General features: G+C 52.3%; 5 protein-coding genes across 15 annotated transcripts in view; 2 read left to right on the top strand and 3 right to left on the bottom strand.

Annotated features, from left to right (window-relative positions):
* Positions 1-14,770, bottom strand: part of SLC26A11 (solute carrier family 26 member 11) — a 16,226-nt gene extending 1,456 nt beyond the window's left edge. Inside the window, exons 1-17 of one of the 3 annotated variants that reach the window (XM_077833794.1) lie at positions 14,724-14,770; positions 12,650-13,016; positions 11,571-11,763; positions 11,295-11,380; positions 9,999-10,078; positions 8,371-8,513; positions 7,593-7,768; positions 7,123-7,195; positions 6,486-6,536; positions 6,141-6,201; positions 5,626-5,681; positions 5,262-5,402; positions 4,174-4,301; positions 3,541-3,640; positions 2,808-2,941; positions 2,132-2,204; positions 1-1,495 (exon numbers count right to left, since the gene is read on the bottom strand). The exon at positions 1-1,495 is cut by the window's left edge and continues 1,456 nt beyond it. In XM_077833794.1, the coding sequence (XP_077689920.1) occupies positions 1,401-1,495; positions 2,132-2,204; positions 2,808-2,941; positions 3,541-3,640; positions 4,174-4,301; positions 5,262-5,402; positions 5,626-5,681; positions 6,141-6,201; positions 6,486-6,536; positions 7,123-7,195; positions 7,593-7,768; positions 8,371-8,513; positions 9,999-10,078; positions 11,295-11,380; positions 11,571-11,763; positions 12,650-12,847 (1,788 nt within the window). In that variant the 5' untranslated portion in view covers positions 12,848-13,016; positions 14,724-14,770 and the 3' untranslated portion in view covers positions 1-1,400. Of the gene's footprint in view, positions 1,496-2,131; positions 2,205-2,807; positions 2,942-3,540; positions 3,641-4,173; positions 4,302-5,261; positions 5,403-5,625; positions 5,682-6,140; positions 6,202-6,485; positions 6,537-7,122; positions 7,196-7,592; positions 7,769-8,370; positions 8,514-9,998; positions 10,079-11,294; positions 11,381-11,570; positions 11,764-12,649; positions 13,017-13,098; positions 13,228-14,723 lie in introns of those variants that run through there. The other 2 variants (XM_077833795.1, XM_077833796.1) reach the window with 2 other exon arrangements.
* A 61-nt stretch (positions 14,771-14,831) lies between these two features.
* On the top strand, positions 14,832-20,860 carry SGSH (N-sulfoglucosamine sulfohydrolase). 2 transcript variants are annotated; one of them, XM_077834062.1, is made up of 9 exons: positions 14,832-14,953; positions 15,959-16,119; positions 16,493-16,598; positions 17,461-17,611; positions 18,064-18,220; positions 18,526-18,607; positions 18,798-19,001; positions 19,831-20,167; positions 20,743-20,860. In XM_077834062.1, exons 1-9 carry the CDS (start codon positions 14,863-14,865, stop codon positions 20,819-20,821), a joined length of 1,368 nt encoding a protein of 455 aa, XP_077690188.1. In that variant the 5' UTR covers positions 14,832-14,862; the 3' UTR covers positions 20,822-20,860. The 2 variants fall into 2 exon arrangements, with proteins under 2 accessions (XP_077690188.1, XP_077690186.1); XM_077834060.1 differs by having other exon boundaries at positions 19,831-20,860.
* An 11,585-nt stretch (positions 20,861-32,445) lies between these two features.
* Positions 32,446-52,231, bottom strand: GAA (alpha glucosidase). The gene is made up of 20 exons (XM_077833345.1): positions 52,142-52,231; positions 50,885-51,529; positions 50,469-50,614; positions 49,512-49,677; positions 48,548-48,644; positions 48,082-48,201; positions 47,490-47,608; positions 47,124-47,255; positions 46,196-46,306; positions 45,621-45,734; positions 45,359-45,443; positions 44,604-44,721; positions 43,342-43,475; positions 41,494-41,645; positions 38,538-38,686; positions 38,152-38,293; positions 37,662-37,760; positions 35,815-35,979; positions 34,409-34,561; positions 32,446-33,586 (listed from the first exon to the last, which is right to left on the bottom strand). The coding sequence occupies exons 2-20, from the start codon at positions 51,470-51,472 to the stop codon at positions 33,527-33,529; spliced, it is 2,850 nt and encodes a 949-aa protein (XP_077689471.1). The 5' UTR covers positions 51,473-51,529; positions 52,142-52,231; the 3' UTR covers positions 32,446-33,526.
* A 1,135-nt stretch (positions 52,232-53,366) lies between these two features.
* On the bottom strand, positions 53,367-81,094 carry CCDC40 (coiled-coil domain 40 molecular ruler complex subunit). Its single transcript, XM_077833237.1, has 21 exons — positions 80,997-81,094; positions 75,199-75,259; positions 74,009-74,137; positions 71,730-71,918; positions 71,085-71,256; positions 70,286-70,473; positions 69,654-69,737; positions 69,348-69,567; positions 67,992-68,149; positions 65,800-65,922; positions 64,665-64,786; positions 62,097-62,340; positions 61,776-61,958; positions 59,907-60,152; positions 58,932-59,145; positions 57,341-57,510; positions 56,893-56,984; positions 55,966-56,086; positions 55,106-55,294; positions 54,175-54,333; positions 53,367-53,650 (listed from the first exon to the last, which is right to left on the bottom strand). The coding sequence occupies exons 1-21, from the start codon at positions 81,092-81,094 to the stop codon at positions 53,414-53,416; spliced, it is 3,399 nt and encodes a 1,132-aa protein (XP_077689363.1). The 3' UTR covers positions 53,367-53,413.
* TBC1D16 (TBC1 domain family member 16) lies at positions 81,044-121,150 on the top strand. 8 transcript variants are annotated; one of them, XM_077833243.1, is made up of 12 exons: positions 81,044-81,059; positions 93,593-93,832; positions 95,895-96,525; positions 111,243-111,440; positions 112,308-112,455; positions 113,479-113,646; positions 114,340-114,488; positions 114,928-115,062; positions 116,260-116,446; positions 117,924-118,103; positions 119,302-119,448; positions 120,368-121,150. In XM_077833243.1, exons 2-12 carry the CDS (start codon positions 93,655-93,657, stop codon positions 120,611-120,613), a joined length of 2,367 nt encoding a protein of 788 aa, XP_077689369.1. In that variant the 5' UTR covers positions 81,044-81,059; positions 93,593-93,654; the 3' UTR covers positions 120,614-121,150. The 8 variants fall into 8 exon arrangements, with proteins under 8 accessions (XP_077689369.1, XP_077689371.1, XP_077689370.1 ...); XM_077833245.1 differs by lacking the exon at positions 81,044-81,059 and adding an exon at positions 83,069-83,438 and having other exon boundaries at positions 119,302-119,404; positions 120,368-120,501; XM_077833244.1 differs by lacking the exon at positions 81,044-81,059 and adding an exon at positions 83,078-83,438 and having other exon boundaries at positions 113,482-113,646.
* The last annotated feature ends 17,686 nt before the right edge of the window (positions 121,151-138,836 follow it).

The following is a 138,836-nucleotide window of genomic DNA, read 5'->3' as shown; positions in this document are numbered from 1 at the left end:
GTTAACGGGGAAAGGCTATAATTCAAAGGGGTGTTGGACATTGATATGAACAACAACAAGATGCAGGGTTGTAATAATAAACACTTAAAGTAGAATTTGGGAAGAGAACCTCCACCAGCCAACCTCCATCGGGAGTCAGGAGATTTCCAAAGGGGGGCAGACTATCCCACACCTTCCTCTGAAGCGCCTGGTACTGGCCGCTGCTGGAGACGGGATACTCGTCGGGACGGACCTGGGGGGTGATCCAGCATACAATGCCTGTAGACTCTGGCATGTGCGGAGTTGTGTCTGGAAGCGGGGTGGTGTGTGTGTGTGATATCAGGCAGGTGGGAGGATGAGCACTGCAGAGGGTGCAGTGCATGGGAGTGGGCAGCTTGTTTCCTATTGCTGGTGACAGCTAAAAGCTACCTGTGAACTGAGCATTCTGCGCCCTGGTGCCCCAAAGCACCTCCTCCAAAGCCCAGTTCTCCCACCCAGACGCTGCTGGGCTTCCTCCACTCCTTTGCAGACCATGTCACCCCCATAATTCCCTTTCTGGATTCCCTTGTCCATAATGTCACTCAAGTGCTAGAGCCCTCACTAAGCCCCCTAGATCAGCTCTGGCCAGAGAGCCCAGTCAGACTCGACAGGCATTGGGCCACAGCGGGGCTGCATCTGCTCATGCCAGGTCTCAATCTGGCCCAGCATCCATAATGCCCGTACTCCCCGTGCAGCCTGCATAGACCATCGGGGGCTTGGCTGGATTCTTCACTGCCCATCCCTGCTCCAACTGTCCCCTGATCATGGTTAATCATAGAATATCAGGTTGGAAGGGACCTCAGGAGGTCATCTAGTCCAACCCCCTGCTCAAAGCAGGACCAGTCCCCAATTTTTGCCCCAGATCCCTAAATGACCCCCTCAAGGATTGAACTCACAACCCAGGGTTTAGCAGGCCAATGCTCAAACCACTGAGCTAGCCCTCCCCCTGTGTTCAGATGCCCTCCACCTCATCCTGCTGCCACCACCACCTTCCCCAAAAGCCAGGGCAATTCAGTGGAAACCTAAACCATGGAGGCCACAAGGGGCCCTCGAAGGCAATGTCCCCTTCCCCTGGGGGGGCAGTGCTATCCCCAGGAAACACTAAGCTTCCCACCACCAGCTAGCAACCGGCTCCTACAATGTCAGATGGCTCAGTGCTCCCTGGGACACAGCAATGGAGAAACAAGCCCAGAGGGCTTTTCATCCCCTCACCAGATAGCATCGCCAGTGAGAGTGTCCCCCTCTCCACAGCTGTATTGCCTTAAAGTGCACTAGGAACTACACAGGGCAGTGGAGACGGGGTGGCACATGTCCATTCTCCAGAGCATCCAGGAGGTGCCAGTCTGAGGCAAGGAGGGCAAAAGGGCAGAGGTTGCCAATCCTCACTGGATGAGCCCTGACGCTGGCAGCATGTTCTCGCTGGCGCTGTGAAGTAGGACTCGGCTCCTGCCATCCAGTTCTGCTCCATGGCCCTTCTCTGCAGGAGAGGCAGGGGTGGCATGGGTGGGGAAGGAGAGAGGAAGGCAAAAAACAGGGGACATTTAAAGCAAAGGCCTAGGCTCCACCGAGATGCCATGACAGACTCAGGGGCATTTAACTTTCCAGAGCCTGAATTCCAGCTCGGAAGAAATAGAAGGAGTCTCTCTTAGGGCAAAAAGGAAAGGAGGACTTGTGGCACCTTAGAGACTAACAAATTTATTTGAGCATAAGCTTTCGTGAGCTACAGCTCACTTCATCGGATGTACTGAGTGGAAAATACAGTGGGGAGATTTATACACACAGAGAACATGCAACAATGGGTGTTACCATCACTCTCGTTACAGTGTGTATGGTAACACCCTGCTGCTACTCTGAAACCTTTCTTAGGGCAGTCAGGCCCCTCCCCCCCCCCACTTCTGGGGGTCTCCAGATCTACCTAACCCCATAAGCGCTTCCTCTGATAACCACCAGAGGGATTCAATTCAACCATCTCCCCAGAACCCCGGGCAGCAGCAGCTCCTAGTCTGAACACTTGGGGCATTTCTCTGGAGGTTACCACTTGTTGCTGGTCCCATGCCAGAGGCATATTAGCCTTTCCCAGCCCTACAGAGAGCAGGGCCTTGGCCTCACTTACCCGCCTCCTCCAGGCTGGGGAAATGTTGGAATCCCTCCAGATCTGCAGACAGCAAGACTTGGAGAACATGGCCCTGAGGAGAGAGGACAGGATGAGTGCGGTTGTGACATTCCAGCTTCCATCGTTCACAGAGACAGCAAAGACTTCCAGATGTGTATCCTGGGAGGCTTAGGAAGGGAGGCTGGGCCGAGTTGACCCCAAGAGCTCAGTCCCTAGGTAGGAGCAGCACAGATGACAGCTGCAGCCCCTCCCCCCCGCTTGATCCATATGAGTGAACCCCAGATTCTGCAGCCACTGTAGGAGCAGCCTCCCCCTTCTTGAGTGGGCAGGTGCAGCCCATGAGGACAGCAGGTCTCAAGACGCCATGCTCCATCTTGACCTGAGCAGCCAGGCCACAATGCATGCTGGGCCAGGATTTTGCATCTGAGCTGATGGGCACTGACATCAGCTGCGTTAGTCGCACGTTAGGTACAAGCTTCAGGTTCTTGGTAAATTGCAAGTGCAGCCCCAAGTTCTCGAGCTTCCTCTGGGGAAGGAAATTTGGCTGAGCTAGTCTGGTGACCAGCCCACTGGAGAATATGGCAGCAGCCTTGGTTTTGGAAGCAGCTGCATGACAAGTGCCCATGTCCCTGGTCCGAACTGACAGCCAGTGCCCACCCCTACTTTCCAGACACACCTGCAAGCCAAAGAAGGTCAGGGTGAGGCCCCTTTTCCGGAACTCCTGCAGCAGGTCTGCCAATCCCATCACCACGGTATAATCCATGCTGCTGACGTGGGTGCAGTCCAGGATGACACAGCGTGGCGGAGACACTGAGGGCGAGAACACCATGTGGTCACCTCACTGGCATTTCCAGCAGAACATTCACCAGCCACCTGGGCAGGAAACTTAAAGCAGGAATTGATCTTTCTGAGCCTGGCAGTTTGGAGTGTTGGCACGAGTTTCGCCAAGCCTCTGTTGATCCTGCCCCACCCAGCCAGCCATTTACACTGGGAGGATGCTGAAGGCCAGACAAGCCTGAGAGACAGTGAAGGATAAAGCCTTGATAGCTGCATCAACAGGTCCTGCCCAGGCAGGGTGAATCCCAGTCCATTTCCAACTAAGGCTTTCCCCAAGATCTCTTCCCTACAAGCCGCAGGGGGAGGGCTCTCAGGGGCCAGCTGGCTGATCACAGGAGGTTCAGAATCAGCTTCATGGGCATTTGCCTGAGGAGTTGATCTGAATTTGGGGTTGTATTTATCCAGGAGCTCCAAGGCTGACAAAGACCCCACTGTGGAGCAGCCATTCTGGCCTCGTTTATATTCAGAGGCTCAGCAGTGAGACCAGCGCTGTCCACAAGCTACAGCATTGAAACGAGGATGCGCTTGGCTTGTACCAGATGGGCTGATAGTCAGGGTAGACTGCACCGTACCTGCCAGAGCCCATCTGTGCATGGCATCTCGGAGGGACTCAACAGCGGGGAAATGCAGACCACTCGCAGGCTGCATGAGAAGCACCCCCTGCTCTGATAGCTGCAGGAGAACCAAGAGGGGAAAGATGAGAGGTGGCTGCGCTGGGTAATGTAACATGCTCCAAATTCTCAGCCCAGAGCCAGTGTCCCCCTCACAGTGGAGGCGGGTGCGTAGGTAACACAGCCAGCCATTGTCCCTCACACTGAAGGGGCGTGTGATGGAGCCTTCACCCCATCTCCCACCACACACCCATGACTCCCCCAACCGCACACAGACAGGCTGGTGTGTGTGTGTACACTGGAAATGGAGGGGATCAAACACCATCAATGCTAAGAAATGCTGCCCACACCATTCTCAGCTGCCTGCATTAACCATTTCTTTGCGTCTCTTGGACTGTCTCTCTGCACAACAGCTGGGGCAGATGAGGGCCATGGGGGTGTTAAGTAGGGATGGGGCAGGATCGGAAGAAGAGGAAGCCACATGATGCACCCAGCTATTGCTCCAGGTAGATGCCTATGGCAATAGTGACATCCTCCCACATCTCAGGGAACCCCACTGAAGCTGAACCCCACACAAGGAGGTCTGAGCCGCACCTTGATCCGAGGCCTGGCAATGGTGTAGAGCAGGAGAACGCCGGAGACCAGCATGCCGGCCATGATGCCATACTGAACCTCCCAGAAGCAGAGCAGGAACGTCACACACAGCGGCACAAGGTCCAGCCCTGAGAGTGAGACCCCAGTCATTGCCTCGTCCCATCCGTTCACCCTCCCACACGGCAGCTGTGCCGCGAAGCCCCCAGCGTCAGCCAGCAGCCTGTGGAGCCAGGGGAAGGGGAATGGACGAGGGAACAGACGCCCGTTTGCATCTGTAGAGGGGGAGCGGAGATGCCTTTGCGTGTGGCACATCACAGGCCGGAGGCTGCCGGTGGCAGGAGAGGGTTCAGATTGGGGGGCAGGAAGTCAGGGTTCAGTGCTAACACAACATCCAAACATCTTGGGGCTCCCTGTGTGCTTCAATCCCAACATCTGGCCGAGCACCACATGAGGGCTACCAGAGATGCGGGGAGGGGAGGGGATACTCAAAGCCCTCATCTCAAGAAGGGCAGAGTCTGGAGCTGGGTCAGTGAGCGGGAGAACACCTGGCCAGAATCCCCAGGCTGGGACACGGGATGTTTTACAGCAGTCTGGAAACGTGACGTGCTGCCTTGGCGCTGAATATTATCACCTAAACTGCCCCCTCTTGGTCCAGGGCACCCCACAGGCATCTGTCTTTCTGTCCACCAGGGCACAGAGCGCTCAGAGGAGGGAGGGAACTACGCTACATTCAGGTGTGGAGCACACACAATCAAATGGCCCTCTCAGATCCCTGCGTAAAGGGCACAGGTCCAGCAGAGTCTTGCCTGAGAAAAAGAGCTCTGTGTAGCTTGGAAGCTTGTCTTTCTCCCCCACAGAAGTTGGTCCAATGACAGATATTACCGTCCTCATGGATATTTTAACCAGGTGGGGTTATACCAAATCCCACCCTTTTCCGAGCATCGCCAGTAACGGCCTGCAAGTGGCGCTGCATTCCTTTGAACTTCCCCCTATAGTGAAACCATGCAAAGAGCAGGAATTCGCCCTCTGCGGGGATGAGACGGAGCCCCAGGCAGGTGTGCAAAGCAGGTTGCTCGTGGTGCCCGTACGTTTAACCCGCCACAGTGTCCTGAAGATCCTGGCGTCAAACATAGGAGCCACGGCGCAAATGATGACAGCAGCCAGAGCCGCTTTGGGAATGTAATAGAAGAGCGAGGTCAGGTAGGCCAGAGAGAGCAGGACCAGGGTCCCTGGGGAGACACAAGGCAGATGGTGAAACACAGCCACCCGACCCCAAGCCACGGCAGGGCAGGGACACCCCAGCCTTCCTCCCCGTACACACACACTCAGCCCAGGCTCACACAGGTGAGGAGAACAGGATGTAAAACCCTGGGGAGGGACGAGCCCAGAGGTGGCCCTTGGAATGGCAGGGGAAGCAGCAATGGAGTCCCTGGGTGAAGGCGGGGCACCTACCTGTTATCAGCCCCCCTGCTGGGGTGCACACACCCGTCTGTGCATTCACCGCTGTCCTGGAACACAAACCAAACGCACCGTTACAGGCCGTGCGAAGGCCAGCTCCTTCCAGCTCCCCAGTGCGATGCGGGAGCTGCTGGATGGACTCAGTGTCATAAGAGGGAGGCCTGGGGACCGGCCCCACTTTGAGCTCCTGTCTGTCCGGAGACTAGCCCCTCCCCAGGGCATGCAGTACACTGGGGAAGGCCCTTGCCCCCCACCCTAATAAATCATCCAGGTAGGAACAAAAGCAAACCCTGAGGGTCCAGGCGGGGGGCATGAGGGGCAGGAGTGAGGGCAAAGCTACAGCACACATGGCCCACTGACATGGGGCAAAGGGAAAAGGGCCCCTCTCCACTGGCTGGGATCCAAACCCAGGCCCTGACTAGGTTCACCCAGCCCCTTATCAAGGATCCCCCGTGCCCTGACAAGGCTGGCCTGCCGAACTGGCTGCCAGCCTCAGTGGTGCTACTCACCGCCCAAAGCTGCCGGTGACGGGGTAGGAGGAGACGAAGGAGCCCAGGAGGTTGGTGAGGCCTGTTGTGGGGGGAGAGACGGGATGTTGTGAACTGTGCAGTCAGGAGGGGAGTCCAGATGCTGCCTGGCTTGGGGGGCAGAGTGGGCCCTCCATCCCATCAGTTCCAGCTCGGTGAGGGGCAGCCACCACCAAGGCCCCTTCCAATTAGCAGACAAGGGTCCACAGCAGGTTCAGTCCTGAGACTGGATTCCCAACCCTGCCCCAGCCAGGCTGGAGAGAGGGTCCCCCCCAACCCCTTACACCATGTCCTGGCAATCCCCCGCCCCCCTGGCTGAGCTCTTACCCATCGCCAACAGCTCCTGATTGGGGTCGATTCTGTAATTGTTCTGTGAGGCTGAAAGAAGGAGGTTGTGACTAGGCAGAACTCCCTACCCCTTTATCCCAGAGCTTCCTGCGAACCCGGTGCCAGCACCCGGGGGGGCGGGGGGGGGACAGCAGGGTGCATGGAAGGGCGAGTCAGCCTTTGCGGGGGAATGACATGTGTCACAGGCTCCACGGGACCCCTGAGAAGTGGCTCATTTCACCACCTTCACCCTGCAGGTCACATTCCCCTCACCTGGAGAGCAGTAACAGGCCTTACCAACACTGAGCTCTTGCCTTGGGGCATGGGGAACCTCCCTACCGCATTCTGGTACCTAGGAGCTGCCTCACCAGGGCAATAAACTACAGGGGGAAATGCCCAGCTGTGGGGGAATGTTCCATGTGATCCCCCCGCCCCATCCACTGACTCTACACTCCAAGGGACAGCCCCCAAGCACCTCCTTCCTGCACCCCCAGCGCTTTTCTTTGACATGTGGAAGGTCCCACCCCAGGGGCCTTCCCCACTGCCGCCCGGTGGCAGCTGACTCCAGACCCTTCCCCATGTGAGGGCCGAAGGCTGTGGGAGCCCGAAACACAGCACGGCAGACCCGACACCATACCAAAGGCCTTGGCAATAGCGACAGTCTCCATCAGGCCCATGAGAGGCACCACAGCCAGTCCAGCTCCCAGGTCCTGGGGAGGGGATGGAAGAGGCCAGCATGAATATCATGGCAGAGAGCGCTGCAGACGCAGGAGATGGTGCCCTCTGCACTGTCCCCCCATCTCTGAGGGCAGCAGGAAGTGCGAGTCTCAAGAGGAAATCTCCCATGATGCAGCTCAGCCGAGCGAGGGTAGACAGGACCCCTCACTCCACTAGCCCTGTGCACATACGTGCTGGAGGGCAGGTCACCCCAAGGCTCCATGCATCCAGCCCTGTCTGCTCCCCAACTGGAGGGAAAGGGGCAAAGGGGAGAACCCCCAATTCCCATTGGAATCCCACCTCTCTCGAGCTTGCTCAGCCATTTAAAGGTACGGTACAGAATTAGAGCACCAACCTGGCATGATCCCATCCGCTCCCACCACCACTCACCTGCACCATCTCGCTGAAGGACACAGTGCTGTTGGCTTCGGCCTTGGAGAAAGGCGGCAGCTGGAAGGGAGGGAGCCCCTGGGGCGTCGCCCCAGTGAGGGTGAATGGCTGGGAGCCCATCCCCTGGAAGGAGTAGGCGACCAGGCCAGCAAACAGGACCACAAGTGCATTGCGAGCTACATCAGAGAGGAAATTACCAGGGTGAAAGCATCGCTCCAAGCCCAGTGGGGATGGGCATAGTAGAGGGACATGCACTGGGGACTCTTTCCAGCCCAGGTGGACGCCTGCTGTCCATAAGAGCAGGGGCAGCAGCAGAACGAACCTCCCACCAGCAGGCCTCAGCCCTGCCCTGGAGAGACCCACTGTGCAAGGGGCGTTCAGTCTCCACTCAGTCCTGGCCCTTTCTGTGGGGGCTGCCCACAAGGGGCCAGGCGCTGCCGGTCAGGACAGTGGTTTGGACCGCTGCCTCTCCGGGGGACAGACCCATCTCAGACAAGGGCCCCTGAGCAGCCATCCTACTGGAACAACTTGTGGGCCCTGCCAGCATGGGCCAGATTTGGGCCTAGTGGGGAATGGCCCCCCTGCCCATCACATCCCCCCACAGCCAGCCTGGGCCAGAGCACTCTCCCAGCAGGCATTTGCTGCAGGCATACAACGTGCTGTTTCTTCCTCTTCCTCGTTTCTCCTCATCACCCTGTGACCCTGGCACAAGTCCGGGACCTTACGGGTGCTGCCATGGGGAAGAGCAAGTCAGAGCTGGGCAGGGCAGTCAACTAACCTGTTGCTGTGGCCCAGATGATAAGACGACTGATCCTGACGGACAACAGCTCCACCCGATGGACCCTGGGGATGTGGCCTTTCATCGCCCTGAGCCCCACAAGCACTGCCAGGCAGACCAGCCCCAAGAGAGCATCCCCAGCCCTGCAAACAGACCAAATCCGGGACATGTTGCAACATACTGCAATCACTACTGAAAAGGTTTTCTCTCGTGGGAAGGGCCCAGCCCAGCCCAGGCCAGGCTCCAGTTCTGAGTGAGGAGACTCGTCTCTGCCACAATCAGATCAGTTCTCAGGGAACAGGGAGAAGGACCCAGGTCAGAAACCGGACAGGAATCAGTGGAGCAGGATCCACTTCCAACCGGAACTGGCCAGGGACAACCATTCCCCATTTCAGCCCCTCACCGCCACTCCTGCAAAGGGCATGTACTCTGCCCTCACTGCCCAAAATGGATCAAGGATAGACAGGGCTGTGCCGGGGTGTGGAGTCACAGGGCAAACCTTGTGTGATGGGGCATTCACCCCACATGAGCCCTGGAAGGTTAACGGAAGCAAGAGAGGCCAGTTAGCCATCGGCTGCACCTGGAGGGGAGCTAGGCCCCAAGGAGGCTTAATCGGGGATGAAGCTCACATGGGCAGAAACAAATGGGGCTGCTCTACAGCCAGGGAGGGGGGCTGCAGTGAGGAAGCCTGCAGCCCTGCTCCTTGATCCTAGGGGAAGGAAGCAGCCCAGGGAAGGGGCAGTGAGGGCTGAGAGAACAGACCTGAGCTGCTGGGTCGAGGGTCCCCAGATTGGAACCCGGTGCAGAGGGGAGGCCTGGGTTCCTGTACAAAGCACTGTGGGAGTGATGCAGTCAGCACAGAGGATAGTGAGAGACCCTGGTGAGACCCTGGATGGTGGTCTGGCTGGTGGGCTAACCAACAAAGGAGAGGCACTGTGGCTCCTGACTAGCAAGGTGGGGACTGCAGACCGAGTAAATGGGTCAAGGTGCTGGCCGACTGCAGGATGGGGCGCAGACAGTGGTGAGCTAATTCCCCAGATGAGCCACGAGGGGGCGCTGCTGAGCAGTGAGTAGCATCTGCCCCTTACACCCAGTAATTTCCTCCCCACAGGGGCAGCCAACAGAGGCAGGGCAAGGTGGGGCACAGAGACAACTGAGCTCGCAAGCTTGGGCTGCCTGGGCAGTGTGAGGCACAGACCGTCCCAGGGCTGGCTTGAACTGGGAGCCATGCAAGTACCTGCTTGGTGCTGGCAACTCGCTGACGGGCTCAGTGCCCTGCTCTACCGATGGGACTGGGCGGGGAGACAATTCATAGCTCCATTTTCCGCTGCATCCTCCCCCACCCCGGCAACGGGAGAGGCCATGAACTGTCAGGCTGACCCCATGCATCCTCACGCTCCAAACCAATCCAACATGATGGAGGGCATGGAGTGTAGCTTCATGCTGGCACAGGGCACTGGGCAGAGTCTGCTTGTGCCCGGTGTGACCTGACAGAGGACACAGCAGGCAGCTGCACCTTATACTCACGGTGCCTTTCCCAGCCCTGCGTTCCCCCCACCTCCACACCAGCCACGCCAGGATGCTGATGGAAGGAACGATCAAGGAAGAGCACAGAGATGTCTGCTGACCTGGTCTCCCCGATTCTTTGGAAGGTGTGATACACCTGCAGGAAGAACTGTCGTGGAATGTTGTGCAGCCCCAGGATGTTCTGTGCAAACAAACAAAGGCCCCATGAAAGACCAGCATAGCCCCAGCTCCCAAATGCACCTGACAAGTATCCCCAATGACAGACCAAAGCCGCATGGGATTGGACCCTTCCCTTCCCCTCCCCATGGCGCTGGCCCATGCAGTGTCTTTTGTGTCTGCTACCTGGAAGCTTTCATCAGGGACCAGACCACGTAGCTGTGTGCAAACCTCTGGCCAAGGAATTTTCTCCAGATCCTTCCTCCACCCCTAGGAAACTTTGGCGGCTCAGTGGGCAGACAGTTCCCATTCTCCCAGATGTCTGGTGCTGAGGCAGCCCCTGCCCCATGGAGACAGAGTCCTGCTTCCCATGCAAGCAGACAGGCTCTCCCAAACGTGGTATTCAAACTGGGATGCTTTCCTTGACCCACGACTGTCCAGCTGCCTCCTCTCGAGTTCTCACATGTCACCAGAGGCTGACAGTGAATGTGGCTAAAAGAACTCAGAGGTTCCTCCCAGAAAGAGCACTTGATAAAACCATAAGAGATTAGCTGATGATTTCTGTTGTTTGGCGCCTTGCAAAGCATATGCTGACCCACATCCCATTCTGATTACAGTCAACCACAAAGGAAATGTGGCAATACCTAAAATCACCACAAGGAATGAAGAGGATTGGCCAAGCCGTGGACCAGTCAAACCTCACAGCCAATCCCAGCCCCCCACATCCCTCCCCGTAGAGAAAAATCACCCACCACAGCGGTCAGAGGATACTGATTGTCTCCGCAGCACCCCCATAACCCCCGCATCACCCGAGAGGAGGACAGTGTATTGACAAGGGAAGCAAACAAAGCTTAGTCCACACAGCGTAATGACCAGGTCCCCCAGCCAATGGGCAGAACATCACCTCCACTTGCCCTAGCACTGAGCACAATCTCAGCTCTGGGAGGGAGGGAGCGAGGAACCCACTATGGGTCACTAGCATGGCAGTGCAGGGCACTCACCCCATCACACCAACCTTGCAAAATCCTTCTAGTGCGCTCATCTGGCGCAACCCTGTTTGCTTGTTTGTTTGAGGGGCCAGTGAAGTATCCTTCATGTTTCCACTGATATCACGGCGCCAAGCTAAACAGAATGTGCAGCTGGGCCGGTGAATTTTTATGACAATTTTGCAAGGCTGCATTAGGCCACTGGGCAAGTTAAACTAAAGAAATAGAGAAGCCACAGGGAGGAGAAGGTCCTACCTTGACCTGGTTGAAGCTAATGGTGACCGAAGCGGCCGAGGTAAACCCTTTAATGACGGGGCAGGAAACGAAGTCCAGTAGGAAACCTGCAAAGGATGGAAATTGCTATAAGGAAGCTGCTCTCCTAGGTACAGACTGCAGCATGCACACACATGCAGAGTGCAAGGCTTTACAAATCAGAGCTGGACAACAGCAGAGACATTTCTTGTGGGGACAAGTTGCTAGAATGAGAAGCGTCATACAAAAACAAGGCCTAACATGGCCGCAGCATCTCACCGAGGTGCAGGAGACCCATGGCTAGCTGGATACAGCCTGACAGGAAGGTCAGCAGGATGGCATAGGCAGGGTCATGGAACGCATAGGAAGAGACCAGCAGCGACATAATGGCCGTTGGACCCAGCGTCACATCTTTTGAGGTCCCCAGAAGGCAGTAGACAAAGCAGCCCATGAAGGAGGAATAGAGACCGTACTGCACAGGAACAAACAGAGCCTTCAGCGCCAGAATCACAGTGACCTGGGAACCTGCTCTGACCATGCCAGGACCGGGGCATTCTGAAAGGATGGCTGTGATTGGTTAGCAAAGGGTCTGGCCAGGGAAGTATCCCAGGGGAATGTATTGGGCAATCTTTGGAAGAAATGTCTGTCACGTGTTCGTCACCCTGATGTCTGTACCACACACTTTCTGAAAGAGGAACGTGGCCAGTCCCAGGAGGCTGCCTGCCTTCAGCCCCCCAGTGTGCCCTGCCACTCACCTTGCCACGTGTTACTGCCTCGCTAACACCCACCCAGCCCCCCTGCTGTTACAATCTTCAGCATTCTGCCAGGATATGCAAGCACCTCCCTCCACTGTAATCGCCCTCACTGTGAACAGTGCCCCCTTTATAATGCTCAAAACTCTGCATTTTTGCAGTGGCTACCATTAAAACATTGAGGTTTACTGTGTGGCAGTATTTACAATATCCTCTGTGCTGTGACGGGGAGACTCCTCCAGTACCACAGGACATTTAGCTACTGCAGCTGGGGAACATCCAGCCTGTAGCGGCGTTGGGGGCAGGTGCTATAAAGAGGACACTGTAGACTTACTCGCACATGGAATGAGTGAGTTCTAAGCTTGGCTGTATGTATGGCCAGGTGAGGAGCCTGCATTGATCAGATCAGCACATGCCTGTGCCAGGGACAGCCCAAGGGATGTACTTCTCAGTGTCCGCAGCACTGAGGCATTGGGGTCCCTTTGTGAAAAGAGGAGGGGAAACAATACCTATTGGTTGCCTCGAGATGACTCTGCAAAGGAACTTGCCACAGCTGCTTCCACCCCCCCCGGCACAACCCTCCAGCTCTAGAATCAAGCAACCCACCTGAACTGGCAGGCCGGCCACCTCGGCATAGGCCAGTGCTTGCGGCACGACAGTCAGGCCCACGGTCACGCCAGCGATGAGATCGAGCTGCAGCCACTGCAGAGAATACTGGGGCAGCCACCTGAGGACAGGGAGCCTCCTCTGCACTGTGCAGTAGGAGCAGCATCGCTCGGGGGCCTCTCGGTCCCGCTCTGCCATAGCAGCTTTCTTGGGAATTCAGACCAGTGCGTACCACGCTCCAGGCTCAGCTGGGTCTGTCAGGGCGCCACTAGAATCCCCTGCAACGATCTCAGGGGACATGGTGACCGGGAGAAGACAGTCTCCTCAGCAGCACTGTTCAGTAGAGTTCTCTGGTTCGCCAACATACCTGCATGGGAAGGAGGGTCAGAGACTCGGCCTAGGCCGGGCAGGGATGCACGGGGCACTGTCTGTCCATTTATAGCACCCACCGATGGACTCCTCTCCTTCCAGGCTCCTATTAAGGCCCAGACTGAGGGACGCCTCCACCTCCTCCATTCAGCTGCTGAGGTCTCCTAAGGCAGAGCCTTGGCCCTGGGGGCAAGTGCAGAGAACTTGCTGGGTGGAGTTTTTCTGCCCCCCATGGACTCTAGCTCCCTCTCCTGGAACATTTTCCCAGAGGGACACTGGCGAGCTGCACTCCAGGGCAGGGAGTGGGTCCCAAGGAGCCGGCCTGGGCAGAGTGCTGCTCAACGGGTTTCTCTCTCTCTCTCTCTCTTTGGCAAAAAGAAGGAAATAGAGAGTTTTTACATGAGGCTGCAAAGAAAGAAGGAGCCTCCACCCCGTTCCCAGAAATGCCCAGCACATGGGTCTGGGCAGTAAGTCGCCCAGCAGGGCCTAGTTTGCTCTGATTATTTTACAAAGCCAAGGGCCGAGAACAGAGGAAGAACAGTCAGTGCTAGCTGGATCCGCGGCAGGGACAGGCTGCACACATCTCTCCACCTGCACAAGGTGACAAAGACCCACGCTGAGGAACACAACAAACCTCATTTCACACAGGAATATCAACAAAGATACATTAGAATTGGAAAAGGTACAGAGAAGGGCAACAAAAATGAATCCGATTTCATGCATCCGATGAAGTGAGTTGTAGCTCACGAAAGCTTATGGTCAAATAAATTGGTTAGTCTCTAAGGTGCCATAAGTCCTCCTTTTCTTTTTTTAAAAATGATCGGGGGTCTGGAACAGCTTCCATAGGAGGAGCGATCAAAAAGACTGGAAGTGTACAGCTGAGAAAAGAGGTGACTAAGGGGGGATATGATAGAGGTCTATAAAATCATGTACGTTATGATGTAGAAAGCGAACAGGGAAGTGTTATTTACTCCTTCACATAACACAAGAACCAGGGGTCACCTGATGAAATACATAGGCAGCAGGTTTAAAACAAAAGGAAGCACTGCTTCACACCACACACCCTCACCCAGTGGGACTTTTGCCAGGGGATGTGATGAAGGCCAAAAGTACAACTGGGTTAAAAAAATGAGGTAAGTTCACGGAGGACAGGTCCATCAATAGCTATGAGCCAAGACAGTCAGGGACGCAACCCCATTCTCTGGGTGTCCCTAAGCCTCTGACTGCCAGAGGCTGGGCCTGGACCCCAGGGGACTGAGGGATCCCTGGATGATTGTTCTGTTCGCTCCCCCTGAAGCACCGGGCAGGGGCCAGTGTGGGAGACAGGACCCTGGGCTAGACGGACCATGGGTCCAACCCCGTGTCCTTCTGAGAGCCCGAGCAGGGCGAGGCGCCTGCCCGCAGTACTGGAACAATGTGTACCGGGGGGGGAGGCTAAGAGCCATTGATCCGCACGGTCAAACCCTGGCTCTCATGGAACCACGTCGAGCCAGGGGGTGCGGCGGCAGCACCCCAAGGTCCAGCAGCTCCGGCCGGGAGCCCAGGGACAGGGGCTGCTCTGCGGTACGCAACGCCTGGGGTGGGGGGCACCCCGCGGGGTCGGAGGGCAGGAGAGGAGGCGCCCGGGGGCCCTGGAGAGCTCTGGCTGCCCCGGCCCCCGAGGGTCGCCCCGCACGTCCCCCCCCGGCCCCAGCCCCGCACTCACCCGCCCCAGCCGCCACCGCCGCCGCCGGGCGCCCGGACCCCGGCCCGGCTCCTGTGACGCGCCCGGGGCGGAGCCGGCGTGGGGCGGTCTCCCCGGCTGGCGGCCGGGCCGGCGGGAGGGGCCCGGGCTGCAGGTCGCCATGGGCCTGCGCTGGGCGCTGCTGCTGCTCGCCCTGGCGCTGGGCCGGGGCCGGGGCCGGGGCCGAGCCCGCCACGTGCTGCTCATCGTGGGTGAGTGCGGCCCGGGGGGCGCGGGGAGCGGGGCCAGCCCCCGGACCGGGCACCCTGCGCCACGGGTCAGCCCCCGGACCGGACGCCCTGGCCCCTGGGGAGCGGGGCCAGCCCCCGGACCGGACACCCTGGCCCCTGGGGAACGGGTCAGCCCCATGACCGGACACCCTGGCCCCTGGGGAACGGGTCAGCCCCTGGACCGGACACCCTGGCCCCTGGGGAGCGGGGCCAGTCCCATGACCCGGCGCCCTGGCCCCTGGGGAGCGGGGCCAGCCCCTGGACCGGGCACCCTGGCCCCTGGACCGGGCACCCTGGCCCCATGACCGGGCACCCTGGCCCCTGGGGAGCGGGGCCAGCCCCATGACCGGGCGCCCTGGCCCCTGGGGAGCGGGGCCAGCCCCTGGACCGGGCCCACTGGCATCCAGGCCCTAGGGATGGCTCCTGGACTGGGCACGGGCACCTGGCACCCAGACCCTGAGAACAGCAACCAGCCCCTAGACCAGACTCCCCTGGCACCTGGACACAGGCAGCCAGACCATGGGGAGCCCCTTAGAGAAGCTCCTAGTGGCCATGAAATCATTAGCGGTGACTCACACCCATGGGAGCAGCTGCAAGGAGGGGATTCTGGAGTCACTGCTCTGACTAACTGCAGGGTCCCCGCTGCAGCCCCTGGGACAGGAACTGCCTGAGCAGCGGGAGCTGAGTGCAGTGTGGGGCTCTGCCGCCTGGTTCCCTACAACTGGACACTGCAGGGCCCATGGCAGGATTTGAACTCAGGCTCGCAGAACAGACGCATGAGCATCAGCCCTGTGAGCTAGAGGACAGTCTCCCCGCTGGCACCTGTAGCTGACTCATTAACCTCTCCTGTGGACCAGCCGCGGGGACAAATACCCCCCCTCTTCTAGTGCCTGTTACAGAGCCCCTGGGGCATCAGAGCCCCTACAGTTAGGCCTCCCCACATGGTCCCTGAGCTCACAGCCTGTCCTGCTTCTCCCTGGGCCACAGCGGACGATGGCGGCTTTGAGAGCGGCGTGTACAACAACTCCGCCATCAACACCCCCAACCTGGACGCCTTGGCCAGGCGCAGCCTCATCTTCCGGAACGCCTTCACCTCCGTCAGCAGCTGCTCCCCCAGCAGGGCCAGCATCCTGACCGGCTTACCCCAGGTAGGGCCTTCCCGAGCCGCTGGCTCTGCTGCCTCAGGCACTTGCTGGGCCCCTCCTAGCGCTCAGGAGAGGCCACTGGCCATCCGCATTTGTAAGGCATCCAGCAGCTTAGCTCAGCTGGTCCTTCCCTAGGCCCATCAAGGATCGTTCCTTACACTCCCTGCTCTGGGGCTTTGTCCATGGCTTAAGCGATGGGTCTTCCCCCACTTTCCCTTGATGGCCTATTGCCCAGTCCCCATGTCTGGTGCCTCCATGGTAGCATGTGCTCTGCCCGTGGCACCTGAAGACGGACGTGGTCTGGCTCTGCAGGGCGGCCGGTGCAGGGACGTGCGTTTCTGGCCAATTTGTCTCATTGTTGGTCTCTGTTTTGCAGCACCAAAATGGGATGTATGGGCTGCACCAGGACGTGCACCATTTCAACTCTTTTGACAAGGTGCAGAGTCTTCCCCTGCTGCTCAGCCAGGCACATATCCGGACAGGTAAACAGCCAGGGTGCTGGGAAGAGAGGGGAGGGGAAGCGTGTGTAAAGCCATTCCCCTTCCCTTCCCACGCTGATCTCACTGAACCCCTCTCTTGTGAGAGCTGGGCAGTTAACCGTGTGCCAAGATACTGCCCCACGACACAGGTTTCGTTAAGAGACACGCACACACGCTATTTAAATCAAAGGGATTGACATCACTGATTTAGTCATGATTTAAATCAGCAAGCAGGAAACCTCGATTTAAATCACAATTTTAACCTTGCTTTGCCTTTGTCCTCCTCTCATTTTCCTAAAGAAAGGTTGATTTTCATTGGTTGGTAACCATTCAAACGTCAATTTGCAGCTAACTGTGCAGCCTTTGTGCTACGTTTGGTGCTTCGTTTTGCTAACCAGAAGGATGCAAACATGAATTGCTAAATATTACTTTTTAAATTTAATTTACATTATTTTAATAGACAATAAGTTTAGGCCTTAACATAGATTGTCAATATCAATTTAATTTTAAATAGGTCTGTTTTTTAAATTAAACCTGGATTTAATTTAAATTTTAAAAATCCAATTTTAATTTAAAAATTTCTCTTTTTTTTTATTCGTCAATTTTTATCGACCCTGCTCCCACCCCCCAGTTGGGGCACTGACTCTGCATTTCTGCCCAGACTAGTCACTTTCACTTCTGTGTCAGGCATCTATAGGCCAGGTTTGGTTGTGCAAGCCAGTGTTTCCCTGCTGCCCCAAGCATCAGAGCAGGGCAGTTCCTGACCGTGCCCCGGGGGAGCATGGAAAGACCGAAGCAGCATCCTCTGTTCTAACTGCCTGCTCACATGCTTGCTCCTGACCTGCTGGGGCTCTTTCTCCTGCAGGGATAATTGGGAAGAAGCATGTTGGGCCAGAGACGGTGTATCCCTTTGATTTCGCGTACACTGAGGAGAACAGCTCTGTGCTGCAGGTGGGCAGAAACATCACCCGGATCAAACTGCTTGTCCGGAAATTCCTGCAGAGCCAGGATAAGAGGTGAGGCCCTGCACACCCCGCCGCAGGATTCTCTCTGGGACTGAGCAACCTTGCCTCCTAGCACCCTCATCCTGATGCACAGAGTACCCCCGTGCCTGAGTTACAGGGAGATGTAGCCGTCAGCACCTTCCATCGGGTTACCAGCTCTCCTGGGGGACCCTCAGAGGCTCTATGGGAACCAGCTTTGCAGCTCTGAAGGCTTGTCTTCAAGTCCCAATTCATCTCAAGTGAAATGAGCTGACGTTTCTCTCTGCAGGTAGCCCCAGGCTTTGGTTGGAGCCCATTGTTTGCCGTGAGCTAGTGGCAGGTCAGGATGGTGGGCCAGGGCTAAGGTTAGGATTGGGGTCTGTGGGAGGCATCAGGCCATGCTTGAGCAACCCTTTCCTGCTCAGCCCGGGCTGTCAGCCTCTCCCAAGCACTGCAGTCACAAGCTCTCCTCTCGGGATTTCCAGGCCGTTCTTCCTGTACATCGCCTTCCATGATCCCCATCGCTGCGGCCACTCCCAGCCCCAGTACGGGGCCTTCTGTGAGAAGTTTGGCAATGGCGAGAGCGGCATGGGCTGGATCCCCGACTGGAAGCCCCAGTCGTACAGCCCAGAGCACGTGCAGGTAGGACAGGTCTGTTGGGAACCAGCTCCCCACGCTCCAGGCCAGAGCTGGGCAGCAGAGCGGGGAAGAAGGCTCCTGCAGGCAAAGCTGTGGGGTGTCTCGGGGTGACCCTGGCCCTTCCACCCTGCAAGGTGTTCCAGGGGGTGAGTGGGGTTAGGAGGGGAGCAGCCCTGAGCACAGAGATGGAGCCACAGTCACTGGCAGGGGCTCTGTCCTCAGTTCAGCTCTGACGCCTCCTGTCTCCCACCCCCACGGCTCTTGGAGCCTCCAGCGCTGAGCAGTTGCTGCTTTTCCTCCCCCCGCAGCTCCCGTACTTCGTTCCAGACACCCCAGCCGCTCGCGCTGACCTGGCCGCCCAGTACACAACAATCGGGCGCATGGACCAAGGCAAGTACCAGCTGGGGTCGGGCAGCAGGACGTGGGGGCCTGAGCCCCCAGCGCAGGGTCTTGCTGGGTGCGGGGAGAAAATCCATCCTCAGCTGGGGTGGGGGGCTGGGATGGAGGCAGCCCTCCTGCTGGGTGAACGTTCAGGTGCCCCCCAGCAGCCGCACAGCTCTGCTCTTCTCTCTGCACGCAGGGATCGGGCTGGTCCTGGAGGAGCTGCGCAGCACCGGCTTGCACAACTCCACGCTGGTGATTTACACCTCCGACAACGGCATCCCCTTCCCCAGCGGCAGGACCAACCTGTACTGGTCAGGCACTGCGGAGCCCATGCTGGTCTCCTCCCCCGAACACACTGAGCGCTGGGGGCAGGTCAGCCAGGCTTATGCCAGCCTGTTGGGTAAGAGTGGTCACTTTCCCTCTGGGGCCTAGGCCGAGGCAGGGGTCATTAGGGGAGTTGGGTTGGGGGCCCCCCCATAGAGTGCTGAGTAGAGCGATGCCAAATCATGGGTTGTCATCCCCCCGCCTATGCTCACACCACGGGCATGGCTGGGGGTGAAGCCCTGGCTCCTCAGCCCAAAAGACAACTCTCTCCCCGCTGGATGGATTTGCTTGTCTTTCCCAAAGAGAGAGAGCCGTGTAATCCCCAGTCCACAGGAACGAGTCTGGTGCCGGAAAGAGGAGGATGGAGTTTGAGAGCATGAAGGTGCCCCGCCCCCAGGGAGAGGGGACTGTGGGATAGGTGGGTGACCCCATGGATGTACAGGGCCGGCCCCAGCTCCAGAGGGCTCACAAGCCAACAGGGGACAACGGCTCAGGGCTGCAGCAAGGTGGGCGGATCAGTGCGGGAGGGATGCCTGGAGGAAGTGGGTGTGAAGGAGAAAAGGGCGTTGGGTCAGGAAGCAGGAGGCTGTTCCCCCACAAGAGGAGCCGAGCAAAAGAGTGAGGGTGGGAGTGGAAAGAGACGAAAGGGGCAGTGAGAGAGGCCCAGGAGCCCTGTCCTCCAGCGGCTCATGCCGGTGACTGACTCTCCCTGGTGGCTCCACCAGAATGGCAGGGAGCCCCCCCTCACTCCCGCAGGCCCCAGCTGCAATTCCCTCCATCCTCGGCCTCCATCCTCCAACTGGGTTCTGCCCCCTCTGGTCTCGGGGACTGAGTCTCTTTTCAGTGGTTGTTCTGCCCCACTCCACTTGCCAGTTGTGGACGTCGCCCACTTTTCCCCTCTCCAGATCTCACGCCCACCATCTTGGACTGGTTCGCCATCCCCTATCCCAGCTACAGCATCTTTGGCACCAAGACAGTCCAGCTCACCGGGAAATCGCTCCTGCCAGCCCTGCTGTCAGAGCCGCCCTGGGTCACGGCCTTCAGCAGCCAGAGCCACCACGAGGTCACCATGTACTACCCCATGCGGGCTATCCAGCACCAGCAGTTCCGCCTGATCCATAACCTCAACTTCCGGATGCCTTTCCCTATCGACCAGGACTTCTATCTCTCGGCAACCTTCCAGGATCTGCTCAACCGGACCAGAGCCAGGCAGCCGACCCACTGGACCAAGACCCTACACCGGTACTATTACAGGGAGCGCTGGGAGCTGTTTGACCGGAGCAGCGATCCCACCGAGAGCCGGAATCTGGCCTCCGACTCCCGGTACGCCGGGGTCTTGGAGCTGCTCAAAGCCTATCTGTTGAAGTGGCAGTGGGACACTAACGACCCTTGGGTGTGTGCCCCAGATGGCGTCTTAGAAGAAAAACTGAGCCCCCAGTGCCAGCCACTTTACAATGAATTGTGAGTCACCACCTCACCTTGCTGGAGTCTGCATTCCTTACACCAGCCCAGCCCCAGGTCCTGCTTGGCCCTCGGCTCCTCCCCAAATCCTGATGCAGCCCCAGAACCCCCAGGGAACAGCTAGCTCGTCTGCCAGATGAGACATCAAGTGCCTAAACGTGCAGCCCCCAGGCTCCAGGGTCCGCAGAGCGATCCCACAGCCACTCCAGAGCTCCCTTCGCCCTCCATCTAGCACAGGGCGGGGCAGCAACCAGAGATGGGCTGGTCCCACTCCCCCATTCACACAACTGGCGTGTGCTGTGTGTGTCAAAACAGCATCTGCCCCTGAAGCTCAAACGGACATTTTCCTCCTCCAGTGCGGTGTCTTTGCACCCGGCACCAGGCAGCGCTGGACTGCAGCCAACCAGAAAGCTGTCAAATACATGGTCTCAATAAAGTCGCCGGGAGAACGTCCTCGGCTTACGCACAAGCTAACCTCTGTGCCCATCTCCTGCTGAAGGCACTTCTCGCTGTAGCTCTTCCTGCGGTGGCTCCAACAGCACCTCCTGCAGCCAGAGATGGGGACTCGTGCTGTTGGGAGCTCCCCACATTGGGGCTTTTGTCCCACTTGCCAGGCAGTCTCCAACTAGCCAGGGAGGAGCTGAGAGAGCCCACTCTCCATAGGGCCGGTACGTTGGATTTGGTGTCACCGCATCAGGGAGGGCCAGGAGGGGTCTGAACACACAGTGACTGTCAGTAACAAGAAGATTTAATTTAGCAAAATGTACAGAATTTACAGTCCCTGGAACAAGCACACCCTGTTCAGGCCTGGATACCGGCTATCCACAGGGCTCGGAGTGGGGTGCGCAGAGATCCAGAGGGAGCTGGGGTACCCAGTACAGTGGGGGCAGCTCCGGGCAGGGAGGAGCCTGCGTGGCAGGGCACATGGCAAGGCCTACAAGAGTTGCTGCTCCCTCCCTGTGCAGGCAGGCTGGCAACTGCACTTCTGAGCAGCTAGTGCCAGGCTAGGAGAACAGGTGGCCCAGGCACAGGTGCCCTGCCCACCCCGGGGACCCGCCCTGGCACCAGAGACACTGTTCAAAGGCAGCCCCGGCTCACCCCTAGCTGCCCTTTCACACGATGACAGAGGGGTGGCATTAAAACCAGCCCCTCTCTCTAACTAGAGTTACTGTGTTTCTCTGCCAACGGGGCAGAGGCCAGCTGGGCAGGCAGGAGGCTCACCCAGCGCTGCAAAGTCTATTAGCCCTTTAGGTAAGAGGGTCTTTCAAACCTCCCCCTCCCCACACCCCAAACCAAAAACTCTTGGTTTAAATAGGTGACATTTGCAGAGTTGCCAGGGTGACTGTTCCCCTCCGCCCCACCCTGTGTCCAGGGAGATCCGTGAAGATCTGTTCTATCCACACAATCTTCTGCTCGTCGGCGACGGCTGCTCGCACGGCGCTGACCAGCGCATGCAGGTCGCGCCTGGTGGCGGAGGCGATGGTGCCGTACAGGCAGGGCACTTCCTCCAGCGGGGCCTCCTCCCTCCGCACACCGTCCAGAAGCTGCTCCTCTGTCGCTCCGAGGCAAAGTGCCTTCCTGACACGGGGCTGGCGGGAGATGCCGGCGGGGGATGCCCCGAGCCCTGTGACCAGCAGAAAGCTGGCTAGCGAGCGAAGAGGCAGTGTTTGAAAAACGCTCAGTGACTTTAGAGCCAGGATTTTGTGGTTTGTCCAGCGGCTAGAGCAGGGGCTGGAGTCAGGACTCCTGGGGTCAAGGCCTGCCTCCTGCTGGGAAGCATGGCTTAGTGACTGCACAATACCCTTGACAGTAGTGGGCAGCTGGGAGCCCGGACTCCTGGGTTCTAGTCCCAGCTCGGGCACTGATGAACCACCTGAGCTTGAGCATTTTACCTCCCGCGCTCAGCTTGGATGATGCCTGACCTGGGGAAGTGCCTGGGGTCCCCCCGAGAAATGGGGCTGTAGGGGTCACAGGGTTGATTCTAGGCCCCGGGGTGGGCACAGACATACCCTCAGCAATGCAATGGGGAAGGGCTCACCCCTGCCAGGCTGCTGGGTGCTATTAGAATGCCTTTACATAAATCACTAGTGCAGCCAACCACGGGGTGGGGGCGACCCTGTGACTCATTCACATCCCCTCCACTGGGTACACGCAGAGATTCAACTGCTGCAGCAGTCGCACAAGGCACCCAGGGGAGGGTAGGCCCAGGTCCTCGTTCCCCAGAGCTCCAGCAGCCTCCAGGAAGCAGGAGCCGTTTGCCCTTGGGGGCCCGGGGCCCCATCTCCGCCCAGAGTGCTAGTACGTACTTAGCTTCTTGGCGTTCTTCTCGCTGATGGCGACGAGGAGGAGGATGGGATACATCCCCGCAGCGTGCAGGGCTTGCACGCCTCCAACCCCACGTCCAGCAGGCTTTGCATGCCCTAGAGGGAACCAGGGAGAGAACAAGAGGGGCTGACACCAAGCGGGCTCACCATGTAGTAGGGACAGGCGCTGGCCAGTTTGTCGGAGCCCTGGATCCAGTCCTCTTTGAACTAGATCAAAGGCAGCTGCAGACCCTCTGCTGAACAGAGGGAGAGCAGCACTCCTGGATCTCTACGCCAGAGCTGGTGGATGAGAGCGCAGCACGTAGCGACTGAATGGGAGAAAACAAACAGGAGCTCTGCCCAGGGACAGCTGCGTCTTCGGAGCTGGACGCCTAGGAGTTCTCACCAAGATCCCAGGGATAAGGCCCTCACTCTACTTTATTCCAGGCTCTCATAGGGCAGAGTGCTCTCCCTAATGGGGAACAGAAACCCGTGGGCCGTGTGATGTACCTCTCAGAGGCAGATTGGTCAAAGTCAAGCAGCCAGGCTTTGCCCTCTGAAATGAAGGACAGTTTGAACCAGTGGAGGCAAAGGGACAAGCAAAGGAGGATGAAGAAAACCCTGAAACAGGCCCCTTCCCTCAGTAGACCCCTCTGCGGCTGGCAGCCTGGGCAGGAGGCAGGGTCCATTGCTAGCACCACACACATTTGGCTGGTGAGCCCAGAGATCAGCTCTCGCCCAAGCTGCTGCACCGGGCACAGCTACAGCCCCCGGAACCACCTGCCTCCAGCTGCTGGACCCCTGGTGGTGATGGTACCTGGTGGGGAGGGCCTGCTCTGCAGCAGAGGTTCCCAGACTTTGGGTCATGGTGGGCCAATTAGCGCATCAGCTGGGGGAAGGGATAGAGCTGACAGACAGGGCGAAGTCACGAGACCCTCAGCTCCCCATGGAAACAAGATGCTTGGGTCACGCCCCTGGGTCGTGCAAGCAGACAACAGAGTCTGCTCTGAGCTGCTTGTTGCCAGTAGGGAAAGGAAACACCCACCGTCCTTCTCCACCATCTCATACTCCAAGTCGGACGACTCCGCCTTCTCCCCTGCAATGAGACTGAAATCCACCTCCACGCAGCCCAAGCAGGATGGGTTTCAAACAGCCCTGGCTAGTGGTTAAAGGAACATCCAGCCTGGCACATGGGAGCAATGCCAAGCAGAAGGCCCTGCAGCATGAGCAACCCTCTGCCCCACGCCCCACCCAGCAAGCTATGTGCTGCTAGGAACAATGCAAACCAGGGCTGCAGCATGTACCATGCAATGGTGCCATGCTGCAGAGGCTGGAAGAGATGGGGAAGCCCCAGTGTGTCCGTACCTCCTGGAGAGGGAGCTCTCTAGGCACTCCTGCGTGGCTCTCTTTTGCAGGGAGAGCTTACAGGGTGGGAGAGGGCTGCACGACCAGAAGCTCTCCGGCAGCTCGTGGCTCGTCCTCAAGCCGAAATCTGAGCACAGCTGCAAGGGAAGGAGCCAGGCAGCGTGAATGGCCATTGCTAACCTCTCTGCTCGTTCCTACGCCTGTGCCCCCACGTGCCAGGCTCATGCCCACGGAGCTGTGGCCAGAACAAGGCAGGTCCTGCCCTCCCCTCAGCAGTAGGGCTTTGTGGGCCCTGCCCTCTGGCTGTCATCATGCCATGAGGGGAACTGCCAGGGGCGAAGGAGCCTCCTCAGGGCTGCGCGGGAAGACAAGGGGCTGGGGGCGGCAAGAAGGGTCCCGCACCTTGGACACACTGAGGCTGCACTGGCTGTCGTCCCTGGGGCAGATGGCATGCATGCGCACCAGCCGCCGTCTCCTCCCCTGGCTGCAGGCTAGCGAGACCTTCCCCCTCCATCTGCCGAGCAAGCAAACAGCACAGAGAATGGTGTCAGATAGGGCAGCCACGGGCAGTGGGTATAACAGGCTAGGGAAGGCTGTGCCTCCCCAAACAGCCCCATGTGGCCCTGCCCATGCTCAGCCCCAAGGCCCCCTCCTGCTACTAGCGGGCCCTGGCCCAGGCAGGCTGCTCCTCTTGGGAAGGGAAGCCTGCCGGGGCTGGGGATAGGGCATCTGGGACGGGGCTGCCTAGCGCTGCGGGGGGCCCCTGTGCTGGGGCCACGCCACCGCGTGCTCCCGGGCTGAGGGGGAGGCTGCCACCGGGTGCTCTGGGGCTGGGAGGCCATGTACCACCCGCCTGCTCGGTGCTCTGGGGTTGGAAGGGACTGCAAGACGCCCACCTATCCCGCCGTTGCTCTGGGGCTGGGTGGGTGAGGGCCACACACTGCCTACCCGCCGGCCCAGTGCTCCGGGGCTGGGGGGGGCTTCGCGCCGCCTGGCAGGTGCTGGGGGGCTGGAGGCACTCGGGCAACCCATGGCTGGGGAGACTGGTGGCTGGGGGGTGCTCTGGGCTTGGGGTGGAAGTGGGGTGGGAGGGGGTGGGGCCTCAGGTGAAAGGGGTGGGCCAGGCCAGGAGCTAGCCTCCCCAAGCCCGTGGTTTTTACCCACCGCCCATGAGGGCTGCACTCCCACGTGGGAAGAGGGTGTGGGACAGGTGTTACCAGACGGGCTGACACGGGGATCCCAGCTTGTGCCCTTTGCTCTCAGATTCATGTCTCTTGGGGGGTCTTGGCTGGTGGCCAAAAAGCCTTAATTTGGCCTCTGGGCTGGGCACAGGACCAACTAGCACCAGATGGATTTCACAGCACAAAGAGCTCCCCAGGAGCTGTGCCAGGGCCCCAGTCTCTCACCCCGTGCACCCTGCTGCCCAGCTCCGCCTGCTGCTGACTGGCCTGCTTCCTCAGCTCACAGATCTGGTCCATCAGCTCAAAGAGTTTCCTGCGGAGGGAATCCTTCTCCAGCAGGCTCTGGGAGATCTCCAGCTGGGCGGTGTGCCTCGCGCCATAAGCCTGGGGGGCAAACACGTCAGAGACGGCAGGTTTGGAGCAGAGTGCTGGCGATCCCTGGGCGAGGCACAGCCGGGTGGGGCAGACACTGACAGTGTGGTCGGGGCAGAGAGCGCGAGAGACTGGTTCAGGGCTGCACGGCCTCACGGAGAAATGGGGGAAGTGTAAGGAGGCCCTGACTACAAACAACGGGCACCCGGGCTAGCCAGCACGAGGGAAGGGCCTCATGGCCACTGGGCTCCAAACAGCCACCAGCCGAGCGAGCTGAAGAATCTCCATTTACTGTAGATTGATCCATCCCAAGGTCAGCAGAGACCACTGGGACCATGTGGTCTGATCCCCTACATGACACCGGCCAAAGAACGCCCCCAAAATCAGTCTGTGCACGTGTGGGTACCTTGTTCAGCACCAGGGTCTGAACCAGGGACCTGCAGAGCTGACAGCACTAGCCGTTACAGCTTGAGCTAAAGAGCCCAGTTCTGTACTGGGGGCTGTAACAGAACTGCATCCTTTGTGGAGCAGGCCCAGCGGGGGATATACATGCAATCTGCCACTCCCATACAGAGAAAGGCCTCCACACACCTACCAGTCAGGCGGGTGCGGACCCCGGATACCTGATCTCGCTCCTTCTGCAGCTCAGCCACTTGCACCTGCAAGGCACTCATTTTCTCCTTGTAGATCTCACAATCCACCTTCATCTTGTGGCACTCAATCAGGATGTGCTCCTTCTCCTCCCAGTACTGAAGGGACACACAGAGAGGCAGGCGGGCAGCAGGATCAGGAGGGAGCCAGGTGAAAGCCCCCAAGAACAGTTGTCCCACACTCAAGGAGACAGATCTGGATCTGGTCTCCCAAGGTTACCTGCAGTCCCCAAAGAATTTCTCCTGCATAGGCCAGCTTGTTGGCCCCCTTGGCCAGATTTCCATGTTGTGTGGCGAGGCAGGGCTTTCACCATGTGCTTAGTGGGGCCAGGCATTAGACTAGGAAGGCCAGCCAGAAGACGACACCCCATGGTGTGGGGAAGGAGGTTGTGAGAACATGCCTTGCTCCATAAACCTCAGGTTTGTCTTTGATCCACTCCCCTTTTTAGGGATGATTCCCCCCCCCCTCCCCAGCACCTGTTACCAATAAGTAACTCAGTCCCTCTGGCCTGGCAGCTTTGACCTGCTTGTGCTGATTCTCAGCGATCGCTGCCCGCTCCCTCAGCGAGTGGATACGATTGAGGAGCTCCTGTTTGCCCTCCAGAGCCTCATCCAGGTTCTGCTCCAGGATATCCTTCTGCACCTGGCCAAGCAACACCAACTGGTTAGCAGGGCTCCCCCAGGGTCAGGAACCCTGTTCCCACCATACACCCCGTGGCTCCCGGACTGCCCACAGGAGGGAGCTGGGAAGGGGGCGACTCTACCAGGCTGAAAGTCTCCAGCTCCACCAGTGACCGGAGTTTCTCGTTTTCCTCCCTCAGCTGCAGCAGCTCATCTGCCTGTGGCTGCAGGTCGCCGGCCATGCGCAGGGACCTCTCCCTCTCAAGTAGGACTCCACCCTGGCTCGCTGCAGCTCCTGCTTCATCAGATACAGCTGCTGGAGGACAAAGAGAGCACAGGTCCCTAGCATTACACTCAGCTGCATCATGCCAGTTACACTACGCCCGGCGTTTACTCTAGAACCCAGCTTCTAGAGTGGGAAAGGCTGCCTTTTTTTGTGCACAGAATGTTGCATTTTGGGGAACACAACTGTTGGCCATGTTCTAGAACCCCGACTTCAGTGTTTACACTGAGCTGAGAAGACCACGTTAACCGCTGAAAGGACGAGATGGGTCTCTTTTGCTCTAGAACAGAACCCTCCCCCGACCATGACTGTGGAACGTGGGACCGTGTGCGAGAATGTGGCACATCGCTTGCTTTAGAACCCAGGATTCTACAGTAGCTCTGTAACAGAGACGAGATCATTCACTCTGGACCGCAGCCCTACCCGCCTTCACTTTAGAGCACATGCCCCACCCTTTGTTCTCGACTGCTGTCTTCTCTCTTGGATATGGGACATGTTTATAAAGTGCTGATGCGGGGAGGAAAAGCAACGCTGAACTCTGAGCCAGAAATTTCAACACGAGTCCTTGTGGTTTGTCACCACTTCTGTTACTAAGGTGACTTCAGATTAAATGAGCAAAACATAGTGGAGGGATCCCACCTCTCCCGACTGTTTGAAGGGCCCTTGGCACTGGTCTGGGGGAGGTTTGCCAGTTTTGGTTGGATGTATTGCTGGAGGTTTCATCACATGACATAATCTTTAATTAAAGGTTGTTCTTTAATTCCTGGAGGCTCTAGGACAATCCTGGAGGGTTGGCAACCCTAGTGGGGGAGTGAAAGCCCACGCCCACCTGCTTTTTTGCTTCGTTTAATTTTGTATTAATTTCCCAAGGATCAAAGGAGTAACTCACGTGAAAGGTCCAACACGTCCAAGAGCCACCTGTGGAATGCCAGTAAGAGAACATGCTCCACCTGGACCCCTGGGAGCCAGAGCAGAGTCACCGATCCCCCACTCTGCAGCTGGGCAAAGAGAAAAGGGAATCCCAGTTCACACTCTCCGGGGGCCTGGGTGGGCAAGTCAGTGTCACCCTTGTATGGTACATCCACTCCCCCAGGCCTTCCTCATACACCACAGAGGTGGGGCAGGGTGCGCATGGCCCAGGGTGCTGGCCCAGCCATTCGCCCTCTTTCAGGCAGCAGTTGACAGGCTTAGGGAAGGGGACGGTGGGGTGGAGATCTAGGATCCCTCCAGCCCTGCCTGCTAGGGTCCTTGGGGGACAAGGAAGCATACGCTGTGCTGTCTGGCTTGGCAGGGGCTCTGGTACGATGCGGACGAGTGGGTCTGGATACTGAGACTGACAGAAACTCACAACCTGGAGTTAATGAGGAAGAGCCCTATGGGCCCCAGGGGGTTCCCTACCCTAGCTCCCCAGCTTGCCGGTCCCACCCCCTTCGGGGAAGCCAGCTGTTGAGCTGCAGGACCGTTGGGAGCAGTCGACGTGCCAGCCCAGGGGGAGGAGGGGCATTGAGGGCCGGATACCAGCAGGGCCTGGCGTCCCCGGTGGGATGACAATGGCAGGCATGTGCTGCCTTGGGCACGGCTGCTGTGACGAGGTCCCTGAGGCCTCCTCCGAGCGGCCTGGGGCTGTGCTCACCTCCTCTTGCACACAGAGCTCAGCTCTGCTGGTGCTGGAGGTAAACAGCCCGAGTAAGAGCCTGCCCGTGAGCTCCCATGGCGTCACGCTGCCATGGCATGAGACGGGAAGCGCATCCGACCATCGCCACCACAGCAAAACTGACTCTGCACAAAGCCCTGCCCAACGCACAGGAAGCGAGTGCGTGAGAGAGGCGTCTCTGCTCTGCCTCAGAGAGGAATCACAGCGAGAACAAGGGCTGCCACTTGATGCATTGCTCAATGGGCGCCAGCCTGGCACTGGCAGCTCACCCCTCCTCGCTCTCGGCAGAGAATTTGTAGACAGAAACTTGATCTTCAAGTCGCTGACTCCCCTCTGGAATAATCATTTCCCTCACTCCCGTGCCAGAGAGAATGGGTTTAACCAAAGCAGCCCACTCTGAAGAACAAGAAGAGGGGGTGAGAACAGCCCATTCCAACCAGACTTGCCCTGACACTAGGAATGCCGGGCAGGTGGGGAAATCCCAGTTGCTCCTCCCCCGTGCGTAGAAGGGCAGGTCAAGTTACTTACTGGAAATCCAGGGTTGCAACAGACAAAATAAAAGAGATGGCACCATGCCAGGGTGGAATCCATGCCAGCGACCTAGTGGATGTATTGTTTCTTGACTTTAGCAAAGCTTTTGACACGGTCTCCCACAGTATTCTTGTCAGCAAGTTAAGGAAGTATGGGCTGGATGAATGCACTATAAGGTGGGTAGAAAGTTGGCTAGATTGTCGGGCTCAACGGGTAGTGATCAATGGCTCCATGTCTAGTTGGCAGCCGGTGTCAAGTGGAGTGCCCCAGGGGTCGGTCCTGGGTCCGGTTTTGTTCAATATCTTCATAAATGATCTGGAGGATGGTGTGGATTGCACTCTCAGCAAATTTGCGGACGATACTAAACTGGGAGGAGTAGTAGATACGCTGGAGGGGAGGGATAGGATACAGAAGGACCTAGACAAATTGGAGGATTGGGCCAAAAGAAATCTGATGAGGTTCAGTAAGGATAAGTGCAGGGTCCTGCACTTAGGACGGAAGAATCCAATGCACCGCTACAGACTAGGGACCGAATGGCTAGGCAGCAGTTCTGCGGAAAAGGACCTAGGGGTGACAGTGGACGAGAAGCTGGATATGAGTCAGCAGTGTGCCCTTGTTGCCAAGAAGGCCAATGGCATTTTGGGATGTAGAAGTAGGGGTATAGCGAGCAGATCGAGGGACGTGATCGTCCCCCTCTATTCGACATTGGTGAGGCCTCATCTGGAGTACTGTGTCCAGTTTTGGGCCCCACACTACAAGAAGGATGTGGATAAATTGGAGAGAGTCCAGCGAAGGGCAACAAAAATGATTAGGGCTCTAGAACACATGACTTATGAGGAGAGGCTGAGGGAGCTGGGATTGTTTAGCCTGCAGAAGAGAAGAATGAGGGGGGATTTGATAGCTGCTTTCAACTACCTGAAAGGGGGTTCCAAAGAGGATGGATCTAGACTGTTCTCAATGGTAGCAGATGACAGAACGAGGAGTAATGGTCTCAAGTTGCAGTGTGGGAGGTTTAGATTGGATATTAGGAAAAACTTTTTCACTAAGAGGGTGGTGAAACACTGGAATGCGTTGCCTAGGGAGGTGGTGGAATCTCCTTCCTTAGAGGTTTTTAAGGTCAGGCTTGACAAAGCCCTGGCTGGGATGATTTAACTGGGAATTGGTCCTGCTTCAAGCAGGGGTTTGGACTAGATGACCTTCAGGGGTCCCTTCCAACCCTGATATTCTATGATTCTATGATTCTATGACCCAAGAATAACACAGGCACCTAGAGTTGCTCATTGAAACCTGCCAGAAGGGATCCAGAGCAATTGGTTTCTTAGAGGTATGTTCCCATCAAAGCAGACCAGAATAGTCTTGCCTGTCCTGGCGCCTTGGCAGAGTCATTTAGGCTGTTACCTGGTGAGCATGGGCTCCCAGGCAGGGTCAAGTGGAATTGCTTTTGGGGAACAAGGTCTGTTTGCTGCAGATTTTACTCTGGGCCAATAAAAAGTTCACTGGGCTTCACTCCAGCCTCCCTCCCCCGCCTTCTCCAGCTCAGTACAGGATTTCCGACAGCTCGGCTGGAGCCATCTTTGCCCTCTCCCTCTAGGAGGGATGAAGGCATGAGGGGCTTTATTACTCTCCTAACCGGCCGGAGAGAGGAGACGATCCCGTCTCCAGGGGTTTTGAGTGAAACAATAGAACGCTAGAGCAGGGATATAATCTCTGAAAAGCTAGGGCAGGGAGCCAAGCAGCCCCAGAGAAAGGTGGTCAGTTTCTTTTACGTTCTTTAGTGCTTCTGCACAAGGGCAACTGCAGGAAGAGGACTGGCTGCGCCTGAAGGATTTTGGGATCAGAGGGCACATGCTCCTCTGCACCATAGGCACAGGTGGCTGTTGTGAGTTCAGTGACCTCATGCGTATTACCTAGCTATGAATCATGACACAAATTCGACTCCGTTATTACGCACGCACCCCCAGCACCATGCCGTCACCCTCCCCGCGAAGAACCCCACGTCCCGGCAACTTCCATCCTCTGCGCCCCAGAGTGTTTGTCTTGTAGACGATAAGGCCCTTGGGGTAGGGGCTTGTTTTTCCCTCCATCTGCACCGTGCTGTGCCCGTCTGCTCTGACAAACGAACAGGAACCACGTAAGGCTCCGACGGCACAGGGGAGAGCTTAAGGGAATATTTAACCAAACATGAGGAGCTTACAGCCTGATCCACATTTGGTTTTGAAATCTCAGATGCACGGTGCTGCCAGCTGCCACACGAGGTTCAGCGCAGACTCTGGGTGAATGTGGGTCAGGAATGCAGCGAGCTGGGGGGATTTACATAAGTGATGAATTCCAGTTCTTCACTGTCAGAGCGAAGCATCCTCGGGGCTTTTGATCCTAACGTCCCGCCCCGTGTCAGCTCTCTGGCCTGGACAAGCGCTGCAGGAACGGACCATTCGTTGAGAAGCACCTTACCAGGCAGGAAACGAAAGCACCTTACCAGGCTTGTGTTAACAAGCACGGGCTACAGCCAGCATTTACGTTTACCTTTTACCTGTAACCTTCTGTTGCCAAACCCTGATGCTTGCTTTTAAATCTTTATCCCAAGCTTTGTGAAATGCACTTCTATTTGGTTTTTACCATAACCCCATCTAAGTGCCTTGTGCTAAGTAGGGTGCTGAATTGAGCTGAAACCAGAAAGCTGAGCTGCACTGTTCCATGGAGGCAGCAGACCAGTGCACACTGCGGGTGTCCCACAAGACAGTGGACGGGGCCCACGAGTGTAACAACGTGGGGGGTGTCACTGGGTAGCCTGCAGAGGGAAAGAGCGAGCTTGCGGAGCCCGGAGCGGAGCACCCGTGCTGCCAGCAGCCGGAGGCTGGGGAGAGCGTCCCCTGATGGGCACAGACAGGGCTCCCTCCCGCTGTGAGCACGGGACAGTGATTCACAATAGGCACCTCGGGTAAGTTGAAAAAAGTGTCATACGTGGGGCCAGCTAGGAGAGGGCAGTCCTGGGGAGAAGCCAAGCATCTGCCACCAGGGAGCCTGGGGACCAAGTCACCTCCTGGCACCAATGAACCATCTTACTCTGCACACAAAGTCCGCACAAGCCAAGGTCAAAAGAACATTCACAGTGGCCCTTTATTAGCAATAAATCCCCCAGGAAGAGCAGGAAGCTCCACTGCAGTGACGAGGCCACCCCCAGCCCGTCCCTCGGCGCTTCTCTAGGCCAGGCTGACGACTGCTCACATCCAGGGCACGCCCAACGCACGGACACAGCCGGGGAAGGCAGGTCCCCCCACCCCTTCACCCCAGCAGTGGTTCTCAGCCTGCGGCCCACGGGACATCCTCAGGGCCATACAGGTAGTACTGGATGCAGCCCACAATGGTGAATAGGTTGAGAACTACTGCACCCCAGCACGCATCCTCACAAGCGCATTCTGGGGCAGGCCTGCCACTCTCAAGCCTTAAACCAAGATGTCTCCTTTGCTTTCAGACCAGGAGACAGACCCTCCACCTGCCCGCAGCAAGCCCCAAGCTGTGCACCCGTTTGGCACAGGAAATAAAAGTGCAAGTCCCGTAGTAACAAGGGTCCCAGTTCTGCTACCATCACAGGACGCACGGTCGCTGCCAAATGCAGCTGGAGCCTCGGCCAGTGTGTCTGAGCCTTGGGAAGGTTCATGGCTTTAGAAACTGCAGCTGATTGTCTTTGCAGACTCTGAGCGCTCCGATTCCTTTCCCTAGTGACTGTGCCGCCCCCTTGTGAAGTGATTTAAAAAGTTTGGTCCCCCCCCAACCCCTAGGACCCAGCCCTGCTCCAGTGAAGTGAATGGGAGTTCGGCCATTGCCTTAATCAGCAGCTCAATCAGATCCCCAGTGCAGAAGCAGCCAATACACCTGTGCAGCACTGCTGGGGACAGCTGTGGCAAGGAGCTCTTGGCTGGTTCTGCAGATCCACAGCCTGCCCCTAAGCACTCAAGAGCCAAGAACTTTCAACCCCAGAACCCCGGAGTTGAGCGAGAAATGCAACTCAGTTCCTAAAGCACAGCTTCCCCAGACCGCCTCCCTCCACCCCTGGAGGTCACAGGACACAATCTGCTCCTGCAGGGAAGGCAGCATGGAGCAATTCCATTGCATTGACTGACGACTTCTTTCTTTCACCAGAGTGCAGAGGAGCAGAACTAGGCAGGCGTCCCATCATGCCTCAGGACCAGATGACCATGAACTGCTCCCCTAGTGGGAGAGAGAGCGGGATACTCAGGATCTGAGGAGACAAGAAGGGAGCTTCATGTCAGTGACAGCCTCCGGGGGCAGGGTGGGTGACAACAGATTGTCTGGGGACCTGCTCTCCATCAGCACCAACTGCATCAGGGCAATGTGAATACCCTCTGTCTCACAGGTGGGCACAGCCCGAACACTGCCTGGAGATGCTCTATCTATGGGGTGCAGGGGATGTAATCTTCCTATAGAGTTCTACCGAACTCTCCCTGTGGCACACTTCCAGCCCCGTTAAACACAGACGCCCTAGAGACGGCATCTCATTCACTGCCGAGATCTTCAGAGCGATTCCCAGAGAACCCTTGATCTCATCCCCACTCAGCTCTCGAGGCCCCCCACAAGGATCCCCACAGCCCACCACAAACAGCAGCAGCAAGTTTGACCCCCAATAACGACACAGCATCAAGACCGACTCCGCTACACACTCCCTGGGATCTCCACATCTCCTCCAACCCTTTCCATGCCCCTCCCTTCCACGGAGAATCCAGGAACTCAGAGCTGATGAAGCCCTGGATTGTTCTATCCTCCTGAGCTCTGTTCAGGCCACTTTTAAATAACTTTCCCCCACTGCACCCTCAGAATCCAGGCTGACCTCTCTCCTTGTTCCTCTCCCCACAGCAGCAGCTCCAGCACCAGCTGCCAGGGCAGGATGCTCCTCTGTGACTGTTCTCCCTGGCGGCAGTGATCCCTGGGGTCCCCCTGCCAGAGCAGGCAGCCTCCCCTTTCCAAGGACAGGAACGAGACGCCTATTTTGCAGCCCTCAGAATAAGCACGAGAGCAATGAGGCAGGAAGCACAGGTGTCTTTACCTTGGTGTCCGCGTGGTAGGAGAAATTGGAGACAGGGACGCCGTTAGCTAGAACCCTCTGGGGCGGGCTGGGGACACCCAGCACTGTCACCTCCTGCAGCAAGAGCCCGTCCACCTGGCTGTTCACCTGCACCAGCTCACTCAGCAGCACACCCTGCAATCCAAGGGAGAGTTTGTTCCCCCAGGTAAGGTCTCCAAGCCAGTTGACGTTCCCCCTCCAGCCAGGCTGGCTTGTACCGGGACTCCCGCCTCAGCCCACCTGTTCCTCCCCTCTGACGCTACAGCTGGTGGGATTCCTGCCCAGGTGACAGTGCGACATCAAACCGAGGCCAATTTCCCTGGAGAGTCAGGCAGGAGGAGCTGCACCGCAATGATCATGCCCGGATCTGTGCTATGTCACTCAGCAGGGTCCACCTTCTCCTGGGCACAGACCTTCCTGGGGGAGGGAGGCAGGCCCATACCCAGCCTGAGAGGGAGGGACAGTCTCAGCAGCTACGCCATAGGATGTCTCCCACTGGGGTAACCTTGCTCTGTTCCCCAACCCCCGTCACACTGTTTGCGGCCCTGCCCCAGAGCCAGACACCTGGTACACAAGATACCCTATTTATACGGCTTGCTGAAGGGGGCCACATTCTCCAAGACAGGGACGTCCCAGGTCACAGGGACGAGCCAAGCAGAAGGAAGCTCTGTCACCAGGTACTTTCCAAGTGTCTCACTAACCTACGGTGCTGGCCAGAAATGGAAGCCAAGGTCTAAAGTAGCCACATCCACAGAGCCTGCCCCCGGCTGCGGGAAAATCCCAGACCTGAGTCCAGCCTCAGCTGCTTCCTTTGGTTTTTCTAGTCTGCAGGGCACAGACAGCACCACCGGGCACAGAATGTTCTGGGCTCTGCAGCCATTAGGGAGTGGCAGAGTCCTTCATCAGAGTGAGGAGACAGGCAGCGCCCGCGCCCCTGCGGTGCCATTCAACAGCCGTGTTGCTCAGCACCCGGGTCGGGGAGAGGGGACCAGCGAGGGCGCTCGCTCTCCGGGAAAACTCGAGAGAAACCACCTTCTGCTTGGCTGCGCTGAGTGCTTCGGGAGGGACAGCCCCTGCCGGGAACCAGCCCCCCCACTCTTCCCAGGTACAGCTGGGAGGCTCCCACTGTCCGCAACAAAAGCTGTATCTTGCTTGCCCAAGAGACTAGACTGCAGCAACTCGTGCAGAAAGCCCAGCTCCCAGCAGGCAAGCCAAGGCTCAGGATTCAGCGCTTCCTGGTGGGGCTTCAGTCTCACCAGGCTGCACCTCTGCCGTACACCCCAGGAGGCCCCGGAAAACTCCCTGGTTCTCGCTTGTGGTAGGGCACCATCCGCATCCCCCAGCACAGGCAGATGTCACTCTTAGCATCCCTCCCCCACCAGACTCACGTTCATGGCCAGGAAGAGGATTTGAGTGTAGTCGCCCTTCTCAAATGTCAGCAGGCTCTCACCATCATCCCAGAACAGGTCCCCTCTGGCAACCCCAGCCACTGTCAGCGCCACTACCAGGGTCATGCCCTTCTTTCGGCTCTCTGTGGTCGTGAAGCCAGGCTCCTGGGGAGATGCAGCCAGCAGGCAGAGAGGTTTATACAAAGTACTTCCCAGGGATGGCCTCAAGCAGCTGCTGGCGGGGTCCCTGATATAAATGGTACATCTCCTGCCAGTCACCTGCTAGGTGTGAGGTCCCTCACTGCCGGACTCCAACGCACCAGACAGGGCCAGTGTAGCAACTGCCCCAGTTTATAACGTCTAACCCTCTTTCCCCTGTAACAGCCACATCGGGACTTCCAGCCTAAGCAAGCAGGGCAGGTCCTGAAGATCAGGGCCAATGTACTTAGCAATTTGGTAGGCAGGAGGTCCTTGGGGCATCACCCAGACTGCATCCCCTCCTACAGAACCCACGGCATTGTCCCTCTGGAGGAGTTCAGAGCTTCAACCTCACAAAGGCAGAAACGCCATGGAGGGAACGGCCAATAAGGGGGGTGCTGCTCACCAGCAGATGGGCACCCAGTACTGAAACCAGGACACACTGGCGGATGGGTGTCGCTAAGAAGCTGAATCCCGCAGCAAGGCTGATAGCCCGGATAGCCCGCAGGTTCACCCTCAGGCAGACACACCCTGCCGAGGGCAGCAGGCACAGCCCATGCGGCAAGAACCTATCGAATCACATTCCCGGCCAATTTAGCAACTTAGCTTGTGCAGGGAACTAAAGATCTGTGTTTGTGCAGCTTATTCTGCAACCTTCAGCTTGTCACATGGCTGACACGAAGCAGCATCTCTGCCCTGAGCTGGCAACAGGCTAAACAGCTAACAGGCCCTTTCATTGGGGTACATTTTAGAAGCTGGCACTGGGTAGTCGTGTCATATCGCCAAGTGTGTGAGGTTCCCCGAATAACTGTGATTTCCCCCACTTGGGTACCAACAAGCAGCGTGACATGGAGCTAAAGAGCATTCCCAGGCAAGAGCCCACTGTCCCTTCAATTCAAAGAAAAGCCCTGGGGACACTCTGTCCCCAGTCTGGAACCTCTTGCAGATGCCCAGTCTTTCGTCCTCCATCCCTTCTCTCTTAGCCCCAGTCACGCTCAGGCCTCATGCATTCTGCCACCATGGAATCAGCACCAGAACCAAAGCTTTCAGTTCAAAGTTAGATGTTTCTAGCCTTCATGGTTGTAAAGAGTTTTGAAAATGTGAAACAGAAAGCCTGAGTGAAGACAAATTGAAACAACAGCTGAGAGTTGTTAGCTGCCCCATTCATCTCAACAGGGTGTTGACTCTGAAACCTAAGGATGACTGCCATGCAAAAGCTTAACTATTTCATTAAGGTTCATTTTAGCAAGGAAGCCTTGGCTAATTTCGCCACACTGCCCTTTACGATACTAAATAATTCCTCCCTTTTCTCCATTTCTTGCATGCTGGGATGTTCACATTATAGCAGGACTCCTCAGATTTAACTCTTAACCTTCTCATAAGAATCCCTCCAGCAGTAAGGCCCTTTCTCTGACACTATTCAGCTCCCTCATCTTCTGCAAACATCCCCAGCCCTGCAGTTCATAGGCTGATTGACGCTCCAAACTGCACGCTCCTTCGCCAGAAAACCTCAGACACGAGGTGCAAACATGATGGAAGTCACACCACCTGTGGCTGGTGCCTCAGTGAAGGGATTGGGGGAACCGGGATTACGCTGGAGGGGGAAATGGTTACTTGTGCCCCACGGCAATGGTTCAGAAGAGACTCACTTGCAGAGGTAGGATGTGTCCTGCCCGCACATGGACATTAATGGTGTCCAGTGGAGCTGGTAAGAGGACCCACTGGCCCTTGCTGTGGATGACGGAGCCCTGAAGATAAGAGAGAGGAAGTCATTACACCCCACGCACAGCCCACCAGCTAAGCCCAATCAAGCCAAACATCAGAGGCCTTGCAAACACTATGAAGAGACCCGGCCCTGAACAGTGAGGTACCAGACTCCCAGCATTCGCGTGGGGACGGAGGTTCTGGGAAGCCAGCAGCAAGCCAGGCCAACCAGGAACCGCACTAACAGACACCTGCTGGGATGCGATGGGGGAGCTGTGCATTTAGGAGTGGAAGGGAGACGAGACCAGACCAGAGTTAGTCACCACTTGTGCTTCGCTGTCTGCTCACGGTGCAGACTACACTCCCAGCTGTTTGCTGGGGTAAGGCCAAGAACCCACGTTATTCCAAAGAGCACCGGCTGTACCGTGTACTTACTGCCATCAGGTTATACCAAGTCTCTATGGGGAAGTAGCCGCTGACTTTGGTCTTCCCTGCCTCTAGCACTGGCGTGATGAGGAGCCCCGCTCCCCACATGAACTGGTGGTCAACACTCAGGGTGTTCGGGTCTGTGGGAAACCTGCAGAATGGATTTGGGTGAAGCATATGTTCTAACACCGAGTACACTGCCCCTTCAGAGCCCCCCACTGCCCATGCACCTCCTGCTGCGGCAGGGGGAGGACTGGAACAGTGGCAACGGTGCTAAGCCAACCCATGCACTGGACTGAACACTGGCATGGCCAATCCCCGTGCCATGCCCCCAGCCCCAGATCAGACACCTGACAAACCCATCCTCCCTCCTGTGGGCCCGGGAGGATGCTCACTCCAGGAAGAGGGGTCGTGCAACTGTCTCCCCTGCAGAGTGGGCCTTGTGGAAGAGGGTGTAGAGATACGGCAGCAGCGAGTATCGCAGGAAGACGGCCTTCCTCATGGCCTCCTGGGCCGCAGGGCTGAAGGCGTACGGCTCCTGGGGCTACGAGAGAGAGGAGGAGTCCAACTGAGAAACCAGGAGGGTGCAGGCAGATCCCACTATAAGGATCAGGCCTTTTCCTGTAGCCATATTGTGAGGCCTAAGGCCTTTGTCTGCAGCCATGTTAGGAGAGCAGCAGCCATTAGCTGAGAAGCAGGGGGTCATATCCTCACATTCCATCTAAATTACATTAAAACAACATAATATCGGGCTGTTAAGAAGGAGACCCCATCCTAATGGCACCCACCATCACCAAATAGAGAAGCAGATCTTACAGTGGTTAAAGAAAACTTAGTTTGATTGATTTCTTGCCAGACAGAATGCTCCTATCAATAGCTGTGGTTGTAAAATTCTCATTTCTTTATTGTTTTGTTCCCACTATCTATGGTTTGTCTGTATGGTCTCTGTCCGCTTCTTTGATTGTTTCTGTCCATTACAAGAAAAGGAGTACTTGTGGCACCTTAGAGACTAACCAATTTATTTGAGCATGAGCTTTCGTGAGCTACAGCTCACTTCATTGGATGCATACCGTGGAAACTGCAGAAGACATTATATACACACAGACCATGAAACAATACCTCCTCCCACCCCACTGTCCTGCTGGTAATAGCTTATCTTAAGTGATCATCAAGTTGGGCCATTTCCAGCACAAATCCAGGTTTTCTCACTCTCCGCCCCCCCCCCCCCAAACTCACTCTCCTGCTGGTAATAGCCAATCCAAAGTGACCACTCTCTTCACAATGTGTATGATAATCAAGGTGGGCCATTTCCTGCACAAATCCAGGTTCTCTCACTCCCTCACCCCCCTCCAAAAACCACACACACAAACTCACTCTCCTGCTGGTAATAGCCCATCCAAAGTGACCACTCTCCCTACAATGTGCATGATAATCAAGGTGGGCCATTTCCTGCACAAATCCAGGTTTTCTCACCCCCCCCACCCCCATACACACACAAACTCATTCTCCTGCTGGTAATAGCTCATCCAAAGTGACCACTCTCCCTACAATGTGCATGGTAATCAAGGTGGGCCATTTCCAAACTCATTCTCCTGCTGGTAATAGCTCATCCAAAGTGACCACTCTCCCTGCAATGTGCATGGTAATCAAGGTGGGCCATTTCCACCACAAATCCAGGTTTTCTAACCCCCCCCCCCCGAAACACACACACACACACACACACAAACTCATTCTCCTGCTGGCAATACCTCATCCAAACTGACCACTCTCCAAGTTTAAATCCAAGTTTAACCAGAACATCGGGGGGGGGGGGGGGGTTAGGAAAAAACAAGGGGAAATAGGCTACCTTGCATGATGACTTAGCCACTCCCAGTCTCTATTTAAGCCTAAATTAATAGTATCCAATTTGCAAATGAATTCCAATTCAGCAGTTTCTCGCTGGAGTCTGGATTTGAAGATTTTTGTTGTGTGTTGGGGGGGGGGGGGGCGGAGGGTGAGAAAACATGGATTTGTGCGGGAAGTGGCCCAACTTGATGATCACTTTAGATAAGCTATTACCAGCAGGACAGTGGGGTGGGAGGAGGTATTGTTTCATGGTCTCTGTGTGTATATAATGTCTTCTGCAGTTTCCACGGTATGCATCCGATGAAGTGAGCTGTAGCTCACGAAAGCTCATGCTCAAATAAATTGGTTAGTCTCTAAGGTGCCACAAGTACTCCTTTTCTTTTTGCGAATACAGACTAACACGGCTGTTACTCTGAAACCTGTCCGTTACATAATTAATTTTGCTAGGTGTAAATTAATTAAGGTGGTGGGGTAGGATTGGTTAGTAGAATTGTAGTAAAATGATTGGTTACGGTAGAGCTAAGCAGGACTCAAGTTTCACTATATATATAAACGGGGGTCCAAAAGGAAGTTCTTTGGGAACCAACTCCAGGACACAGCCCCAAAGATCAGAGCTGCCAGACCTCAGCACTCTGCTAGCCACATCATGCGATGCTGGAGTCCCCGGATGACCTGATCCTGACTGGCCAGCAGGGCAAAGTTCATCTGCCTTATTGGGAGGGGTGAGCATTGTACGTGTAGCGGGTGCAGTCTGTTTTGGAGATTGTTAATAAAGAGAGGTTAAGTACAATAATATTGTGTAAGGCTCTGTCACTGGTAAAAGACCCTGTAAACCTGCAGTGTGTAAGGTTACGCCCTGAGCCCTAGAAACAGGGTAAAGGGGGGTGCCCTAGAGTGTAAGGTTACACCCCGAGCCCACAGAAGGGTAAGGGGGGGTGCCCTAGAGTGTAAGGTTACACCCCGAGCCCACAGAAGGGTAAGGGGGGGTGCCCTGGAGTGTAAGGTTACACCCCGAGCCCACAGAAGGGTAAGGGGGGGTGCCCTAGAGAGCGCGAGTAACAGAGAATTTTGCGCAGGTAACAAGGGGCAGAGCCTCAAAAGTCACAGCACGTCAGTGATCAGGTCAGCAGCAGGACCCAGATCTCCTGAGATCAGCATCCGTCCCCATCGGCTTCCCCGGGTTTACTGTAAAACTAGCATGGAAATGCTCTGTGGAGGAGCCCTTCTGGGCGCCTTTATCCAGCAGAGGAGCCACACAGGGCACGGACCTGTATCCCATCCCTCCAGGTCTCCTTTAGGCCACAGCCTAACCAGCCAGCCAGTTACCCACACCACACACCTTGCCAGGGCTCTGTTCTGTCCCCCTCCCCGGTCACATCCCTCCAGCTGTCTGGAATCACCACTGGCTGAGAAGGAAGAACAGGGCTTTGCCAGGCGAGTGCAGCTTGGCCATAAGATTCCCTCCGGCGCTCCCTGCACAGGCTCTGGGCTCCTGCTTGCCCTCACCTTGTTGCCGCGGTCGTTGTGGTTCCGCATGAAGGGATAGAAGGCACCCAGCTGGGTCCAGCGTACGCACAGCTCCTCAGAGGTGTCACCCAGAAAGCCGCAGATGTCCGCCCCGACCAGCGGCACCCCATACAGGTTGAAGAGCAGCACCTCTGGAAAAGGGGGGCAGGGGAGGGACACAAAGCCTCTGAAGCACGGAGAACAACACCGTGATCCCGGGCAGGCTGGAGGGGACTGGTGCGAATGCCCTCTCTCCCACTTCCCACAGGGGGACTGGAGCTGACTCGTGCCCCTGGGACAGAACCAGAGATGACACCTGTGGTCGTGGCACATCAGCTGTGGGAAGTGGCTGCTCTCAGCCACCATGCAGCTCTCCCAGCTGCCAGTCTATTAACCCAGGGAAGATCATCAGTGGGAACTGCCTGTCTCGCTGGTCTGATGGTGGGGCTGCTGAGGAGAGACCCGCAGTCCCAGGAAGGGGTGAGGAGAAGACAGAGAAGGAGATGGAGAAGCTGCAGACAGAGCCCCAAGCTCACTGCTCTAGCAGAAGGCTGTGCCGCGGGAAACAACATGCTGGGTCTCTGGGCTGGCTGTCTCTGGCATGAGACACATCATGGGGCAGAGGGAGAGATGAGGATTTTCGGAGGGTCCAGAGTAAGGAGAGAAACTGGCAATACCAAGTAGTTCCTCTCCCCCCTGCAGCCTCAGAGGAAAAACCTTTCATCAGGCAAATTCCCCTGCAGCTGGGTTCACTGCATACAGCCCCAGGTCACCATGCCCAGGGCAAACATCAGGCCCAGATGGTATCCGTTATACACATCCTCTCTCTGACCCAGCTCTGGGATACACAGCTCCTTCCACATCCTCCTTCCCTGAACAAGATAGAGGGGATCCACCATGCTGCGGTGACTCTCCAAGAGGACACATCACATCACAGCCTGGGAGGAGCTGGGATGGCAGGGCCCCTTACCCGCATCTCCTCCTTGGCTCTGGGAACACATCCCGCCTTGTGAAAGTCCTCTGTGGGCTCTGCCATTGCTACGTTAGAGCCAAATCCACAGGGCATGCCACTGCCACTCTGCCATGCGTCTCTGGGGCAGGCTGCCCAGTTCAATGGGAGCAGAGTGAATGGACCAGGGACAACACCCCTGACCGAGGGGTGGGAGGGAAAGGAGTAAAGACAGCACATGATCCAGTGCAGCAGAGAGGGGAGGTTCTCGGGACCACATCAGGGTCAGATCAGTGCTAGGAAATCCCAGTGACCAGTGCAGATTTATGAACCCAGTGCAGTCTGCACCCTGTATTCTAGGAAACAGGCTTCCCCTGGGACTTACCTCTGCCATTTAGCTCTGCTGTGGCATGTGCTTTCACCACACTCCCGTCCCTGTTTAAACGGAGGGAGCTGCTCGAAGGGTGCTCTCGGCAAGAGGCCTTGGCTTGGCCTCACTTATTCTCTTGGCCTGACACAGCCCCATCCGCCGAGCCCCAGGGCATGCCACAAGTATCCTCCATTTCCCTCAGCCTTTCTGGGGCAGGCAGCTGATTGTAGGAGGCAGCGGGGGGGGGGGGGGGGGGCGGGGCTATGCTTTGCGGTGGGGTGCACTGTGGAGTTGTACTGGGCATGGATGACTGCCCCTGAAATGCAGCAGGAAGGCACCTAGAGATTGGTGTCGCCTAGCACCAAGACAATTAAATGACTGCAGAACTCACTGCACAGGACAGAAGGGGCAAGGGCTCCCAGACGCTTCCAGGGGGGGTTAGCTGACATTGTGGGGAAAGGAAAGGTCCTAGGGGGATGAGGACAGGGCTATGGCACAGGACGTCTGAACGCAGCAGTGATGGGGGTACCTGGGACAGAGTAATACAGCTGCTCCCAGCTGCTCAGGACATCCCCAGTCCAGTGGCCAGCGAAGCGGCCGTGACCCGCAAAGGTTGAACGCGAGATCACGAAAGGGCGCTTCCCTCGCACCCTCACCAGCGCACTTGGGGAAAAGAAACAGATGAGTCAGGCCAGTAGCAGGAGTCTGCCCAGCTCAGTGCAAGCATCCGTCCCCACCCAGCACCCAGCGCTGCTCAGCCGGAGAGGAACAGGGATTCAGCCACCTACAGCACAAGCCTCTGCCAATGCAGCAAACTCGAGACACCCCCAGGCAGACGCCCTGCGTAGGGCTTGCAAGGGAATCATCTCTTATAAACCTGCCCAAGCAACGTGGAACCCAGCAAACGGGGCAGCTGCTTGCTAGCAGCTCTCAGCCTAAGACACTGGAGCCTTACTAGGGGCAGGGGATGCTGGCCAGGGGGGCCCTTCGCAAGCTGGGCCCTTCATGCTCCCTTGTGCCTATCTCAGGAATTCAGCTGAAGGCGCCTTTAAGAGCACAGCTCCCCAGCCCTGCGCGCAGGATCAGAGCCCTGTAGGGGGTGCAGCCTGAGCCCGCTGGCTCCTGCGGACGCATGTCAGCTCAGAGACAGCTCAGGACTCAGGAGATCGAGTTCCACAGAACCTGAGAGGCTTGAAGCAGTTAACGTGCCCCCCCCAGTGTTGGCGACTCAGACTGCACAGGGCGTTTCGGGGCCTGCTGTCATGCCAGGAGCGGCACAGGGGCTTGGGCATATCTCGGGGGAAGCAGATCAGCAGAAAACCTGCAGTTAAAACGAGGCCTTCAGACACTGGGGGAAACTCTCCCAGTAAACGGACCAGGATGCCAGAGGCCTGCGGACCTGCCATACCTCCGCCCATCCAGCCTCCTGCCACACAAGGCCAGAACAACGGGCCACAGTCTGCTTCCGCGTCCAGGAGTGGCCAGCAGCGGACACTGCCATGGGATGGGGAAGCACCCATAATGCATCTGGCCACTCACGCAAGGCTGCGGTGAAGCGTCTCTCCTGGGCCAGCTGGGGGCATATCACACACTGAGGTACGGCGGGCTGCCACAGCCTCCGGAGTCAGCTCACCCCTGCAGTCAGCCCTGCAGCAGCAGCCCCGGGAGCCCCCCTCCCCGAGGTTTCCCAAGGGCTGGCCCCCAGCACTAAGCAGATTCCTAGGAGCCAGCCACCCACCCGCCCACCGTGTTGTCCCCTCTTCAGGAGCCTGCGGTCCAGGCCAGGCGTACCGGTGGGAAGCTATGGCCTCGGTCAGCCCGTACAGACTATGGAGGTTGTAGTGTGAGGACAGGTACTGCTGGCTGGAGGCACAGATGGTCCCTGCCTGCAGGGTGCCCCCCATGACACCTGCAAGGAGAGAGGGAATGGGTGAGTCATAGGGCGCCATGCAGCCTGGCGAGAGCAGTGCTGGGCCTGCAGGGAACACACCCTGGCGGGCTGAGCATGAGTCCTCAGCCCCCATGCTGCTTCAGGGGTTCCAGCGCCGTGGGGCCTCAGGGGCTCCCGGCAACTCCTGAGTGCAGCTGAAGGCGTCTCTGGCGTCCCGTTCTCCTGCAGATGGGCACGTCACCCCAGGGAAAGGGGAATTGACATCAGCACTCCTAGGGCTACAGCGGCGCCTTTCCAATTACTGCCCCAGGTCTCTGGACTCAGCCTCCAGCTGCCTGAGCAGAGAGAACAGGAACCAGCCCGGACTCTGTGAGTCTCCCAGCTCAGCCTCCCCAAGACCGAAATCAGGTTTGCTTCATTGTGCAGCCTCCGGCTCCTTCCCTGCTCTTCTGCAATGGACACCTGCGTCTCGTTCACACACAGGCTTCGTGCAGCGCCGGAGAGCGGCGGGCCGCGTGCTTGGACTCCTCCAGCACATTAGTTCAATAGCAAGGCCAGTTGCTCCTGGGGTGCAGGGACTCAAAGCTCTCTTGCCCCACTGGTTCTCCTGCCCCCGCATTTGCCAGCAGAAGGCTTTTTGCCTGCAGTTCCTTACCTGGCACATAGGGTGGGTTTTCCAGTTTGTTGTTTGGGCAGCCGTCCAAGGAGCCCGCCACAAAGTTGGATGGCTCGTTCATGTCCTGGCAAGAGAAGGGACTCTCGTCTCTGGACCAGGATGCTGGCAGATGTGCAGGGAATCAGAAGTATTGTGGATACAGCACCACCCCCCCAGAACCCCCCAGGGCTCCAGCTCCAAATCCCCAGCCTATTCCAGGTGCCCTGGGTCCCAGCAGGGCAGAGAGAGGGAAGCCACTCACAATCCACATGCCATCGAAGGGCACCTGGTCATGGAACTCCCTCACCATGTCATGCCACCACTCATGAGTCTCTGGGTTAGTGAAGTCTGGGAAGACGGTCGGGCCAGGCCATACCTGGGAGACAAAGGAAGAAGCAACCAAGGGGGCTCCAGTTACTCACCCCCTCCTCACACCATGTTCCTGGACTTAGATGTCATTGGAGCCACACTTGTCAGCATGACTCTGGTCATCTAGATAGCCTCCAGTCCTCTCCCTCTCCACTCGCTGGCTGCTGCCCTCAGCGACCCATGCACACGCTAAGGACAGCAGAACGGACTGTGGGGCAGGGTCAAGGGCCTCCAGTGATGGCAGAGGACATTTCCCATGAGTTATGTGAGAGAGAGACTCCTCCTCCCTGGGGAGAAGGTCTCTGCTTTGGCTGGGAACACTGGGAGGTAGCCAGGGCTCCATTCAGCCCAGAACGCAGACTGGGAGGTTTAACAGGCTCTGGGCTTTAACATCTTTACCCACCCCTGGAGACCCCCTGGTTTCAGCTCTGACACTGACTCATCTCCCGCTCCAGGCTTAGGACTCACTTTCCCAACCAGAGGCTGTCCTGTTGCATTTCGGATGAACACCCCTCGCTTCAGCCCGTCATCGTAGGGTTTGTAGCTGCCGGGGGGCCCAGAGCTGCTGATTGCTGGATCCTGATAGAAGAAAAGTGAGCAGCGAACTGATCAGTGAGAAGGGGAACGAGAGAAACATCACGTTATCGGAGAGAGACGAATGCGATTCCCCAGAGCCTGTGCGTAGGTCCCCGGGCTGAACCCAACCCTTGGTTACTGCACGGCGCCGAAGGGCGGGAAAGGCAGCGAGAAGGGCAAGAGGCGCTGGGCACCAGAAGGCCAGGGTGGAGTCTGAGGACGTGGTGCAAAGTGAACGGAAGGAACTGCTGAGCAGCAGGTTTCAGGGAGGTTACCAAGTTCTTTGTGTTGCCAGGGTCGCTGAGTGACTCACGTGCCGAATCAGCAACTTCTCTGCAAGCAAAGCACCAGCACAGTTCCATTGTCTGCTTTCCTTGCCTTGGCCACTTTGGGCCTGGTCTTCAGAAACAGGACCAGACCAACAACCAAAGCGAACTCCTGCCAGCTAAAACCACCCCCCCGCAGGGCACTCAGTGCCATGGACGAGAACAAGCAGCAAGGGAAACTGACTCTCAACAGGGCATGGGGAGAAGAAGGGGTACTTCAGAGCTAGTTTACTCCATGTTCTGAGGTTCCGCTGCTCCCTTCTCCAGGGGCATTCAACCATCAAATCGTTAGGGTTGGTGATGCACCAGACTGAGCCCTGGCAACCAAACCCAAGTCACCACTTGGGCTGCAGCACGTTTGATTCTCAAATCCCCACAACTGAAGGGGAAGGTGGAATATGGAGGACACGGCATGGAGGGGCAAAGAGCAGAGTCCTGGGACCAAGCATCCAGAGGTAAGAGAACAGGGGGCTGGCGTTCAGGGCTTCACTTACCACGATCATGATGTATCTCCGGCCGCTTTGGTGGAAATCCCGTACCATGTCTGGATAGTCCTTAAAGTTGTTCTTGTTGAAGGTGAAGTCTCTCTTGGCATCTGTATAATCTAGGTCATTCCATTGCACATCCTGGAAGGGCCGAGACCCCAGTGTCAGAGAGGGACTGGGACAACGCCCAGCCACACACAGGCAGGTGACCCACCCACTGTGGCCACTCTGCGTAGTTTCCCTACTCCCCTCCCCCTGGCTGTCTGGCTCAGCACCTGCACTGGTTGCCTTGAGCTGGCTCAGGGTTGGCTCATTTCAAGGTTCCATAGCAAGAGGTGCTGCTTCTGGGGGGTCGCAGGAGAGAACCAGACCTACCAAGGGGAACCGGGCTGCTGTCATGTTCTTCACAGCCTGCCGGGTTGCAGCGGTGGAGGAGTAGCCCCAGCGGCACAAGTGGAATCCCAGGCCCCAGTAGGGGGGCATGAACGGGTACCCTGGAAGTTAGGAGGAAGCAGATTAGAGAGTAGCCCAGAGATGTGGACACTGATTAAACCCAATTCACTCAGCAGCCTCCTCGCCTGCTACCCTGAGAGCAGGGTCCTGACTGAAGGCCAGTCACTGGCACCTGCCTCCACACACAGCAATCAGCAGGCAGCAGAAGGGACACAGTGGCCTTCAGAGCCAATGATGTGGCCCCTTGCCCTCCCCGGCGTGCTCGGGAGAACAGCAGTCGGGGTGGAGCCTGACTTTACTTTAGAAACCGAGGCCCCAGCACGGACAGTCCCGATGCACTGGGCAAAGGAGGAAACAAACTGTTTGCCAGCTGTGAAACCACTCGTGCCCTGTAAAGGCTGCCCAGCCCAGCCAGCTCTACTGTTCGCTCCCAACACAAGCAGCATCCGGGCAAGGCCCAGTTCCTCTCCCAGAGGCTAGAGGAGCAGGAAGGCGGCTCCTCCGAACACCCTACCGATGACATCCAGGTACTGCCGGACCACACTCTTGGGGTCAGGGCCCAGGAAGACGTAGAAATCCAGAATGCCGCCTGTTGTTCTCCAAGTCAGGGCTGGGCTTGGCTGCAGCACCACGTCTGCAAAGCAAACAGGAGCGAGGGTAAAGCAAGCTGGCTGAGAACACAGCCCCGGAGCCTCGGCCCAGCCACGTCCAGCAACAGGGGCCTTCCCCCTACACCCACACAGGCTGCTGAGACCAGCAGCCAACCACACGTGGAGCAAGTTCCACAAGCCTCTGCTGGACGTCTCTGCTCACCCGCACTAGCCGCGGGCAGGTGCGGTGATACCACCCCCGACACAGGAGGAAGTGCATCCCTGAATCCAAGCTGCTGACCTCAAACCCCTCTGAAGGCTTGTTAACCGGCCGGCTTCCCCAGAGACGTTCACAATAAAGGCAGGAGCGACTGGTAGCAAGGCACATACCCATCGCGTTGCTGTTCAGCAGGAAGACTCCATGGGCCAAGCCGCCATCCTCCATCACCAGGTAGAACGGGTGAGAGCCATAGAGATTGACGTACGGCTAAAGTACAGTAGAGCGTATCATGTCAATGATACTCGGGCAAGGCACAGTCCACAGGAAGCAATGCAGCAGCCAGCCCATCCTCCCGGCCGGCGCAGGGCTGGGTACACAGCTGGGTAGCTTCACACACCCAATTTTCAGGGCTCACCTCTGCTTTGACAGCCATGCTGGGCATTCACATAGTGGTGACAAAGTCTGGGAACTCCCATGGCGCCAGCCACATCATCCTGCCTTGGATTCTTGCTGCTCTTTAATAGCAGGCAGCAATGGGGATTTATAGAAACACAAGCAAGCGCCCTGCGGTGACGCGGCTCGTTCTCCTACAGCCCCGAACTCTCCCTGATGGCTATAAAACATGCTCTTAGCCCTGGCATCAGGGTGGGGATCAGGGAGCTTGTGACACGCAGCACAGTCCCCTGGATCCCTATTGTACACACCTGGGTTGCTGGTAGGTGGCGCAGAGAAATGAGCTTGCCCAGGGAGAGATCTCCCGAGGGACTGGAACCGGGGCCCCCAACCGGCTGTGAGAAGCATTAGGCTGATAGGGCCAAGCACACCTGCATTTGCAGGAGAAAAGAGACTCCTGAGTGTCCAAGAGCTGAATCCAGGGACCCTAAACCCTAACTGTGGGAACAAGAGCACCAGCATCCCACTGCCAGGTGGGGCACCAAGCCCTCCCCCAGAGAGCTCGTGAGAGCTCAGGCTTGAGAGAAACCTCAAAAACTTAAGGTTCATTTGAGAGCAAGAGACCTGCAACTGCCCATATTAACACCGCAGAGACACTCAGGATGGGCCTCCGTCCTTCCTGCCAGGCCCTGCATGCGAAGCGGAGTAATTACTAAGCAGGACTTCACTCTTATCCCTTACCGTGGGTGCCATGTCCCGATTCCAAAGGGTGACTTTGGTCCAATTGATGTTGAGGGAGAGTGAGGTCAGGTGCTCCCCCAAGCCAGAGATGAAACGGGATGGCAGGGAGGTGGAGATCTGGAGGAACTGGTCAGCAAAGAAGAGGGGAGCAACGGTGGTGTTCAACCTGCCAAAGAGAAATGGAGACTCCCAGAAGGCAGACAGCAAATGCCATGGGGAGCTGAGCTCAGAAAGCTTGCTTAGAAGTAGCTCTTCCACCCAGACAGACCTTCAAGCCATCACGTACTAGATACCAGACAGAGGAAGGAGCCTCTCAGCCAGAGGAATGGCAGCTTCTTGGGAAAGGAGAACACACATGATTCCAGCTGGAAGCTTTAGTTATCACAGAAAGTGCAGCCTTCTCCCCAGCTGTGAACTAACAGGGGGCAGGAGAGCAGCAAGGGAGTGGGAACCCAGGGCCCCAAACCCCAGCTAAGGCCTAGAATGACTGCTTCACCCTGGGCAAGACATTGAGTCACCTGGTGCCTTGGTCAACACGAGCTATGGATTTAGGTACCATGAAAACAGGAAACTCACTGACAACAAGATGCTGCCTCTGCTTCCATCACTTTATACTGGCACCTGATCCACAAAACCCAGATAACTGCCCTGTGGGCTTGGCCAGCTCCTGATTCCAGTGGAACCGCTTCTTCCCAGGGCAGCTGTGGCATAAGAGGCAGGTACGGCTGTAGCTGCCTTTCTGTCTCTTGAGAGAGAGTAAGTCAAGTGAGGCAGTGACAACACAAAGCCAAGGACCTGGGGGGGGGTGGGAAGAGAAGGTTACTTTGATTATAGCTGGGTAGTAATGACACTTCCCACTTGTAGCTCCATCCCCACCTTTGGCAGTGGCTGGGCCCAGGCTCTGGAAGGGGGTGAGTCAGAGGGGAATATTTGGTTACAGGACGAGGAAGCACTTACAGAACCTGCCCGCTGGATTCCCTGAAGACCATCAGGCCAAAGGGATCAGCTGAGAACTGCACACTGTACAGTTTGGAGGCGATTTGGCCTCTTGCTTTGGGGGTTTCAAGTGGCACTTCATAGCGTTTGTTTGCTGGATCCCTGAGCTGTAAGAAAGGGAGAGACTGAGACAGCTGTACAGGCTGGAGCAAGTGACTTTTCATTATAGTAAACTCTGGGATTGACACAACGGCTTGTAGGTCACCAGTCACCCTGAAGGGCAGAAAACCCAGCTCCGAGAACTGCTCAGCAAGGGAAGTAATGCATATGGGCTCTAGGCAGAAACTCATTGTTCTGCACGCACCCCTCACCCAGCACCACGGCTAGTGACTCCTGCAGCCCGAGCCCCGTTATGGCTGGCTAATGCACCTACTGACCGTGAAGTGGAGCCTGCCCTCTGTCTCAAACACCACATCCAGCCGCAGAACCATTAGGTCTTCTGGGAAGAATGAGGGAACGGTACGGGTCAGGCTGGCAGTGTAGCCTGTCTCTGTGGCACTCAGGTTCTCCATCTTGTAACTGGGGTAACTGGGCGGGAAGAAACACCAGGGCTGCCAAATCGCAGAGCCCTTAATGGAAACCGGAACGTAGCAGCAGCCACGAGCCTCACACTCTGCTCTGGAGAGAAGCTTCTCAGGTGCACAGTCAAACCGGCTATCTGGAGAGATGTCACAGTGCAAGGGCCCTGATGCAGCAGCGCCTGGGGTCTCCAGTTGCCCTGCCCACCTCTGATACCATGTCCGCCCTTCTCCATTAGCACTACTGGATCTGTAGGTAGTCTCCGGCCCTGGGGGGTCTCTGAGGCTCACAGCAGCCACGGTGACTTCATGGACACTGAATATGACGTGTAGGGCAACTGTTGTGAGCAGAGCAGCAATGCTGATGACAGACATCTGCAGCATGGTGCAGGAAGCCTTCTTGCAGGCGGGAAAATTCTCAACCTCCTTCAGTCTCACTGGGGGCATTGCGGGACTGATGAGCAAGTGCCCCTCCAGCACCAGAGAGCCTGCCCAGGCAGCCAGCTGGATGGGGACAGGGAGAAGCCCGTGGTCAGTTTTTACACATGAAGGTCGAGTGGGAGCCCGAACAATCAAGACCCACCACATTGTGAGGGATGCCAAGGGACCCCGGATCAGGTGCACCCCATGCCCGGCAGGATAGGGAAAATCAGTGGAGGCGTTCCCCTCCCCATCCCTGAGCCTCACAACCGGCGGGGGGGGGGGGGCGGAGAAGATGCCCCCGTTCCCCTGCCCCCGATCCCCTGCCCCGAGCCCCACACTCTGCTGGGGGGGAGGGAGAAGATGCCCCCGATCCCCTGCCCCGAGCCCCACACTCTGCTGGGGGGGAGGGAGAAGATGCCCCCGGGCCCCACACTCTGCTGGGGGGGGGGGAGAAGATGCCCCCGCCCCGAGCCCCACACTCTGCTGGGGGGGGGGAGAGAAGATGCCCCCGAGCCCCCGCCCCGAGCCCCACACTCTGCTGGGGGGGAGGGAGAAGATGCCCCCGGGCCCCACACTCTGCTGGGGGGGGGGGAGAGAAGATGCCCCCGAGCCCCCGCCCCGAGCCCCACACTCTGCTGGGGGGGGGGGGGGAGAGAAGATGCCCCCGAGACCCCGCCCCTCACAGCCCCGTACCTAGCTCCGCCCCCACCGCTCCCAGGGGCAGCGGCACGAGGGGCTCCGGGCCGGCGCGCCCTCTGCGATCACGTGAGCAGCCAGTCAGCTGATCCCCGGCCAGGAGCCACGTGAGGGGCTGGCGCCCAGCGAAACACGTGGCAGCCCGGCGCTCCAATGGGGACGAGCTGGCTCCTGCCGCCCTCTGCGCCCCCGCCGGCTCGCTGGCGCCGGTTGCACGCAGTTCACCCCCCGTGACCTCCCTGCCCCGGGTCGCCGCTCCCACGCGCGCAGCTCAAAAGCACGTTATCGAAGGTGGTGGGCACGATCCACGGGTACAAGCGGGGACCGGGCCCAGAGCGGTAGTGATTTCTTCCCAGCCAAGCAGCAAGTCAGTAAAACAAACACAAGGCAGAGAGGCCAAGCAACCCGCTGGAATGAAAGAAAAGGAAATCTGAAGTTGCTAAAGTTGGGAGGTTCATTTCCTCTTTCTCCTCCCCAGGGTTATGAAATAAGCAGCTGTTAAACACAAGTCCAGTCTGCTTAGAAAAACGTGCGTTTCCCCTCTGATGTCCCTGTGCTTATTCTGATGAGCAGAGACCATACCTCACTGTTTCACCCTGTCGTATACTCCCGAATTTAGGGGCACTACCACTAAACAAAACCCTGTGGATTTGTTTTTGCAATTGGAGCTCTTAAGTGAAGTGCTCACACGGATGGGAAAGACTGTTGGCAATCCACTGAAGAATAGTATTCTGTATAGAAGGGAAGTATGAACAAGATTAGAGGATTTTCCACTTCATTCAGGAATGTCTTTCTAGGCCCTGTCTGCACTCATCTTCCCATTCCAGAAGCATTCATATTCCATCTTAACTTTGATGTAGCTCAAAGCTGGTGAGCTCCCCAGATTTGGCAGAAAGTGTTCTAGGACCCATCTCTCTGTCCCTGGAGAAGACTGTGCGACTTAACCCCCAAAAGGTGGATTTGCACCTCTTTCCCATGTTCTAACACAATACACAATTATATGAGTGGTTGGACCTAAACCAGCCTGCTGTCTTGGAGCAGACAGAAAAGCCAGAGATTGGAGCACGGCAAACACGGCTGGAACCCAAGATCACAGAAGCAGTTTTATTACTTTGTGTGTCAGTTTCTCATCACTGCTCATTTTTCTGTTATTCAGCCTCCAGGAGAGTGACAAAAGCAGTAAAATCTTATACTGTATTTATTTGTGAAAATATTTGTCAAAAGATACTTTATTCCGATCTGGCTCTGTGCTTCTGCCTATTCTGCTTCCTATGACCCAAGCCTGGAGTCCAGGGCTTGGCTGAGCCAGGACAACACCCTCTGGTACTGAGGATACTCCTGCTGAATCTGATGGATGATGACATTAATGGTGTGCAGCCGGTCCTGCTGTTTCCGCTGCTCCTGCTGCAGGACTTGCTGGGTGCGGCACAGTGGGGTATACTTCCCGTCCTTCACTGCCTGCAGATGCTTCTGACGAGTCTGATAGGCCACAATTTCTGACAGGTTCTTAGAAGAGCAACAGTGAAAACTACATTAAGGACATCTGATTGAATAAAAGAGAGCTATGAGAGTAAGGAGGACTTAATTAAATGGGGGAGGAAACGCGATTATCACATCTTGAAATGTTTGATTATGAAGAGAGAGAGATCAGTGAAGTCCTATTCTAACTACTAAAGTGGGCATCCCCCGTTTTGAGTTATAGATATAAATGATCACAACATTGCTTAGTGAATCTCCAAATCAGACACATGCATAGAAGAAAAATCTTGCAAAGACAGAGAAATGCTATGAATTTTAAAAGACAAGGGAGATCTGTCTGGTCACACCACCCCCAGAGAAAAGTTCTGTCTCCCACACAGATGAGCTTTGGTCTTACTGTTGAGACTTCCAGTTCTAGAACGGAACATGATGGTGCTCAGATAACCAGCCTGAGCTCGGTACATGTGGTTTGGGATGAGGTAGAAAGGCCATGTGGGCTGGCAGCACAGGAAAATAATACATGCAGTGCATACGTATTAAAGACACCTTACCCAACGTTTCTTATCCTGAAGCCTCTCTATGTCTGCATCAAGGACATCAGTCTCAGCCTGCAAACTGGAGACCTGCTGCTGCTTTTCCAGAAGGCCGATGCTGAGAGATTTCTGGGTGTTCTCCAGCTCTGTGATGGTTCTGTTGCAGTCTTGAGCATTCTAATGAAAGGAAGAGAAGGAAACTTGAGATTCTTCCTCTGCCTGCCAACTGCATTGCCAAATCATCACCTGACAACTTCTCCCTTTCTTGGACATTTCAAGGCTGTACTTCCTTTAGTAAGTATACTTTGTGGCCTAAAGGCACAGGCACTCACACTGCTAGATGCCCATTAGGCACACTGGGCATTCTGATGTTGTGCCAGGAAATGTGACAATCCACTGGTGTTTCACTGCATTGCCATGCAGTGAACGTCTCCATGCCTGGGGGCACATTACTGCACTTTTCTTTACACTACCATGAAGAGAGGCAGATGGCACAGAATATGCACCAGGCATTTTCCTTCCAAGCACTTTGTATCTCAACTCCAAGTGATTAAAGAAAATAGGATAACTGGGGAATGAGGAGCAGCATTGAAGGGTTTGAATAAAAGTCCTGTCAAGTTCTTCTAAGACAGAAGGTTAGTGGGTCTGGCATGGCAAAAAGTAGATGATCTTCAGAGCTACATGAGGAATACCATAGAATCCTGGAGATCAACATGAGTTTCACCAGGGCCTATCCCCGGTGTCCTCTTCTCCACTGACATATGCCCACAGCACTTTCCTTGCCATCTGGGAGAAAGGTTGGCTCAGTGAATTGTGCATGACATCCTCCTTGCATAGTCTGATCCTAGGCCATAAAGCAAAGCTGATGTCGAGCAATATCGGACATATTTCTAGTTATAAAGCAAGTGCAGAAAAAATCAGTTCTTATGGCCCCTCGCTACCTGCTCACCTTTTGGGTTTCCTTGATCTTCTTCCGCAGTTCCTGTGTCTTGTGGTGGAAGTCACTCTGGGTGAAATGTTTCTTATCCATTTTGCTCTGACCCTCTCCCCGAATCTTGATGGTCTCTCTGCGGGAGACAGCTGCCTCCATATCACGAATCATCTTCTCCTGCTGCTTTGTCAGCTGGCTGTAGCGGACCTGCCATGTGTGAGGAGAGAGAAACTCTGAAGATACCCAGTGGTCACAAATTGCATCTGATAGAAGACTTTCAGTGTGACAAATTCCAGCTAAAGAGACAGGACACATTTGACACACAGGCCTTGGCATCCCAAATCTTTCAACTAAATCATGAGCCAGGTTTGTACAGCATGGATCTGGGGGGCATCAGACTAATAACTGACTCCCTATCCGCTTGCCCAACTCAGTCTTCTAAAGATTTCAACGCAATAAATTCATCTAAAACGCAATAATAAGGGAAGGAAGGTAGAAGTGTCCTGTAGGTGGGAGAGGAGGTTGCTTTGGCAGAGAGAGAAACACTTCTCTGAATCAGTGCATTGGTGGACGTAGTATTCCATGAGTGGTGCTTTGGTTACGTACAGGGCCACCACGTAGTAAGATAAACGCTGTCCTGTAAGTTTCCTTCCCAGTCAGGTCTGCCTTTTGCTGAGCTCCCCCATTGCTAGGCTAACACAAGGAACACGTAAAGAGGTGTAACAGCGTACTGAGCTAGGTCAAAGGAAGACACCTATCCCTGACACTGCCAGGAACCTTGGAGTTATCTCCTATCTACTGTCTGATGTTTCAGCATCTCCTGCAAGGCTGGGTAATCTCCTTGTGAATCTCTTCTTTCCCCTCCTACCTTGGCTCACCTGCATCCTATGGATCTCTGTTCTCATGGCTCGGATCTCGCCTTGCCCTGTCTCTGAGTCCACTGCAGCACGCATCTCCTTAGCCAACTGGATCTTTTTCTCCCATAGCATGATCTGATGCCTTCAAGGACAGAAGGGGAGGGGATGCCTTTCTATGAAAAAGAAGGGGTCACTCTGCCACTTGATTCCCCTGTATATGTGGTGTCACACTATGGATCCCCATTCTGAGTCCAAAGCTCAACAGTCCAGCAGGAAACTAAGAGTTCACTGTATGGAACATGACACATTGGTGCCCTCAATGTGAGAATCAGTCAGGGTTCTGCAGGTCAGAAGTGTCATGATAATGGTAGAAATCGGGGTTGGGATTGCAGCATAAAGGATTAAAGCCAACATTTGTTAACTCAGCAGCTCTGAAAAATCAGGCCCTTTATTTAGGGGCCTCCTGTGAGGTTCCAAGTTTGAGAATTTTGGATCATGTAGCTACCTTCCTCTGGACAGCCATTGGGCTTACATCACACCACTCCATACTGAGTTTCCCTCTCTCCCCCACACACTCAACGCTGGCAGCCTTCTGCTGACTAGAGGCCAAGCACTGAGTGAGGGTGGAGACCGCATTACTTCTCATTCATCTACAGAAACAGGCAGCTGGTGCAGCAGTATGAGGAAGACTGAACAGCAGTTACTGTGAGTGTATCTGGCCTGCAGAAAATAAATGATAGACTCTTAATCTTCTGGGTTACAAAAAGTTCTAGAACTCATCCCACCTTCCCATCAAAGGTAGAGGGGAGCCAGGAAAGGAGCACATCAATCTAACAGGATGTGACAGAACGCATTTTCCCCTCCAGCATTAGTGCAGGGAAGGATAATGCAGTTGCATGACAAGAGAGTTCAAACACTGTGGCATAAAACAAGGGGTCTGGGTCTCACTCTGCTTCCACCAGGCTGTTTAGGAGTCTCTCTTTCTCCTCATGCAGTCGGTCCAGCTTCTCCTGCATCTCAATCGACTCTCTCTCTGCTGCCTGGAGTTAGGAAGCAGAAATCAACATCACTGTGTCAGACTGAGAGGCGCTGGCAGGCTCACTGCTTGCCTCTGATCTTCCTGTCTCTTTTGGCTTACAACCCTCCCCACAATACAGGTAGAATGTCTAATCCTCCTGGGCTATGTAAAGGGAATCATTGTCTCTGCACAGGAACCAAATTGGGATAGCCTTTCTGTGCATAGCTGTACATTTCCATCTGGTTACATGGTTTTGTGCCATAGGGGCAGCAGTTAGCAATCTCTGACTGTCTCGTGCAACACAGTGCCAGTGAGAGCTCAGCAAGATTGCTGTTTGTCAGGCTGTGTCCTGGAGACGCGGAGCAAAGCCTTCCCTACCTTAAGCGAGCGCACAAACTCATTCTCCATTATGGTGTTGCCATGCTGCAGCTCCTCCGAGTTGTGGCTGTTCTTGTTGATTAACATGTTGAGTTTCATCAAGTCATTGGCCATGTTCCTCATGTGGCGTTCAATGTCTTTCTGTTCATTCTTCTCCTGCTGGATTTCATCTACAGGAGAATAGGAAAGAGATGGAAAAGATTTTAAAAAGTAAAAGCAGAGAGTACTCACCAGGGCACTGGGGCCGGGGGGGGAGATGGGGGGGTTCTGACAGTGTAGACAAAGCTGCACTTGACAGGTTTCAGAGTAACAGCCGTGTTAGTCTGTATTCGCAGAAAGAAAAGGAGTACTTGTGGCACCTTAGAGACTAACGAATTTATTTGAGCATGAGCTTTCGTGAGCTACAGCTCACTTCATCAGATGCATACCGTGGAAACTGCAGCAGACTCTATATATAGTTTCCACGGTATGCATCTGATGAAGTGAGCTGTAGCTCACGAAAGCTCATGCTCAAATAAATTCGTTAGTCTCTAAGGTGCCACAAGTACTCCTTTTCTTAAAGCTGCACTTGTAGCTACCCACTCTGAAGGTCTCCATGGACACTGACAAAGCCACAAGCCTTTCCATAAAGCCAAAATCAAATGCATATTTTGAAAATGGTTATGATGAAACCCTACCTGTGTGTGTGCTGGAGGAGGCTTGAGGGCCTGGCTCAGAAGGACAGTGTAAGGGAGCCCAGGCTGGTGGACCAGGCAGGCTCAGTAGTACCCCAGAGTGGGGGGTAACCCATCACATATCTCACTTCCTTGACATTGTTGGGGCCTAGGGCACTGTTGGACCTCGGTCCCTCCTGTTCTCTGCCTGTGGCACATAATAGTCTAGGCTCCTGTAAGCCGCGATACTTTGGTCTAATTCGGTTGCTGGGTCTAGTGTGCAGGTGCTGGTGGCCTGTGATACACAAGAAGTCAGACTAGATCAGGGATTCTCAAACTGGGGGTTGGGACCCCTCAGGGGGTCACAAGGTTATTACATGGGGGGTCGCAAGCCGTCAGCTTCCACCCCAAACCCCGCTTTGCCTCCAACATTTATAATAGTGTTAAAGATATGAAAAAGTGTTTTTAATTTGGGTGGGGGGGGTCACACTCAGAGGCTTGCTATGTGAAAGGGGTCACCAGCACAAAAGTTTGAGAACCCATGGACTAGATGATCTGGTTGTCCCTTCTGGCCTTAACCTTTAGGACCCTATTTTCTAAGAACAGTAACATATCAAGATGGTCATCTGGGATGCGATCCTGCAACCCTTCCGCTTACATAAATAAAGGCTGCAAGATCCAGCCCTTAGAGGGGATACCAGGCTGCTCAAGTGGCAGAAGGTGCTGGCATGTAGCCCCAGAGTACACCTAGGGATACAATAGAACCACATGTCACACTGTATATCCATACAGAGGCACTATGGTTGCAGATACTGAAAATTTTCTTTGTTGCGAGGTTCTAAAATTACAAGTTATTGAACCGTCTCTCCCTTTGTTCTCTGGCAGTGCATGCCCACTCATTGATTAACACTGCCAGGAGGATTGAGGGAAACACTTACTTTCAGTGCGCACTTTCTTTTGTTGCATGATGGTGATCTGTTTCTTTAACATATCCAAGGAGGCCAGCTGCTCTTCCCGCTCCTGGGTCAGTTTGACCAGCTCTTTCTGCAGCCTGAGCCAGTACTTCTGCAGTGTCATCACGTCTGAGTTGTGTTCATCTATCTGCTTGGTTAGCCTGTTGATCTCAATTTCCAAGGGTCCCAGTTCTTGACCCTGTAAAGGAAAAAAGTTTAGTATTAGTCAGACAGAGACGCTATTTACTGTGGCATCCCTAGACCTTCTGGAGCTCAGCTCAGGGATGCCTGAAATGCTCATTTTGCATGTTGGTAGCCAGCTCATGGCTGCATCAGCAGTGATGCTATCTGAGTTCTGGGATCATGTGAACAGGTTTGGGTGTTGCTTCTGGCATTCCTTTCTGTCATGCGTAACCAGAGAGAACTGTGTATGGCTTTCCTCATCTTTACCCTCCTCCACCCCCTTTCTTGTGTTTAAATTGTAAGTGCACACCCTGAATGGAAGTCCCTAAATGCACCAAGAAAAATCTTCATCCCATAGATTTGCTCTTAATCAATTGTTGGATTATTTCTTAAAATGACACACTGTGAAGTTGGGATTTAATTTTTAAACTAATAAACTATTTTAATTAATAAACTAATCATGAGTCTAAACTGGGGACTTGCTCACATCAGCAGCAGAATTCAGCAGCCAGAACTGGGATTATCTCCATTTACATTTAGTCTGGCCTCCCAGGAGAGGTACTGGCCAGGGCTGCTTCTTTGATAGTGTTTTATGGCTACATAGAGGAACACAAAAATCAGCATGACAGGCATTCTGAGTGCATTGTACAGGATAGACACCTCCTCTCATTACCTTGCCCATGTCTATTACCTCTACGCAGTTACCTTTATGAACCAAACTTGTAATCTCATCAACGAATGAAATCAGGTTTGGGGGATTAAGCGTAAGAGACGTACCCCCAACTGGGAAATCATCATCTCCATTTTCTTGTTGAACAGGTTGATGACCCCCTGCTTGCGCTCGATCAGGAGATTGCGCTTGCTGATCTCATTCTCACTGCGGTTGATCAGGTCATTGATATTTTTCATTTCCTTGTCCAGCGCAGAGAATGTCTTTTGGAGCATAGAGAGCCTGCAGTTGGTGTGAGTTGTGTCCAGAATGACCTGGGCTTTGTCATTCTCAACTTTGGAAAAATGCAGCTCCTAATAACATCAACAACAAAAAAAGCATTGTCATTCAGCAGTAATCCACTTCTTAGTGTTGTAAACAGGTCTGCAATCCTGTCAACGAAATATGGCTAAGAGAGGAGTATGTCTAGTACGTAAAGAATGGGACTGGGAGTCAGGAGACCTGGAGTCTATTTCCAGCTCTGTCATATGTGCTATGGGGCTTTGGGCTAGTTACGTAACCTCTCTGCATCTCTCTTCCTCCGTCAGTACAATGGGGATAATGATATTTACCTACTTTCTAGGGATGATGGGAGGCAGTAATCCTGAACTCCTTTGAGGGAAGATGCTAGAGAAGACAAAGTTTTATCATCATCATCATCCCTGAAGTTATTTTCCCAACCTATATGCCTCAGTTACATCTGGCCAGACAGACAGAGATGCAAATAACTACAGAAGAGCCACTTGCCCTGCATCTATCTCAGAGTTGCCTGCATGTTTCACAATCAAAGACAGCATTAACAGCTTGCCAGGAGCCCAAGGACTGCACCTGATTTATAGAAAATGGAGAAGAGTGAAGTCACCTTAATATTGAACAGAGAAGCGGGGCCCATAGAAATACAGGTCTGAGCACTCGCTGTTACATTCTTGATGTGACCACTAGGTCACTCAACTCAGAATGGCACACTTCTTGCTGGAACTTGTAGTGTCCATGAGCTGCACCTCTGTATGCTGATGAGGGCAGCCACATTGTAAAATGTCATGGTCTGTGCTTTGGCCGCCTCTGGTTCGCTTCATTTAGAGAGTGGGTCTGCAGTATTCCTTTCCACATGTAAAAGCATGCAGCACTGAGTCTAAACATGCCCAGGGTGCGTCACTCTATGCCATTCTCTAAGCAGAAGATGAAGCCAGTATCTGCTGTACAAGATGGCACTAATATTTTTGTCATACTTTCTTTGGCTAAATTATCTTCTGAAACCCTGCAATATGATCCTCAAAAGGCAGCTGCGAAGGGAAGAGCTCTTAGGCACATCTGCACCTGGAGGTGAATTCAGAGAAGCTGCATTTTGCTTTGCAGGCCCTTCTACTTTTATGCTTAATAGGAATGTCCCCCGCCCTTTCCACAAGACCTGAAAACTTGATTAACAGTAACAGAAATATCTCATATTTCTATAGTACCTATCATCCTGAAGAGTCCTAAAGTATTGTACAAACTCAGCCTACAGTTTACAAGGGAGTCACTTCACCCACCACTGAAATACAGCCACTTGTAGGGTGAAATATGGCAATTTAACAGCACATGGTAACATAATGCAACAGCTTAGGACAGTAAGTGAAGAAGAATCCTAGCCATTTGAAACTGTACAAGAAATGTAATAGGGCAAAGGGAATGACCCAAGATGGAATTTGACTAGAATGCTACATAGTCAAGGACAAAGCCCTGTCCTCCTGGCAGTAGCTGGAGCACTAGGAACACAGGGAGTGTGATGGAGCTTGCTTTAGATGGGGTCCTCTTTTTTTGGCAGGGGAGGCTATCTATTGGTGCCAATGGCCTTTGGGCCATGTTTGCAGTATCCTGGAGGGAATAAACACAGAATGTGTTTCTCTCTCTCTCCTGCAGGTCAGCTACCATCAGTCACACAGAAGCAGATGCCATACCAGATCCAGCTTTCTCTTATGAAGTTTAGCAGCCAGTTGTGAAAAATATTTTGCTGCTTTGCTGGACATCAGCTGATCCTGCAGCTTTGCCATGATCTGATTCTCCAACTCCTGTCTGGCTTCAGTCTCTTTCTTTGTTTCCTTACTGATGGCCTGCAGCTCATTCATCCGAGCAGCTTGGTCCTGAGAGGAAAGACACGGAAACAGGGCTGTTAAAAAGTGTAGGCTGTTGGGATTTGGGAAAGTGGATAGAAATCTACAGGTGACAAAATATCAACGTCTGATTAAAAAAGCCTCTTCTCCACAGGGACCTGGTCTCACCGAGTTGGCCCTGCTGAGGGCTTGCTCTGTCTCATGCAGCGTGCGGGTGTAGGTGCTGTATTCAACTTTCAGGGCATCCTGTTTGGCTGTGCACTGGGCAATCAGCTTCTTGCTCATGTTGGCATCATTCTCCGAGCGGTTCAAGATGCTGGCAAGCAGCTCGTTCCTCTCTTCCTCCTTTGTGACTGACTTCTTGTAGACTTGGATCTCTGTCTCTAACGACCTGAGCTGGTGCTTGGACTGCCTGCAAGGGCAAGGAGAAGACAGGAGAGTGTCATGGGGATTGATTTGTACACTGGATAGTCAACTCCAAACTCCTGCTTTCAAACAGGCTGCTGCAGAAATGAATAAGTGAAGAGCAAGAAAATCAGACAAGTTCATTCAGCACTGGGGCTATCTGTGTTCATTAAAATCACCCTACTGGAAATAAAACTAAGGCACCTAAATTTTTGGCTAATTTTGAATAGCTCCTTGTGCTCTAGATCTCCCAGTCCTGTTACACTGCAGTTCAGGGGATGAGACCTCAGGGCCAGTTCAGATGGGAACACAGAACTACTGGGGCACCAGCTCTAGGAGTGAGAGGATAGAAGCTCCCTACATGGCTGTCTAGCACCATGCTTCAGTTGGCCCAGAAGGGGCACTGATGTGAGGAACTGCCTTCAGTCCTGCCTGACCAAAAGGATAGGCATAACATTGGGGAAGGGGTCCTTTCAGGCCCTCAGGTACACATTTGTATTGGAACAGGTATGCTCTTTTTCATGATATTTTTCCCCCTCTTTTCAACAAGCCCATGCTGTGATGACACAACTGTTATTGGTGGCATCATGTCATTTCCTTGCCAATAGGCTACATTCCAGAGGATGTCCTTATGGGAAGGGTGAAGGAGACCACAGCCTGGATACACTGGGAATGGATGGATCACCACGCTGGGAAGCTACACTAAGGAGAGAGAAAACAAAGAAGATGCCAGTATATGCAGAGACTCAGGCAGCTCTCTCACTTATGGGGAGTTGGAAGAGGTGGGAATCACAGATTTCAGTATCTGAAAAGTGAGGGTTTTTCTTCTCTGCTTAGAGTGGAGTGAACTGCTTCAGCAAAGCTGTATTCTCACAGGAAACAGCAGTGCGTGATTGTGAGAGAGACATCATACAAATTTACTACAGATTGCACCTATTTGACTGCATGAAAACTAACCAATTTTGTATATCATCAGGAGTATTTTTAATATATATTTAGTACATTTTATGAAATACTTTACCACATACTATGTGAAAAATATATTCTGTTTCTGGGTGGGTTCTATCCAGCTGATGAGTACCCGGAAGTAATTAACTTGGTGACAGTATTTCTCTCTTGTCTGCCCTGATCTCCTGTTGAATTCCTCACTAATTTCACCCTCCACAGTCATATGGATGCAAGTCATGCATCTCTGCAGTTAAAACAAACTGCTTGCAATCCCAATAGTAGCCCACAGGCTTGTGATAAATAAAATAATGTTTCACAAAGTTCCTCTCTATCTTCACCTAGCTGCTGGATGAACAGCTGGGTTACAGCTGGCTGACCTTTCAATCTTAGTAGGATCCAAATACTCAGCAACAAATTCCATTTTATTTCCACTTCCATTCCATGTTTTAATACCGCCTCCCTCATGATGGTATGCAGTCTGAGTTGGGGATATAGCGTATTCCACTTCAGAAGCCCTCTCTGTTTCTCAAGTTCAGCCGTCATTTCCTTGCCATCACCTGTCCACCGCCACACAATGTCTTCCCACAGGCACATTTCATTACACAGGTATCAAACTACTGAAACTAGCGGAATAACTAAGATGGAGTAGTCAAGATGGAGCCTTATAAGTGGCTGGCAGAGATGGATGTTTGACAATGGAAGTATCCTTCTCCCAACCCTTATGTAGAGATTAAGGGAAACCAGACTGTGTCATCATGTCTCCTTTGCTGCAGTGTGAATGTGACAGCACAGAGCTCTTGGCAGATGGAAGGAGAAACCAAAAGTCAAAAGGAAATGTGTCTACAGAAAATGAATTTATTTCAGTTCTTCTCCCTGTTCTCCCCAGGAAATCAGAGTAGAAAAGTATTTTGCAGATTCCTGCACCATTGGGCAAGTTTTAGGGCTAAAGAAAGAATGCACATTCCCTTCGGCACCCAAGGTCGGGATTTTCTGAGGAATGGATTCTTGCCAAATGTCACAAAATCATGACTGCAAATTACCTAGGTAAATCTTTCCTGATGCCTGTTCTTTTGTCCTGGGAAGTCCTTCAAGGGATAGAGTCAAATGCAAACCAGATAACTCTGCCTAGTTATCTATTTCATACCTTTGAAGGAAGATCATGCTGTGAAGGGAGAAAACACTAACAAAAAATGATGCTCCTTACCCTAATGACCCTGTGCCATTCTAAGCTCTTCAGAGCAACAGATTTATTCTTTGTTTAGCGCACGGTATACATACAACACTATATTAACTGTAACCTTGACAGCACTCTTTTCTCTCTTCCAGTAACTCCCATCCAAAGTGTAGCTATTCTTTTTGTTGGCCCACTTTCAGCTGCTATACCTTAGTGCCTCCTGCATGGCAGAGTAGGCTTCATCTCGTCGCTTCATCCCAGTCAAGCTGCTATCCCACTGATGCATCAGTTGCTTCTTCTCCATGTTAATAGTTTGTATCTCCATACAAGCCTGCGGAGACACCCCACTCTGAGATACTGAATCAACACTGGGCTGGGGTCTCACACCTGCATTCCATCCTCATTGCCCACTTCATTTCACAATACAGCTGGGAAGAAACAGCTCAAAATATTCATGCTTTATCTTCTCTTGTTTTCCTATGTCCCCTGCTCTTTCTTTGGCTCTTTTTACCTTTACCCTTGTAGAGTAAGTGAATTAAATGCATTGGCGTACATCTTGTTTTCAGTTACTCTAACAACTTCACTGTAACCAAAAGTGCAATTTATATCATTATGTACGTGAACATTTTTTGCAACATTAAGGTCACAGACAAAAACTGCAGAAAGGAAAGGAAATGCAAAAGTCAAGGCCCCAACAGCAACATTAACTCAGCCTTGTCTCACATCCTGTGTGTCTTATGGGATACAATTTACTACAATGTACTATAAATGGTAATATATTAAGCTACAGATTTAACATGAAAATCCAGACCAGAAAAGGGGTATTGTGCTAGCACAGTGTACCGTGATGGCAGCACTATCAAGCTCTTATTTACGCTGCGGTAACCTAAATATAATTACTATGTAATACTTGGATATCATGATACTATGGTGTACAGGAGAAAGATATGTCATTAATATGTAGGAAAATGGATGTCAGAGATTGGACCTGGCATGGAGTTGCTCTGCCGCAGACTCATCCTGTCAGTCACATCAGATGGGTCTGATTAGCTCCAATCCAGGAGCACAGAAGGGGTGTGTGTCTCCCTTCAAGGTAAAGGAACTAAGGGGGTAAGACAAGAGGTCTTGCAGGGGAAAACCCTAGAAACAGCCAACTCAGGATAAGTTTTATTTGTTGTTGTTCTTAAGAACATAGGAACCCCTTTATTCACACAAAGGGCAGGGGTCTGAGAATTTGGACTCAAACCCAGGGGGTGTGTGCTGTGTTAAGTGCAAGGTGGAGGACTCTGGCCCATCACAAAATGTAATATTAACCAACACGTGAAAAATATTGTCATCTCCTACCTCACTCACTGCTTTTCGTGTTATTTTTGTGTCTTCAGCCTGGGCAATAAATTGAGCTTCATACAGACCAATCTGCTCCTGCAGTTCATTGAACTTCCTTGTTAAGCGGTCTACAAGCAGATCCTACAAAAATCAGACCACAACAGATCAGCACAAATACTGCAAACAATCCCAATCCTGACAACATAGATTCAGCAAGAGACACACGGGGGAAGCAAGGTCAAGTGAGGGAGTTGCATTAGATTTGGTGGCTATCAGGTCTTCACCATCCTCACTAGTGAGTGCAGTGCCATGTGATGACAGTCATCTCCATCGCTGCTGAGTGGTCAGGATTGCTCAGTCCATTGCACCATGCTGCAGAGGATTCATTTTCATTTAGTCCATTTATATTATTCAGTCTCATACCAAGGAAGAGCATCAGGTCCAATATGTCACCTAATTTCTGTCTATCTAGGTTATTATACTTGCCCATCACTATGGCATCTGACTACCTTAAAAGGTAATAATTTAGAAGAAAATGCCCTCTAAAAAGCTATCAAAAATCCATACTCCATTGCCACTGTTGACATAATCCGACAATATTTATTCTGCCGCAAGAGGCAGCCATCTAACCAGCAGAGGGAGCATGAGTTAAAAAAAACTGGCCAGCTATATTTTGTGTTGTAAAATCACGTTTCTAAATTCATCATTGTTCAGAATAATCCCCCTGGGGCTTGAAAATAAGGTATCTCCTCACTAAACCTCTCCTTCCTCCTTTGCATGTCTGGATACTGGGTTGTTACTATAGAGTTGCTCAAAGAAGCTGTGCTGTGTTTTTCAAAATTTTTTTGCTGTCAGGAAGGTTTCTGTGATTTTTTTTTTTTTTTTTAATTTAGTGGGGAAAATAGGCAAACAGAATGTTGGGAATCATTAAGAAAGGGATAGATAATAAGACAGAAAGTATCATATTGCCTCTATATAAATCCATGGTACGCCCACATAGAATCATAGAATATCAGGGTTGGAAGGGACCTCAGGAGGTCATCTAGTCCAACCCCTGCTTAAAGCAGGACCAATCCCCAATTTTTGCCCCAGATCCCTAAATGGCCCCCTCAAGGATTGAACTCACAACCCTGGGTTTAGCAGGCCAATGCTCAAACCACTGAGCTATCCCTCCCCCGATCTTCAATACTGCGTGCAGATGTGGTCGCCCCATCTCAAAAAAGATATGTTGGAATTGGAAAAAGTTCAGAAAAGGATAACAAAAAGGATTAGGGGTATGGACCAGCTGCCATATGAGGAGAGATTAACAAAACTGGGACTTTTCAGCTTGGAAAAGACATGACTAAGGGGGGATATGATAGAGGTCTATACAATCATGACTGGTGTGGAGAAAATAAATAAGGAAGTGTTATTTACTCCTTCACATAAGACAAGAACTAGGCATCAACAAATGAAATTAATAGGCAGCAGATTTAAAACAAACAAAAGGAAGCATTTTTTCACACAACGCACAGTCAACCTGTGGAACTCCTTTCCAGAGGATGTTGTGAAGGCCAACACTATACATAACAGGCTTCAAAAAAGAACTAGATAAGTTCCTGGAGGATAGGTCCATGAATGGCTATTAGCCAGGATGGTGTCTCTAGCCTTTGTTTGCCAGAAGCTGGGAATGGGCGACAGGGGGTGGATCACTTGATGATTCCCTGTTCTGTTTATTTCCCCTGGGACACTTGGCATTGGCCACTGTCGGAAGACAGGATTCTGTGCTAGATGGACCTTTGGTCTGAACCAGTATGGCCGTTCTTATGAATGATTTGATTTAGAAAAAGGAATGGTGTCCCCAGCCTCTATTTGTCAGAGAGTGGAGATGAATGGCAGGAGAGAGATCATTAGATCATTACCTGTTAGGTTCACTCCCTCTGGGGCACCTGGTATTGGCCACTGTCGGTAGACAGGATACTGGGCTGGATGGACCTTTGGTCTGACCCATTGTGGCCGTTCTTATGTTAAAAAGCATATCTAAGGAGCTACCTGCTATTTGCAAACATGTACAATCTACGAATGGAAGAGGGCGGACCACATTTTGTACCAATCTTCCTAGAATATATTCTTTTAGCATTCTGTATGACAAGACAGCATTTTCCCAAGGGACTCTGAACTCCAATGACATAATTCAAAGCCTCTTTGTCAGACTTGATAGTTGCCTATACCTGTTTTTTCTTCTCCACCTCAGCCTGGTTCCTGTCTGCCTCAGCCTTCTTCACTGCCCGTTTCATCACGGAGATGTCATCACGCACATCCTGGTCCATGTTCTGCATATAGAACAGACGCAAGGCCATGTTTTCCACCTCAGTCTGCATTACAGAAACTGGGGAGATAGGTGGAAAGGTTAGTTACAGAAGAGGATTTCTGCCACATGTACCATACCAGAGCTAAAAGAGAAAGTAATTAGGATGTGGACAGAGCAAAACCCATAAAAAAACCCATCCAAGTCATATGACCTGCTCTGAGGTGGGCATGGACATCAGTTCCTGGAGCAGAATTCCTGAGGAGAAGCTGTCCAAGAGACCTGGTAAGTGCCCTCAACTCCCACTATATCCTGTATCTCCACAATACTGAAATAGCCCAGCTAAGTTCACTGCCTTGACTGTGAAGGGTTGCCAAGCAGAAGATCCTCGTCTGATGCACCAGGCTGTCTAATCAACTAAGGATCTGCAATCTTCACCAAAGCCTCAACAGACCCCGGCAGAGGCCTCAGACAAGTATAAATAGCCAAATGGTGGGAAATGAGTTGTGTTGAGTATTGGAAAGCCATTGGAACAACTTACCAAAGGTCCTGGTGAATTCTCCCTCACTGGCAATTTTTAAATCAAGAATGGATGTTTTTCTGTTAATGGGTGACAGGGCATGGATCACTTGATCAAGCATGGATCACCTGATGATTACCTGTTCTGTTCATTCCCTCTGGGGCACCTGGCATTGGCCACTGTCTGAAGACAAGATACTGGGCAAGATGGACCTTTGGTCTGACCCAGTGTGGCCATTCTTATGTTCTAAGAGATCTGCTCTAGGATTTCTTTTGGGGAAGTTCTCTCGCCTGTGCTGTACAGGAAGTCAGGTTAGATAATCACAATGTGGCCTTAGAATCTATGAAAGCCTACTTGCCAGGAATGGCCTTTGTTCAAAGGAACCCCTTAAAGGGACGGAAAAGCATTTGTCTTATGACAAAGATGTGGGTTATACTGGTAGAAATTCTATAAAAACCAAGACAAGTATTAGGTACATCTATAATGCTTTGAATGTACATGGTGCTTTACAGATATAGAATAAAATGTGGTCTACCCCCTAAAGAGATTACCAATTAACCAATACAATTGCCAAGCTATGCTACAGGAGGCCTAACTGGCGAGGCATACCAGGTATGCTTGAGCTGATCTTTCCAGTCAGCGAGCCATTCCTGAATGCTTGGGCTGATGTTTTTCAAACCATTGTTTGACTTACGCTCAACCTCATTTGTCCTTACATGACTAGAATGAAGAAAGACTAAGCAAGAGCGCCTTAGTCACCTTTCTTGCGTTCATCCTCAGTGCTCTGACATGTTTTCTTGTACACATTTCTGATGTCCTGCAGCTCCTCCTCTAGCTGCCGACGCACCATGGCTATCTGAGAATATCGGTCCTGGTTCTTCTCCAGTTCCATCTGCAGCCGGGCCAGCTGCTGCTGGACCCCATAAAGGACCATTCCCAGCTCCTCCCTCTGCACCTTACCCTGCTTTGTGGCCATCGTCTGCAGACACAAGAGGAGATGGGTCAATTCACACCAACTTGGACAGGGCTGGAATGCTATGGGAAGTCCACGGAAAACTATTATACCAGCTCCCGAAGCTCCATGGTCACTTTTTCCATCTGTTTACTAAGGTAATTCTTTAGGGCAGCTTGGAATCTTCTCATCAGGGGCTAGAGAGGGAAGGAAGATGATGATAGCATCCTTATAACACCTGCATGAATAAGTTATCAAGGAACATGTGTCAGGTACAACACTGCATTTTCACCTCTGGAGACTTGGGTTCCTGTCCTGAGCAGGCTGCAAGTGAAATGGGTTGTGCAGATTCAGCCTTAAGCCTCGTGGACATTTGCTCGTATCATAAAACTACCACCTAGTTTGGCATCTCTAGTCATTTCTGTTTAGGAGAGGCCCAGAGTCTTTAGAGGTCAGAAGTGAAATGAATGGCAGAGCTGTGTGAGGGAAGCTTGCACAGCGTTTTCCCACCAGCTGTAGGTCCTTCATTTTCCTGAGAACTGAAGTTCACCAGATTTTCCCATTGCTCTAATCTGCAATTCTAATTTACTACAGAGGGAGCAGATACCATACAGGAGTCAGAACTTTTGTAAAAAGGATGTATAACATATTTAACCTGGAATACAGCTAAACCATGGCCCAGTTTGCCTCCCAGTTCATGGAACCCTAATACCAGTGACAAGTCTTGAATTTGGACTTTTCTTACATGTTCCGGGTCCAAGACAATCAGCTGTGTTTCCTCCTCCGTTTCCTCACTGCCCTCTCTTTCAGCTTGCTCATCTGCATAATGTAGACTTGCATTCTCTTCCCCACTCCCAAGCCTGCTGAGGTGCTGGTTAAACAGCTGAAATGCAGAGTCTGAATAGGGAGAGGAGATGGCTACCCCAATGTCACCTGTGCTTGGACGACAAAGAGCAGGCATCACAGAATGAGAATTCAGTGCATTTAAAGGTATTTTAAGATTAGCAGATGTCCTGATGGGGGAAAATATACCTAACAGAGCCAGCTTTCTTTGGAATTTTAGATTGCCTCACAATGTCACTAGCACACAGAAAATAAATCATAATAAAAATATACAGTAATTCTAACAGTGAGGAGGAAAGTTATTATGGAAAAGATTTAAGGACAGGCTTAGTAGTAGCATCATGCAGAGGTTAAACATAAGGATTAAGGCTTGTCTACATGGGGATATGCAGAAAAATGAATCTGAATTAACTAAAGGTGTGAATTTAAAGTGTGAATAAAAATAAACCAAATTAAGTCCACTTTAATTCTGAATAAGAGTGTCCATATGGGGGCTTAATGCTATTTAATTAATACATTTTAAATTCACACCTTTAGTTAATTCAGATTCATTTTTCTGAGTTCCCTGTGTAGACAAGCCCTTAGATTGGATAGTGTATGTCCAACTAGATTCATATTTATTGGGAGAGGAGAAAAAACTGGATACTGTATTTGAAAGCTGGCTGCAAGGATAGTACTATTAGTAAGACACTAACTGATACCTGACTCAGTATGAATCTCCATGTGCACTGATAATGCAGACCTCTGGGTGCTAGCTCCTGAGGACATGGGGGATCTGCTCCAGCTGTCTATCACTGGCTGGTCCATGTCAGGCAGTTTGGGAGGAAGATTATCCACTTCTACTTGGTCTGAGGAAACCTCATCAGATTTTTCCTAGAACATAAAGGCCATCATATAAAATTAGGGCTGTGAAAGGATCTTCAGTTTAACACAGTTTGCTACTAAAATTCTGCTTATCTTTGTCATCACAAGATAGGAACAATGTAGAAATATAGTCAGCTATAAAAACAGTCTTGTTGCTTCTTGAGGAAGCCGGAAAGCAATTAAAAGGCTCTAAAGTTATCCCAGATATGCCAGCAAGGCTGTATCACTCATGGTGATGGGCACATTAGAAATGCATGTAATAATAAACTAACCCCTTGAATTTTGTTAGGAGTTCTTTATCCACCATGGCTGGTTACCAATTGTCTCCTTTCCAATTAGCCTCTCTCTTGCACGATTCATCCAGTGGTGTGTGTTTACAGTACTAGAATTGCTTCAACAATTTGGGAATGTAATGTCACAAACACTGGATTGTGGGTCTTGTGAATGAGATGCTCCCCTAGTTTAAATTCATAACCAGTCACCTCTCCAAAGGTGACCTCAGAGACCTCCTGCTCCATAGCCCCTGAATCCTCTTCCTCTGTGGCCCCCGCGACCTCCTGCTCCGTGGCCCCTGAGACCTCTTGCTCTTTTGGGAGGAGTCTCTCTCCTGGGTCCTCTGTAGGCAAAGCCTCTCCCTCTTCCTTATCATCATTGTTCTCTGGCTGCATTCCCTAGCACAGATCAAAACCAGAAAGTAGAACACAACAAAACAATATTATAATGGTCCATGTTCTTTACTAAGGGCTATTACTACAGTGCTTTACAGCTGCTTTGCACATCTGACCACATCTAGTATAACAGCAGCTCCTGCTAGGACTACAGTGGCTAAGGCCCTGTCAAAATTTCCATGAGAAGCTTTTAATTTCCCATATTTATAACTCAGAAGTGAAAAATCTCTCTTTAGATTTTACCGAAGAAGGTGGTGTTTCAAAGCCACGTTATACCTGATCAAATCGCTTTGTTTTCTTTCTGTCTGTCTCTTTTCAAACTGTTCCTTTTAACTAATGCTGTAAGTCACTAGGTTCTAATATTGTAGGGTTCTATTAATGTAATTAGAAATTACCATTATGTCTCAGATTGTTGCCTATGCCTTTGTTATTTCAAAACGAGACTATTACAGTGTGCTATATCTGAGGATACACCTTAGATCCATCCTAGACTGAAGCTGGTGCAGACAGTGGCTCACTTACCAAGTGGGGCATCTTACTGGAAGCATTTGCACTGGCTGCCTGTTGATCTCTGGGTGGAATTTAAGGTGTGGGTTATGACTTATAAAGCCCTAAATAGCTTGGGACCAGTCTGTCTGAGGGATCGCCTCTCTTCCTGGGCCAAACTTCCACAGCAGCTGTAATCAGCAGGGAGCCCAAGCTGGATCCCTCTGGTTATAGAAGAGGTGGCAGCTGTCAGGGCATTTTCTTTGAGTGTTCAGGACTATGGAACTTGCTCCCCCAGGTCCAAAATAGCCCAAATATAGTGACCATCTGGGCCCACTGAGAAAGCACCTGTTTGACAGGTTAGTTTGGAGAGGATATTTTTCCCAGAACTATGAAGGAGTGGGAAGGATTGTTTTGTAGGTGGCTGGCTAGCTGAGTTCCGGTTTAAATGATCATTTTAGTACTGCTGGGATTTTGTTGTACTATTAATTATGTATTGGGGTACTTAGAGTCTTGGATAGATGCACCCTAATTACTCTTACAAACAGATAACCTACTGAAACAGTTGGGGCCTGATTTTCATAACTGTTTAGTGCCTGCAGCTTGCATTGACTTTCAGTGGCATCAAAGATGCTCAGTACTTCTGAAAATCAGGCCCTTTTGGGGTGGTTTTGAAAATAAGAGAAAACAAATAGGAGGATTCTTATGTGGACTGAGACAGTCCAGTAAAATGTCTAGTGTAAAATATTGTTCAGCCCAGAATATAAATATGAATAATCTGTACATTCTATCTCCCCCAGTAAGTTCATATTTAAATTTATTTTGTTGCAGTCAATTTATTATGTATGTTTGTAACACTGTAAGATATACATATGCAATGAGCCTGTTTTACTTCAAATAACCAATGCATGGACTCCACAGGAATTCAGGCTTCCTATAAGTCTCCTACGTTGAATGTGGATTGTGGACATAAGTTATTTAATTACTATATTACAGTAATGAGCACTCAGATTTCCATAATACCAGAATACAACTCTTAGGGCCAAGTCCTGAAAATTCCCAAGCACCGAGGTGCTTGAGATCATTAATTTAATAAGTTTAGAGGCTGCTCAGCACCTCACAGGATGAGGTCTTTACTAAATAAGAAAGCTCCATGCAGAGACCTATCTTTCTTTACTATGAGAACTTTGAAAATGAAAAGGCAAAATCTATATTCAGTGGGAAACTCAACTTTCACCCAACAGGCACAAACTTCTTTCCGACATCCACCGAGCAGACAGGATCAGAACATGTGAACCAGTTTCCCCATTGATAAATTGGGGATAATGGTGTTTATCTTTCCTTTAAAAGTGCTCCAAGATCTACAGATGAAAAGTCCTGTGTCAGAGATGAGTAAGAGCTAAGTTTTACAAGACTCTCCTGGAAACTGGAATGTAGCCAAATTAAGCTTCCTGAGGCCTCCCTTTCATATCCAAGATAAGATAGCAATAGTTTCTCAATTTTTTGCTACACTGGAATTGCTTCTTTAATGATTTGTGATGTCAACATATTGGATTGATTGTTCTGTAGGTACCACGCTCTCCTAGGGAGAATTCATAAACATCCACCTCTACAATGGGAGGCTCTGGGGACTCAGGTGCATTTGGTTCTGCTGGGTTGAGTTCCATTCCTGGCTCCTCTGCTGAAACACCATCTGCCTCGTTCTTTCGGTTATGGCTCCTCTCTGGTTGCTCCACCTAGCATACAGCAGAAAACAACATTGTAACAACTGACTGATTCCAATCAAAGTTCTCCGTTATGCACAGCACTTCACATCTAGTGTAAGGAAATGCTCTTAATGTTGAAGCGTCTGCTAGTGCTGCAGTCATTAGAGATGTGTTAATAAACCCTTAAATTCCTTCCAGACTCTACAGAGATTTAAAAAAAAATGGCTTGGTTGTTTTAAAATGTAGCACAAAAACAAAATCCCTAACCTAGAAGCAACTTGAAATGATCATAAAAATTCAACATCAAAGTCCATAACTCAAAATCTGTCAAGTCTTATTCTGTGTTAAGATTATGAATTGACTTGTTTGCAGATATAATATTTCCCAATAAATGTTAGAATTTTCTTTAGGAGGAGACCATTCTGAATATTAAACATATTATACCAATAGGTCACTACAATTTCTCAGATGGAGGAAGTTTTTGTATTCACAATTTTTTGAAAATTTAGAGGATATTTTTAGTGTATTAACTATTTTTATGCTTTTCTGGCTCCAAAGTAAATGTGTTCCCACATATCTTTTGTACATCCTTATTAGTAAAGTGAGGGGTACAAAAAAAAATCCCAAAAGAATCACAGAAATGTAGGGCTGGAAGGGACCTCAAGAGGTCATCTAGTCTAACCCCTGCCCTGAGGCAGGACCAAGTAAACCTAGCCTCTCTCTGACAGGTGTTTGTCTAACCTTCTTCTTAAAATCCTCCAATGGGGATTCTCCCTCAGTAACATATTCCAGTACTAAACTATCCTTATAGTTAGAAAATTTTCCAAAATCTGATCTGAATATTCTAGCTAATTCTTTTCAGGACAAAGGCACTGTGATCTCTAACATTTCTAGGGGAAATGTTTCTTTTCGTGTTTTGAATTTTTTTTTGAATGTTTTGTTTCAGCATTTCTTGGGAAATCCTATATTTCAATATTAGTTGCATTTCTAGTGAACCCACCCACATAGTATCTGGGCACCAAAATATGTACTAATTCCCATGTGATTCTAATTCCCAAGGTGCATTAAGTCTTTCATATTTGCAACTTTACCCCATTGCCTTCTGGATGCAGCTCCTCCTCTTCTGAAATTTGTCCAACACCTGATTCAGGGCTTAATTAAATTGCACAAAATTATTGAACAATTTTAAACAGAACAACAATGTACAAAAATTAAAAGCTTGGCTTTAGGTTAAATACTAGCATTGCCTCCTGGAGCATTAACAGGGATCAGAACCAAATGTAGGAGTTTGTAAACATACAGAACCTAATGCCATCAGGAACACTTGCATGGTCTGTTTTAGTGTCAGTGAAGACAGTTTATTACTTGGAATTGCTGTGTTTGCAACACAGACACTGTAGCCTTCTGCAAGTGCCTGAGAACCAGAAACGGACATGGACTGAAAACAGATGGAATGCTGGTGCAGCTGGAGAAGACAGAGTCTGGAAGTGAGCTACGACTGGGGGCTGGGGCTGGTCTGGAGAGGTAAGGGAAGGATCCTCCTTCCTTGTCCCTTTCCCTCGCTGGCTCTTTCCCCCATCCTTGTTACTCTCACCCCTCTACAGTTCCCACTAACTCAATCTGCTCCTCTCCCCATCTCCATCCCAATTTCCCCCCTCCTCCCAACTGCACAGATCCAGATCCCACATCCTCCTCTGCTTCTGCCTCATCCCCTCTGGTGACATTGGCCCTAACACTGGCTCTCCCCCATCCCCACACCTGACCTGCCACCACCTCCACCCCTTTGTTCCATCATTCCTAAGCTCATGCCCATCTCTCGTTCCTTTTCCCCAGCTCTTGCTGTCTCTGGAATGCCCGTTCCATCCACAATCTCTTCCTCTCCCACTCCTTCCAGCTCCCCGAGAGACCTGGATCCCTTTGTTTGACTCTGCTTCTGCAGATGCCTTCTCTCACAGTTGCCTCTCCTTCTCACTGTCCTGGATCAGACCATGGTGGGGGGCTGGGCTTTTTTTCTTCCATTCCTGTCACCTCTAACTTCACCCTGCTCCCGCTCCACACTCTTTCTCCTCTTTTGAACAGGTGAGGATGGGGACTGGAGGAAGGAATGAGGTCGGGGTTAGGATGAGGATGTGCTGGAGGGGACAGGGAGGCAGGGGGTCAGGGTGAGGACAATGAGGATTGGGAGGAAGGTAGGGGTGAGGATGATGAGCGGGCAAGGAGGAAGGAAGGGGTGAGGATGAGGAGGGGATGGAGGGGGCTGGGAGGGGTGAGGATGAGGAGGGGCTGTGGGGGGCAGGGAGGGGGGAGAAAGAGGAGGGGGCAGGGAGAGGGGATGATGAAGAGGGGCTGGAGGGGGCAGGGAGGGGGGAGGATGAGGAGGGGCTGGAGGAAGGGAGGGGGGAGGATGAGGAGAGACTGTGGGGGGCAGGGAGGGGGGAGAATGAGGAGGGGCTGTGGGAGGCAGGGAGGGGTGAGGATGAGGAGGGGGCAGGGAGGAAGGGAGGGGTGAGGATGAGGAGGGGGCAGGGAGGAAGGGAGGGGTGAGGAGGGGCTGTGGGGGACAGGGAGGGGTTGGGGTGAGGAGGGGCTGGAGGAAGAGAGGGGTGAGGATGAGGAGGGGCGGTAGGGCAGGGAGGGGTGAGGAGGGGCTGTGGGGGGCAGGGAGGGGGAGGATGAGGATGGGGAGGGGGCAGGGAGGGGGAGGAAGGGAGGGGCTGTGGGGGGCAGAGGGGGTGAGGATGAGGATGGGGAGGGGGCAGGGAGGGGGGAGGTTGAGGAGGGGCTTTGGGGGGCACAGAGGGGTGAGGATGAGGAGGGGCTGTGGGGGGCAGAGAGGCGGGAGGAAGGGAGGGGCTGTGGGGGGCAGGAAGGGAGGGGTTGTGGGGGGCAGGAAGGGAGGGGTGAGGATGAGGAGGGGCAGTGGGGGCAGGGAGGGGGAAGATGAGGGGGGGCAGGGAGGGGGGAGGAAGGGAGGGGCTGTGGGGGCAGGGAGGGGGAGGATGAGAATGGGGAGGGGGCAGGGAGGCGGGAGGAAGGGAGGGGCTGGGAGGGGCAGGGAGGGGTGAGGATGAGGATGGGGAGGGGGCAGGGAGGATGAGGAGGGGCTGTGGGGGGCAGAGAGGGGTGAGGATGGGGAGGGGGGAGGATGAGGATGGGGAGGGGGCAGGGAGGGGTGGGGATGAGGAGGGGCTGTGGGGGGCAGAGGGGAGGATGAGGAGGGGCTGTGGGGGGCAGGGAGGGGGGAGGATGAGGATGAGGAGGGGCTGTGGGGGGCAGGGAGGGGGGAGGATGGGGAGGGGGGAGGATGAGGATGGGGAGGGGGCAGGGAGGGGTGGGGATGAGGAGGGGCTGTGGGGGGCAGAGGGGAGGATGAGGACGGGCTGTGGGGGGCAGAGAGGGGTGAGGATGGGGAGGGGGGAGGATGAGGATGGGGAGGGGGCAGGGAGGGGTGGGGATGAGGAGGGGCTGTGGGGGGCAGAGGGGAGGATGAGGAGGGGCTGTGGGGGGCAGGGAGGGGGGAGGATGAGGATGAGGAGGGGCTGTGGGGGGCAGGGAGGGGGGAGGATGAGGATGGGGAGGATGAGGAGGGGTGTGGGGGGCAGGGAGGGGTGAGGATGAGGATGGGGAGGGGGAGGATGAGGAGGGGTGTGGGGGCAGGGAGGGGTGAGGATGAGGAGGGGCTGTGGGGGGCAGGGAGGGGGGAGGATGAGGAGGGGCTGTGGGGGGCAGGGAGGGGGGAGGATGAGGAGGGGCTGTGGGGGGCAGGGAGGGGGGAGGATGGGGAGGGGGCAGGGAGGTATGGGGATGAGGAGGGGCTGTGGGGGGCAGGGAGGGGGGAGGATGAGGAGGGGCTGTGGGGGGCAGGGAGGGGGGAGGATGAGGAGGGGGAGGGGGCAGGGAGGGGTGGGGATGAGGAGGGGCTGTGGGGGGCAGGGAGGGGGGAGAATGAGGATGGGGAGGGGGCAGGGAGGGGGAGGATGGGGAGAGGCTGTGGGGGGCAGGGAGGGGGGAGGCTGAGGATGGGGAGGGGGCAGGGAGAGGGGAGGCTGAGGAGGGGCTGTGGGGGGCAGGGAGGGGGGAGGATGAGGAGGGGGAGGGGGAGGATGAGGATGGGGAGGGGGCAGGGAGGGGTGAGGATGAGGATGGGGAGGGGTGTGGGGGGCAGGGAGGGGTGGGGATGAGGATGGGGAGGGGGCAGGGAGGGGGGAGGATGGGGAGAGGCTGTGGGGGGCAGGGAGGGGGGAGCTGAGGATGGGGAGGGGGCAGGGAGGGGGGAGGATGAGGAGGGGCTGTGGGGGCCAGGGAGGGGGGAGGATGAGGATGGGGAGGGGCCAGGGAGGGGGGAGGATGGGGAGGGGGAGGATGAGGATGGGGAGGATGGGGAGGGGGAGGCTGAGGAGGGGTGTGGGGGGCAGGGAGGGGTGGGGATGTGGATGGGGAGGGGGCAGGGAGGGGGGAGGATGGGGAGAGGCTGTGGGGGGCAGGGAGGGGGGAGGCTGAGGAGGGGTGTGGGGGGCAGGGAGGGGAGAGGATGAGGAGGGGGCAGGGAGGGGGGAGGATGAGGATGGGGAGGGGGCAGGGAGGGGTGAGGATGAGGATGGGGAGGGGGCAGGGAGGGGTGAGGATGAGGATGGGGAGGGGGAGGATGAGGAAGGGTGTGGGGGGCAGGGAGGGGGGAGGCTGAGGATGGGGAGGGGGCAGGGAGGGGGGAGGATGGGGAGAGGCTGTGGGGGGCAGGGAGGGGGGAGGCTGAGGATGGGGAGGGGGCAGGGAGGGGGGAGGATGAGGAGGGGCTGTGGGGGCCAGGGAGGGGGGAGGATGAGGATGGGGAGGGGCCAGGGAGGGGGGAGGATGAGGATGGGGAGGGGGAGGATGAGGATGGGGAGGATGGGGAGGGGGAGGCTGAGGAGGGGTGTGGGGGGCAGGGAGGGGTGGGGATGTGGATGGGGAGGGGGCAGGGAGGGGGGAGGATGGGGAGAGGCTGTGGGGGGCAGGGAGGGGGGAGGCTGAGGAGGGGTGTGGGGGGCAGGGAGGGGAGAGGATGAGGAGGGGGCAGGGAGGGGGGAGGATGAGGATGGGGAGGGGGAGGATGAGGATGGGGAGGGGGCAGGGAGGGGTGAGGATGAGGATGGGGAGGGGGAGGATGAGGATGGGTGTGGGGGGCAGGGAGGGGGGAGGCTGAGGATGGGGAGGGGGCAGGGAGGGGGGAGGATGGGGAGAGGCTGTGGGGGGCAGGGAGGGGGGAGGCTGAGGATAGGGAGGGGGCAGGGAGGGGGGAGGATGAGGAGGGGCTGTGGGGGCCAGGGAGGGGGGAGGATGAGGATGGGGAGGGGGAGTATGAGGAGGAGTGTGGGGGCAGGGAGGGGTGAGGATGTGGATGGGGAGGGGGCAGGGAGGGGGGAGGATGGGGAGAGGCTGTGGGGGGCAGGGAGGGGGGAGGCTGAGGATGGGGAGGGGGCAGGGAGGGGGGAGTATGAGGAGGGGCTGTGGGGGGCAGGGAGGGGTGGGGATGAGGATGGGGAGGGGGAGTATGAGGAGGAGTGTGGGGGCAGGGAGGGGTGAGGATGTGGATGGGGAGGGGGCAGGGAGGGGGGAGGATGGGGAGAGGCTGTGGGGGGCAGGGAGGGGGGAGGCTGAGGATGGGGAGGGGGCAGGGAGGGGGGAGTATGAGGAGGGGCTGTGGGGGGCAGGGAGGGGTGGGGATGAGGATGGGGAGGGGGAGTATGAGGAGGAGTGTGGGGGCAGGGAGGGGTGAGGATGTGGATGGGGAGGGGGCAGGGAGGGGGGAGGATGGGGAGAGGCTGTGGGGGGCAGGGAGGGGGGAGGCTGAGGATGGGGAGGGGGCAGGGAGGGGGGAGTATGAGGAGGGGCTGTGGGGGGCAGGGAGGGGTGGGGATGAGGATGGGGAGGGGGAGTATGAGGAGGAGTGTGGGGGCAGGGAGGGGTGAGGATGTGGATGGGGAGGGGGCAGGGAGGGGGAAGGATGGGGAGAGGCTGTGGGGGGCAGGGAGGGGGGAGGCTGAGGATGGGGAGGGGGCAGGGAGGGGGGAGTATGAGGAGGGGCTGTGGGGGGCAGGGAGGGGTGGGGATGAGGATGGGGAGGGGGAGTATGTGGAGGAGTGTGGGGGCAGGGAGGGGTGAGGATGTGGATGGGGAGGGGGCAGGGAGGGGGGAGGATGGGGAGAGGCTGTGGGGGGCAGGGAGGGGTGGGGATGAGGATGGGGAGGGGGCAGGGGAGGGGGGAGTATGAGGAGGGGCTGTGGGGGGCAGGGAGGGGTGGGGATGAGGATGGGGAGGGGGAGTATGTGGAGGAGTGTGGGGGCAGGGAGGGGTGAGGATGTGGATGGGGAGGGGGCAGGGAGGGGGGAGTATGAGGAGGGGCTGTGGGGGGCAGGGAGGGGTGGGGATGAGGATGGGGAGGGGGAGTATGAGGAGGAGTGTGGGGGCAGGGAGGGGTGAGGATGTGGATGGGGAGGGGGGAGGAAGGGAGGGGCTGTGGGAGGCAGGGAGGGGTGAGGATGGGGAGGGGGCAGGGAGGGGTGAGGATGGGGAGGGGGAGGATGAGGAGGGGTGTGGGAGGCAGGGAGGGGGGAGGATGAGGAGGGGCTGTGGGGGGCAGGGAGGGGTGAGGATGGGGAGGGGGCAGGGAGGGGTGAGGATGGGGAGGGGGAGTATGAGGAGGAGTGTGGGGGCAGGGAGGGGTGAGGATGTGGATGGGGAGGGGGGAGGAAGGGAGGGGCTGTGGGAGGCAGGGAGGGGTGGGGATGAGGAGGGGGAGGATGAGGAGGGGTCCGGGGGGCAGGGGGGTCGGGGAAGAGGGTCCCGGGGGAGGGGGCTGGGGCAGGTCCCTCCCCGTGCGGGGCCCTTTGGGGCGCCTCCCCTCGCTCACCCGCTGCCCGGCTCCACCGGCTCCATCTTCCCGTTGCCAGGCGACACCATCAACATCCGGGAGGTACCACGGGGGAGGGGGAAGCCGGACTGAACCATCCTTTCCCCCGGGCGGGGGAGGGTCAGTCGCCGCGGAGCAGGGGGGTAGCGGGGCCGGGTCTCTTCTCCCCTCCCCCCCACTCCGCCCGCCGTGGCACCTCCCGGGGAGGGGAGAGCCCCGGGGGGTGGGGCGATGGGGGGGGGTTGGAGGGTGGGGTCGATGATGGGGGTTGAATCCTCAGAGACTGCGGGGGGGGGGGGGGATTCAATTTGTTAAAGTCCAATCAATTGGATTCAATTTGTTAAAATTTTAATGCAGAGTAATTAATGGGTGCAAAGCGACCCCAACAGCAGCATTAAACTGTGACTTATTTTTGCTTCCTCCTTCCACTCACTCTTCCCCGGGACCTTCCCTCCTGCCCTCTCTCTGCTGAATGCTCCCGCTGGCCTGACCCACATCACTAACACCATGGTGGGAGCAATACTGAGCCGTGGTGCCCGTCAGGGAGGAGTCGGGGGGGATGACAAATGACCCTCCTCTGGGTTTTTGCACTTGCTCAAAGCTCCAGAAAAAGAATATGATCTGGTTACTAATCACCCAGGCCACATCCCCCCGGGCCAAGTGGGGTTGCGAGCTGGTGCCCAGGGTCTCTCTGCTCCTGTACAATGGAGCTCAGAGGAGCCTGCTGTAAACTCTTCATGCCACCAGCTTCTGCACTTTGTAGCTGAGAGAGGGGAGACTCCCCGATCAAGGAGGCCCAGGGTCCCTGCAGGAGGAGTAGGGGGGAAGAGTGCGGACTGTAATGGAGTCCGTGCGGGGTGGGACCAGAATTTCCCCACGCATCCGAAATGTCTGGATTGACATCACAGAAACTGAGTGACCTGTGCCCAAAGATGTCCCCTCATTCATTGGTGCAGGAACTAGGGGTGCTGCTGCACCCCCAGTCTTGAAGAGTTTCAGAGTAACAGCCGCGTTAGTCTGTATTCGCAAAAAGAAAAGGAGGACTTGTGGCACCTTAGAGACTAACCAATTTATTTGAGCATGAGCTTTCGTGAGCTACAGCTCACTTCATCGGATGCATACTGTGGAAACTGCAGAAGACATATACACAGAGACCATGAAACAATACCTCCTCCCACCCCACTCTCCTGCTGGTAATAGCTTATCTAAAGTGATCACTCTCCTTACAATAAGAAAAGGAGTACTAGTGGCACCTTAGAGACTAACCAGTTTATTTGAGCATGAGCTTTCGTGAGCTACAGCTCACTTCATCAGATACAATGTGTATGATAATCAAGTTGGGCCATTTCTAGCACAAATCCAGGTTTTCTCACCCCCCGCGCACAAACTCACTCTCCTGCTGGTAACAGCCCATCCAAAGCGACCGCTCTCCCCACAATGTGCAGGATAATCAAGGGCCATTTCCAGCACAAATCCAGGTCTTCTCAGCCCCCCCCCCCCACACACAAACTCACTCTCCTGCTGCACCCCCAGTCTTGAAGCGCTTTCCATTATCTGCAGGGTTTACAGTTTACACACAGTAAACATTGTCCTGGCACCCCTGCCCTCGCTAGTTGATGATGATCCATTTTCCCCATAGGGCACCTCTCTGCCATCAGCACTAAGGTGCCTCGCTTGCCCGGGGCATGCAGAAGGCCAGGTGGACCCCTGCCCCACGCTGCCACTGCTGGGACCCCCATGCGGGGAGCTGGGGCCCTGCCCAGGGCTGAGGCTCCTTGTGCCTTGGGGTGGGGCTGGCTCAGGGCCCCCTTGAACCCGCGGTGGCAGCTTTCAGCAGGGCGACATCCATCCAGGTGCGGGGCCGGACCCTCAGGCGCGCGGGGCGTAGGAAGGTAGCTGGGCCCAACAGGGCTGGGACTAGGGGTGCTGCTGCCCCCAGCACCCCCACTTCACAAACGGCTCCGGCGCCCCCTGGGGCCGACGGTCCAGGCCCCTGGACGGGCCGCAGCGGGAACGGCCCAGGGGCCGCTCGGAGGGGCGGCCCCTGCGCTGGGAGGACTGGTCCGGGCAGGGGACGGCGGGGTCCCTCTTGCCCGCCGTAGGGGCTGTCTCGTTGACGCGGAAGCGGAACAGACACCGGAAGTAGGAGGGGCGGCGCGTGTCCCTCCAGCCCCGCGTTTCCCGCTGATCCCTGCGGGATGGGTGACGCCCGGGCGGAGCGCGCCCCGCATCCTCGCGCCGATTCGGGAGGGGGCGGGGCTGTTGGGGGAGGGGGCGGGCCTTCACATGTCCCCGCCCCCATTGCCCCTCCCTCACCCCCTGCGCCCAGCGCGGCCTCGCGTTGCTGAACGCGGCGGCGGCGGCAGCTGGAGCAGGAGGGAGCCGCTCGTCCCGGCCCTTGTGCCTCGGGCCGGGGTGGGTCTCGAGCAACCCGGTGCGGGGGTGAGGCTGCCGCCTGGGGCTGGCTGTGCTGGGGCCGCCTCCCTGAGCGGGGGCTTAGCCGGGGGTGGTTGGATCTCGGAGGAGGGGATTGCGCTGTGGGGGTGGGGCTGCATCCGGGGGCTGTAATTTGGATGGGGAGGGGCTGCAGGAGGAGGGGGAGCTGTGTCCTGGATGGGGGGGGGAGGGAGGGGCTGCAGGAGGAGGGGGAGCTGTGTCCTGGATGGGGGGGGGGGAGGGAGGGGCTGCAGGAGGAGGGGGAGCTGTGTCCTGGATGGGGGGGGAGGGAGGGGCTGCAGGAGGAGGGGGAGCTGTGTCGTGGATGGGGGGGGAGGGGCTGCAGGAGGAGGGGGAGCTGTGTCCTGGATGGGGGAGGGAGGGGCTGCAGGAGGAGCGGGAGCTGTGTCCTGGATGGGGGGGGGAGGGAGGGGCTTCAGGAGGAGGGGGAGCTGTGTCCTGGATGGGGGGGGGGGGGAGGGAGGGGCTGCAGGAGGAGGGGGAGCTGTGTCCTGGATGGGGGAGGGAGGGGATGCAGGAGGAGCGGGAGCTGTGTCCTGGATGGGGGGGGGAGGGAGGGGCTTCAGGAGGAGGGGGAGCTGTGTCCTGGATGGGGGGGGGGAGGGGCTGCAGGAGGAGGGGGAGCTGTGTCCTGGATTGGGGGGGGAGGGAGGGGCTGCAGGAGAAGGGGGAGCTGTGTCCTGGATGGGGGGGGGAGGGAGGGGCTGCAGGAGAAGGGGGAGCTGTGTCCTGGATGGGGGGGGGGAGGGAGGGGCTGCAGGAGAAGGGGGAGCTGTGTCCTGGATGGGGGGGGGGAGGGAGGGGCTGCAGGAGAAGGGGGAGCTGTGTCCTGGATGGGGGGGGGGGAGGGAGGGGCTTCAGGAGGAGGGGGAGCTGTGTCCTGGATGGGGGGGGGAGGGAGGGGCTTCAGGAGGAGGGGGAGCTGTGTCCTGGATGGGGGGGGGAGGGGCTGCAGGAGGAGGGGGAGCTGTGTCCTGGATTGGGGGGGGAGGGAGGGGCTGCAGGAGAAGGGGGAGCTGTGTCCTGGATGGGGGGGGGAGGGAGGGGCTGCAGGAGAAGGGGGAGCTGTGTCCTGGATGGGGGGGGGGAGGGAGGGGCTGCAGGAGAAGGGGGAGCTGTGTCCTGGATGGGGGGGGGGAGGGAGGGGCTGCAGGAGAAGGGGGAGCTGTGTCCTGGATGGGGGGGGGGAGGGAGGGGCTGCAGGAGAAGGGGGAGCTGTGTCCTGGATGGGGGGGGAGGGAGGGGCTGCAGGAGGAGGGGGAGCTGTGTCCTGGATGGGGAGGGGCTGCAGGAGGAGGGGGAGCTGTGTCCTGGATGGGGGGCGGAGGGAGGGGCTGCAGGAGAAGGGGGAGCTGTGTCCTGGATCGGGGGGGGAGGGAGGGGCTGCAGGAGAAGGGGGAGCTGTGTCCTGGATGGGGGGGGGAGGGAGGGGCTGCAGGAGAAGGGGGAGCTGTGTCCTGGATGGGGGGGGGAGGGAGGGGCTGCAGGAGAAGGGGGAGCTGTGTCCTGGATTGGGGGGGGGAGGGAGGGGCTGCAGGAGGAGGGGGAGCTGTGTCCTGGATTGGGGGGGGGAGGGAGGGGCTGCAGGAGGAGGGGGAGCTGTGTCCTGGATTGGGGGGGGAGGGAGGGGCTGCAGGAGGAGGGGGAGCTGTGTCCTGGATGGGGGGGGGAGGGAGGGGCTGCAGGAGGAGGGGGAGCTGTGTCCTGGATGGGGGGGGGAGGGAGGGAGGGGCTGCAGGAGGAGGGGGAGCTGTGTCCTGGATGGGGGGGGGAGGGAGGGGCTGCAGGAGGAGGGGGAGCTGTGTCCTGGATGTGGGGGGGGAGGGAGGGGCTGCAGGAGGAGGGGGAGCTGTGTCCTGGATGGGGGGGGGGGGAGGGAGGGGCTGCAGGAGGAGGGGGAGCTGTGTCCTGGATGGGGGGGGGGAGGGAGGGGCTGCAGGAGGAGGGGGAGCTGTGTCCTGGATGGGGGGGGGAGGGAGGGGCTGCAGGAGGAGGGGGAGCTGTGTCCTGGATGGGGGGGGGAGGGAGGGGCTGCAGGAGGAGGGGGAGCTGTGTCCTGGATGGGGGGGAGGTTTGCACGTTGGGGGATACTGATGGTTGCACAAAGGGAATAGTATTTTCTAGGCTGAGGAAGGATCTCACTTGCAACCCTGTATAAACGTGTCTCCTCCATAAGCATGCCTGATCCAGATGCTCTCAGCTTCTGTCTTCTTTTGGCCATTAAGGAGCACAAGGAATGTGTTTAACGGGTGCCTAGGCTCTGGGGCTAATGTTCTAATATATGTGGCTTGGGTTTGTCATGTGGTTGCTGCTTAAATCCCACTGAGATTCTTCTTGTGGTTCTCTTAATCCTGGAGTCTATCTTCCTACCCTACACTTAGTGTGGTCTCTGCCCTGGGGGTTTCTGAACATTTGCTTGTCCGTCTGTCCCATTACCAGGTGCACATTTTATACAGTACTGTACTTAGGATTATTTCCTTGACTGCTTCTCTTTTTGCTATGTATGGATTTTTGGGTGGTTTTTTTTTAATAGAATAAGCAATTAAGATTGCTAGAAACAATCTTGGGTGCCTACCAGGTACCAAGCAATTTGTAAAATTCCGTTTTTTACAAGCTCAGAAAATGAGCTAATAATTAAAACAGTTCTATTTGAAAACAGAAAAACTTTGGGTTGGAATGAATTTGCGACTCTGTCCCATCTCTGAGTGGTTAAATGGGAGATTCTGTGCTTCCAAATTAGCTGGCAATATGTAACAGGTGCCAGTGCCTGGAAAGCCAATTTTTCTGAGGATACAATTCTGTTAATTAATTGGTAGTTATTTCTGTGTGTATGAATTTCTCACACGCATTCTTTTTAAAACTTGTCTTTATTATGACTACACTATAATGACACGACAGCATCAAACCTTTCACAGCAATCTGTAAATGTAACATTGTAGCTAACAAACTAGTAGTTTTTTCTGCCCACTTGTTTTTTTTAATGTAGCAATGCCATCAGTGCTGAAGGAGGGTATTATTATTATTTTTGTAATTTGTATGTGATGAATAATGAATGTTTTATAGGCTCCGGAGCCTATAAAACATTAATCTTGTAACTGTAACGTAGTGTCAGCATTTCGAGATCCTTTTAATGTACATTTAGGTCCCTGGGCTCAGAAGCCAGATGTTAAAATGCATATTAATTACATGTTCTCCTACCCCCATTTGTTCTTAGTGGGGATGGGAGGGGACAAGAAGTGAGCACTGTGTTCCACCTGGGACCTTGAATATGTGTCCATTTTTATCCTGTTCTTTCTCCTTCCCCTCCCCATTCTGTCCCCTACACTTCACATTTGCTGTCCTCCCACTGGCTAGCTGATGCACTCCACTGTGAATTCAGCAGCACGATTCTGGAGTCAGCCAGAGGGTCTCAGGATAACTAAGCAAGATGCCTTCCTGTCCTTTGTGCTGCCCTCAAAAGGTGTGAATGTTACTTCTGCGGGCATTCTGCACCAAAAAAATAAAAATTCTGTACACAATATTTTGTTTGTCAAAATAACACTACATAATCATGCCAGTTTCAATTATTTTGATAATTTATTTCAAAATACCTGTCAGCTAGTACATCTGTAACAATACAGGTTTCAGAGTAACAGCCGTGTTAGTCTGTATTCGCAAAAAGAAAAGGAGTACTTGTGGCACCTTAGAGACTAACCAATTTATTTGAGCATGAGCTTTCGTGAGCTACAGCTCACTTCATCAGATGCATACCGTGGAAACTGCAGAAGACATTATATATGAGTTGAGAGGAAGTGGCAAGTCTGTTTGGTCAAGACCGACTGAAGGTGGACAGAAAGGTGGCTTCTGAGTTTCTCTCTTCACTTATCAAAAGTGAGTGAATGCAGATCTGTCAGCCCCTGTGTAAGATCCCTCCCCCACCTCAGTGAAGTAATTTTGGTAGACCTCTTAGCGTTTGGGTCATGTGATTAATTGGTTTTGCCCTGAGCTATTGGGCTGCTCTATACACATTTTAAAGAGAGTGGTCACTTTGGATGGGCTATTACCAGCAGGAAAGTGAGTTTGTGGGGGGGGAGGGTGAGAAAACCTGGATTTGTGCTGGGAATGGCCCAACTTGATGATCACTTTAGATAAGCTATTACCAGCAGGAGAGTGGGGTGGGAGGAGGTATTGTTTCATGGTCTCTGTGTATATAATGTCTTCTGCAGTTTCCACAGTATGCATCCGATGAAGTGAGCTGTAGCTCACGAAAGCTCATGCTCAGATAAATTGGTTAGTCTCTAAGGTGCCACAAGTACTCCTTTTCTTTTTGCGAATACAGACTAACACGGCTGTTACTCTGAAATCTATACATACAGTGATTAAGACTGATAATGAGAAGAGTCCATCTGTGTATGCGATCCTCTCCCAAACGGCATTAATGTTTGAGTGCCTGAAGAATGCGCTGCTAGTTGGTTACTCTACTGATGGTGAATTTCTGTAGCTAGGATGAGGTTCCCTTATTGTGTTTCAATATGGGCTGTGAGGAAGATTGTCCTAGTCATTAGTTTAGGGTCAGATTCAGATCTAATGTGATTTTGGGTAACTCCTTTGAAATCAGAGGGCTTAATCCAGGGCTGATTTTGACCTCTGGCGGGTTTGACAAAGATCTTTGATTCCATTCATTCAACATCTCACTGTGTGAACAGTGTAACGTTTGAGAGCCAGCCTGGGGAAAAATATTGCCTTCCCTATTCACTAGGGGAGTAGGATCTTGCTAGCCATGTCCCTGTCTTCTCCCAGCCTCTCACGTGATAAGAATATGACTTGCAAACAACTACTGTTTGGCTTCTGTCCTCTGGTCTGATGTGCGTAGCATTAGGGGAAGAGCTTTGAAATTGGCTTATTCGTCCAGTGGTCAGAACACACTGCTGGAATTTTTTAGATGTTAATGGTTAGGACAGAAGAGCGGTACTGGAGCAGTTATAAGGATATGGCTGGCAGGCACTTAAAAAAAAAAGAAGCCATCAAACATTAACAGCACATTGTACGAGCGCTGCAGAGTTCAGTACATGAAATGACGCCCAGCCTGGGGGCGGAGGGTGTGTGCATGTGTGGAGAGGAGCATGCATTACAAATAGTAGCACAGTAACTGAATCACCATCGGAAGATTTGGCTCTGATGCAGAAGGAGTGGGGTATTTTAATGTTTGCCATTTGTGCCAAGGTAGGTGAATACTGGAGCCAGGGAGTGAAGAATGGGCTCTGGTGATAGCTTCTCCCTTCTCTTGCAGCTGACTCTCAGACCTGGGATGCTGGGCCTGTCCAAGTAGGGTGCCGAACCTCTTTCCCCCTCGTTCTTCTGGGCTGAGATGCTTTCTCACTTCGGGCAAAGTCTTGGTCACACTGATGTCATCTGGAGCTTTGCTCTTGACATCAGTGAGCCCAGGATTTCACTCTGATGCTAATAACAGCTCCTGCCCTTCTCCTTAACTGTGTACTTGGCACGCTGCTGCTGCCAATAGATAGAAATTAAAGATTTTGCGGGGAGGGACCCTAGTTCTCCCCACAATCCAGGACTAGTTCAGATGGTTCTCTACGGTATAGCTTTCCACAGCTTTGGCTGGTCTAATTTTAAATAGCTCAAGCAAGTTGCTAGTAATCTGCTTTTTTCACACACAGATCTCAAAGCACAAAGGAGGGGTCACTGTTAGCATTATCCCCGTTTGACACATGGGGACCACAAAGGTCAGAGAATGACAGTGACTTGCTGAAGGTTATACACATGGGCTGGGAATACGGTGGTAGTAATGGTTCCCAGGTTCCCATTTGTGGTGGGACTGGGTCACTCTGCTTGCTCAGTGTTGCCTTTGTCCAACACAAAGTAACACTCCCCTCTCCCTGGGCATTTGAGAGTAGCCCTGGTTGGGATCGCTCCTGTGGAATAAGGTGTTGTGCTGACATAGTATTAAAGTCAAATTCAAGTCAATTGGAAGAGATTGCCTTGATCAGGAAAATGCAAAATTAATTTATAAATAGATTGATAGGTAGATAATCTGATTCAAGTGCGACTCTAGTGCTGGTTTATTCCGTTTATCCACAGGACAGCCTAGTCTCGTTTCCAAACCCTGTTGTTTGGCTCATATTACTTTTAAGTATTGTTTTCTTTGATTAACAATCACCCCTTGGATCCAACAAGATCCATTGCTGCGCACACAACTGCTCAGCAACTTGGCTTTCAAGCTGCAGCCTCCCTGCTCCCGAGTTTGATCTGAATTTGTCTATCTAGACTAAGTTCTGTGATAGGGAGCTTTGTTGCCTTGTGTGTCTGTAAAGCACAGTTGTTATTGCTGTATGATACTGCGCAAACCCAAAAATACATGCTGAACCCCCTGCCAGGGCCAGGCAGAAACCCTGCACTTCTCTTCTTTATCAGAGAACTGAAAGCTTGTGCAAATGGAGCCAGCAGAGATTGGTCCAGGAATATCTGCCAAGTTGAGGGTGTGATCTGCCAACCCTCAACAGGATCTTGTTGTTTAAGTTTGTGAAAGGGGAAGGGCCTTTCTAAACAAGGCTGCTGGCTGTCAGAGCTATCTGAGACACTGCTGGCTGCAACTGTGCTTGGCTTCCAGTGAAGAGGATAACAGAAGTAGGCTTCAGGGGGTTAGCAACTGTGTGACTGCTGGCTGCATGATGTTTCTCTGGGGCTCTCTGCTAGCTGGGGAGCCCTGGCATTGGCTAAGAAAGGAACCAATGGCTGCATGAATGGCCCCAGCAGCTGCAGCAAAAGGGTCTGACAATAGTTGCTGAGTGGAGCAAACAAATCTTTTCTGTGTGTACAATAAAAATTGGCAGGCAGTGAGGGCTTATCAGCTAACTCAGTTCTCCAGCTTCCAGAGGGCAGGGTGGGTGATCTGGTTCCTGTTCGAGTGTTAGCTGCTGCTGCGTTGGAATAATCCCCGCAGTCACAAAAAACACAAGCTTAATCTGAAACGTACCCCTTTTAAAAAAAAAAAAAAAAAAAAAAAAGGTACAACTCTAATGTTGACTTTCCAGCCCTGGAGATGGAATTCATCTTTGCATCCCCTGGATTGTGCAAGGCAAGGAGCAGTAGTACTGTACTACCCCACCATTGTGGGCAGACCCTCCCAAGGGGAAGAGAGGTCAGTCTCCATGGTGCATTCAGTCCTAGGCCTCTTTGCTGAGGCTGCTAACTATTGTGCTGCTTGTTAATTTTGGTGATGGCAGCACCTGTCTGCTGGGAATGAGACTGAGACTCCCCAACGTCATTTGGTGTAGGCCACGGAACAGTCGGTGGATAACGCTTGATCGCTGCCAGCATGGGCTAGAATCGAGCCAGCAACCTGGAAGTGAAATAATCTCTCTCCTTCCCAGTCCCCTGAACCATCCACTTGCTGTATCTGAAACGCAGCACTTGGGCAATGCGTGCCCAGTGCACCAGCCCAGATTTCCTTCGGAGCCAGTGCTTCATGTTCTTGAGCCTTCCACTCCCAGCAGACTCCTGTGTGCAGACAGAGCTGGAGCGATAGCCGCAGCCTAGGATCAAAGCAGCTCTTTCTGTTTTAGATCCTTTTCACTTCCCAGGGAGCAACTTTTGATCTTTGGTTGATGCTTTATTCTTTCTGAGCTAGATGGAAGCTAACTAAATGCAGCTGCTGCTGCTTTTCATTGACAGAAGGCCTGCGCCTCTTCTGATGTTCCTGGGGGCCCCCTTGAGAGCTGCAGTGGTGCTAGATGGGACCTGCTGCTCTGCGCGTGGAGAAGTAGCCTCTCTGTGTCGGTTGCCTCCAGTGGGAGTCTTCTCCCTGTATTTCTCAGATGCTTTCACTGACTCATAGCTGCTTCTGCCTTGATCTCATATCTCGCTCAAATAGGTTCTGAATCTTTAAGATGGTATTTAAAGTTTTGGTGAGATGACTGATGCAGTTAAAGTCCATTCTCTGTATAGTGTACGCAGCGAGGGGAAGCCTATCCACCCCAAGTCAGGATACAAGCTGTGCGGACTCTTACATTGATGTGATACAGGTTAAGTGTCTCCATTCCGGAGGTGTTGGAGCTTCGGGTCCTGTGATAAACAGGCAGGTAGCTCAGTGTCGCCAATCACCATTGCTGTGAATTCCCTCAGCGTCTTTTGATGAAGTGTTTCAGAGTAACAGCCGTGTTAGTCTGTATTCGCAAAAAGAAAAGGAGTGCTTGTGGCACCTTAGAGACTAACCAATTTATTTGAGCATGAACTTTCACGAAAGCTCATGCTCAAATAAATTGGTTAGTCTCTAAGGTGCCACAAGTACTCCTTTTCTTTTTGATGAAATGTTATTTTGTAACTTGTTACAGAGACAGTAGGGGAAATTGCTCCAGACATCCCTCTGCTTTCTCTTCTGGGCTGCGGAGGGACTATTCTTTGTTGATGATTGTTGCAAAAGGCTCTCCCACCTATATAGAGTCTGAGCCTACAGTACTGTGTTCTAAGACAGCCTGGAGAAGAATCAGTACTTGGAGCCCCAGGCTGTGTTGTCTCTTTGTGCCTGACGTGTGTTTCTGAAGGTGTGTGCAGCACTAGGATCAGGAGGGAGCCTACAAGGAGGCAAAAAAGTAAAGAACGGCTTGCAAACCGATCACCTTCAGAGCCAAGTGGGCTCAGCACAGAGCAGGGTCGATCCATCTTGGTCAAGTCCCACTGATGAGCACAAACTGTCTTAGCTGAGGTGATGATTCAAGCAGACTCAAGCCAGGAAACTTGCAGTTGAGGCTTATGGCTTTTCCTGTGGAAAAGCCACTGTCCGCCACTCTTCGGAGCCTTGTTTACTGTCTTGTGACGAGCTCGTAGAAACTGGAAAACTGTATTTCCGTCCCTGCAGCGTTTACCCTCCCATTTGAGAAATGCTCGTTTTTCTTTTGCCTCTGTGTTTCCAGTGCAGAGAGCAAGCTGCTCCCTTTTGTTCACGTCTGTCAATAAACCAGCATTGCTGGTGATGCCAGTGTAGCATCCCACTGCTCTGCTGCCTTGTCTACCCAGACTGGGAATTGAACAGCAGTCTCCTGCGTGGCCACTAAAACCCCAGTTTTATCTTGGCAGTTCTCCCAGCTCCTGCTGGCCCAGGTGGGATCTGGACTGGTGTCTCCAGCAGGCATGGTAGGTTAAATCATTGCAGACAGGCCAGCTTCTATGCCTTCTTTTCAGGTCAAGTGCTTTTTAAGGCATTAACAGTGAAGCTGGTGTTCAGAAGGGCTAGGGCTGTTCGGTATGAGGAGCTGTGAACCCTTCAGGCCCCAGTGGTGTTTCTAGTGTACAGAGTGTCTCTGTAAGTGAGGTGGAGGCAGGGTTCTCGCTGACCTGTAACGTGTTTTTCTCTCTGTTCCTGGCTACATCCTCTGCTTGTTCTGCTGGCATGTGGAATGCACTAGCTGATCTCTCCAGGTGCTGCACCTGGGCCCATGGAAATCGCTGGTGCGTGCTGGGTCAGGTTGGTCTGTCCGTTAGGGAATAAAGAGGAGTCAACGGAAAGGAACAGCTTTGTTCCAGAGAGAACTTCACGGAGGTAGCTGCTTTCCCCTGTACTTCAGGTGGAACAGAAGCTGGCGCTCTGCCTCGTGGAGAGCGATTTCTGCCTTGCCTTTGTGTTTCGGGTTGTTAGTGGGATTGCTTTGTGCCTGCTCCGCTCCGTGTTCAGCATATCAAGCGCTCTACCTGGCCTAGCTGTTTAATTATGTATGGCCTGAACATCCCATCTGGATTCGGGATCTGGCTTCTCATTAACAGCCCCGCACAAGAACGTATCTCATTTTCAGTACAAAGCTTACTCGGTGGTTACAGGGAGATCGTATTCCACAGCTAGCTTAAGTTACCTATTGACGGCTGAGACACTCCCCATGTGGCCCAGCGATGGCATTCCATATTCTGTTCCAGAATCCATTTGCCTGCTGTGTGTTGAATGTTTTCTCCACTCTTCCCATCCCCTTAAAAGACCTGAGATTCATGGATGAGTCGTGGGGATGAGGCAGCAGTTGATGGGAACCTTGCCTCTCTGTGAGGGGTAGCAGTGTTGTCCCCGGTTGGTGGTGGGCCGCAGCAGGAAGTTCTTGCTCCTGTCTTGCAGCTGTCATGTTGCATTTCTCCTCACACTGTTTCTTCCCTCTTGGCAGATCTTTTGTCTGAATTTGGCTCCTGATTGAAGTTGACGGATAATGGAAACATTCCCCTGGCGATGTCTCTGGGGCGACTCCTCCGACGTGCCTCTTCAAAAGCCTCTGACCTCCTGACCTTAAATCCCGGTGGTGGCGGTGGTTCGTCCTCCGTACTGGATGGGGAGATTATCTACTCCAAGAACAATGTATGCGTCCACCCTGCTGAGGTGCTGCCAGGTGTCGGGGAGCATCACCCAGGTGATGCAGTGCTGCACTTGCTGCTCACTCTTCTTTCTGTCTCTGGGAGCATCTGCGTGTCCATGTCTGCATGGGGTTGGCATGCATCTGAGTCTGAGCACTTCAGGGGTGTTATCGTGGGGTGTGGGAGGTTAGAGCTTCTGCCACCCAATACAGGCAGTATTCCAGAGGGACTGAGGAAAGGCATCCGCTGAGCTGAGCCGCCACTTGTTCTCATCAATGTATCTGTTGTTGTCCAAGGAGCCCTTTGGTGGTTTGAGCAGGGGATGGAGCAGTGGGATTCCTGGCTCTGCCACTGCCTCCCTGTGTGACAATGCACTGATCACGTCACCTCTCGGGGCTTCAGTGTCCCCAGCTATAAACAAGGGCAAATGGTACTTGCCTTGGTTACTGGGGAAGTTGGGTAATGAGCGTTATCGTTAATGTCTGTAAAGTGCTTTGAGATCTCTAGAGAGGGTCAGAGTTGTCATTTAATGTGTAACACTTGGTCCATCCCTCCCTCAGCTGCACTCCGGGATGTCAAGTGCCATCACACCACCCTGATGGAACAAGCAGCCACTGCAGGCATCCGAGGACAAGGAAAACCCTGATATTGGCTTCACTGGAGTCGATACAGGGCTTTTCTTCAAGACAAATGCTGCTTTCTCCCCATTCTTGTCTGCTAGTGGGACCCTGTGTATCCTTGTAAATGGATACCCGCTACTGGCTTAATATTGCAAAATAATTATTTTGCAAATATTGGTTTGCATTAGACTAGTGTGTGTGTGTGTGTGTGTGATTATTTTGGGTTGGCTTTCCAGGAACCTTCTAGACCAAATACTCAGGAGTAACCAGTGTTTAGTGCCCACGTAGAATGGGGATAAATAAACAACGGTGCAAATCTGACGTAAAAGTCTGTAATTCAAAATTCGCTCTTGATTAGTTGCATAACTCGTCCAATCAGGGGACTGAAATGATGGCATGTGATTTCTGTAGCTACCCAGCCCAGTAGGTATTTGGCAGATGAAATTCAATGTTGATAAATGCAAAGTAATGCATATTGGAAAACATAATCACAACTATACAGACAAAATGATGGGGTCTAAATTAGCTGTTACCACTCAAGAGAGAGATCTTGGAGTCATTGTGGATAATTCTCTGAAAACATCCACTCAGTGTTTTTGCAGTGACAGTTTAAAAAACAAACAGAATGTTAGGGATCATTAAGAAAGGGATAGATAATAAGACAGAAAATATCTTATTGCCTCTATATAAATCCATGGTACGTCCACATCTTGAATACTATGTGCAGATATGGTCGCCCCATCTCAAAAAGGATATACTGGAATTGGAAAAGGTTCAGAAAAGGGCAACAAAAATGATGAGGGGTATGGAACAGTTTCCGCATGAGGCGAGAGTAATGAGACTGAGACTGTTCAGCTAGGAAAACAGACAGCTAAGGGGGTTATGATTGAGGTCTATACAGTCATGACTGGTGTGGAGAAAGTAAATAAGGAAGTGTTATTTACTCCTTCTCATAGCACAAGAACTAGGGGTCACCCAATGAAATTAATAGGCAGCAGGTTTAAAACAAACAAAAGGAAGTATTTTTTTCACACAGTGCAGTCAGCCTCTGGAACTCTTTGCCAGAGGGTGTTGCAAAGGCCAAGACTATAACAGGCTTCAAAAAAGAAATAGATAAGCTCATGGAGGATAGGTCCATCAAGTGACAGGGGATGGATCACTTGGTGATTGCCTGTTCTGTTCATTCCCTCTGGGGCACCTGGCATTGGCCACTGTCTGAAGACAGGATACTGGCCTAGATGGACCTTTGATCTGACCCAGTATACCCGTTCTTATCTACTTATTCATAAACCATATGCAGATTCAAAGGGATTATTTGCAAATAATGAATATTTGAGAATTTCACAGTCTGTTTGTGGAGGAGAAAATCTGCCAAATGACTGGATTCCTTTAGCCCAGCTGTATTGGCAATGGAGGGGGGCAGGGGCTAAATATGGCTGATAAATGTCCTGAGAATACAGTTTAAGTCCTAACTTGTTGGTCCTGTGCTCTCTTGAAGGCTATTTATGCTTGTACATGGAGAAAGATGAGCTACTTGGTACTACGCTTATCCTTGCCTGGGTCCCAAACTCTCGTATTCAGAGGCAGGATGAAGAAGCCCTGCGCTATATGACCCCTGAGAGCTCCCCGGTCCGTAAAGCTCCCCGCAAGCGTGGCCGCCACACTCAGGGGTTTGGCACCGTCCAGCAGGCTTCCCCAACTGATCAGAAACGAGCAGTAATCCCGAAAGACGACGAGATCTTGGCTGTATCTCAACTTGTCAGAGATGTGGCTCTCCTCGGCTCCCCTTCTGAAGAAGGGGAGAAGCTGTCTCAGTGTTGCCTGGCAGCTGACGGTACCCACAATTCCACACAGCCTGCCCACAGTGACTCAGGAATCTTATCGACAATCAGCTCTCAGGAGGAGCAGAACAGATCGGAGTTGTCAGTGGAGGGGACAGAGGAAGGGCTGGAGTGCAGGCTAGAGCAGGGGGAGGACGAGGGCTCCTTGGAGCTGTCTGCTGATGATGTGAGCAGGGATAGTACTTTTGACTCTGATTCTGATGCCTTCTCCTCCCCGTTCTGCCTCTCTCCCATCAGTGAAGCCCTTGGGGAAGGCAGCAGCTCTGTGTTTCTGGATAATGAAAGCAGGTGAGTTTGTCACATTTTTACAGCTTCCTGGTGGGTGGGGTGGGGTGGGGTGGAGGTGAAAGGAGGCTGAAGGCTTAAGAACATAAGGAAGCGAATGTACTTAAAAGCTGCACTGAGCTCAGTTTAGTTGCTCTTTCATTGGGTTTGCTTTAATTCCCCTTCTCATTGTTTCATTCCCTTGCTTGAAATCTAATTTGAAAAGCCTTTGGGAAAATTCCCTGAGTTAGCTATTCCCCGCTCTGCTGACTGGAACCGTTCAGACTCTTCCACCCTTCTGTGCCCATAAACTCATTCTGCAGGCTCACGCTGAGTCCCCTGGAACGTGAACCTGCTTGTCTGTCGTGGGCACTTTTAGCATGTGTCTCACTATGGTAAGAGGTTGTCACGGCAAATTTTTTGGTGGCCTCAGAGTGCGGCCACCAACTCTCACTGGTGGCTGCACTGACGCTTTCCTAAAATACTTCATTAACTTTAGGCAAAACAATGAACTATACGCAAACTCACATCCAAATCATTGTAGTGTCTATTTATAGGGTTTTTTGGCAGCCTCAGGAACAGAAATAATGCTGCCCCGTCCTTCAGCCCCGCCGTCCAGGGCTTCGCAGGTCCTGGGGCTTGCTGTCAAAAGTGATATTTGTATCTTTGTTAATATCACAGCACACTGAGTAGCTTACCTGGGAGGCTATGAAAAATGTTGTTAACCAACATACAAGTATCGCTTTTCACAGATGGCTAGAAGTCTGCTGTGAAAAGTGATAATGGCATGTTTGTTAATATCACTTTTCGCAACAAGCCCCAGGACCCATTAAGCTCTGGATGGGGGGACAAAGGGGGAGGCAGCGGGGGCCTGGGGCGATGGTGGGATGGATGCGGGGCCGGGGGAGGCAACGGGGGCCCGGGCCGTGGTGGGATGGATGCGGGGCCGGGGGAGGCAACGGGGGCCCGGGCCGTGGTGGGATGGATGCGGGGCCGGGGGAGGCAACGGGGGCCCGGGCCGTGGTGGGATGGATGCGGGGCCGGGGGAGGCAACGGGGGCCCGGGTGATGGGGGTGGGTGATGAGTCCAGCTGTTGCATGGCCACAGTCGGGGCCTAGTGTCTGCTGCCATGCGGCCAGGACTGCGCTCAGTGCCCGTGGCCAGAACCTGGAGCTGGGGACAGGAACTGCATGACTGGAGCCAGGGATCAGAGCCCGCTGCAATGCAGCTGGAGAGAAGGGTCAGTGCCCAGGGCTGGTGCCTGCCACCGCATGGCCAGAGTCCGGACCTGGGTGCCAGAGCCCAAGAGTGCATGGCTGGAGCCAGGAGTCAGCACCTGCCACTGTGTGGCTGGAGACAGCGCTCACTGCTGTGTGGCTAGGGTGAGGGGTCAGCACCCCAGGCCAGTTCCCACCACTGAGTGGCCGGAGCCCAGGACCAGACCTGCAGGGGATCAGCACCAGGGGCTAGAGTCACATGGCTGGAGCCTGGGGCCAGCGCCTGGAACTGGAGGCCAGAGGCCTACTGAAGCCCCGCAGCTGGAGCCAGGGGGTCAGCACCTGCGGCCAGAGCCAGGGGTTGGCGCCCAAAGCTCCGTGTTTGGAGCCCACTGCCATGTGGCTGAGACTGGAGGTCAGCGCCCGTGGCCAGCACCTGCCACTGCGCGGCTGGAGCCTGGAGTTGGAACCAGGGGCCAGAGGCTGAAGCCTTGCAGCCGGAGGCCAGGGTCGCGTGGCCAGAGCCGGGGGCGGGGGTTGTCAGTACCCGCTGCCCTGTGGTTGGAACGGGCAAGTTCCTGAAGTCCCGCTGCTGGAGCCTGCCACCTAAACTCCCTCCCCCAACATGGGTCAAGAACTCGCCTTGCTCCTGCAGCGTTGTGCCCCACCTCTCTCCAGAGGTAGTGCATCCAGGAGCAACAAGGAGGGAGGGGGAGGCTCTGATGTCCTTCCCCCACCCCATCACCACCCAGGAGGCTGTCCTGGGTGGACGAAAAGCCCCTGGTGGCCGCATGCAGTCATGGTGGCTGCATTTGAGAAATTTTGATCTAGATGGGATCCAATCCTCCTCGGGGGTGCCTGCAGTAGGCTCTATTTGGGGATGAGAACAACACCTTGGCAATGAGTTAATGACTTGAATGCACCTGCATCCTTGCTGCACATTGCACTAGCACTGGACAATATTTCATATCTGTCTGGCCTGTATTCTCTGTAGTTGCTCCCAACCTTCACCAGTGGTGGGGCTGTATGTGCCGCAGTCCCTAGGCACAACTAGGCTAATGTAAGGATACTGCTGTGATTTAAAACTGCCCTGGAAACTGGATTCAAGTCATCCTTTGTGTCTCAAAAATGCCCAGAATTTATGAAACCTTGTAGGTTGGACAGATTTTGCCACTTTCCTTTATAGGATGATCTGAAACCCTGAAAACAGCCAGGGCTTATAAAGGAAGTGCCATATCAATTGTAAGTCGAGCTGCACTCTCCGAGCCACTACATAAAGGTCCAGTGCTCTGAGCAGTTCAGACGCACTCTGCAGTTGGTCTGTACCGTAAGTAACTGCAGGTCTCCAAGGTTGTCCGGGATGGAGCTGTAGAGGAGATCATTGGAATGTGATTAAATAAAAGCTCCAGAATAGTGCAGCAGCCTACAGCTGTCTGGCATGTGTGTGATCCATCCTGCTGGTGAGGGCACCTTCATGTGGCCACAGGGTTGTACTGCATGTAGGCACATAACATGCCCAGAGCAGATTTAGCATGGTTCTTCAGGTCACATGGAAGAACAATGTTAGTCTGAAAACTTGTGCATCTTAACATGGTATCCTACACTGGCCCTTGCCCCTTTTGACAGTCAGCACATTGTTGGATTTCTTACGCTACATATGGTATTTGGGATTAAAGGGAGGCTGTTAAACAGATTTTGAAAAACACTTCCCTATTAATAACACACACAACACTTTGGATTATTAAATATCGCCATTTTTAATAATCTAACTTCATTCTGTATGTTTACTCCACGTCCTTCCCTCAGCTTGAATGATGAAAATAGATTAGTTGGCTGCACTTGTTATCAGGAGGTTTCTAGTTATTTTCATGTTCAAGTTCTCTCACACTAGCACAGTGCTGCAATGTGTAGGATTTTACATGCTTTATTGCATTTTCTTCCACAGAGGGTGGTGATGCTTTAAAGTTCTGTAGTCTTGATGGATTTTAAAAAATGGAAACACCTCAGTTAGTCTTAGACTTTAAACAAAGCCTACAGCTGTCAGCTGGAGCCATCTAGGAACTGGCTCTGCTCCTTTGAAAGAAGTAACGCTACTAAGAGGACATTCCAGTTTCTTTTTTAGAAAGCGGTTTTCTGTCAGGACAATATCTAAATAAACCCTTGGGGAATTTGCATTTATTTTCAATGCTTGTAGTCACTGGGTGATGACATGTCTGCTCCTGACTGTTGCAAAGAAACTTCATGTTGTAAGGTGCCCAGGCCAAATCTTGGGTTGAATTTGGCCTAAAATTTAGGCCTCTTAAAAGCCGGTTATCACAAAACCTAAGTGCAATGAAAATACATCCATTAATACTTCTTAGTTTCAGTGGAAAGTTTTAAAAACAAAAAATATTTCTCCAATTTTATCTGTTTAATGTATATGCTCTTCTGTAACACTTATCACTATAGTATGTCTTCCAAAACTATTGACTTAATCCCACAGATTGAGGTGGGAATGAATGATCCCCGTTTTACAGATGGGGACAGAAGTACAGTGAGATCGTGTTGCACTCAAACTCTGAGCCCACATCTCAGAAACCCCAATCCAGTGCCTTAGCCGCAAGACTGTATTTTCTAAACAGCAACATTTTGCTAGGGCTCTAGACCCTGAGAGTAAAGTTGACTAGACGGAGCCCACGAACAGTTAAAATTTCACATCCCAACTGAAATTTAAAAAATGAACAGTGAAAAGTCAGAGTTTTAAAATTCGTTCAGCATTAGTAATCTGAGGCAGAGATAGTGATAAGGAAGGAACATGATTTATTTTAACTTTGTTTTACCTCTGAATTGCTACAGCATTTCCTTACAGGCGTGTCGGTTAATCTAGCTCGCGTGAGCCATCTGGTGGCTAATCCAAAGTACTTCTGCCGTTGGTTCAAAAAAGCAGTGGCGACCTTTTGAAGACACTTTTGAAACAGGCATGTTTCCTTATCTGGCACTGATTTAAGAAACCTTTGGTGCAAGTGGCACTGGCAGGTGACTTGCAGCAGATCAATAAAACATGGATATTTCATTGTTTGGGGTTGACAGGCTTCTGTCTAATCGATGAGTTTGTATGGCACCTTGCTTCTCACCATGGCACTGTCTTACAGGGCATTGTAAAGCACGCTCCCTGAAAACTGCTAACTAACTGAAATTTTCCATGGGAAACTTTTCTAAAATCTTGTTAGGCAGCGTTCTCCTGTGTGCTTCCTGCATTCGCTCCCTGTTTTTATTCCTAGAGTCACATGCATGAAAATGGGCTCCTTGTTTCTGAATTTCCTCTGCTTGCTGTTCCCTATCTGAGTCAGAATGAGAGTGCAGATAAAATTTCCGTTGCTGGCAGACTCATTCTTTTCTGAAGAGGAATAAATGTCTCCCCTTATTTTTTTTTTTCTTCCCTTGGTTTTGGGTTGTTTTCATAAAGATTCTGTGCCTTCCCTGAGATCACTTCACAAAGCCAAAGGGATACATTTAACAGGTTCTGTCCAATCACAGTCCCCCCACAGCAGCCAGTGACTGAGAGGAATGTGATATTGTTTAGGTGAGGTGTTGGGAATAAGCAGCAGGTGCCCCCAAACTCCTTAGAACTCCTATGAACTAGGAGAAACACGTGTTCATCCAGAAGTGATCGGCTTGATGCCAGAATTATTGGGTAAAAGTCTGCGGCCTGTGCAGGAATTACTGGGTGAGGTTCTCTGGCCTGTGTTGTACAGGGAATTGGACTGGGAGGTCACAGTGATCCATTTGTGCCTTAAAATCTATGAAAACCAGAAAGGGTGGGAGTGGGGAAGTCTCAGTATATATAACATGCACAGACTGTTCCAGGTGCTGGATGCATTCTGTGCAAGTATAGCTTCAGTAGGTTTCATTGAAGTGAAGATTTAACAGAAGAGACGGAATCTCCAAGTTATTGCAGAGGCTGGGCAGAACACATTTCACATAAGGAATACGGTGCATCTTTCAAATGCAGCAACCTTAAAGCATGCAGCCTGGAGCATCCCTGTGATAACACACAGCCTCATGCTAAGGAAGACCCTACAGTAACGTGCTGGTGTGTGCAGAATGGGGGGGACGGAGGGAAAGGAATAGATTAGAGGCATTTTAGCTTCAGTGTGAACCCTTAAACAGCAAACTAATTTTTTTAAATGATTGTAAATTAGGAAAAGTGCCCAGTGTTAAATAAACTGTTTGCTTATCAGTTTGCAGCGCTGTCAGGAATCCCATGTAGTGGTTGATGCTTTCACCTGAGTTGCAAAATTCCGAAGGCTAATAGTGAAGGGGAGAGTGGGATCATTTCTGTACACGTTCTCAGCTCCCTTTTGGTGGAGCCTGGCACCTGCTCCTGTGTGGGGTGCTCTTGTGAATTTGGGGAGCTGGTTTCTGCTCAGACTGCCAGTGCTCTCCATAGTCACATGCCTACAGGGAGATGTTCAGTTCATGAGCTGCCAAAAATAATGGTAGCTCTTTAAGGGATTTCATTTGGTGGTGGCAGAATTGGACATAATTGTTTTTAACTAGTTCTCTTCTTCCTTTTTTCCCCTGTTCCTCATCTCCTGCCACTCCACTGTTATTCTTGGGTTAGATGTCAGGGAATGTTGTCTCATATTTCAAAGGGAACTGAGTCAGATTCTGATCTGAGCTCTGCCCCGACTTATTGTGTGGCCATGGACAAGTTACTTAGCCTCCATTTCCCTGGCAATAAAGATGGGTTTATTGTACCTCCCTTCATCCTGGGGGGTGAGTACCATTTGACTCTTCTATACAATATCTTTTAGCCAAAGTTCTCAATGTTGCTTTAACTGACGGTTAGGCCAGATCTGGACTGTTGAGTTGTTACTGGATTTTGTGCTGTGTATTATAACGAGGATTTTCTGTGCCTTGCCACAATAACTCCCAGTTAACGGCAGTTTCCCCTTGTAATGGATGGCAGCATTACTAGAAAATGTCCACACTTGTGATGAGCTGCAGTCACTGGAGTTTGCAAAGGAACTTGAAACTGCTTCTGGGGACAGTTGTTGGCCTCAATTCTCCCACTGACTTCAAGATGGAGTGGACATATCATGGAATTGTCTCCAGTGGATAACACAGGTGGAATTAAAGGCAACATTTAGCTGTGCTGTTAGAACTCAGTTATTCTGCTGATGCATGAGCCAGAATATACTCCAGCTCACACTTCCCTAGCTGTGTTTGCTGTGCAGGGCTGGCAAAAATATCTAGTATTATATGTTAGCCACTGAAAGCAGCGGGTCTGACTCTGATACGCACACCTCAGAGTACATCTGTAAGAAGCTGCCATTTTTACAGAGCCACTTTTCATAGTAGAACTGTGCTGTAGCTTAGTTCTTGGTGGTCCTAAACAGACATCATTTCAGAGAGGAAACAAAACTCTTCTCTCAGACAGTCTCGGGGGAACACACAACACAAGGAAAAGGCTCCTCTGGAGTCCTGCTTGATGCAATTTTTACAGATTTGTTGCACATCCTATTGTTAACCCTCTTCCCTGGGATTTAATCAGTACGTTATTGGTGAGCAGGGGGAGCTGTCGAGTGACCGAGGACAGCTGCTGGAGCTAGTGGTAACAGAGTGCACAGTGTTGCATCATGTTGTTTTGGCAGCTCACCTGAGAGGCTTGTTGCTGTTCAGGCCTCTGCAGAATAAAGGAAAGAATCCTGCAAAAATTACAGGACAAATGAGCTGAAATGAATGAGAATTGGCAGAGTCTCTGAAGTCTGCAGGGGGCTGGGATTCATCTTCCTGGATGAGAGCCCCAGCATCACTGCTACAGCAGAAGTGATTAAATTCTTTCTTACAATTGTGGGAACTGATCTCTATATTCAAACCCTCCTGCAACCTATTGCAGCATCTTGTGTCATGCCGTCTTCCTTTCTAATGATGTAAGCCGTGGGGATGAGCCTGTGGGGAAGGGCCATTGGCTCCCAAGCTTCCCTTGCTTTGGGCTCTTCTCATTCCCCAGCATGTCACCCTGGAACTTACTGTAGTTTACAAGTAAAACCTCCATCTGAAGACAAGTAGCTCCGTCCCCACTCAGAACCTCTGCAGAAATATCCAGAAGCTCTTGCTCTACTGACATTACAGCCTTTTTGTTTTTCCTTCCCTTTGATCTGGGGGCATCAGGGTTGTGGCCTAGGCGTAAGGAACAGCTTGGAGAGGTGTCGAACAGAGTCAAGTGCTTGGAAGAGTTTGTCTAATAATAATACCAGCTCTTACAGCGCATTTCCTCCGTAGATCTCAGAACCCTTTTAAAAGGTCAATCTCATTATCCCCGTTTTACAGATGGGGAAACTGAGGCACGAGGTTGCAATGTGACTTGCGTCCAGTCACCCAGAAGGTGAACGGCAGAGCTGGAAGTATAACCCAGGTCTCCTAAGTCCCAGTCCAGTGTTCTAGCCACTAGGTCACACTGCCTCCCCACTGGCCTGAAGCCATTAGTGTGCTTTGTAGTCAGGTGGTGGTGCTCCAGCCAAAGAAGGTGGGACAAAGCCAAGAGAGTGAAAGGCTAGAATGCTCCATCTTGCCCTGTATAAATATTTAAACAGAAGGAGGATTAATTTGGGCAGGCCTTTCTTCACTTGGATTTGCTGCTGGATTTCTATGGAAGAGAATAGATTGACAACTTCTAACTGAGCATCATTGAGAGAGGGGGAGGGACTCTTAGCTTGGGACTTTAGTTAGGGAATATGCAGCAAGAGCAGATGAGCTCCTAAGAAATACAGGTCCTCTGCAAATGCCGAACGCCTTAATAAAGCATCGGGGCAAGAACAGAACCCTGAGGAGATGCCAGCGGACTGCCTGGCATGCCTTCCAAAGCTTTTCCGGAGATGTCAGCAGCTCTTTTAAAAATAGCTCTAACTCTTGCTTTTAAAATTAACTTTGTCTCTTCACAATTAACGCACTTGCTTTGAAAGAGCAGATTGTGCGGTGACCAGGTTTTCAGCCCCTGTTGTGTTTTCCCTCTGCCATCTTTGTCCCAGATGCTCTGCTGAGAGGCAGTTCCCAAGGAGACACTTGACTCGCCAAGGGCATCTCTGGAAACCAACCAGACTGTGCTCCAACCCTTGGCTCTAACGTTCCTTTGGCCTTGGCGGTTAGCCCTGATGGGTGGAGGGAATTCAAAGGGTCCATCGCCAGTCCCAGAGAGTTGAATGCACATTGCGTGTTGGCGAGCATGCTGGCGAGTTCTCTGTGGTGCAGGGGGGGCATGTCATTCTGTTGCCCTGCACTATAATGCCTGCCTGCCCAGAGTTTGGCAGCAAGTCCCAGCCTGTCCCTAAAATAATGAAAACTAGCACTTCATTTTTAATGGCCCTTTTAAAAAACAAATACTGCCCCTGTAGGCTAGCTGTAGAAGTCAGCAAGCAGAGGTCTTTGTGTGACCAGCAGATGGCAGACTTTTCCCAGCACAGCAATGGGCAGCCAAAGCAAGGTGAGCTGGCTTCTGCCTGAGATGTGCCCCAGAGGACGAGGATCTGCTTAGCTCCTCCCACGCCCGCTTCTGTCATACATGGAAACGTAACCAATATGATCACCTGAGAGGCAAGAAAATGATGTGTGCCACTAGAGTGTGGCCAAGCAGGTGCCTGTCAAAATTAGGCTCCAAGTTTTAGCTACCTTCCAGCATGGCCCGTCTGCTGCTTACCTTTGTTCTCAGCAGCTGGAGGAACATCAGAGTTGTCCAGCATGTCTCACTCTCTGTGTAACCATTACTGCTGCTCACATCCACCTTCAAACTAATGCAGAGAGATGGCCCTGCCTCTCCATCAGGAACATCACCTGCACACGCCATATTGTGGTGGAGCAAAGAAAACCTTGCATAAAGTGCCTAGTCTTGGGGGACGTGGCCTCTGACCTTTCCCCTTCCGAGAAACCAGGACTGAGAGATCTGGAGCGTCTAGCTGCCTTCAGACCAAGGACAAGGGAAAAACATTTGCTTCCTTTCTCTCCCGTAAGGCACAGTGGGAGGACACACATGACACATCTAAAGGTCTTGACTTTTAGAAGTGTTAAATATGCAGTTAGGTACCATGGTGCATTTTGAATGAGTACAGTGTACTGATCTTAAAGTGCAGTTCTTACCCCTCGCGTCTGATGTGCAGCACCTGCTGCTATTCCGGTCCTGAGTAGAAATGGCCACCTTGGCCTCACTGTGTTACGGACAAATGACCAAATTATTCACTTCCATCATACAACTGAAATGTTGAGTCCCAGTATTTGTGTTTTAAAGCCCCATGTATCTGAGTGACAGGTGCCTTTCCCACATGTTTGGCATATCCTAGGAAGTGAGAACCACTTAAGGAGCTTTGCTTTTCCTGCTTTGCCTTCTGGCAAAATAACCTTTCCCCGGGGGCAAAAGAGATGGTGGTTTCCTGTAAACATCTGACCAGTCTCAGGGAGATGTGCAGGTCTTCTGGACTCCAAGCCATTCACTCTCTGGGTGCTTTCTTCAACAAACAGCTAGTCTGGAGGAGTCATAGGTGGTATCTCACTTTAGCTAATAGAAAAGGAGGACTTGTGGCACCTTGGAGACTAACAAATTTATTTGAGCATAAGCTTCCGTGAGCTACAGCTCACTTCATCGGATGCAGCTAATGAAACTTCGGGCTTGTCTACATACAGCTTTTGTGCTGCTATAACTATACTGGCTTAGAAACACATTCCCATAATGAGAATAAGTTATAAGCACTTGCTATAACTTCATCCACACTAGGGAACTGCACCATTTCAGCTGTATCTGTTTCTAAAACGATATAGCAGTACAAAAACAGTGTGTAGACTACCCCTTGATGAAGCAGATCCAAGCTTGACAGCAAAAGGAGCAAAATTGTATCCCCTTGAGGGATCCAATGGGGCCATGCTCACAGTTGCCCATAGGAGGGGAAACCATGTGGTGCCGTTGGATCCCACAAGGGTGCGTTTTGAGAAGCCAAGCCTGCTAAGTGGGATTAGAGGACAGCACAGCTGTACCAGCTTGTTGTTAGAGGCCTTACAATAAAATGAGTTTTTCCAGGTAATTGGTGATATTATGATTGTTTGTTAGTTGTGTTATGGTAACACCCAGAGATCCTAATCCAGACTGGAGATAAACTGGTCTTGCAGATACTCTGTCTTCTGAGGGAGGATTGCTTTACCTCAGTCAGAACAACAAGGGTCCTTTCTAAACGTACAGCTGCAATGGTATGCAAAGGAATCTACGTAGCTATCACCTTGGCTCAGTCCTTGTAATAATAACAATATTAAGCACTTACAATAGCCCTCCAAAACAACCTTTTAGTCAGCTGTCCTCTTTCCCCTCTCTCTTCTGCCACCTCAGAGAAACTTTTCCCCCTGGGAAGTCTCTAACACTGTTTTGTGATGGCAGTAAGATTCTCTCTGGGTGATGCTGGCTGTGCTAACTTTGAGTCAGCAGCATCACAGAGCCTGGAGAGTTGGTCTGTCAGTAGAAAGTCCTTCTGAATTCCCATTTCATTGCTTGGAGCCAAGAATATAAGAACAAAGATAATCTTCAGAGCTTTCAAGGGACTGGGGTTTTGAAGTCTTGTTTGTAATTAGCATAATTAGTTGACAATTTTATTTTAAACTGGATGGAACTGCGAAAAAAAACAATGCCAGAATAATCCATTGATTTAAAAAAAAAACAAAAAACCACATTGCTAAGAACACTCCCCTTTCCCAGGCTGCAGTAGGCTGAAAGGTAAACATTCTTCTTTGGGCTTTGCTGAGAAATCACCTTTTCCATCTCAGGAACTTTAAGTGTTACATTTTGATTAAATTATTAATGAGTTAAAGTCCTGGCCTGAGGTGCTCCTTCTCTGTATGAAATGTTGTCAAAATCTGTCATTCAGCTTTTGAAATGCTTTCCTTGAAAACAAAGGTAAAGTTTGCATCACTGAATGGCATAAATGATTTGTTATGTTTGGTTTTTCAGGTACTGTGTGTTTTTATTCCTAAGCATCAAACTGTTAGCCCTGCCGCTATTACTCACTACGGAGAAAGTCTTTGCTTTGGTTTTACCTAAGCAGATGTCACCTGTTTATCAGTCTGATCTTTGGAAAAGATTACCTGTGTTTAAGAGTGTGTATGTGTATATTAAATTCTGCAATTTGATTGGATCCACTACAAACTCCTGATGGTTTTTCCTTCCTATTTAAATTCAAAACCATTAACTCAAGAATTGTCAATTTTTGTTTTCCTTCCTTTTATTGTATAGTAGCTAGGAGCCCTCTTGAAGATATCCCTGGCTGGTCTCATAATGCCCTTATTGCCAGCCAAAACCACTCCTTCCCTCCAGGTCACTACTGTTTCATCACGGTAGGAATTAGTAGGCAACAAAGTCTCCAGTGTACTTAGCCCTCTTGCTCAACTATTTATATTGAGCTTGGGCAGGAAAGGAGCACCCCTGTACTGTGTGGAGGGAGCTGCTTTCTCAGCCTTGCAGATTTGCTTTTACATGAAAAGATTCTGGGTGATGACGCACTGGCTGCAGTGTGTGTTCTTCCGAGCTCTGGGCATTCTGTGTGTTCAGAGAGGAAAAGCTACTGGAGAGAAATGGGCAGTTAGACCAAACCAAATTGTTTGATCTTTGCTCCTCCAGAACAAACATATTGTGCTGATCGAAAGGCAGAGTGGCACAGTCAGGTTTCCTTTATTCCTTCTTGGTGCACTGTACTGACACGCTTTGTCATGCTTGTGTTCATGGCATTCAGCGCTAAGGCAAAAGCCCATCCATGATCTTACTGCTAGGCTTTGTCTATACTACACGGCCATGTCGCTAAAAGTCGGGCAACGTAGCCGCTGTTTGTCGGCACTTTTGCCAACAAAATACTTCCACCCCCAGCGAGCAGCGTTTCTGTTGTCGACAGGAGAGCGCTCCTGCAGACAACGCACTGTTCACACTGACACTTGCCACGACAAAAGTTTTGTCTTTCGGGGGGTGTAAGCACCTCTGAATGACAAAAGTTTTGTTGCTCAGTTGCCAGTGTAGACATAGCCTTAGTGTCTCGTGGGCAGAGGAAAGGGAAGCGAGACTGTAAAAGCTGCTGCCTTCTCCTGTGCTCTGTGCAGATGAAGCGATCGCCACTTACACAAGTGCTAGTTGCAAGGCGTCATTCTCTGTTTCTCTCCCTGTTTAGTGAGGAGCCGATGCCAGTGCAGTCAAAATACAAACAGCTCATGCTCTGACCGTGTTTAATAATAACACAGCTTTTAAAAGTATTGTTTCAACGGGTAAAATTGAGTTTCAGTGGGTAAAATTATTTTTCTTAATTTATTTTCCCTTTACGCTGAGCTAAGCAAAGCCTGTTTGTCAGTAGTATGGTGCTCCAACTTGGTCTGCGACGACCTCTGCAGCTGTGATTGGCAGTCTCGCTGGTCAGGAAAGAACTTACGCTTGTAAGCTAGGACTGAGCAGAACAAATGCCATAGGACAGCTTCAGCTCCCTCGAGAACAAAGGCTAAAAAGGTGAAAGAAGTGCAATTACAGGAGGTTTCCAGCACAGAACGTTAATTAGCTACTAAATAGCATTTAGTGCAGTTCAGTGTGGGGAAATTTATGTTTTGAAAGCAAACAGATCAATGGAAAGCTCATGGAACAAGGTTTCAGAAAATCCACGTTGGCACGTGAGCACTTTGCTGTGACATCTTATGAAGTCTCTCTACCAAAGACAACGTGGATTTACCTAGTAAGTGAGAGACTGACAGTCTGCTGTGTCCCCACTTGCTCACATGTTTGTCCTTGTGTGTCTATGTATGTTTATTTTGACATAAACTTAAGAAGTCACAGTAAAGAAAGTAATTATTTATTTTAACCATGTGCAGAGATCAGTGTGAACTGAATCTGCATAAGCGTGTTAAGATTATACAAAGCTTTTTGCATCTGTTCCAGATCTTATGAGCCTAAGGGTGACCTTAGTGCAGGTTTTAACCTAGTTACTACTCCCTGCCAACCGAGTCTGAATGAATTTTAAAATATTGTGGAAACACCATCTTGTGGCTCTGTTTCAGTGAGAGAGTTTTGTGACAGCTGTTTTAGCGTTTCCAGAACAGTGTGCCCATCAGAGTTCTGGAGTCCTTCCTCTGACCACTGTTCCCAACAAGCAAAAGTATGAAGTCAGGTCTGTTTCATTTCTGATCACTAATCTGTCCCCACTGCATGCCGAATGGGCGCCTACGTTGTTAGAGAAGCGGATTAGAAAACGTTGCATAAAGTGGCATGGCAGGGGGTTGGCTTTATACCTGCCACTTGCCTTGGTTTGCACACCATGATTTCACAGTGGAACCCATTCAGGGCTCCCTCAAAGCCTGTTCAGATGAGCCTTTTTAAGAGCCAAGGGGTCACAGCTTCAGATTCACTTAATTCCCAGAGTAGTGATGTTTTTCTTTGGGGCTGGGCATGGTTGGAGGGGGGGAGGGTTAATCTAAACCCAGGCTCTCCTTTAGGCCAAATGTATTGTTGACCCAGCTCGCCTCTTCGCTTGTGGGAAAGTATAGTCTGACTCACTTTCTCTACTAGGTATTGGGTTAAAAGACTTGTCTATAATTTACCACTTCACTAGACAAAGTTTCAAGCATGGACGTGGAAACCATTTTCCAAAGTCTGCGTACGTGAAACTAGGCTTGGTGGGCCCCCTTGTAAGTGGGTATCAGGAAATATGCCCTCTCAAGGGAGGCACTGCCCCAGAGGTGTATGCATTTGTTACTTTTTTTTTCTTCATCATTCTGGCTACAGAGAAAACATAACAAATGAGGTCTCCAGTCAGTGATGCCTTCTCAGTGTGCCCACAGATCCTGTCCTGGTCAGGGCCCTGAGCAGCTGGACACTGTGCTGAAGAATTCTCTAGGCCTGTGGGGCAAAAAGTCCTTCCCCCTCGTACCTTGTCCGCTCTGTGCTAGTGCAGCTGCTGCAGTCACCTGCCGAGCATCTTTGCTCCTGTTACCCGGGATGGAAGAACAGGGGAGCCGTCAGCCGCCATGCACAGCGGTATGAGGGGCACCTGCAGATCTGAGTTCTGTGACACAGGATGGGGAGGGGAGGCAAGTGCCCCTGGATTGGCTCTCCAAACTGCACCTATCACACTACGATAGACATCTGCCTCTCTGCAGAGTACAGGCAGGATTTCCCTCCAAGGGTTTGAACTGCCTCTATCTCAAAGGGTTAAGCCTCTGTCTTAATTTTGCCATTCAATACTGCTGTATTTCTGGGAGACGTGGACAGTCTCCACCACCTTCCCAAAGCCTATATGCTCTTTGAGCACTGGCTGCAAGTAGGGTGGCTCTGCTGGAAGTGATCTTCTGGATGATGCACTTTAAAATCCATTCTGTCTGGAGTGACATTTAGTGACTTCTCAGCACTGCATAGTGTTCTGACTTTATAGCTCTGTTAGCAAAAGCCATTTGTCTGCCAGGAGAGACTAAAGTGACTGTCAAGTGATTGCAGAACCTAGATCTCTGGTTAACGTACTGCTGGTTTTGCCCCTCTCTGTTGTGTAGGGAGACATGTGACAATCACATGACCTGCTCAAACAGCTCCACTTCCAGCCTTGACACCAGTGCCCAATTCCAGGAGAACAACAGGCAAGCTCAGAACACCAGATGGGACGAACAGCAGAAGGTGTTTGCCCTAGAGCAGATTTGTGGGGTCTTCAGAGTGGACCTTGGTCAAATGAGGTCCCTTCGCCTTTTCTTTAGGTAAGAAATGTAGTTCTACATCTTCTGTCCTTGTTGTTGCCTCCACCCATCACAGTGACACGTGTGTGTGTGTGTGACTTGTCAGGGCAGTGGGAGCTAAGTTGTCTAGAGACCAGTTGTTTCAAAAAGCTTCTTCTGGAGCCTTTCTCCAGTCGTGTTTTCCATCTGAATCCAAGTGGCAGCCTGCTGAATTAGCTTACCTCCATGCAGAATCCTTTCTGGCCCTTTAGGAAATCTTTGAAGGTGCACAGTGCTGGTGTTACCTGTATACAGAAGATCAAGACTAGCTTGAGAGTGAGGGAACAGCTGTCTCTTCAGTACCTCCCCTCCCCCATCTCCTCTGTGCTCTCACTTCTCTTCCCTCTTCTGTCTTCTTCCTAATTATAAATGTGTGGCTTTCCTCTCCCCAAGCCTTTTGTGTTGAGCCCTCAGAGGGTGTAATTTGCAATCAGAGATCCCCTATCCCTAGGAAGCAGTTCTGTGCATACTGTCTGAGTGTTGCTAGACTGGGTTCTGTCCCTTAGCACCTGGCAGGAATTTAGTTCCTTCATGTAGTCAAAGTGTTTTGAACTGGAAGGGGAAGGGTTGGGAGCAATGCTATCTGGCATAGACAGAGTCGCTCTTTAAGGGGCAAGGGCACAGAACATCCCCTGCTGTCACTGGGGCCACATGAAACCTCATTCCCTGTGCTTCAGAAACATTCTGCCTCCGTCAGGAAGAGGCAGCTGTGTGTTTGTGCTCTTCTCTCTCTCATTTCTCTGCGTTGTTTTCTAGTCTAGCCTGCTGTCCACCCTCACCCCAAGTTCTCCTAGGGCATAAAACCAGCTCTTAAATGTGCATTGTTCTCCCCCTTTGATTGCTCTTCAGCGATGAGGCATGCACCAGTGGGCAGCTGGTTGTTGCTAGCAGGGAGAGTCAATACAAGATCTTCCACTTTCACCATGGTGGCCTGGATAAACTGTCTGATGTGTTTCAGCAATGGAAATACTGCACGGAGACCCATCTCAAAGACCAGGTAACTGAGCAAGGCCTGGTGAGGCACAGATGTACCAAAAGATGCAGGGTCTATCTGTGAGACCTATGTTTTTAGGCAGGGGTGGGCTAGGGCTGATTAAAGTGGTGTATTAATGCAACAAACCCATTGTTGCTTTCTGGTATACTTGGACAATTTTAGGAGATGCAAGTGCAGACCAAATCGCCACTCTCTGATGCACCTGTCTGTTCTCTCCCATTCCTGCTGCTCCTGTGGAGAGGGGGATGATTATCCAAAAGGCCTGTTTAGGTGTCTGCTTTGCTTGATGCCATAGCTAGAGGGGCTGGTGGTGTTAGGCCACTAGATGGCTGGGAAATCAGCAATATTCAATCTGCAGTTGTCTGCATCTCCCATCCATTTTGTGAAGCCTGGCACATTGCATTTGAAAATAATGTTTTGACAAGTCACCTTGCCATATTTTGCTCAATCTACATACAGATGTGATAAGAGCTCTTTAATTATCTGTTTAAGATAGTGTATGTGCTTATTAGAAAGTGATTTTTTAAATTCCTTCCTTCTCACCGAGCCCCCTGCTGCTTTCCTTATTACAGTAACATGGGCTCACTTTTGCAGTGAGCAACCTTTGATTTTTACATTAAATGTCAGCTGCAGTTTTGCACTGGGACCATGAGTCCTTAGCGAGAGCCTAGCAGTGCAGCTCTGGCTTGCCTAACAGCAGTCCTTTTGTCTGGCCAATCATATGGAATTTATCGCAGCCATTCCTGGCAGAGTGAAGTTTTGCTGTAAGCAGCATTAATTTGGGATACGGTTGGGGGAGGAGTGGAAAGAAACTGTTTTTCTAAGTGAAGCTGTTTTGTGGCTCTCTGATTTTTAATGGCTCCAATTACTCTTGCTGTTTTAATGGCTGGTGTTCTACAGAAACCTTCCCCTCCCTCCTGAACGTTGGGTCTTGGCTGTTAATCCTAAGGGAGCTGTGCTAACTGGGTCTCCTGCTTTAAAAGCAGTTGGTTTAGGAACTTTGCTGCTCTTCTGTCTCCCATTCAGCAGCTTACTGATGAGAAGACATGTATGCAGTTCTCAATCCGCCGCCCCAAGCTGCCGTCCTCCGAGACACATCCAGAGGAGAACACATACAAGCGTCTTGATGTCACTGCCTGGCTCAATCACCTGAATGAATCTGGACAGGTGGAAGAGGAGTACAAGCTGCGCAAGGTGAGGGGTTTGGCAGCTGCTGCCTTGGTCTGCTTGCTCTTTTCTTCGAGGAAAAGGCCCCAGGTAGAAGCTGAAGCAGTTTGCTTCCTGCTTTGGCAGGCACTGGTTGTCTTTATACTGTGAGACTATTATTTATACTGCTTGGTTGGAGGTCTCGCTGGGACTGCAATCAGGTCAGCTACAGGCAAAATAATGGAACATCTTTCTAAGCAGAGAGGGTTTGCTGTCCTGCCTCTGCCTTCTGCCTGCTGGAATAAGTGGACTAGTGTCCAGTCCCAGACATGCTTGTACAATGCAGTGTGAACAAACCAAAGAAAGCAATCAAGGCTCCTGTGTAAAATAATTCAAGGGTTTGGGGGAGTACTGTGTCCAACTCCTTAGAGAAAAGTGTGCAGAGAAATGCAGCGTCCCCAGGATTGGGGATTAAGCCGTGACATGAGAGCGACATGTTAATCGTAGAGCTGCTCTGGGGGTGGGGTATTGACATTGAAATGAGCCCGATTTGTGTCTCGTGTGGGAATAGAAGGCCAATGCTTTCCCTCTAAACATGTGCAAATTGCAGGAGTTTGAATCAAGGCATCACTTGTCTGGCAGCTTTGCTGCTCTCCTCAGTGCAAGGGCTGGTGGTTTCTCGATGCAGTGTTTGGAAATTTAAAAAATTGTATTTATTGCCACTTTTGCACCTTCCTCCAGGCCATTTTCTTTGGTGGAATTGATGTGTCTATCCGAGGTGAGGTCTGGCCCTTCATGCTGCGGTATTACAGCCACGAGTCCACGTCGGAGGAGAGGGAGGCGCTGAGGGTGCAGAAGAGGAGGGAATACTTGGAGATCCAGCAGAAGAGGTGACCAGGGAGAGGCCCCACCCTACTCTCCTTATCTCCTCTCTCTGATCCCGATCAAAAATGTACCAATACTGACTGACAGCCCTGCCCTGCGGCCCTCAAGGGGCACCTGCTAGGGAGGCGGGACTAAGATTGATGGGTAAAGGGACCTTCTCTGCCATGGCTGACTTTCTGAGCACATGGAGCTGGGGCCATCTCGTTCATGTCAGGTCATTCGAATTCTTTGAAGCAGGCTTGCCCAAAGCAGCAGTTGTAATCGCCTGGGTATTGCTCAGATGAGCAGCTGCTCCAAGCAGATTTGGGAGTGGTGAGAGATGTCTGGAGAGGGAGGGACTGGTCTCTGCCCGCAATGTAATGCCCAGAGTCTTTCCTGATTGGGCCCTTTGTTCCTTGTTCACTTGTGGCTATCTGATGCACTCAGTCACTGCTTAATTTTCAGGCTTTCGATGACTCCAGATGAACACAAAGAGTTTTGGCGTAACGTGCAGTTCACGGTTGACAAAGACGTGGTGAGGACTGACCGCAGCAATCAGTTCTTCCGCGGCGAGGACAACCCAAATGTGGAAACCATGAGGTGATGCTGCTTTAAGCTGGACAATGTCTTTCCCCATTACCCTAAGCAAGGAATCTTACTGAATATAGAGAAAACTCTGTAAGGAGCGCTGTAGCCTAGGGAGAGCACCTGCCTTGGGGGTGCTAAGGGATACCACGCGTAGGGCAGCCTACCTCCAGTGATGGACATGGGGCCCCATTCAGCCCCGTCCCTAGTTCCCCTACCCTCATCACCTCTTTCTGGCTGTATTGACCTTGCCTACACCCATTTGGACAGAGAAGCCAAGAGGTGGGAGCTGAAAGGTGAAGGCAGCCTGGGAATTGAGTTGCTGCTGCTGGAGTGTGACAGGAGATTGGATTGTGATGGGTGGCAGGTTGTATGCAGTGCCCAGCTTCTCACTGACCAGTGGAAGGCCAAGCACTCTAGTACCTGAGCATGGGCATGTGGCCCTGTGTATGCCACACCCTGGCTTTTGAGTGTGCTTAGTAACTAGTTGGCTTTGTGGCTGAACACAGTGGATCTGAGCATCGCAGATGGGCATGGGGGCACCCTTGCCCCTCGGGCTCCTCTGTTCTTTACGACTTCAGCTCCTGTTCTGACCTTCTCTCTTTTCCTTTCTCTCTCTTACATTGTTGCTGCACACATATGCCCTCACGTGTGCTCCCGTTCTCTGTCACCCCACAGCTGCGTGGGGCAAGGGGTCTCTGTCCGCTGGAGTTTTCTTGGAGCCAGGCCATGAGTGCTTTCACAGCTGAGCCGCCTCGTGTTGCTTTCCCCATCCTGAATGTGCCTCTCCTCTGTCCCACTTCTCTAATGAAGCCAGCCCCCAGCTTGGGAAATGGGGACTCAATGAGTTCTGCCTAGATTCTGATCTCCAATTACTGTGTGCCATTCAGAATCCCTGTCAGCTAACCAGAGACCTCTTCTGAACCAGCCCAAGATAACCTAATCCCCTAGGTCAGTGCCTTAGACATGGTGCTTTCACTAGAAAAGCACGCCCCAGACACCATTAGATGCATCTGTATGGGATGCCAGGTCTTGTGGAGCTGCTCAAAGGGTCACTTGTTTTCCAGATTCCAGTTGTGTCCTTAAATGGCAAGAGATTTATTGATCTTTTGCATCCTGTCTGACTCTGTATTTTGGGGGGGGGCGTGACTGAGATCAGCTGTTACTGGCACCCCCTGGATCTCACCATCTCCTATTGAATGTCTCCTCTAGGAGAATCTTGCTGAACTATGCAGTGTATAACCCTACCATTGGCTACTCCCAGGGGATGTCCGACCTGGTTGCCCCCATTCTGGCAGAAGTCTTGGATGAGTCGGACACTTTCTGGTGCTTCGTGGGTTTGATGCAGAACACTATCTTCATCAGTTCCCCCCGGGATGAAGATATGGAGAAACAACTGGTGAGCTCTGAGCAGTGGGCTCTCTGTTCCCCTCCTTAACACCCTCCGAGCCTCCTCAAAAAATGCCATAAAACAAATACACAAAACCATTTGCAAGGCAGCGACTGTGGCTCCCAGCTTGCCAAGCCATAGTCCAGGGAGAGCAAATGCACTGAGGGTGACAGGCGCCCTGGGTGAACTGAGCTGAGTTAGTGGCAGCTATTAACAGGATGTTGTCAGATTAAAAAAAAAAATTTTTAATTGCAGATTCCCTGTAAACTGTAAATGGTTCTTACTCAATTTATCTTTTACACTCTAACATACTCTGCTCTGGGGCTACTGGTCGCTTACCCTTTGCACTTCACTCAGCTTGGACAATGGAAACCCACCAGTCAGCTTCACTTCCTTGTTCCGGGATGGTAGCATAATTCTGAAGCATTCAGGTAAGAACATAAGAATGGCCACACTGAGTCAGGCCAAAGGTCCATCCAGCCCAGTATCCTGTCTACCGACAGTGGCCAATGCCAGGTGTCCCAGAGGGAGTGAACCTAACAGGTAATGATCTAGTGATCTCTCTCCTGCCATCCATCTCCACCCTCTGGCAAACAGAGGCTCGGGACACCATTCCTTTACCCATAAGGAATTATAGGTTTCAAACATGGCAGAAGAAAGATTCAGTACAAATCGCAAACTTTCTCACTAGTAACTTGTTTTAAATCTGCCAGGAAAACATTTCTTTTAACTTAAAGGTTGTATAAACGCCCCCCACCCCCTTTTTCTTTTTTTTTTTTAAAAAACAAAAATCTAAGTATTGGGCCTAATCTGCGTAATGGTTCCTTTTGAAAACGAGAGCCTCTGGACACTTCTCAGACTGCAGAGGGAATGCTGAATCCTTTCTGGTTATCATCCTGGGCAGTCCCACCGTTTCTCTCCCAAACCCAAGAAGTGACGTCCTGGTCACCATGGCTCCATTCAGCTTCCATCTCACTGCGCCAAACTTCTCTGGAAGTGACTGGGGACATGTAACTCGTTACTGAACAGCTCCAGGCATCGCTAACGTGCTGAATGTGTTAATTTTGCAAAGTAACTTTCCCAGCGTTTAGTCTCGGCTAAAAGAAGCTACCAAAACCAGCCCCTCCTTCCTGGGTTTCCAACTCCAAGCTCCCTGCCGCAGCCCAGCTCCCAGGCTTCCTTTTCATTAGAATCATTAAGATAAAACCTGTCATGGAGATTTTCTTCTCTCTCGGCTCTTCCTTCCTAAACTTCCACGGTGGCCTCAAGGCCCTGTCTCCACTGACAGCATAACCGAGTCTGGCCTGTGACAGCACAGGCCATGTCCCAAATACAGACGTGGAGGGGAAAGGATGGGGCCCACTTCCAGAGTGCAGTGTTGAGTGACTCCCAGTGGGAAGGAGCAAGCTGCTGCTGTGCTCCCGGGGTGGGGGTGCCGGGGAGCGTCCAGGTAGTGGCTCCGCTGAGTGACAGCCTGTGTTTTCAGATGTACCTGCGAGAGCTGTTGCGACTCATGCACCTGCGCTTCTATCAGCACCTCGTCTCCCTGGGGGAGGATGGCTTGCAGATGCTTTTCTGTCATCGGTGGATCCTCCTCTGTTTTAAACGCGAGTTTCCGGATGCTGAGGCTTTGCGCATGTGGGAAGCATGCTGGGCTCATTATCAGGTTAGACCCCAGACGATGGGTGCAGGACATGATGGGGCGGGAGCGTTCCCTTTGCTGAGTACTGCTGGTTTTCACTGCTGGCGTGCCATACGCTGTGTAGCTGTGGCTGCAGGTATGCAGCCTCCCTTCCACTCCCCCCCATCTGCCTGTGAGGCACTTAAAGCATGATTTTCCAGTCTTGACAATCTGTTGGGTTGATCCCCTGCCACTTGCCTCAAAGGTAACTTAAATTAAAGGAAATTGCACACTGATTGGCTCATTACTGCGTTCGTGGGCTGATCTTGCTGCTGTCCCAACTGATCAGTTTGAAGAGTCGGTGATTCACTGAAAGTTCAGCTGCAGACTGTTTTCCTCAAGTCCTGAACTGCAGCTCTGAGGACTCGCAAAGGCTGGTTTCCAGGTTTCCTGCGAGACTAGCCAGAGGACCAAGTGGCAGGGAGAGCATGAAACTGAGCTCCTCTCTGTCCCACTCCTGGGAGCGAGAGGACACAGACAGCTGGACTGGTTTCTTCAGCAGGCTGCATTATGGGGTGTTCATTTCTGTGTTTACCTGCAAGAGGGAGGAGCAGGGCATGTGTGTGAGAGGGAGGGGAGTATCTGCCTAAGGGGACAGTTCCTCTTGGACAGAGTGGTGACAACTCTACAAGACTCATTCTTAGCATCAGGACTGTGGAGCTTGTTGGGTGCTGGTTGGCTGGTGCGGTCATGTGACTGTCACCCCTGTATTACCTCTCAGTGGTGCGTGATGCATTCTTCCCCTTTCCCTCTGTGCAGAAAATAAGCGAGCATTAAGGCCCAAACTTGTACAAACGACTTGTGATTTTGGATGCCTGAACTTCCAGGCACTTAACTTGAGACACTGCAAAGGGGCCTGACTCATCAGAATGGGCAGAGCACCCCTCCTCTGACGATCAGGCCCCTGGATGGTATGTCCAGCTGGGCACTTCTGAAAAGCGTGGTCCAAACTTCACCTCTGTCCTTGCAAGGTAGCAGATGTGAGTGACTCAGTTACAGTGCAGGATCCTCCGACTGCTCCCCCATTTGGATGTGCCACAGCTGGAACTGGAGCAAGCGTGAGAGCAAACGGTGCTCCTTTCAGAAAGAGGAATCTCTCCGTGTGGAGCTAGCGGGAGCTCTAGTCTAGCCAGTCCTCCGCCTTCCCCTCCTGTAATCCCCAACTCCTGCTTTCTCCTTGCAGACGGACTATTTCCACCTCTTTATCTGTGTGGCCATCGTGGTGATTTACGGAGATGACGTCATTGAGCAGCAGCTGGCCACTGACCAGATGCTGCTGCATTTCGGTAACCTGGCCATGCACATGAATGGGGAACTTGTACTCAGGAAGGTAAATGCCAACGTGCTGACGTCAGCTGAACCAGTAGCCACAGAGACGCGTCAGCTTTTCAGGAGCACCAGTGGTTGACACTACAGCTCTCTCCCGTTCCCTCGTATCCTTCCGCTCGCCCTGCACTACTTGCAGACGTCGAGGGTGGGATGCTGGGGTTAGCTTGGAGTCCATCCTTAGGCTGACTTATTCGGGAGTCCATTGACCATTTCAGGGGGTCTGCGAGGCACCAGCCCTGTACAAGAGAGCATAATTAACACAAACTCAAGGGTCCCTGCTGCTCATCTTGGTGTCCTGGCTCCCAGTCTAGCTCAGCCAGAAGTGACTGCAGATCACATGACACTGATTGGGGTGGGGAGACGGGGGAGGGAGGGAGGGAGGATGTGAAATGTGGTGATGGGGTCAGGTCAGTTCCTAGTGATCAGTAAACAGCAACAGAGTTGGGACTAATTACCCTCCCTCCCATGCATCCATCCTGCCCCTCCCCCCCACTTGCTGTTGGCAGCTTCAGCGGAAAGGCTGGGGAGTAAATAAGATGGGGAGACTGAAATTCCCTCTTATCTTCGCATCCCTCAGAACAGGGCTGAGGCATGGTGGTAGGCAGTCTGAGGGAATCTTGAACTGCAGCCCAGGCTGGACCGGTTCTGTGGTTAACGACAGTATTTCAGCATCCAGGGCCAGGAGCCTGGTGCTGCTGACGAATCCTGAATTCCCAGGCTGGAAACTCTCCCTAAGCCACGTTTAGCTTTCATGCATGAGCCTAAGATTTGCGTTCCTCTCATGGCTGGGTTATTGTAGATCTTGAAAATATTTAACACTTCCAGTGTAGCTTTATGTGAGTGTTACACAGGCTGGACCATTGGGCAGCCCAAGCTCTGGCTGTATTTCTAACGGGTTATATCCTTCTCTCCCGTGCCAGGCTAGGAGTTTGCTTTATCAGTTTCGCCTGTTACCCCGGATCCCCTGTAGCCTGCATGACCTGTGTAAGCTGTGTGGGACTGGCATGTGGGACAGTGGCTACATCCCTGCTGTGGAGTGTTCTGGACACCACCCTGAATCTGAGAGCTGCCCTTACGGGGGGATGGTGGAAGTGCCTTCTCCCAAACCAGGAACTGAAGGCAAGAGGGGACCGAAAACACGGGAGGTCTTCACTTTCCGCAAATAGCTTCCACTGAAGGTGTGTTGGCAGTGGGAGAAATGGGCTCGTTAGGAAAGGTGAGGTTGAGTACACTGAAGGAAAAAATGAAGTGGAAGTTTACCAAGACTCCTGAGAAGGCAGATGGGAGGAGAATGGAGACACTTCACAACAGGGAGCAAATTCCATTGCACTGGGTCTTGGAACCTGAATGAAATTTAACAAACCAGGAACAGTGTCCGTGTCTCTCTTTGTTGGGTTTGGTTTTATGTGCAAAATATGAAGTATTTATAGATTCCCAAGCCTCTGCCCATTGGATCAGGATCACTAGCAGCCAAGAACTTTCTCACTGCTAGGAAACCAGAATACTAAAGAGAACCAAGTGCAACCAGCAGCATTTGTGGGAAGAGTAGTGAGAGCGGAGCCCTGGCGAGACCTCACTCTGACATCCCTCCATCCTGAACTTACATGTCTTGCTTCAACCAAAACACACAACTCAGTGGCTTCTGTTTAAATCCATGATGATCACTTTGAATATATCTGCCAAAAAATAAAATTGCAAACTTTTGGGATTGTGGGGTAGGTATTTCATTGGTCAGTGTTGTGGGACCAGTCACCCAGAGATCTTTCTTTTATAAAGTATGCGAAGGCAAACTTGGGTGATCTTCCATCTGTCCTGAAACCACTCTGCTGTAGGTCTCTCAAGCACGGCTTGTCCGTATTCTGAGTATGTCACGGTCCTCTTTCCAAGGGTTCACTTTTTTGTCCATCACATTCTTCAGCAAAACTTCTTCCTCATCCTGGTAGGTGCAGACTAGAGACATTGGTTTTGAAACACCTGTTTCCAGTGTCTGGCCTCAGGTATCTGCAGGTTTCCAGGTAGGCTCCTGGGCTTCTGACCCCGCAAGTGTTGTATGTCCATATCCCCGTCGTCACTGGGCTGCACACCAGCTGGTGCATGTGAGGCACTCTGTTTCTTCGGAGTGAAAAGTGAAACAAACCGCAGTGCAGCAGCCCACGCTCAGCTCTGTCTTTGCCGTCAGTTTTCGATTCTGTTTTTGAGTGAGGAGCAAGTTTCTCCAGTCCCACTCTCCAAAATCTGTGTGTCAACTGCAGATACTGGGATGGAGTGGGGCACCTGGGAGTTCCTTAACAGATCCACTGGACTTTCAAAAGTACGTCCTGGGGGTTACAGTGTGGCCTCTGTAGAAGTGTGGGCCAAAGAGACATGGGAGAGTGGCTGCCCTGGGAGTGTAAAGAGAGTCCCAGTGTGGGGACAGGTTACATGGGGCTGCACTGGACACTGTCACTCCCGCCTTCCAAGCACATCACTACTTACGTACCGTGGTCTGTAGGCTTTTGAGTCTTTTCCCAGTTGCAAAAAGAAAAGGAGTACTTGTGGCACCTTAGAGACTAACCAATTTATTTGAGCATGAGCTTTCGTGAGCTACAGCTGCTGTCTCTTCCCCTCCATGGTAGCACACGGTATCTGCTGTGTCTCTGAGCTGGGCTGGTAAGTGGTCTGGCAAGGTGCAGAACAGGGAGACCATTTTGATTTCTAGGCTTTGCCTGTTGTGTGTGGGTTTTTCCCTAAGTTAATTTATTTTGTGATCAATATTGACAGATGCGTGACAAACTCCCTGTTCTCCAGGCTGGGTCCCTGTGGGGCTGCAGCAGCTACAGACCCACATGACAAGCAATTCTTTCCATTGCGTTTGCTGCAGAGATCCTGTTTGAATCCTGCTTGGGGCAGCTGAAGTCAGTGGGGAGCAGGGATGCAGTTTAGAACCTTCTACATAGCCAGTAAATGTCCAGTGTTTGGCTGCCTTTGTAAGGGAAGGGAGAGGACTAAACCCTAAGCAAGCTATACCCCTGATGGGAAGGCTTGGCTGTTCTGAAGCAGCTGGGAATATTCGGCCACACTTGTTGCTCACCTGCCTGAACTGCCTCCAAAGCCCAAGCTAGTGTTGTACACTAGTTATCCCAACTAGGACCGGTTACAAGGCCCACTGCCCTTATGAACGCAGGAGAGCTGTACAATTCCAAGTTTCAGTCTCTATGTAATATGCAAAAAACTTGTGTGCGCTCGGCTGTTGCCCTCATTTTATATATAAGGTTTCGTCTCCTCAGGCAGAGGCTGGTGGGCTGCTCTGCTGTGAAGCAGGGAGTTCTCCAAAGATTCCCAGAAGCTTCAAAGAAATAGTAAAGATTCAACTCTGGTTTCTGTGGATGGGGTGCGGTCAGACCTGATGCTGACCCTTCCCTGAGAGGCACTGCAGAGTCTGGTAGGGCTAGGCAGTTCACCGCAGTGGTCTGGACTGATCCCCCTGGACTTGGGTGCAGGGCCAGTGTTAATGTGGGTGGCAGGCTGTGTCAGACAAGCACCATGTGCCTTGCCCTTCAGCTGTGATTTCAGGAGACCACACTGGCATGTTCATTTAGCTGCAAGTGGTGGAGACTGACTTAACTTCAGTAAATGACATATGCAGACTAGTGCCAGGGAGCCATCTGCCAGCCCACCAGCTTCCCCAGAGCTAGTGGAGAGTAAGACCCAGCACTAACAAGACTGCTGTTTCCTACTGAGGGAATAGGAATAGAGCACCACCTGCTGCCTGCATTTCCTAGTACAGCACTCTGAATGACATGAACCATAGCTGGGCACTTATGCCATGTACAGTTTTAGCCAATGTTCAAAAAGCGTGGGGGTGTCAGCTGGTGTTCTGAGCTGCTAGTGACTGAGTAGCGTGGACAGGAGCTCCAGATACCTGCCACTTGGGCACAACAAAGGAAAAGCCTGATTTACTCCCTAACACAGTAACCTGAAGCGATCACCGGACACACCTACCAAAAGACCCAGAGCAGGTTTTGCTGCAGGAATTGTTGTTCCCAGCCAATGAAAGGTAATGGGAAGACACAAAGTAGATAATAGTTTTAAATTATAGTTTCCCCTTTCCACCATTAAAAGGCCATTCAGCAGTGGAAATCATTTGGGGTCGTTTGGTTCAAACTCTGATGGAATTTTCCAGCATATGTAAAGAGCTGATTTAAAAAAAAAAAAACACACCCACACACACCCACCCACCCACCCCATGCACTTAAGTGACATCTGTGTGTAGGAGCATAATTAAACAAGCAGTGTGTGTTACCTGCCCAAGATCATATCCATGCCTGATGTTACCTGCTGGTCTCATTAACAGATTGAATCTTCAGGTGTCCCTTTACTGCATGTTGTCCACAACTTGACCATTGCTGACAGTTTCTCTTCTTATACTGAAATAGTGAAAAACCCAAGAATACTCAGAGTAATAAGGAGACTATTACTGAGATGTTAACTTGGGCTGCTTCTTGTTTACCAGGTACTGTAATAACCATATCCTGGATTAACTCGACTCCCGGGTCAAGGTGTTCATTAGTTCTGGCTACCATTATGGTTGAATTCACAGAACACCCATAAACTCTTTCAGTGCAAGATGTGAATTCTGTAGTGATGGGAGGTGTTGCCCTGGCAGAGGTGCTCAGGTTACCGTGTTTGCAGGCAGTATGGGTGGTGGATCGTGAGGGGTGCAGGGACTTGCGTATTACATAGGCTGAAACGTGTAATTGTGCAGCTCTCCTGCATTCGTAATGGCTCAGTCCCATTTCACTAATGGTAAACAACACCCAGCGTCTGCAGGCGTGGTGCTCAGGTATGCTGTGCTGCTGGCACCATCCCTGCTCTTTCACAATGTTTTGTACAGCTTGAGAACTCCACAGTGCACACAGCTTGACAGAACAGAGAGCACTGTGAGTGGATGGGACAAGGCCAATGCAGGTGACAGTAAGGGCTGGCTGAGGCCAGAGGGCAAGCCGTGTGAGGAGTCCCAGCTCCTGGAGTGCTCAGTCTGGATGAGACATTGAATCCCACGGGTGTAGAGGGGATGAAATAGCCCAATTCGCATGTGTGTTACGTGGACGTTTTAGTCTCTATGCCACCTGTGGCCTCCAGCTGAATCTGGCTCTCCTGCTAAATGGAGACTTAAGGGATCTCTTTGTAGCAGCCCTGAGTATGATGCCAAGTTGCTTACAACTGAGAGGCATGGAAGGAGCTGGCTTGTTGACCACCCTGGCAGTGGGGGAGCCCTTGGATTACATTGTGGTGGGGAGTGGCTCTACAAAGAGGCACATTTCTGTTCTGAATGGTGATGAATCTAGCTTCTCCTCCTGCCTGCCTGCCTCTGAAGGGGAGATCCAAAAGCCAAGAAAGCGACACTCACCAGAAGCTAATCTGCAGCAGTACCACACACCTGTTAGGGTTTATATAATAGAGATTGGCGCCACCCCACTGCTGAACTGTCCAGGGAAATATCTGGCATCAGCCCAGTCTTGAACTAGCTTGATCTGCTGGAAATCTCCCATGCTTCTGAACTGGCATGGAACGAGAGGTGACAGAGCTGAGCTGAATGGAACCCTTTAAAGAAGGAAGATTTGGAGCGTTACCGTGATGAGAGGCTAGGGAGAGCAGCAATCTAGAGGCTTGGGCAGCAGGTGATGTGCAAGGGATAGGGAGCAATGCTTGTGTGCGTGCTACAGAGTGAAAACAAAGGCATTCTCGGCTAGTAGATTAGATGTTGGGCTGGGAATCGGAACTCCTGGGTTCTTCTGGCTCTGCCACTGACTTGCTGTGTGAATTGCCCAAAATCATTTCCCACCCCTCCTTTGTCACACACTCAGTGCCCTAGGAACGGACATTGCAAAGTATTAAAAGAAACCTTCAAAATCTCTCTTTAAAAACTAAGCAGCAGCTGGGCGCAGGCCCTTGGGATTCGTTCCCATCCCCAGGACTCTTTGCTCTCCTGCTTGCTGGAATCCAGTTGGTATAGGTGGCTACTCCCCTATTATTTACCATCCCTGGATCACTTCCCTGTTCCAGGGCATTAGCCACAGTTCAATAGCATAGGCTGCAAGTCAGAAATGGGTCCTGGCAAAGGTAAACATCATAAGCCTCTTTAAACTGTGCCCTGAGCTCACATATCCTCCCCCCTTTTGGTGTGGGAGTGTACTGAAAAGGGAAAGGAAAATTAACCCCCCAGCACTCCTAACAGCAGGAACGTTATGCTTCATAATCCGGGCAGGGAACATGATCTCCCTGCACCTGGAAAGCTAGGTGTCTAGCGTGTATGGCACACATACCTGCCAGTGCTCAGAACGTGCTGTGCCGGCCTGTCCCTCCCCAGCAATGACTGCGCTATGTTGGGTACTGGGAGGCATAGCAAGGTGCTCTGGCACAGCTGGGGGAGGGGCAGCCGAGCCAGCTCGACCCCAGGGCGTGATAGGAAAGATCCGTGAAATGGCTCCATGTAGCTGTAGCATGAAGCACTAACCGCCCTTGCTAGCTGTGGAGTACGGGCAGTATTTAACTGAACCATTGCCAGAGGCCCACAGATTCGAAGTTAGCGTTGGAGAGGGGCAGGGAAAGATTTGTTTGATCTTGTCACAAGGGCTAGTGGTGCTTGCGTTAGGACACAGTTTTATGTTGTTAAAGAGACACCATCTGTCAAGTGACAAATTAACAATTTGAAAGAACAAAGCCCCTCACCCGAGTTATTACCCAGCTCAGAGTTTAAAACTTCACATCCCTTTCTCCCCTCTTTAGGTTGGCTGATGAATCGCTGCATGGGCCGTGATAATAGACTAGTCCCTCTGGCTTTGGTTTATGGGCCCTTTCTGGGTTTCATGCACTACTTGCACATGCTCCAGGGGAAGGTGTAAAGATAAACTACCCATTCTTCATCAGAAACTTTTTAAAATTAAACTTTTGCTCCTAGGTGGTAAAAACCTCATTCAAGTGGGGGTTGGGCGCAGGGAGTTGAGATCTTGGTGCAAGTGCCTTAATGAGCAGCTGCCAAAAGAGGGAGATGGTGAGTGGCTGAAGGCTGCTGAAAACCCTTGGGCTGGAGGGTGAGGCCATTCAAAGAAGGCATTTGACTACTGAGTGCGAGGTTCTTGTGTGAGAATCATTTTGACTGCTGTTCAGGAGGAGGAGTTACGGCAGGAGCGGAGTGGGGGGGCGAGTGCCCTGTGCCATCCAAGTCCCCAGAGAGCTGAGGGGGGCGACTAATAGCCTGGGGAGGACTGTGCTGGGCGTCCATGTGTTGCTGAATCCTGCCTTGCACTGGCTGTGCCACTAGCAATGCAGAGAGCTTCGCTGCCTGGGAACACGCTTGCTGGCTGCACACCCAGACTGGCAGGGCTGCTTGTTTTCTGTCTTGGGCATCCTAGACAAGCTGGCTGGCTACGTACTTGTTTTATTGCTAGGTAGCAAATCTGTAATAAATGACACTCCAGCAGCTCTTACACCTAATAAGGTGCAGCACAGCAGGCTGCTTGCCCGTTGGTTATAATTAACCAGGGAATCGCCTCTTTCCAGCGACGCTTCCAAAGGAGTCCATGGGCCAGTTTGGCCGAGGGCAAGTGGGCATCACTCCTGTTGACATCACTGGGAAGTTGTACCAGCTTGTGCCTGGCTGGCTGTAGTCCCAGGGCTGCGTTTCCAGCCTGAAACCCTGAGAAGAGTTCCCACCTGAATTGCAGTACCTTGCGACCATATTCCATTGCCAGTGGAGGGCTGGGTTTCAATGACTCGTACTAAAAGGGTGTGTCCCCACTGGTGGGCTTTGGTGCATAGTCTCCATCTGAGCTGAACTGGGTGCAGAAAAGGGGAACGATCTTATTTGGGGGTCTGATAGCTCTAGCATAATGAGCACGTCTGAAAATCACCACCTATTCTTGTTGCTCAGTTTGTCCTTCTAGTTAGTGGAGGGAGCAAAGCTCTTTCTAGGCCCAAACTAAGCTGCAGTTGCTGAGGGTCAAGCTGCCTTTGCTCTGAAATCTTTATGAATCGGACACCTGAGATCTGGTCTCCACCAGGCCTCGGTTGCTTCTGAGCCACATTTTCTACAACAGGTTTCAGAGTAACAGCCGTGTTAGTCTGTATTCGCAAAAAGAAAAGGAGTACTTGTGGCACCTTAGACACTAACCAATTTATTTGAGCATGAGCTTTCGTGAGCTACAGCTCACTTCATCAGATGCATACCGTGGAAACTGCAGCAGACTTGCCAGATCCGTGCCCTTTGCGGGCAAAGGCTGCAGTTGCTCTCTCTCTCCTGTAGGCTGACCTTTTCTAAACAAAATGCAGAGTCCTTTCAGAGTCCCCAGTCTCTGCCCAGATCACTGCTTATTCCTCGTGCCACCGTTTCAGGGAGCTGGCAGCCCTCTTGGTTAGATCTTCCTGTACGCTGGGTGGGAAGCTGAGGCTGCTGACCATTGCTCCCCCAAAGAACGTTGCATTGCTCTTTGTGCTCCCCTCAGACTGGGGCAATCGAAGAGACAAAAACAGTCTGAACAATGAAAATGATTTGAGATATCCATTGAAACACACAGACCCCCACACACAATTCATTGCACACATGCATTCGTTACATAGCTTCAGAAGGGGAACCAGGCTCCTGTGTTCTACGTTGCATGGGGCTTCTTTTGTTAAAGTAGTAAGGTTCCAACACAGATCCAGCTTGTAGTGTAGGTGGGGGAGTGAGTCCAGCTGAGATCTTGGTGCACACACCTTAATGGTTAAAACTCTGAGCCAGTCCGTAACCAGGTCCCTGACATCACTGTTCACGGATCGGACTCTAGACTGGCCCTATGTGGTCAAAGTCAATTTTTCTTTTTCAAACATTTCTGTTCTCTAGGGCTAGCCTAGCACCATTCACTTTGCAAACATGTATAGAGTTCATTATAGCAGCACCAACTCCATAGGAGGGTTATTATGGGATTACAGCTCTGTCCGCCTAAAACAAATGTATGAATGGGTTGAATTCATAGGGGAACCAACAGAAGATTCCACATCAAGGTAACTTCCATTCAGATTAGGTGAAAGAGATTTTTAAAAAGGAAAAACAAACTATATGTGGGGCAGCGGGTGTTTCCTCTTTATGTGAAGGATCACCTCACCCCTCTCTTATACTATGGCAGAAATGCGCTTGGAACAGCAAGCACTGGAGTGTCGGTTGGTTGATATTTCTGGAAGTAAACTTATGAAGGGGTGCCAGACTTACAAAAGGCACATGGCTTAACGTGGCTTGTGTGGGATCTCAGCAAGGAAAATGGAATCGGTGTCTGTCTTTCTCTGTTCACTGTGTAGGCAGGTGAAGGCCTTTAAAAAAGATGATTTTCTATTTTAGGACATATCCAGAGACTTCTGCGGTTCCAAATGGCTGCATCCAGCCCCATTACATCAGAGCATGCCCACCCAGGAGCAGGAGGACTGGATTTGCTTGGATGATTGTTTGCTTTTATAAGGAAATATTTGAATAAGGTTGTTATAAAACAAGTCTTACTAATGAAACCAACAGGTTGGTTTGGTTTTGATGTGGGATGCTTTAACATGCTAGGAATTTATCAGTGGTAATTTCTTCTAGGTGACCTGTAAAGCTTTTGTGGAGGGCCACGGTTTCCAATCCAGGAACAGGATTGATTATACTTGTAAACAAAATACTGGGAAGCTGATGTTTCCTTCACTTGCCCGGGAGCACTCAGTGATACAAAAGGAATAAGCTTAAAACGATAATAGGGAATATTTTTCTAAACAATATCCAGTGAAACTCCCTGCCACAAGATTTTAAGGATAAAAGCTTAGTAAGTTTTTAAAAAAGGACTGAATACTTGTGTGTTCATTTCCAAAGTTACATTAGATAGGGAGAGAGGGGTTTGAAATAGAAGAGAACCCCTCCTATTTAGGGGCCTAAACTAGCTTCTAACTAATGGGGTTAGGAAGGAACTTCCTCCATGGGCAGGCTATTCTGTAATTGCCCACAGCATGGGTGGTTTTCTGGCTTCTTGGAAGCATGTGTTTCCTGGCCACTGTTGGAGAGGATCCGCAACTAGACAGATCCGTACCCTCATCTGATCCAGCAGTGCTAATGGTCCTGAGCAGGGAGTGCTTTGTCTCCCCTCAGATGGATTAGGACATTGCGGATGCCTAAACCAATGCAAGAAAATTCATTCTCCATATCTACAGGTGCTTGCCATGGCCTCCACTGTTTTCATGGGATCCTGAACCCCTCACTTGGCAGGTAAATTAGGGAGCTGAATGAATTTCCCTTTGTTTCTGCAAGTTGTTGCCAGTATTTAAACACTTGAGTTTTGCAGTTTTCCTTTGAGATAACGCATCAATTGGACTCATGGGGAGGGCATATAAAACAGGCTGTTTCCATTTTCCTCCCACAAACCACTGCATTTTGTTCCTTTGAAGCAACAGAGTATCTTCTCTAAGACACAGCTCTACTAATGAGCTTTGTTACAAAATTCCTTGTATTGAACCACCTGGGGCTGTCCCTGGCTGTGTCATGTGTAAGTGGCAAAACCCGTCACATTGTGTGGGCAGGGGGAACCTGGAACTCAACCCATCCCATTGCTATTTTGGATGCATACCATGTAAACTCTTCTACGTTTTGTGGCACTTGTAGGGCTAGAATTACTCCCCACAGTACAGCCAACCCCTCCAATAAATGTGCATTTTCAAACAGAATTAACCAAGTGATGGTCCTTGCATGAGGCCTTCTTGACAAAGGGAAAATTCGCTTTTGAAACTCCGTGTCTGTGGTTAAACTGAAAAGCTTGAGCTGCCCACTTTCCCTGGGGCCTGTTACTAATCTAATGATGGCAGGTGTGCTCCAAATAGATATTAATGACCACCATGATAAAGCCAATTTAAGCAAATCTAATAAGAAGGACATAGTATAAGTTGGCAGCATTTATAAGCAATTTTTCCTGAATGAAATTAAGGGCAAGAGAAATTTACAAAACCCTCCTGGCCTTCTATCACCACTGTCAGCAGAGGAATTCCGCAGAGCTCCACAGAGAAAGTGTTTAGTCTATAGGATGTGACGTGCACAGCACAACAATCCTTGGCTCTTCCTGCTTTGTGCTGTGTACCAGCAAGAATGACATGGAAATGGAGGCACCATAACGAGAGTGCCCAGTTTTGTCTTTTAGGAGCCATAAACTAGTTCCTCCTCTTTTCCTTGTGCCAAGTACTTTTCTCGGTGGCTCAAGGAGCTGGGGAAAGTCTTGGTGATGATGGGAAAGGCCACAGGAGTTACAGCTGCCGCAAAATAGAGCTGGTGAGACTCCAAAGGTGGCTGTCTTGAACCAAACAAGATGTTCAGCTAGTGAGATTTATTAGGCACTGTAGTGCTTTACAGATATTAACAATCCCTCCCAGGGCTCTTGGGAAGTAGGTATTATTGTTTCCATTGTACAGCAAGAGAAACTGAGGCAAAGAGTCTATGACTTGAGCTAGGATTTAGGGGTCCCTGGCTACCAGGCCTATGCTAGGCCATGTTCCCCTCATGAAAAAGTTGCTTCGTGACAAATGAGTGTCTCCATTTCATGGCCGGCACTGGCTCCCTTTGTACATGAAATTCTTGTTTGTGTTTCCACCTTTCAAAGGCCTGCAGGGACCAGGAGGATAGTTTACAAAATAAAATTAGAATATAAAATAAACTGAAACCCATAGATCTTGGTTGTCAAAGTAACTCGGTCGCAAGCTTTATATGTGTTCTCGGTGGGAGTCGATGGCACTGGTTAGACAAATCAGGTTGAAATAACTAAGCTCCATGTCCGAGAGCTGATGGGAAGGAAGGGGTTACACTGAACTCCCCAGTGCCTCATCCAAACTAACTGAGCAGGAGCAGCAAGCAGCTCTTAGCATGCGCCCATAATTACTGCCAGGCTGCACTTTCACCTGTGCGTGCCTCACCTGGCCTTCAGGACGCCGCCCGCTCCCCGACCCCGGCGACTGAGGAAATGGGATAGTTTCTGCTGTGTGGTGCCTCACTAACTGGCTGAGAATATCAAATCTGTTGTCTTTTGTATTAGGCATAAATAGGATCTGTCTGACAGGTGAACCTTTCTCCACTTGCTTTAAGACGTGCTTGTCCCTGCAGAGCCTAAAAGGAGGGGGAAGGAGTAGGCAGAGGTGCCTGCAATGACTGATTGGACTTTTGGTGCCTTTTATGCAAAAAGGTCTGTGACAGCACCAGTGCTGGGGTTTCTTCTCCAGGCCCCTTTGGAACCCAGATCGTGTTTCTCCTTTCTGGCAGCTAGAGAGATGGGCTGTTTAACCCTGTAGCTTCATGCAAACCCAACTATGGGGCTCCGAGGCCATCCCCTTGCTCAGGGTAAGGTCTGTTCTGACTTTCTCCTCTGCTCTGTACTTGGGTCCGAGTTGCAGTGAGTCCCTTGTGCCCAGCCCTTGCTAACCCTTTGCCAGGGGAACCTGCTAGCTGCTCAGGCCAGTCGTTTGCCCTGCTTGCCAGGTCACTCAGGCAAAAACATTCTCTTCAGGGATAAAAATGGGTTTTATGAGAGTTCCTTGAATTACACCAAACCTTGGCCAACTCTGCGCCCTGTGTCTCCCTCTGTTATTGTGTTAATTGTTGAGTTGGAGGATTCTCCTTATATCAAAACCCTATTCTCAGATTTTTGCTTCAATGGAGTTTTTATCAATTTCGTTCTAACACCAGAGCCCCCAGTATGCACAGTAAGAGCCTAATCCAAACCCCACTGAAGTCAACGATGCACTGGGCCTTGTACAAACTGGTCCCTGCCCTGTCTCCCAGTTGAATAGAAATTAATAACGAGAGTTTTCTTTCGGCTCTGAGGTCCTGCGGTTCCAACGTAAATGGATCCAAATTGCCTACTGTCTCCCGTCTTCCTTTTCTTTTCTCCTCCTTTCCGGAGGCTGCCGTCCCTGCATATGCCCCTGACCTGAACGCAAAGGGACGGGAGGGGAAAAACCTCTCAGGGTATTTTTGAAAATATTTTTCCCCGGTGTTTTTCCTTTTGCTCTTTATAATCTGGCCAAGCATGTCCATTCCAAGGTGAAACATGTTGGATCAGTTAGTGACCTCATGGCTAAATCCAGCCCTTGAGTTTTGTCTTAAGGAACAAAGTGGGGACTGGAGCCACTTAGAAGTCATTAACTGCCCCTCACTTTCTTTTTGTATCTAGCAACACTTTTTTTCTTTTGTGGCAAGCAGAGAATGGGAAGACCCTCTGGCTGGGTTTTAACCCTTTCCTGTCCAATGACTGGTATATTTGGGTGTCAGAGGCAAGTTGCTACTATGTGTTGGCCGCTGTGCGCCAGGGATTCACTCTTACAATGATCTTGCCCTCATTGTGTTTGCTCCATCGCTGCTGGTTACTCAGCGGGGTGTGGAAATAGAAGCACTATGCTCTTCTTCTCTTAAATTTATTCCTTGACCCATAAAGCCTGGGGCCCTGTCAGGCTGCTCCATCCTTCCCCCAGTGCAGGTTAACCCCAGGGCTTGCTTCTTTCTAGCCCAGAGCTGGGCGTCGCTTTCCTCAGCCCATGCTCATCCTGCTGAAGAAGGGCCCAGGCTGGCATTTGGAAGATGTAGCTGGGAGAATTGCGTCCCCAGGGATGAGGGAGGGTGGCTGGTTGGTTGCCAGGGCAAAAACTGCAAGAATTATTTTAGTTCATATGCTCAAAAAGCACTGTGGGCCTCAGCATTGTAACTCTTGTTTTCTGACTGTGAAGTGTTAGCCAGGGTGCCAGCAGAGAGAGTGGGAAGTGTCTAGTGAGAGGAAGGCACTTGCAAAGGGGAACATATTCATGGCAGGGTCTGGCATGGAACGGGGACAGACAAGCATGAGAGACACTACTTGGAAAAACCCTGCATTCCTGGAAATCTGTTCATGCCTCTCCACCCCAACTGAGAACCTGTGCACCATTGGATCCAAACCTGCAAGCAAACTCGGATTTCCCCATGCCTGCCTGAACATTTGGAGCCTACTTGGCATATATGGGGTGGGTATGTCTGAGAAGAAAGGGCTCTCAAGGCCCAGCTGATCTTTGCAGTTGATTCTTTGGGACTGTTGTTTTTTTAATCCTCCTTTCCTGGGTGTCTAGCTCGCTTGTTGCTGCTGTTGCAATATCTTCCAGCTTCTGAGAGGATCAAGGGTAGCAAAGCAGCATTGCTGTGACACTGTGCAGAACTGTGTTTCTGTTGGAGAGGTGAATTATAGCTAATCATTCACTGCACAAACCACAGAGAGCAAGTGCAGTCTCAGAAACGGTGGTCTGTCAACAGGTGAGAGCCTGGTAGACCCAAAGAGGGCTTATACTCTAAAGCCAGTAACTTTGTAACTGTTCTCCCCTGGACCCTCCCCACCCACCAGCCGTGGAGCCCCCTAGGCCACTGCATGAACAATGAAACACACCATGAACTCTGTCCTTAAATGTGCATCCTTGACAAGGAGGCTGTGAGCATAGATCTGCTTTATTGCCCATGCCCTGTCCCAACCAATACCTCTAAGGGCCGGGTGGGTAATACAGTAAAATGTTCAAGGCTGCTAGTGGATGTGTTATTTACTCCTTCTCATAACACAAGAACCAGGGGTCACCAACTGAAATTAATAGGCAGCAGATTTAAAACAAACAGAAGGAAGTATTTCTTCACACAATGCAGAGTCAACCTGTGGAACTCTTTGCCAGAGGATGTTGTGAAGGCCAAGACTATAACAGGGTTCAAAAAAGAACCAGCCCAGTTCCTAGAGGATAGGTCTATCAATGGCTGTTAGCCAGGATGGGCAGGGCTGGTGTCCCTAGCCTCTGTTTGCCAGAAGCTGGGATTGGGCAACAGGGGGTGGATCACTTGATGATTCCCTGTTCTGTTCATTCCTGCTGGGGCACCCGGCATTGGCTACTGTCGGAAAACAGGATATTGGGCTAGATGGACCATTGGTCTGACCCAGTGGGGCCGTTCTTATGTTCTTAATTCCTCTGAGTTTTGGGGGAGCAGCTGTCCTTCTGCTGTTGCTGCCTACATAAGATGTCTTCCTTAGGTTTAAGTGTCTTAATGCTTTGCCTATAAATAGCCCTAAGTGTGCCTGTTGCCCCAGGATCTAGATCCCCAAAGCAAGTCTAACACAAAGGAGAAAAAGCCACAGGGATGTAACTGCTGCCTGCTGTGCGCCCAGCCAGCACCGGCCTTCCAGTACCAGGTTCTGGAAGAAACAGTGAGCAAAGTTGCTGTCTGCTGTCAAATGTTTCCCTAGGTAACTGGACAGGTGGGGCTGTGTGTGTGCTGCAGCTCAGCACAGGGCAGTACAGACCAATTTGGGTGGGAGGGGCATGAGACACCACAAGCCAAAGGGCTTTTACCCAGGCTGAGGAGCAAAAATAGCTCTGCAATGTGCTCTGGGCTTTTCGTGCTCATTCAGAAAGAGACTCTCTAAACTGGGCATTTACGGGCTGACACTGACCCTGGCAGCCAGCCCCTGAGCTCTTGCCTCCTTTCAACTTACAGGATACTTAAAGTTTAATATGCTTCACCCTTTCACTCCCTCTGCGACCTCAGCATGCGCTACAAGCCCTGAAGCCACTGCTGACTTACAAAGCTGTTGGTTCAACCCTGTGAGAGGGGAAGAAATGTGCTCGCCCTACCCAACCCAAGCTCGGATGGGCCCCTGTCCCCTAGCAGAGAGGGACTATCACCAGCTAACATGAAGTAGTATCGTCTGACTCCGTCTGTGAGCAGTGGGGCAGGGATGGCCCAAGCAGCCTGCCAATGCTAGGATGACCTTGAGAAAAAGCTGGTCTTGACATTCCTGCTGTCCCATGTAGACATGGCCTGTGAGTACCCAAGAAGCCTGGCTTTGCTTTAAGCTGCTCCAATGCCAGCCAGCTAATCTCCCTGTTGCCAGTTGGTTCTGGAGAGAGGGTCACTGATGGCAAGGTGGGCATAGCTGTGGTTCATCTAAACGTTAGTTCCCTGGGTAGTTTAAATGGCACGGAGGGGGGAGAGAATGAGGCAACAAGTCTCCCTGTTTGCTTCATGTAATGTCCCCCTGTGTTCCAGTGACCAGCTGCTGCCGTAGCTTCTCCTGCCCCCTCCACTAGGGAGGAGTTGATGCTAGTACAGTTCTGGGAGGGGCCGCAAGCTCGTGCTGGAAGCCCTGGGAGCCTTTGGTTGCTTTGTGTGTGGAGGTAGCAGTTTGTCGTGGGAGGGGTGCGCACCTTTGTTCCAGTGTGACCCAGCCTCTTGCTTGTATTTCAGCTAATAGGACAGTGGGGATGAGGAGTGGTAGCTGGCAAGGAGCCAGGATGGAAGCGTTGATGCTGGGCCTCCCAGGGCTTTGACTGGGGCCTGCTCAATGACGCAATGGCAGCTGTGAGTTACAGGTGCTGCACTGTTACTGCTGTCTAATTAAATCAGCAAGTGGGAGGGTTGGTGGGGCACCTACCATTTCCCCTTTCTGTCCTGCTAGGAAATATGTACAACTTGCACGCCATGACAGGAGGGAGTGGCCTGCCTCGGTGTATGGGTGCTATGTAACAGCACATGGACCCAGACCAGGCCCTAGTCTGTGCAGGGCCATATAAAGTAAAATATAAGGCTGCATCCAACTTCTTCCCCTTCCAAGGGCAGACCCCTGTTCAGCTGCCTGCCTAGGCAGCCCTCCTTTCCCCACCCCCACGCCCCCATTTCCAACCTTTCAGGGCAGGGGGAAATCCCTCCCCTCTCCTGAGTTCTTGCCACTTCTGCTGATCTTGCCCCTGGCCCGGGCAATGAGAGCACAGAAGCTGCCTCTGCAGGTGCCAGTGGAGGGCAGGTGGAGAATTCACTGCTGGTGTCTGAGTCAGACCTAATGCATTGTTTGGGAGACAGAGACCTCTAGGCGTGCAGGGCTTTAGGGGGGCTTGGGAAGGACAAGGTTAGTCAATTACTGAAAATGCTTTCTCAGAGCAAATCCCCCAATTAACAGCAATTGGTTCAGGGTGAAGCTGGACACCCAGGCAGCAGGCAAGGGTGAGAGTGCTGGGCACTTACACTGTGAGCAAAGCTATGGGGAACCTGTGTAATGCTGCACCTGGCCAGCAGGGGGAGTCTGTGGGAAACAAATACTAGACTAACCAATTTATTTGAGCATGAGCTTTCCTGAGCTACAGCTCACTTCATCGGATGCATACCGTGGAAACTGCAGCAGACTTTATATATACACAGAGAATATGAAACAATACCTCCTCCCACCCCACTGTCCTGCTGGTAATAGCTTATCTAAAGTAATCGTCAGGTTAGGCCATTTCCAGCACAAATCCAGGTTTTCTCACCCTCCACCCCCCCACACAAATTCACTCTCCTGCTGGAAATGGCCTAACCTGACGATTACTTTAGATAAGCTATTACCAGCAGGACAGTGGGGTGGGAGGAGGTATTGTTTCATATTCTCTGTGTATATATAAAGTCTGCTGCAGTTTCCACGGTATGCATCCGATGAAGTGAGCTGTAGCTCACGAAAGCTCATGCTCAAATAAATTGGTTAGTCTCTAAGGTGCCACAAGTACTCCTTTTCTTTTTGCGAATACAGACTAACACGGCTGTTACTCTGAAATACTAGACTATTTATTTATGTCTCTTTAGATGGGCAGGAGGTGTAAGGGGGGGGCCCCCTCTCGCCTCTGCAGCTGCAGGACTCTGTGCACTAGAGGGCCGAGACTCTGCCCACAGCAACCAGACAGAACACACAGCGTGGGCATGTGCTGAGTCCATCCTGCCACCTGCACTGGCCAGGAGGGCTGGGAAGTTCTCAAGCTGGCTCCAGCCCCCAGGTCAGGAAACCAAGAGTCCCAGACTCTGGAGAGGGCTTTGTGTTTGCAAGCATTCAGCAGCAACTGGCACCCTGGTAACTGCCCAAACCCAGCCTGGCCTTCAGGCCTTATGCCAGGGGTAGTAAATCTGCCCCATTTCTAGTCACCTTGCATTCCTGCAGTCTGAACCACAGAAGGGCATTTAGCAGGTCTGGCATAGCTGTGGTGATGACTTACTACAGGCTGAGCTCAGGAGGGGCTCCATTCCAGCCAAGACATGTAAGTACCCCAGCTCTGTGCTGGCCCAGACCTGACAGCGGGGCTCTGTGCTGCCAGACAGAGCAGCCCCTGCTGGGCCTCAAGTGGCATTTAATCACTAAGCTGCCAGCTCCTTGCAAAGAGCAATGCTCAAAGGACGCTGAGGCTCGTCGGAAGAAGCACTGAGTTGAAGGCAAGGCCCCAGTCTGCCTAGCATAGGGTGACCAGACAGCAAGTGTGAAAAATCAGGACAGGAGTTGGGGGGTAATAGGAGCCTATATAAGAGAAAGACCCAAAAATCGGGACTGTCCCTATAAAATTGGGACATCTGGTCACCCCTAGCCTAGCAGTGGTGGCTGATCAGTATGGGGTCCCCATAACTTTGTTTCCTGGAGGAGGGTGTAATGATGCAGGTGTCCCAGATGAGTGGGACAAAGGACCTGCTTCCTCAGGCTGGAAAGATAATTCTCTCCCCCAATCCTCTTTACTCCCCACCAACTCCCACTCTCCTCCTTCTGGGCGCCAGCTGCTGCTTGATGAGGTCAAGGAGACAGACACATGCTGCAGGCCTCACTCCTTTGCCCCCTGCCCCATTCATTCAACGTCGCTGTCTCTGTGTTGTCTGCTGTTGAGAGGGAAGGGTTAAAAAGCAGCCCAAGAGGGGCAAGAAAATTCAGCCACTGTGGCAGGCAGGAAGTGTGCAGGAGCCAGCCCCATAACACACACAAGCTGCAGCGCCTGGCCGGTGGAGTGGGAAGGAACTGGGAAGCTTTGTGGAGTATTGGGATCTGGGGACTTGGAGGAAAGTTGGGGCACATGGGCAAGAAGTGGCACTGAACCTCTCTGGCTCATCTGAATAATCAATTATCCCCACCCCTATGCTCCTTGTTCTCTGCTCCCTACTCTTCAGCCATGAGGCTGTGGGTGAAGGCTGCATAGGAGCAACATAGCTCACGCCCTTCCCTGTCCCCCACAGGTGCAGAGATTGAGACCTGGGCTGCAAATTCAAGCCTTGAAAGCTAAAGGGGCCTGTTCCTGTTTAGCACAGGTGAGAGGGCCTAACTCAAGAGGGTGGGAGTGTGAAGCCCTCTATGTCCACAATGGGACCCAGGAAAGCAAGCTGACTCCACACACGGTCCTGCCGGCACAGGGAAGAGCAGTGAGAAGGTTGGTCTGTCTCTTTGCCCAACCTTTGCTTCTAGTAGGAAGGGGACTGAGACAGACCCATTTACTGCAGGCCACCACATCGCTGTCAGCTGGCCCTGACTTCAGACCCTCCCCTCCTGGGCCAGATGTCAGCCTGTAGCCTAGTGAGGAATGACTGCTGAGTGCATTCCCTGGCCT

This window comes from Eretmochelys imbricata, chromosome 14 (assembly GCF_965152235.1).
Source record: "Eretmochelys imbricata isolate rEreImb1 chromosome 14, rEreImb1.hap1, whole genome shotgun sequence".
Lineage (NCBI taxonomy): Eukaryota > Metazoa > Chordata > Testudines > Cheloniidae > Eretmochelys > Eretmochelys imbricata.
This window is presented reverse-complemented; position numbering and strand designations above follow the sequence as displayed.

Coding starts and splice junctions, on each gene's coding strand:
- TBC1D16 (XM_077833243.1), top strand. CDS start 93,655: ATGTCTCTGGGGCGACTCCTCCGACGTGCCTCTTCAAAAGCCTCTGAC. Junction 114,489..114,927: donor TTGGAGATCCAGCAGAAGAG/GTGACCAGGGAG, acceptor CTTAATTTTCAG/GCTTTCGATGACTCCAGATG. Junction 116,447..117,923: donor AAGATATGGAGAAACAACTG/GTGAGCTCTGAG, acceptor CTGTGTTTTCAG/ATGTACCTGCGAGAGCTGTT.
- GAA (XM_077833345.1), bottom strand. CDS start 51,472: ATGCCCCCAGTGAGACTGAAGGAGGTTGAGAATTTTCCCGCCTGCAAG. Junction 48,202..48,547: donor GCTGAACAGCAACGCGATGG/GTATGTGCCTTG, acceptor TTTGCTTTGCAG/ACGTGGTGCTGCAGCCAAGC. Junction 45,444..45,620: donor CCTTCGATGGCATGTGGATT/GTGAGTGGCTTC, acceptor TTCTCTTGCCAG/GACATGAACGAGCCATCCAA.
- SGSH (XM_077834060.1), top strand. CDS start 14,863: ATGGGCCTGCGCTGGGCGCTGCTGCTGCTCGCCCTGGCGCTGGGCCGG. Junction 17,612..18,063: donor CTGCAGAGCCAGGATAAGAG/GTGAGGCCCTGC, acceptor CGGGATTTCCAG/GCCGTTCTTCCTGTACATCG. Junction 18,221..18,525: donor ACAGCCCAGAGCACGTGCAG/GTAGGACAGGTC, acceptor CTCCCCCCGCAG/CTCCCGTACTTCGTTCCAGA.
- CCDC40 (XM_077833237.1), bottom strand. CDS start 81,094: ATGGTTCAGTCCGGCTTCCCCCTCCCCCGTGGTACCTCCCGGATGTTG. Junction 64,787..65,799: donor CACGAAAAGCAGTGAGTGAG/GTAGGAGATGAC, acceptor GTGTCTCCGCAG/GCTTGTATGGAGATACAAAC. Junction 55,295..55,965: donor CAGAGATCCATAGGATGCAG/GTGAGCCAAGGT, acceptor CACACATGGCAG/GTCCGCTACAGCCAGCTGAC.